Raw genomic sequence first — 123,850 nt, 5'->3', positions numbered from 1 at the left:
TTTAGATAATTATATTCTAAAATTAATTTAATAAAAGGATTGCATACTTTATTTACATATAAACTTCAAATGATGTGGCCTGCCACATGTCAAACCCTACTGCCAATCTGTCATTCCGTTTAAACCTCCGTTACTTTTTTTAACGACAGTGATGAGTTTGATACCATTAAGCAAGTTTAGTGAGTTACTTGAGACCCCGTGGAGATCAGTGATGAAATTGATGCCATTTGTCGACTTCAGTGATGAGTTTGATATTTAACCCTTTAAGGAACTAATTCAACAAAAAAAGAGCCGGCATCTTAAAAACCAATCGAACAAAAATAAAATGTATCATATCGTTGATTAATATAATAGTCTTTATGCAGATACAATGAAGTGATTTGTTGAAGTCTATATATGTATATATATCAGTTTCTCCACGACCAGTTTGATATATCGACCATAATAATAATCTCGTATAATCTTTATCACTGAATCAAACCCTTGAAAATCCGGCAAATCTAAGGTCCTGGATATTGAATCACACCAAAGCACACGAAACTCTCACAAGGAGTGAATAAACAAAACCCAAATAAATTGGAACGAAACTCACCCAGATCTAACATCCAAGACATTGAATCACACCAAAACACTCGAAACTCTCACAATGAGAGAATAGACAAAATCCAAATAAATTGGTAACAAAACTCACCTAGAAAAAATTAAATCAAACAAACAATACAATGTTGAAAGATATGAAAATCCTTACCTGTGGAGGAGTATTATTGAAAAATTAATAACAAAGTAAAGAAGATAATTAACTTGGGGGTTTTCACCGGTGAAAACGAAGGAAGCCCCACCAAAGACTAAGATAAGATGAAAAGGCTGAGAGGTTTTTTTTAGGGTTTGAGGAGAGAAAGTATATGATCATATAAGGTATAAGTTGATAATAGTTATTCAGCAAAATTCTAAAAAACTAAAATTACCTAATTTAATTATGATTAGAAGTGAGTTTAAATATAAAAGTGAAATTTATATTCTAGAAATAATAATGAAATTAGATAATGAAATTAGGCAAATGAATGTGGATTAATAGCTTTTTTTTTCTTTTCTTTTTTTTGAAAATGAACATACTTGCATTAAAACTTCTCATCAGCAATAATACATTCGATAATCTCAGGAGCAATATTTATCCACTCCTGAGAACCTGACATAGAATGTGCCGCCTTTGCTAAAGCATGAGCCACACTATTCGCAGATCTATATGCAAACACAACTAACACATCTGTGCAGTGCTTAAGTAACTCGACACAATCATTAACAATTGTATCAAAAAAAGACTTTCCACGGCTCCCTGTTAAGGCATCAACTAGCAGCTTGGAATCAGTTTCAAAAATAACCTGAGCACTCCTCCAATCTTTAATCCATGCTAAAGCTTCTTTTAGGCTTAATGCTTCTGCCATCTTTGGCTCCACACAAGGCTGCATTTCAGAACATCTAGCACGGACAAATTCCCCAGCTTCATCTCTAATCACACACCCCATACTGGTAGTATTCGCTTGAGAGACCCACGCTGCATCTATGTTCACTTTTAGCCACCCTGCAGGTGGTTTACACCACCTTCGATCACCTAGCATTTTCTGTATACCCGTAACTTTCACCTCCTCCTGAGCGTTCTTCTAGTCATTAAACAAATTCAATGCTGCTGCTGTTACTCCAAACACCGATGTATTCACACGATCCCAGACCCATCGATTCCGTCTGTTCCACAAGCTCCAACAAAACAATCCTACTAACGCCCTCTGGTTTTTATGACTCACACTGAAGATTTTCTGCATCGTTTCAAATATATCTGGGTTTAAATTACCTGAGACCACCTCCCATAACCCCACAGACTTCCATACATCCTGAGCAAAGTTACACGTAAATAATATATGTATTGAGTCCTCTACGCATGATCGACACCACGGGCAATTTATGCTTAGATCCACATTTTTAGTTGCAAGAGCAGCTGCTGTAGGTAAGCACAATCTACAAGTCCTCCATAAAAAAATAATAATCTTACCTGGAAGGTTTAAAGACCATAATTTCTTCCAAAAAGCCGCATTCGGAAAATCCATCTCCTCTTGCAATTGTCTGTAGCAACTACGCACAGAAAACTCACCTTTTACCTCCAACAACCAAAACCAAGAGTCCTCACGTTGCCGACCTGGAATAGGATTCTGTTGAATCAAGTTCCTGTCCCTGGCATTGCATATATCTCTAAGCAAATCATAATCCCACCTTGTTCCATCCTCCTCCATCAAGTTATACACCAAAGTTTCTGACAACTCTTCAGGCATTGGATTAATAGCTTAAACGTATAGTATTGCTTAAATTGATAAGCCATAACTTATTGGAAAATTTGTAAGACATATGTAACGTAACTTGTAATAACAAAAACTCAACGCTATAATTAAGACACGAAATAATAAATAAGTATAACATAGGATTCGACAGATTAAATAACAGGTATATACATAATTAGACAATGAAACAAATTGAAGCAATCATAAGGTCAGCGAAAGAAATTCAATAATGTGTCCAAATCTCAGTGAAAAACAAAGTTCAAGATGTTTCAGGCATCACAAGTTGTCTACTGATTCAGTATCAAGTGCTAGTAGATTCCAGTATCGTCACACAGATTATTTGTAATCTATATTCGAAGCATTTTTAACTCAGAATGGGATGGTCAACGATTTTATCAAAGACAATACGAAGTTCAAATTCAGTGTTGGTCATTTGTGAACTAGACTAGTGCACTGAACGTCAACACGTTTGAAGCTGTTCGTACTTATCGAACGAAGAATTGATCAGGTAAACTGATACAAGTCAAGCCGACAAAATCTTCCAAAAACAGATAGCTACTATTTAAAAGACAAATGAGAAAGCATTGTCGGGAATTTTAAAAACACAGACACACATGCACTTTATTTATGGAACCAACCGTTTGTATCTTAGAAATACTCTAAATACAAGCACCTCACACCTGTAGGGTTATATGTATATATTGGCGCTAGGTGAAGGATTTCAAGAAATACAAGAAATACACTTAACATTTGAAATACTAGATAAAATACAAATTTGATTCAAGCAACATATATACTTGTTCATTTTCATTTCGATTCTTATACAGGCAAATTTCTCCGAAACACGCAAAAGAAAATGCGAAATCCATGGAATCGAGAGAAGAAAATATAAGTTTCATTTTAAAAAAGTACCGACTAACCAACGCTTATGCAGATGACCCAAAAAATTTAGTCAGTGAAACTTTAATAACGGAAGGAAAACCCATTTACAATTAAGGCAAAAAATTCACAAAAAGAAAAAAAGAAAAAGAGAGAATAACGAAGAAGGGAAAAAAGAACCAAACACATACTACTCTATCTAAACAAATTCTTCTAAAATGACACAATTGTTATTTAACAAGAATCAAAATTAACATATATGATAAAAATAATCATTAAATATGAAATACCAACACATAATGATTTAACGGATGATATACAAAGACATCATTGATACCATTATAACATGGGTCCAGGTCCACAGCATATGTATGCTGTGGAGTTATTAAAAAACATACAGATTTCTGGTCATTGGATGCATATCCAGTGGCCAGGATTAAAACAAAGTGTTAATATGTCCATCGCTTTTTTAGCGCTGGACGGGGGAAACCCTGTCCGGCGCTAAAAAAGCGCTGTATGTGAGAAAAATTGGTTTTTCCCGTCCAGCGCTAAAAAACCGCGAGGCATATTAAGATTTTGTTTTAATCCTGGCCGCTAGCCGCCGGATATGCATCCAACGGCCAGGAAGCTGTATGTTTTTTAACAGATTCACAGCGGACGAACCCTTATAACATATAGCTTTACTAAAAAATCTACCCGAGAAACAATTTTATAAAAAATGATAAATATTTTTACAATGTATTTGCAATTATTATCCTAATATCAATACGTGTTAATCTACTTTTTGATTAATTTTGAATCATATTTCTCATTTATTCATTTGTAAGAAAAATGATTTTATTTATTAATCATTGCTTTCTTATTTGTCTTGGTATTAGTATAACATGTTAGAGTAAGTAATAGTTACATGGAGACATGTTCTTCTCATTATTTATCTAATTTATTTATTTATTAAAATAACAAAGAAAAGAGTAATATAGTGTTAAACAAAAGTTAAATTATTATAATTATCTTTATGTTCGATTATTATAATTTATATTATAGTTGTATATATATTTTTGTTAGCTACGTAAATAATGTGTCAATTTAAAAATCTATACAGATATAATTATAAATTTATATTTCATTAATGTTATCCTTGAATAAAAGATATGATCGAATGTTGATATAAATTCAATTAGTATAATTCTTATTATATATAATTGTATATCAAAATAGGATGAGGTATCCGAAAAACTAAGATGTTCTCTACTTCATACTTACGTGTATAAATATTTTTTAACTATTTTTTGTTTCAATTATTTAAAACAATCTTATATTTTTTATTTTAAATAACACATCAAATTTGGTGAGTAATGTCATAAATTCTGTGGAATATAATTGATAAAACAATTATATTGTACACTATGCACTTGTTCTATTAACATCTTTCATAAAACTTTTTTTTTCTAAATTTTAATTTACCAAATATTTATATTTTTAAAAAATATGTTTAATTTTACAACATGAGTTCTGGTCAAGAAATTCTATAACCCAACCCGATTAAAATAAATATCACTGAATTAACATTTCTGCTGTGGAGTTCGTTTGGTCGAGTCCGACTCGGTTAATAAACCAAACATCTCACCTCAAATCAAACCCTCTTCATTTCTCCCCCAATTGACTCAGTCCAACTCGTTCAATGCTTCGTCGAAACTCACTGAGTTTCTCATGGAAACTCATCATTCCTCCCACAAGCCCGAACTCGTCGGCTCTCACTCACATCAGATCCACCAGCTCTATCGTTACGCCCACTGCTTCGACGTCCGATACGCAGAGCCTAGGGTTTCGAGTTGCCGATCGCGCGGTGGCTAATACGACGTCGTTGAGTGCGGTTGATGTGGCCAGACACTATGGACGCTGTTATTGGGAGCTCTCTAAAGCCAGGCTTAGGTCAGTTGTGTTTTTACTTCATTTTTTGTGTATGTATATGCGTGTGTGTATGTATGTATAGGTTGTTGTGAATTGAAGCGTTTAATTAGTGGTAAAGTATGTGTATATGTATGTACATCTGTTATATATATCCGTGTGCATATATCAGTTCGAAAGTTTAGATTGTTCGAGAACATATGCAATTGTTAAGAGTTACAATTTGCGGTTAGAAAATTTGTTTGCGGTGATTTGAATAATCGAAGAAAGAGAAAAGCTGTGTTTATGTAATTGGAATAAATTTTACAAGTAAAGCTTGGAATCTATTAACAAAGTTGATATCCGTAAAAGATATGGGAGATAGATTAATGTAGCGCTATTGTAAAACGAGGATGCTTGAACTTGGTAAATCGGAAGCAATTAGTGATAATGGGAATTTTGTCTGTGGTCATAAAAATAGAACTTCACTGTAAAGTCAAGGTGTAAATTGCACGGTAGCAATACAATAATTAAAATTTTTTTAAAGCAATTTTTTTAAGGTTCAGATTTGCAAAAGCATGATTAGTGGTAGCTCAAAGTGAAAAAGGCTAAAATTTTTGAGCTGTCCTAAGTCTAATTTTCAGCTGCTAGTAATTGTGTATTCTTGAATATGTGTTACACTAAGTCACGTATTCATTGCATCTTATGGAATCTCAAAGTCATCTTTCCGATAAATTTATTGCAGCATGCTAGTTGTTGCTACTTCGGGAGCGGGATATGTTCTTGGCAGTGGTAGTGCTATTGACTATTTGGGTCTCAGTTACACATGTGCCGGTACAATGATGATCGCGGCAGCTGCTAATTCCTTAAATCAGGTCTCTTCTTGATATAGTTAAACTTCTTGGTATTCAAGATGATTATTATATCCAGCCTTTCATAATCCCTATTTCGGACAGTAGGGATGTACTTCCATTGTTATCAAGTCGACGACTAGTCGACAAGTCGTTTTATAGAAAAAGTCAAGCAACAACTTATTTAGTCTGGCGACTTATTTTCAACATATCAGTGTATCCCTAATCTTTGTTTCATTTCAATTTCACATTATTATTTCCTTCCTTTCACTACCTTTTGGCTTCAGGCTATGTAATCTTTGTATCATTTTCAACATATAAGTATATCCCTAATCTTTGTATCATTTCAACTTCACATTATTATGTCTTTCCTATCACTACTTTCTGGCTTCAATTTATATGTGAACTAACAATCTGCTACGTCATATACATCTCACTCTTGCTTATTATCTTTTACTTTTGATTCAAACTATAAACTGATGTGTGTTCAACTATATTTTGTATATTAAATCTAGTAAAAATATGTATAAGAATGACTTGTCGACTTTTTACGACTAGTCGGGCGACTTGTCGACTAGTCGATTCCAAGGTATCCGGGCGCCGATGCTCGACTTGGCGCCGTAATAACCTTGTGTACTTCACTTGTTTTTTTAGCTTTTTTTAGTTCATCTTAATAAAAAAGGAGCAGGGTTTGTTTTTCGATAGGGAAAGAGACAGGGGAGAGCACTCGACTCTAAGTTGATTTTACTTGAGGAAGCTGAACAATTTTTTGCTTGATATGAGAGTTGAGCTTCGACTTGGCTCAATTGTGAGCAAAAAAGAATTCAGAATTTCATATAGTAGCAAGTTCAGAATTTATAATGTGCACATATTTGCATATTTTTAAATTTGAATATTTCTTTATCTGAGTTTTTTGCCTCTCTCTGTGTAGTAGGTTTAGAGTTGCCAACATGCCAACAGTACTTCCAATTTTAACATAGTTACAACTTACATGTTCTTCATGTTCAAAAAGTGATATAGTTGGTGTCGCCTACGAGGGAAGGCGGTAAAAAATGGATAGGCATCCAGCCCATCTTAATTTTAATGGGGTAGGCGAATTAGGCAAAGCCTAGGCGTTAAACTATGTAGAACTATATTTCTAATGCATATTGTTTGATTTCTTATTTTCATTACAATATATCTTGAAGTGGTAATATTTTTACAAAGTTGTGTTATTTGTTCGAATCATTGTACTCGAACAATCCAAAATATAAAAAGAACAGTTAATATATTCTAATTAATTTGATCAAATAAATTAATCTTGTGATAAATTTCTATTAAATATATTCAAAATATGTAACACATGTAATTATTATGAAAATACTCAGAATGTCCACATAATATATATTATAACTCTTACTAATGGTTTAGGATATGTTTACATAATATGTTATATATAGGCTTAGGCTGAACTGCTAGCTCATGTGATGGACTAGGCAAGTGCCTTACGACCTAGTTGTTCAAGCAGTTCACTACTACCTTGGTCCGCCATTATGCCTTGAGAAGTAGTGAAACATTTTTGTACACAGGTTTAGTTAATTTTGTAGCATGATGTGAGAAACAAATTGACATACATGGAGCATTTTGTTGCAGTTACTATGTCTATATTATGGTTCATCTTCAGAAATAAAGTAATACTGATTAATATTTTTCCTATTAATGTTGTAGATTTTTGAAATTAAGAATGATGCTAAGATGAAGAGAACAATGCGAAGACCACTACCATCGGGACGGATCACTTTACCTCATGCGGTCATGTGGGCGTCTTCTGTTGGTGTAGCTGGCACTGCTTTATTGGCATGGAAGGTAGCGTACTATTTTCTTATATACATCTCTGTTGTTTCATCAACATTTCTGGATAAGCTTGTTGATATTTTTATCACTATTTTTATTGTGTGCCTTGAATTGGGGATTATTATTACTTCTACTGACAAGTTTCTTACAGGCGAACATGCTGGCAGCTGGTCTTGGAGCCTCTAATCTTGTTCTCTATGCATTTGTATACACTCCTCTAAAGCAGATACATCCGGTAAACACTTGGGTTGGGGCAGTTGTTGGTGCAATTCCACCTCTTCTTGGGTAAAATCTTGTTGCTGGATCTTGGAATCTCTGAGAATATGAACTTGAAAGTTAAATTCAATACTTTGCAGTGATTACATGAGAACTAAGAGCTATGTGAAGGAATTTGAAAATGTAAAACTGAACTTCTTGACCAGAATTTATGAATACTACTAATGTTCTACATCCATCTTGGATGAGAAAATAACTTATTTTGTTGTCTGGATAAAAATGTCCATGATGAAAAATGTTGAATTGTTGCATGTATGTTGAGGTGTCCAATGTCAATTGTGAAAGGAAATGGGTGCTACTTGGTAGGTTGATATATTGTACAAATTTTGTGTGCAGGTGGGCCGCAGCTTCTGGTTCTATTTCACTCAACGGAATGATTCTTCCGGCTGCTCTCTATTTTTGGCAAATACCACACTTTATGGCCCTTGCTTATCTGTGCCGTGAAGATTATGCTGCTGGAGGGTATTCACCAACTCATTTTCCCCTCCTGCCTTTTAATAAATGAGCCTAACATCGCATTCCTTGGTATTGGATAGAGTACTTGCAAGATTTTTCACTTCTGGAGCTGTGCTCCACTTTTCCTTTTTATGATCAGAGAAAGAGCTATGACAATTTTTTAGTATCACATATGTTTTGCTGAACTGGTTAAATGGAATGCTATGAGTGCCATTGTAAAAATATACAGCAGAACATCTAAATATCTAATTGACATATTTGACTGGCTTGTTGGTGAATTTTAAATCTTTCTTAATCATGTTTGCTAGATGATGTTTATTTGTTATTACCCTATCCCTTTTCTTTATTGGTACCTTTTTACGAGAAAGAGCATTCTTTATGTATATCGAGCTTATGGTTTCAATTATTTTGTTTCATTTATAGGTTTAGGATGTTTTCACTTGCTGATGCGTCAGGCCACAGAACAGCTTTAGTGGCTTTAAGGAACTGCTTGTATCTACTTCCTTTGGGTTATGTGGCCTACGATTGTAAGTTTACTTGCATAGTTGCATCTACCTAGGAAAACTCTGATTTGTTTCTTACTCTACAATTCTTATTCATCTACTGTTCCTTTGTTTTCTTTTGAAATTTGCATTTCTATGTAAACGCGATTAAGCCAATCAACTAAATATCTCTCAAGTCTCAACTTATGCAATATCAAATTAGAATACTTTTAAACTCTTTATGTTTGTACTTGATTCAACATATTGAAACTAATGTGCAATGTGCTTGTCCGTGCTCTTTTTGTACCAAGTGTTTTTGTGTTTGTATTGACTTTTGAGTTCTCTTAATTTGAACCATCTATAAATAAAATTACCAACTTGGTTACTAAACCAGGTGGAGGAGCTGCCTTGTCCAAGTGATTAGTCAATTAAATAAACAGATTTGGCAGTGCTGATTCTTTTGAACAAATAGAAAATTCAGTAATCATGAGCATGAAAAATAAGTTTAGTGTAAATGTGCTATTTAGAGATTTTTCTTAATATTGGTTATTGCCACAAAAATTCCTTAAGATAGAATTCTTTTGGCAGGGGGTATTACGTCTGGCTGGTTTTGTCTTGAATCGACACTACTTGCACTTGCAATCACCGGAACAGCGATGTCATTCTATGTACACCGAACTACAGAAACTGCCAGGAGAATGTTTCATGCCAGTCTTCTCTATCTACCAGTATTCATGTCTGGGATTATGTTTCATAGACTTTCTGATAATCCGGAGCTCATATCAGTGAAAAATTCGGAGGCACTTGTTGGCTATACATCCACCTCAGAAGCTTCAGTAAAGGAACTTGAAAACTCAGATCAACAAAAGAAGGTGAAACGCGTTGATCCTAGTGGTCGTCAAAGACGTCCACCTGTAGCATTCGCTTCGGTGGCGCCATTTCCTTTTTTACCAGCTCCTTCATACTCTTCATATTGATTTGTAAGTCTTTTGATTTATACACCATCAATAAGTGTTACAAACTGACAATCTTCAATAGAGAGCTCACCCTTTGTATCACCTCATTTTTTAGTATTTTTTTGTCTTGTGTCACCTGTGTTTTTTTTAACTTAATTTTTCTCTCGAGGGTGTAATAAGTTATATAGGTTCAAGTTTTCAGAATGCTCTGACCTACCAATTTGTATGGAAGTGACACAAGTTCCAGTATAGCATTAAGAAGAAACTAAATGGATCTGTTTCTATAGATAAAAACGTTTCTCACTCTTCGCACAAATTTAATGATAAATTGTTTATTTCAATGGGAAATTGCTTGTTATGTCTGGAAGCGCCTATTCTAAACTCCAAAGTCATAAATTTAGTCTTTAATTTCGTTCTTACTTTTATTGGGATTCGGTTGTAGCTTTGGACTGTGGCCTGGTCTGATTAAAATTCTAGTTTTGTTTAGTTTATTAATATTAATTTTTATGTACTTGCTTTCGGCTTTGTTTTAGTGGACTTGTAATTTGTGTTGGCTGTCTAAATGTGAGATTTGTGTAATTAACATAGTTCTAATTCTAATTTCCTAGGATTTGCTCGCATGAACTTTCTGTTTTAGCAGTCGATGAGTGAATGCATGTAAATGTGGATTCGAACGAGTTGAAGCTGAAGAAGTAGATTTTATTCTTAGCTAATGTGCCCCATTTATAATCAGAATTTTGTTTGTTTATTTTTAATTTCTGTGTTCTTTGACTTTTACTAATTGCTAATGGGTGCATTATATGGTTTTAGCTTTTGTAACTAATTGCTACTGGGTGCATTGTATGGTTTTAGCTTATTTATAGCAACTGCAGAAAGAAAATGCAATATCTATCTGTTGGCAAAGTTTTGGTTTCAAACGCAGTGCCGGTCTTGACATTTAAGTATTGTCCCCCTGAGAAGTTAATAAATATTGGATACTTGCTATATAACGCAGTAATGTTTAATATACTACTCCCTCCATCCCAAAATAGTTGTCACATTTGGTTTTGTGCCGATCAAATTGACTAAAGTTTGACTGAAATATATTAATATTTTATCAATTGACAAAATAAAAAAAATATGTCACCGGAAATAACTTTTAATTTACTTTAAGATGTAATTTTCAGTTTTTTAAAATAATGAGCGAATCACTTGTAATTTTTGGTCAAAACTTAGTCAATTTGACCAACAAAAATAGAAATGTGACAACTATTTTGGGACGGAGGGAGTATTTATTATTAACTTCTTTGGCTATTAAGTAATTATATAAGTGGTTGCATAAAAGAAGAGCTAGAAGTCCCCAAGATTCGAGATAATAATTTTTCAAATACATATCGATACTGTTGAGGAAAGCAAAAACGAGAATATACAACTACAGTAGTGTAGTATTGTAAAGCTTTTTATTTGTTCCAATGTGGTTGCATAAGTTGCACCATCTCTGCAAAGAGAATAAGAATAACTGTTGTCACGGTGACAAGGCCGTTCAAATTTTGGCCAAGATGATGGTTTTTGTATGATTCTTGTCGAATAATCCAGGGAGAAGATGTATTTTCTTTTACCTCATACACATACTCTGCGTTTTCTCTCCTGAACAAGTTCAGAAGTGATCGTTTTCTCTCCTGAACAAGTTCAGAAGTGATCGGAAGTGGAAGATGCTTCAGTAATCTGTCTATGCTATGGCATCAGAATCTCAAAGCCTTCATTTTATAAACATATATCACCAGTTGACCATGAAAATAGTATATTAGTCCTTGTAAAAGGAATACAATTTCAGGACACTCGATCCCGTCAAAAACTCCTCTTTCACTTTAAAAATTTTGCAACCGGCTTCCCCGAAGATCCTACGTATTCAGCCCGTCGTAAATAAAGAAAAGATTTAAGTTGAATCAGAGCACCATAGATCAATATAGCAGATTCAGAATCTATGTGATACGGGGAGCAGTATGAGAGTCCAGAGGTTAAGGACTGAATGAGGATGAGGGTACATCCTTTTTGATTGGTAACTCAGAATCGTTTGAAGCTGCTCCGCATTCAGATTTCATAAGGTAAATGTCTAACAAAATTAAAATTCAGCACTAGTAAAAAGTAAAAACCAACAGAATTGAAATGTGAAGGAAAACTAATCACCCTGTAATGTCAGTACAAGAAGAGCCTAAGAGCAATCTTCATTTAGACTCTTAACTTGAAATTTGAGGAGGATGAGAAAAAAATTTGCTCCAAGAGACTCTTAGGGATTTAAAGAGCCACTAAGAGTCTCTTGGAGCAACATTGACCGAAAACCCGAACCGCTTGACTGCCCCCTTCATACTCGATTCATTAGGGTACTCTCCCTCCTCAAATCTCAAGTTAGGAGCCCAAATGAAGAGTTTTTTGGAGATGCTCTAACAGCCTCATATTTCTATTTCCTCTCTCCTCAAAGTTAAAAGCCACCACATGGCTCTTAACTTATCAATAAAAAATTCCTTCCCTCCAATTCATTCCCACTTTTGAATTTGGATCTTGGTTACAGTGGAGCTCAATATGAATAAAATATGATATAGAGAAAATAATATAGAGCATTGGAGTTCAAACTCTTAACTTTGTACTAAATTGCTAAAAATCATATTTTTTTATATTATATTTAAGAGCCAATTAGGAGGCTCTTGGAGATACTCTAAGACTTGTAGCAGTAATTTAAACAGCATAGTGTGGCCTGTAGGAACAAATACAATATGCTGCAGTTTTAAATTATTACAGCTCCGCGTTAAGAAACAACACAAATGTAACCGCAAAACAATGTTTCAAAATTCCAAGTGATTTTTATAGGAGTAAATGACAAAACGGTGGCAGAATTTCTCAAATTTTACAAAATATTGGCCCGAGTTCAAAACTACAAAAGCTTCCCTTCTCTCTAAAATCATCGTTTCCATCCAAATTGTTAAAACCCCACTGTCCTAATTTCCAATTTTCGACTAGAATCCCCTCTTTCTCTAACCCATTTGCCATTATTAAAGTGTTTAATATGTTTTGGGGCTACTAGTAGTTATATACATAACAATGATATTGTATTGGGTCCTATGGATGTTGAGGATACCTTGTTTGAAGAGGAAGCAGAGTATATTAGAGTTTTAGGAGATTGTGTGAGATGAAAATCCAACTGGGATGGTGAAGGTGGAAGCCTTTTGTCGTTTATGTTACAACAGTGACGTGTTGTTCATTTTCAGATCGTAGTTACTAGGAGCTCCAGGTGAAATGATAATTGCTTGATGCATTCCATATAGGGAAGATTGAACTCTTATAACAGGATTTTTCTACAGGCTTTTAATTGGGGCGGGGGGTTGGAAGGGGGCGGTGGCGGGGCGGTTGCGTGGGAGTTGGGGAACACTGCCGGGGGACATTGAATTCTCTGGCCACAGTGAGAGAGAGATTGGGGATTTACTAAGATCTATGTGCAGAGAAGAGAGGTTTGTTGAGAAGTTTGTAATCTTGCACAGTTAACTTTTAAGAAAAACTGACAAATCTGTGTAAAATCCGCTTATACTCGTTTTTTTTAAATTTAACGGAACTTGACGGCAGCCACCTTATTAAAAGTCAGAGGCAAAGTCCGGCCACCAATCTGTAATTTTTAAACTTCAGCCAACATTTTGTAAATATTGGGAAACTACGGCCACAACTTTGTCATTTATTCTTTTTATAATCTATAATTATCAAGAAATCCGAATGATTCAGATTTTGTTAGCTATGCATTAGATATACTAGATCATTCAATCCACAAGTTGGTGCCAATAAATCTGATAGGATTTTTATATAAACAAGTTCGGTCGGATTTCGATTTGGTTCGGATTCGAATTGGATCTCAGATATTCGGATCGGTTGGCCTAAAAACCAACCCCTTACCAAATTCGGTTTTTAAAAATAAAAGCCACACCTATTAACAAACCATAAAAATCAGCTAAAATCATTCGGATCGGGGCGGTCCAATATATCAAACATTGTTCTCAGTATGTAATCTTTAATTTGGGGGTATTACAAGGAACATAAGACAGGACAAAGGAAATATAGGCCGAACAGGCCTCGTGCTTACCGGGACCATCGCCCCCACCACCCAATACATCGAACACCACAAACATGTACTCCACATCCATATCATTTGCCTCTACTTTCCTTGGCTCCCAGACATGGTCCGAAGCTCAAACTTGATGATATCCAATGCGTGTATGGTAAGCCTATCCAATTTTTTCTTTTGTTTGGCTGGTTCGGTGTCATCAATTCTTTTACACAAATATTTATAACATAGACATGTGTTTCACTTTTCACATTCGCTAGTTGTCTGTAATATGCAGATGGTCAGGTCAGATTATATTCCTATTTTCCTTCTTTCAACAATTATGTACTTCTCAATCATAAACATATGCACAACTATTTCAAAATTCAAACCACACAACCTTACATGCTGTTATACTTTTATCAATTGTGTGGATTCGACTCTACTATTGTACTATCAAATGTGTCGATTTGAATCTCTCCGCTTTCACTCTATTATTATAAGAGATCAAATATGTGGATTCAGATTTTGTCAAGTTACGACTGAACTATCTAAAATTTATTTTATCAAAATAAGTTAGACGCAATTTTCTATCTTCAGAACTATCTAAAATTTTTTGTCATCAAAATAAGTTAGACGTAATTTTTTATTTGAATGCAGAGGACATGATAGTTACTCCAACTTCATGCCATTATTCAAGTAGTTATTGAAGTGTTTTCAGAAAGTTATGAAAGATTGGGTTGGCAACCATCACTTGCAAGACATTGACTGCCACTATATACACACATAGGTGGATCAATCCCATACAACTCTCTAGACTCTGGCTACTCATCAAGACCAATTGCCTTACTTTCTCTTACTCTAGCTTTATATAATCACCAATACTCAAAGCTTACTCACAAATGGAGAGTATGGGCAATTCTCAAGAACATATAGTCATGATTCCATTCTTGGCACAAGGCCATATAATTCCATTCATGGAACTAGCCAAAAAAATTCAAGAAACAACAGATTTTACCATAACTCTTGTGAACACACCTCTCAACATACAAAAACTCAAATCTGCACAATCAAGCTCATGCAAAATCCATTTTGCTTCACTTCCCTTTAACCCTCTTGACCATAACTTACCACCAAACACAGAAACCACAGAAGCCCTTCCTCTGACCCATGTAATAGCCCTTTTTCATGCCTCAACTTCACTCCAACTTCCGTTTCAAGAACTCATATCTGAGTTAACTTCGAAACACGGCAAGCCCCCACTCTGCATTATCTCTGATGTGTTCATGGGATGGACTAATCAGGTTGCAAAGTTGTTGCATATCACCAATGTTAGCTTTAGTACTTGTGGAGCTTATGGCTCTGCTGGTTATATTTCAGTATGGCAAAACCTACCTCATCGGTCCCTGGAATCGGATGATCAGGAGTTTGTTATGCCAGGGTTTCCTGACAGATGTAAAATCACGAGAGCCCATCTTCATAAATATGTGAGAAATGCTGATGGTAATGATGATTGGTCCAAGTTTTTCCAGCCACAAATATCACTTTCTTTAGGCTCGTTTGGTTGGCTATGTAACACAGTTGAGGAAATTGAGCCATTGGGTTTAAAAGTACTTGAGAACTACACTAAACTTCCTATTTGGTGTATTGGTCCTCTTCTTCCACCAAGAATGCTTGATAGCTCCTCCAGCAATGAGATTTTTGGCAAAAGAGCTGGTAAAGAACCCGGACTATCACCCGAAACATGTCTACAATGGCTTGATTCTTATGCTGAGAATTCAGTACTTTACATATCTTTTGGTTCACAGAATACAATTAGTCCTGCTCAAATGATGGAGTTGGCTACAGGAGTAGAAGAAAGTGGGAAACCATTCATATGGACAATAAGGCCTCCTATTGGTTTCAATCTTAATGAAAAGTTCCGAGATGAATGGCTACCACACAAGTTTGAGGAACGAATGTCGGCCTCCAAACGTGGACTGTTAGTCCATAAATGGGCACCCCAGTTGGATATACTGTGTCATAAATCTACAGGAGCATTTCTTACTCACTGTGGATGGAACTCGACATTGGAGAGTTTGAGCCAAGGGGTGCCACTCATCGGTTGGCCATTGGCTGCAGAACAAGTTTATAATTCTAAGATGATAGAGGAAGAGATGGGTGTGGGAGTAGAGCTGACAAGAGGATTAGAAAGTTGCATTAGGAAGAATGATGTGAAAAGAGTGATCGAGACTGTAATGGAAAACGAGGGCATAAGGAAAAAAGCTAATGAAATTAGTAAAATGATCAAAAAAGGTGCAAGACCAATTAATGGTAAGAAAGGATCTTCTTTAAGAGCAATGGATGATTTTGTTTCGACCCTTCTTTCAATTTCAAGAGTATGAGCAAGGTTATTTTGTTCATTTTAGGAATGTTTTTCAATAGTTTTAACGTTTCTTAAGCACTGAAAGTTAAAATGTTATGGATTGAGATTACATGACAGTGGTTCTTTAATTTGCAACCTTTGTTCTTCTTGAAGTACATTGCTAATGCACCTAAGTGCTAGTTTTCTCATGCTGCTGCTTCTAACTTTTTTTCTTAATGTTGTTAGTCTTGTTCATTATCGATTGTAATGCTTGGAAGTTCATTTTCATTTTTTTTTAATTTTGTCGTAAAGTTAAATATACTTCAAGGCAGTGACATTCAACAGATAAAAGCATTTTGCCCTTTACATAGACACGACAAGTGATTTGTATAAATTTTTGTTCACTTTGTGTACACACCAAGATTGACCATATATTGTACAATAATTAAGAGCATATATTACCTGCTTTCTACTTTTAATTTCAAAAAGATGATAAAAGAAAGGTCAGTACTCTTGCTTTTGATCCTACTATTCTCTGGAATTAATTTCATCCGAGCCTTGCCACCCTGATGACAGATACTCCATCTTAGCATTCAAAAACAGCTTCTCCAATGGTGATAGCTTACGTTCTTGGTTGTTCTATATGGATTGCTGTTATATATTTGACTGTGAAAAATATGGTGTCACACTGTCACTGGTTTCACAGAAACACATTCTGAACTTCCGGGTTCAAAAAAACCGACACTTTGCTGGTTCCAGTTACTGTTGCAAAGGATGTTATAAAAGTTGTTGGAGAATATGGGGCAAAGCCTGTTGATGTGTTTGTTGATGATAATGTTGACACAATATCAAGGGCTTCTGATGCAGCAGACCTTGAGTTTCTGCAGGTAGATAACTATGTAATGTTGTTGCATTTCTTTGAGCTGGTAATTGGTTAAAGTTGTGCAGCTTCATGGAGATGCTTCAAGGGCTGCATTTTCAGTGTTGGTCCAGGAAAATCGGATAATCTATGTGCTTAACGCCAATGAAGATGGAAACCTTTTGAATTATATAACTGAAGATGAGTGTTCTTCAGTTGACTGAATACTTGTGGATAGGGCAAAAGGTGGCAGGTAAGAAACTTTATTTGTTAATTGTTACAACAATTCATGAGCTTCATCCTAATTTATATGTGTTTGTATTTTAAGCCACTATGACTAGAAAATAAGTAAACCTGTGATGACCTTTTTCCACTTAATCCTTGCGGCATTTGTGCTTCAGATGACATTCAAAAGGATAAGTCACGGATTATATCCTTTACTAATGCAGTGGAATCTGTAATTTACATTAGCTTAAAGCAGTAACTTTCAATTTCCTAAAGTTTCATATTGCTTCTGAAAATTGGAATTGAGCTTGATGTTTTGTTTTCATTTCTATATATGAGTATCCTTCATAGAGTAATAACACTTTGTTCCAAATCCAGTTATGCGGTCATCTAAAACCCGGTAGTGGCAAGCTTCTTTGATGTTTTGAAAGAATTATTACCTAACTGTGTTAATGACTTGAGTAAATTCCCTGGACTGGTAATGTTACATTATCACATATACTATCAACGACTTGAAATTCGAGTTTCACTCTCTTGACTGTCAACGTCTGTCTGAAACCAAATTACTGAATCACTTTCTGAAACTTATGGTACCATCAGATAACAAGCTTTCCCGTAAGTGCTAATTGCTATAGGTACTATGAATTTCTTACGCATTGCTATTGATTAATATTCCCGGATATCACTGATTTTTGGTGAAGACAAAGGCTGTCAAGTTCTTAACATTTCTTGAAATAATTTTGAGTTTTGTTTCTGAAAGATTGGGTACTTGTTTTATAAAACTGCAGTAATTTGTATATACTACTCAATTATCTTCTTTAGCTTAAACATAAATTTTGCCAGTGCTTTATACATTTGGTGCCAGGGTTTTGATTAGATCTGACAAGACCAATATTCTCTCCTCTTTTGACCTTAGAACTGAATCAAATTCTACAAGCTGCTCTAGTAGATGAAGAAGAAGTGCACTATAATTTGGTAAAAAGAACTACTTGCACAATAGAGATAGACTTTTGCTGAACACAGTGTATTAAGAACATTTCTCTGCTTGAAATTCAAAGCAAATAATTCTACTAGAAGAGTTCAAACTACCCGAAAGATCAGTTTTACAGCTAATTAAGATTCTAAATGTAGTCCGTCTATTTTGAGTGGCAGCATAGCCTCTTGGAACATGGATAATAAGTTTCAGAATGTTTCAATTGCGGTTGATGATATCTGGAACTGAGTGTCTGGTAGAAGTGATCTTTTGATTACATCTGCCAAAGCTTTCTAAACTAGTTGACCTGTCCATTCTCCTGAGAAAGTCCGGTTAGATGTTTTCCAGTGAGGAACTCTATCTCTACCACGCCAATGCTAAAAACATCTACCTTTGATGTGAATTTCCTAGTAAATGCATATACTGATTCTAACATATCAAAAGCGTTTCAGCTGGAAGAGATTCACTGCGGAAAACAGGTTTCATTGAGAGAGAGCTTCTTCATTATAGAGAGCGAACTTGTAAAATGTATATAGTAAACAGAGAGCTTTCATCTTACAATTCTAATGGATTTTACATTAGTTGCAGAATCTTTTTCATTTCCAACAAATGCGAGGTGGATACAGGGGGTGTTTGGATCATTTGTGGGAATGGGAAACGGGAATGGTAACTGGGGTATGGGAATGGGGGAAATGAGATTGGGAATGAGGTTACTAATGGTGGGGGAAATGAGATTGGGAATGAGGTTATGCTGGAATGAGAATGAATACCAACATTGACGGTTTGATTTATACTGGAATGGGAATCAGAATACATTTTTTTTAAGAAAAATAAAAAAATCTTATTAATATTAAAAAGTAGCCATTTTTTATTTTAAAAACATGAAATAATTCATTATTTCTTTGGATTTTAAAAAGTCAAACAGAGACATAAAATTATAAATTATAAAATAAAAATTTAAAGTTTACTTTCCACTGTCAATTTATTATTCGCGCCTTCTAAAAAACGTAAAATCTTACTAAACATATAAAAAATAATAAAAAATGAGCAAGGAAACACCCCCACCCAAAAAAAAACCTATACAAATATGCTTTAATTATCCAGTATTACTACAACAAGCAAAATAAAATTTCTAGTTATTTGCATAAGTTTTACACAAATCATAAGAACCTAATGCTCACTAAAATAAACAAGTAAATTTCTCAACCTTATACACAAATAAAAGTTTCGGGTCGGCCCCAAACAACAACCTTACATTAGTGTTTAATTTTCTTAAAACGAGAATCTTCAGTTCTCAAAAGTAGCAAAGTGATGTAATTATAAGAGCGGCTTCACTTTACATTAGTGTTTAATTTTCTTAAAACGAGAATCTTCCTTTCATAAAAGTAGCAAAGTGATGTAATTATAAGAGCGGCTTCGACAGAAGCATATTCACTTGTCTAATGCAGGATCTTGATCATCTCCTCCAGTAAATTGTATAGCCGGCTCGAGAAGGAATTACAGTGAGCATTTTCAATTGTATGAGCACCTGATCATATAAATGAATTTAAGCAAAATCAGAAACATATCACCATTTCATGCCAGGAATGAAGAATGCTACTAAAACTATCCACTTTCACAATAACAACTCTCAAATTACAGTTGTACACTTGTACTCAACCATTAGGAATAAGTATTAAAAAGAAAATTCTGAAATCAGATCCCAAGTAAACAGTGTCAATAATTCTTGCCAATCAATGGATTTACAAGGAAAATATAATATAACTGAGCTAATGAAACATTGCAACTGGAGTGTACACACACACACACAATCATACATAGATCATTCAACTATTCTTAATTCTTGAACACATTGTCAAATAAGAGATATAGAAAAGATGTAAAACAACATATCAAGCAAAGAATTTCGACAAAAACTCATAGTAGAAGTTCTGTCCATTGTGTATAATCTACTCATTTAATTAGTTTGATAGTCATTAGTTATGCACAATAACTACACAAAAGTCCAAACAGATATAACAAAAATAAACCTCGAAAATAACTCAGAACCATGACTGGAAGAACAGATATAACAAAAATAAACCTCGAAAATAAACCTTGTGGTGTGCTTCTTCTGATCATAAATAAAGTTATGTTTAGATTCAAATAAGGTGATGGCATGATTCTGGCTATGGTTTATATGGTGCGATGATCTCGTGGAATAGCAACAATTCCCATGCCAGTTCATATCTCACACCAAATAAAATTAAAATATAGATATGCTTAGAGTTGGATGTAATACTTTCTTCAGTTATCTTGGTAGTTATTAATTAGTTGACAGTTATTGATATAAATTAAGCAAAAACATCTATGACTATTTAACAAAAATAAAAGAGTTAATTACATTTTGTAACCCCTAGGTTTGCTCCAAACGATGTTTAGTACCTGAACTTTAAAACGTGGCAATATGCACCCTAAACTTAACATTCCCGTGCAAGTTGTAACCCCTAGTCACTATTCCGTCCAAATCTACCGTTAACTTTAACTGTTTGAGAGGTAACAATGTGTATATTAGTTTCTAACAGCTATTTTACCCCCTGTGACCCCTCAAAGTTTATATATTATATTTTGAAATTATTTTTGAACACACACAACGATGTAAAATATATTAAAATATGTATTTATTTTAAATTTTTTAAAATAAGTTACATCGTTTATGTAAAAAAATAAATTTTCAAATTCTAAATCTAGATACATATTTTAAAAATTATTTTAATTTTTTTTACATCGTTGTGTGTGTTCAGAAATAATTTCAAAATATAATACATAATTTTTGAGGGGTCACAGGGGGTAAAGTAGATGTTAGAAACTAATATACACACTGTTACCTCTCAAACAGTTAAAGTTAACAGCAGATTTGGACGGAATAGTGACTAGGGGTTACAAATTGCATGAGAATGTTAAGTTTAGGGTGTATATTGCCACGTTTTAAAGTTCAGGTACTAAATTGCGTTAGGAGCAAACTTAGGGGTTACAAAGTGTAATTAACTCAAAATAAAATAATCGCTATCTATATGTTTTCACACATATTCTTCTTGTTTTGCATCAGGTCGGATCTTCCTCATGGACTGAGTCAAAGAAGTAGAAGCAACAACTGTTTTTTTTCTTTAACCATGTATATGAACAGAAAAAATCAGTGGCTCCAAAATCAGTGACGACTGACATATAAGCATAATATTACGAAAACATAATATACGTAGTTGAAAACATCAAACAATCCTATATACTAACTGACTACAGAGAGGATTACACAAGCATACTGGCTACAGAGAGGATTACACAAGCATAAGACAGTACCTCTGTTCCCCAATTGATGTAATCAAGGGACTCACAAGCCTTGTATTCATCAGGAGCAACCCTATTTTCAGAAATCTTTGAACTACATGAGAGAAAAAATATGTGGCTGGTGATTAAAATAATGTGAGGAAAGAGAGAAATGGAGTTCTTGGAGGTGAGGCAAGACATTTACCTGATTTCTAACTTCTATTTCTCCACTCATTGTACATTCCCAAAGCAAATTGATTTCTATAGTTGGTCCAAAAATGAGATGTCTAAATTGTTCTAAGAACTTCAATATATCGAGGATCATCTTCGAGATCATTATCATCCTCCTCCTCCTTCTCCTCCTCCTCCTCCTCCTCATCATCATCCTCATCCTCATCCTCATCATCATCATCAGTCTTTATTGTACTTGGCATGTATCTTTGAAAAAAAATTATGTAGTAAGAGCATCTCCAACCCTCACAAGCCCTTGGCTAAAAGTCCATGTGATTTTCCGAAATTAAATTTTATAGCCAATGTTCCCAAAAAATAGAACTCGAACCACACCAATCCTTTGTGTATAATTATAGTCATCCCCTATGGATGGCTATATTTGTCGATCCGCTACAGATCTGTAGCGAATTCCACGTCATCTCCCACAATTTATTTTCCTCCTTCACACTGATTACATATTATTTATTACCATATTAAACTGATATATTCTATTTATAACAATCTAAATATTAATAACATACTATTTTTAAATTATAGCCAACCAATATAGCTAATACCATTGAAGCACAATGTCTTACAGGTTCGGCAAATTTTACATAATGTCTTACGGATCCAATTTAGCCAACGATTATAGCCAACACCATTGGAGATGCTCTAAGCAACATGCCATTACAATTCTACCTTGAGTGCGAACCGGATAAAAAGAAGGACTCCGGAGCAGTGGCGGAGCCAGTCATAAGCTTTAGTGGGGGCGAAAATATTTTTTTAAGACATTATTATAGATACTCCCTTCGTCCCGCCAAATTGTTTACGTCCACTGTTTGCACGCATTTTTTTCTCTTACTATGTTTTGTTGTTTTTTTTGTCCCGAGATGATGTTCAGTTGTGCAGACTAAAACAAAACCCCTTTTTCACAAAATCAGCTAGCTATGTTTATGCATGTATATGAGTATCATATATAATATATTAAAACCTATAAAACCTAGTGGGGTACAGTGCCCCCACCAGCCTCTATGTATGTTCGCCACTGTGAGAAAATAAGTTGGTTGAATGGAAGTCCCTTTTTTACGAAATTCGACTGGAATACTGTTAAGAAAGTAAAATGCCAGTAATTTTAGTTCATGGAAAAATTTAATTAGCAATAACCGTCTATTGATCCTTAACTTAGAGGCCCACTTTGGAACAAATTCTTCAAGCAACAGTGTGTGTGAACTAATACAGTTGTTAACTTTTCTAGTTAAACTTTATAAAATTAAAAAAAAAAAAAAAAGAACGAGTGATGGGACTGAAAAGCATCACTTAATCCATGGGGGTGTGACCATGGTGAAAATGCAACTCCTAGAGCAGTGAGAATCACATTGACCTCTGTTGAAAAAATGAATGAAAAAAAACAAATAACATATTAAATTTAATGGGAAATCAAAGACATACGACTTCAGACAAGGCTAGTCAAATGGTTATATATATACAATATTATCACAAACTAACTAGTGTGATTATAAAAAGGGAAGGAACATTACTTTGTACAGGGAACATAAGTGGTAAGATATTAAAGCCGCCCGACTTGATATAGCAACATATGAGAGCTTTATCAAGGATAATAAAAGTATGCAGGTTTAGTAACAGATACTATTTAAGTTTCTAATAAGGAAGGAGGGGCATGCTTGGTAAGTAAAAAGGAAAAAGTAATAGTAATAAAAGAATTCACCTATGGTGCGAGGTCGTGACAAGGGCTTGACGAGACCCCTTTCGAACCAAACAGCCATAACACCTGTAAATATTAAGTTAAGTAATGTATACACGTATTCCTATTAACATATCCACATATTTAGAAAAGAAACAATGAAGTAACAGAATTGCATGTCATAAATAGAATTATACAAATCTTAATTGGAGTGGGGGGACGCGTCTTTCCTTTCGTAACGTTGGAGCCTTCAATGCTGATAAAGACATAGCAAAATTAATAGTTTTTTTAAAAGAAGTAAAATTAATAGTTAGTTGAATATAATACAGCAGTTACGTAACGAAGTTGGCTAGTTAATGTATTGTAAAAAACATATGGGAAAACAAAAAACGCTTAAATGTGTAATAAGTTAAAATTAATTACCAAATCTAGGATCCTTTCCCGTTAGGGGAAAATATTTTTAAATTTTAACTAAATTTAAAATTTGTAGCTGAAAAATGTTTTAAATTGCATATGCAATAAATACAACTCTTTATTTTTTTCGCTCCAGAAATGTAGGTTGTTACTATTTGGTTGATGCCGGTTATGCTAATAGTGATGGATTTCTCACTCCATATAGAGGACATCCATATAGAGGACAACGTTATCATCTTAATGAATGGAAGAAGGGCCGTGTACCTTGATCTAGGGAAGAATATTTCAACATGAGACATTCAAAAGTTAGAAATGTTGTAGAATGGTGCTTTGGTGTGCTTAAAGGATGTTGGGGAATCCTTCGGACTTTCTCAGGTGTTTATATATTTGTTTTATAGAATAGGTGGAGTTCAAATTAAAAATGATAATTGTTGATTAATATTTAGATTATGTAATTTTTTTACCGTTGCACATTATGCAATTATATAAAATTAGGGACAAAAATTTAAGGGGTTCAGACAGTGATTCTGGAGCTGTAGAGTTACAATGTCACAAATTTGCTAAGCATAATATTTATGGAGGGGAGGAGAAGGTACTCGATCCTACTTATCTTGCCATGGTTCCTTCGTTAGCTCTCGAGTATTTGTATGATCTACCCATGTTTCTGCAAAACTATGAAGCGCTGCTTTGCTACTACATGAAAACCTATAAGTTCTTGTCTCAAGTTCCACTCAGGTTATGCGAATGTGAAGCAGAGAGATGCTTTGGATCTCGCATCAGGATTGCTGTTAAGGAGATCACACCCAGTTTCAAGCATCATCCACTAAGCAACCCGCGAATAGACTACCATGACGATAACATCTCCTGGGGGTCTTGGCATCACTATATCATCTCCTACATTTATATATATATTATCTTTCTGACGTTTTCAGTTAGTATTTTGTTTGGATTATGTATATTTTTGTTGTGGCTACTATATCTGTTAAATATTGTGAGACTTAGTAATGCTTATATCTAACCGAGTCCACTATCAGATACAATCATATACAGTACATTTCCATCAATTTATAATATATTACAAATAAATAAGTATTAATTCTGAAAGTAATAATTCTCTTTTTTCTTATCGTGTTTAAACAAAGTTGGAGTTTAAAACATCTACCATCCAAGTATCCAATAACTCTTTTGATCAACACCTATCCAAAAATAATAACAATCACAATTTTATTATCTGTATAATTGTATTTTTAATCATGATTCCTTTAAAAATATATATCCAACAATAAGAGATCTATATTATTTTATTATTTGTATAATTGTGTTTTCAATCACGATTTCTTTTAAAAGAATATATGGGACAATAAGAGATCTATAGTGTATTAAGATTTTTACTTGTTTAGCACCGTGTGATTTGTCATTTAATATTGGTTCGTCTTTCTGAAAATTTATATCGATTTGTATTTAATATTCTTTAGACTAAAAAATGCAAATCTACTGATAATTGGTTTAGAATTCGAGATAAATTTTGTAACAGAGTTCACTTATTATTTTTTTTGCAATCACTGTGAAGTCACTATCGATCGCATGGCACCATCGATCGCATGAGAGGAGATTGGGGACTTAGAAGTATTTAATTTGTGCTTAATTTGAAGTAACAACTTGTTGCCTTCTCTTTTTCTGTTGATGATAGATACATTTATCCTCGGGAGAAAGCAGTGATGGTTGTCAACGTGTACAATAATTTGTTTGCCGATTGCTATCAACATGCATTGTTGCGAATCACAAAATTGATATTTTTATAGTAGTAACAATAATAAGTGACAGAGTTCTTCATAATCAGTGTTAGTACGAGAGACCAATATTTGAAATTTAAGTTAGGTAGTGTACTTACCTAAAGTAATGGATGTTTAGTTGTTTACATACTTGTTATATTTTGACTTTCCTTTAAAAAAAAGTCAAAGTTTTGACTTTCTTAATATATGAATCTTTAAATTGAATTTAGCTTTTTTATTCGAAGTATTGAATAAGCATCAACTATAAAAGACCCCAAAAAATTGTGTAATATGATTCTATCCCAAATATTTGAGAGACCTTTAATAATCGTGTTGAGAGAAGTTCTACCCAATCTATATAGTCCATCAAGACCCAACCTTCTGATATCTTTATACTTTCACTTTTGCACTTTAGGTTTTTGTACAGAGATTATAGTTATTTTTACCTCTCTAACTAAGTAATTTAAGTTAATTAGGTTTCTCAAACACACCACTCTCCTGATATTCCAGCTTAGGATAAATCTTATATCCATAAAAAATATTTGAAAGATGGAAGGAAAAAAAGTACTTTTCTCAGTCAAGGAGTAGCTTTCTAATACGAATAACAGGGTATCACATGTTTACAATTGGAATTAGGTGCATCTGCACCCCCGCATCAAAAATTGTTGGGGAATTATCTTGTATACTGTTTTTTCAATCTTATTTTCAAAAATACTACCTTCTCCAATCTTATTTTCAAAAGTACTACTTTCTCTAAAATATTTTCAAAAATACTATCTTCCTGAAAATATTTTCCAAAAATACGGTGGTTGCATATGCAACCATATATGCAACTACAATTCCTGATTTCAAGTTTCAGTTTTCAAATGTCATTTTCGACCTCATTGACATTTGAAAACTGGAACTTGAAATTAAGAATTCAGTTGCATATATGGTTGCATATGGTTGTATTCAGTTGCATATGGTTGCATTCAGTTGATTCTATTGTAATCTAATGGTCCCGCCAGGGGCACACCATACATCCGTTGTAACTTACAGTTTTCAGTTGCATTTAGTTGCATATGAGGTTGCATTCAGTTGATTCTATTGCAATATAATGGCTCCGCCAGGGGCACCCATACATCAGTTGTAACTTACAGTTTTCAGTTGCATTTAGTTGCATATGAGGTTGCATTCAGTTGATTCTATTGCAATCTAATGGCCCCGTCAGGGGCAGCCATACATCAGTTGCAACTTACTGTTTTCAGTTGCATTTAGTTGCATATGAGGTTGCAACCTCATATGCAATGGAAAACTGTAAGTTGCAACTGATGTATGGGTGCCCCTGGCGGGGCCATTAGATTACAATAGGATCAACTGAATACAACCTCACATGCAACCACACACACACACACACACACACACACACACACACACACACACACACACACACACACACACACATATATATATATATATATATATATATATATATGAGGTCGAAAATGACATTTGAAAACTGAAACTTGAAATCAGGAATTCAGTGGCATATATGGTTGCATATGCAACCACGTTATTTTTGAAAATATTTTAGAGAAGGTAGTATTTTTGAAAATAAGATTGAAAACTTGGTTATGAATAAAAAAAGCCTAAAATTGTTTTGGTCTCATCAATATCTCCTAAATTTTTTCCTGATACTTGTAGTCCTATTTTTGAGCCCTTTTTTCTTTTTCTTGGGAGTTTAAAAACTTTCACCTCTTTTATTTTGGACATATAGTTTTATCTCTCACTAATATTTTTGATCTTTAACTTTTTGAGATTGTTTACCGGTGAATGTTGGGAGTTGTAAGCTGTAACTAGTGAGATCATCACTTATTAAGTGCTCTGGATGATTGAGCATGAAATAGTGTTGGAGCTACGGGTGTTCATCAAACCGCCCACACCGCAAAATGCGGTTTTTCTTTTTCGTGGTGGTTTTTCTTTTTCGTGGTGCGGTTGCGGGTTGAAATTTTAACAAACCGCGAGGTGCGGTGAAGGTTGCGGTTTAACATTATACAAGCGCGGTTCAAACCGCACCGCATCGCTACTTTCTAATATATAAAAAATACATCACATATAATTACAAATATATATTGTATAGATAGAATATTTATTATAATGTTATCTCTTATATATATATTCAAGCTACTCAACTTAATCTTAGTAATTTTACAATAAAAATGAGGTTAGTTTTAAGACGGCAAATTAAATATTATAATTATATTCGTTTTCTATAAAAATAACTTGTTAGTGTTGAAATCTTTTTATCTTCATCATTATCATCCTCATATTTTAATTTATATTTCTTTTGATAAGCATCGTAACTCTAAATTTGTATACATATGTATATATTATAACATGTAACTTAAAATTATATTTATATTGTCATTCAAAAGTATAATTTTTTTTTGAATGTATAAACCACACAAACCGCATGAACCGCACCACAATTTTGTGGTGTGGTTTACACGGTTTTTATATTACGCGGTGCGGTTGCGGTTTACGAATTTTCCCAAACCGTATAGGTGGGTTAGTTAGCGGTTTTAGGAAAAAACCACACCGCCCGCACCGCGAACACCCCTGTTTGGAGCAGGATATTTACTGGTCATCACTAGAATAATCTCTGACATGCCATTTGCCTTGTTTGATTTCAACATCCTCCCCCTTGCATGATCATGATTGTAAATTAGGATTGATAAAAAATCGAAAATTAATTTAAAAAATTATATTATATTATATACTATATCCTATATATAATTGGTTTAAAGGAGTTAAAGTGGACTGATTACGTGGTTGGGTCAGTGTTCTAAAAATCCCCGATTTAACCGATTAATCCCCGATTAATCGATCGGCCACCGATCCGATTTTTGAAATCCGATTAATCCTTATATATATTGTTAATTGAAATATATATGATAAATTATTAGAATTAAAATACTATATTACTTTATATATGAGTAATTATAAAGTTTATGAATATAGTAAATATATTAGTTACTAAATAGCTAAAATAATAATAATTAAATATTAAATAATATTTTAATATTAAAATAAATCCGATTTTCACACCGATTAATTCTTCTGATTAATCTCCGATTTCCGATTAATCCCTGAATCGGTAGCTCAACTGATTAGATCCGATTGCCGATTTCTGTAACATTGGGTTGTCATGTCTAACATTATTATTTCATAAATTTTAATAAACTAGTCCACGAAGCACAGTTTCACGGCGGTGTTATAATTTCTTTACAAAAAATTAATATATATTTATTTTATTAGATCGTTAATATTAATTTTGAACGGTTAACAAAGTATTTTTTAATGAACGTTTCTAATAAACGTTCCTTTCTAATACGATCCTGACTATTGAGCCACGATCCTTTCTAATAAACCGCGTTTATTAAACACGATCGTTTTTGTTTAGCGCATTTGCTAAAATCCGAAACTTCCAACTTTAACATATATATGAATATTTTTATAATACTATTTTATTAATAAAAATCGAAATCTACAGTAAAATAAAATTGATAACACCAACATCAAATTGTAATCGTTAGTATGATCTTTTTTAGGTAACTAATCTCCTTACTAAACACGTTTTGAGCTGCTCTCTCATTTGGGACTAAAGTCAATTACATATGTATCCTTTAACTTATTACAAATCGGATAGGTGTTAAATTTATAAGGGATGAAAGTTCATATGATTTTAATTTAATTTAATTACATGTCATTTTTATAAATTCGACCTTTTTTCCTTTATAAATTATATGTATTTCTTATAAATTTGAAATCTTCTGCTCTATAACTTCAAGCACATATTTTATTTCCGATAGAACTTTTTTCTTTTTTTGCTAGATTTTGATAGAACTTTTAATTATAAAATAAATAACTTTTAATTATACAATAAATAATTAAAATCTATTATACTATAAATAGAACTTTTAATTATATATATATTTATAAATTTGAGATATTAATTTAATTTTTATTTTGTAAATTTTATTAATGTACCTTATGTTTTCTCTGAATTTTATTAATGAACTTTACATTGATAAGAATAATGTCTCCATAAATTTTCGGCGAAAATGCATAATTTTTCAACAACCATTTCTACATTTGGTGCTAGGTTTTGATTAGATCCGACAAGACCAATATTCTCTGAGTCCGGATCCTCTGTGTTTCATGTGTGTCCCTTCTTTCTTATTGGTAAGTTCTTTTACTCCTCACATGATCTATAAATTCTTATTTATTCTTTCTAGCATAGTTTCTCATCAGATCTTATTATTCTTTTTCAACTTTATAAAAATATATCTTAATTATTTAAATATCTTTTCCATATAGTACATAATCAACTAAAAATATTTTTTACATGATCTAAATATAATATTATATAGTAACTTTATTTTTATTTTTCAACATGAAATAATTAATTAAAATTGTGAAAATTTTAATATTATTAAATTTAAAAGCAAAAAAATACTTTATTTACGTATATCTTAATTATTTAAATATCTTTTCCATATAGTACATAATCAACTAAAAATAATTTTTACATGATATAAATATAATATTATACAGTAATTTTATTTTTATGTTTTCTATATTCAATAATTAATTAAAATTAAAACTAATAAAAATTTTTTTTGAAACAAAGGTGTTAATCTAATAATAGAAAGCCATACGGCATCTACACCAATGATCGAGTCGAACAAACTGGAACTGCTCTAATAGAGCTATCATGAAGAGACAGTTAAACGATATTTTGAAGATAAAGTATATACAAATACAAATACCCGCTTCATGCATCCTCGTTGAAACACCGGTACCCTCTTCATCATGCCCTAATAGAGCTATCGTTTGAGCTATCGACCAGAACTGCGATTCCATGCAAACTTTCATTATCAAATCAAGACACCCGCTTCCATGCAAACTTTCATTATCAAATCAAGACACCCGCTTACAATGAAGAAGCGAAAAACAAAACTCTCACGAGGGAGAGAAAACAATCTTAGATATGGAGCCGAACCACAAAAACAAGAGAAATCAGATTGAAAATCCACCCGATTGAAATAGAGAGGAAAGACAGCGAAATCTCCGATGGTTTTAGATCTAAGAATCTTCCCGAAAATAGATCTGGAACAGAAACCACAAAAACAAGAGAAATCGGACTAAAACCCACCCACTTGGAAGAGAAACAGCGAAATCTCCGATGGTTTTCGATCTAAGTTTTCTGAGAGGAAGTATTATTCGAAAACTATAAAAAAAACAAAGTAATTAAATGATTTGGGGCTTTCTACCGGTGAAAACCGATAGAAGCCCCCGACGACTATGACAAAAGAGAGGCTAGACTCTAGAAAGAATTAGGGTTATTGGAGACTTTTTTTCTAAAAAATATGTAAAAATTACTAATAAAATTTTGAAAGAGAAAGATCACGTGAGAATTAAAAGAACTGGACTCAGTATTCTCTCCGCTTTTGATCTTAGAGCTGAATCAAATTTTACAAACTGATCTTGTAGATGAAGATGAAATACACTTAGGGTCTGTTTGGGAGTGCTGTTAAAAATTGTTGTGCTGTCAGAAAAAGTGCTGGTAAAATAAGTGCTGTTGTAGAAATCAGATAATTGTTTGGTAATTTTTTGATATTACTTATTTTGAGTTATAATATTAAAAAAAATAATATTTTTGGTGAGGTTTTATATTGAAATCTATAACAGCATTCTGCAAAAGCTGAAAAGCAGCTTTTTCCAAAAGCATGGGAGGACCTGCTTTTTCTAACAGCAGCTTTTCAGCTAAAAGCTGCTGTTCAGAAAAGCTGCTTTTCGATTTACCAAACAGTTTTTCACCTGCTTTTCAGCAAAAAGCTGCTGTTGCTGTCTGCAACAGCAACCCCAAACAGTACCTTAATTCGCAGCCCGGCTTTTAGGGTGTGCAAGCAGTCAAATAACGCAGGCCTCAAAATTTTGAAGGCCCCAGTTAAAAAATTCCAGCAAATAAGATTTGTCCATGACACAAAAAAAGCTCATTTTGTTAATAGTCAACTCCCAACAGCTCCAATTACATTCCTCTGTTGAGTCTTTTATTTCTCTTTTTTATGAGTAAAAATTATTTAATATTTTTATTAGCTTAATACACTTCATTATTCAGTTCTCAAATAAATTTTTTATTTTTTTTGCAGCATGTTATCTTTTTTTTTTTTTTTTTCAGATTTCAGGTTCATTTGAAAAATAGTTTAAGAAAACATTTGATTTTAGATTATAAATTTATTGAAATTTAAATTTGTGAACTTCATAGATAATAATTGAATTCAAAAATAATTTTTAAATATATGACTTATAATATTTATTTGATTATCATTGTCGTTGTCTATTATGTCGACTTTATTTGATTATTATTGTCGTTGTCTTTAACTTTTTTTTTTGAGAAAATAAGGAAAACAATGATTTTGACACATTAACCAATATTCATTTTAATTTTTGTTTGCTTGAGCCGGACCTGTTAATTTGATAAAAAAAACTACTTGCACAATAGAGATAGACTTTTGCACTTCTGCTGAATACATGTATTAAGAACATTTTTCTTCTTGAAATTCAAAGCAAATAATTCTATTAGAAGAATGCAAACTAACCGAAAGATCAATTTTACACCTAATTAAGATTCTAGATGTAGTCCGTCTATTTTGAGAGGCAGCATTGCCTCTTGGAACATGCATAATAAGTTTAAGAATATTTCATTTGCTGTTGATGATATCTGGAACTGAGAGGGGTGTATTGGATTGGGATTTTAAAGCATTTTTTTACATTCATGAAATCCGAGGGTATTCGATTGGGATTGTTTGAAATCCATTAAAATCTTGAGGTTTTCAATTGGGATTTTAAACTATGCTACAAAATCTAGTGGTATTCAATTGGGATTTTAAATTATGCTTTAAAATCCGATGGTATTCAATTGGGATTGTTTGAAATCCATTAAAATCTGATGGTATTCAAATGTTGATGGATTTTTTTTCATTTCATAAAATGATGGATTTTGTGGCATTCTTCAGTGTATTTTAAGTTTTTTGAAATCCCACCAAATTCAATGGGATTTTGAAGCATTGTACCTAAATCCTATCAACTCTGCGACATTTCATCAAGAATCCGCAAAAAATCAAAATCCCATACAATCCATTAAAATCCATAGACTAAAAACAATGCATTAAAATCCCAATCGAATACACCCCCGTGAGTGTCTGGTAGAAGTGATCTTTTGATTACATCTGCCAAAGCTTTCTGAACTCACATGGACATCTCACACCCCACCAAACAGAAAGTTGGATAGCTTCAATCTTCTCAGACAGTGTTCAATCAATGGTAACCAATTAGCTTAACCAGATTTCTCTGTTTTAGCTTGTGTTGAGTTCTCTATCGAAGCTCGCCACAGTTGTCACAGCAAGCTGATGCACCTTCAAATTCTTTACAGCAGTAAGCTGCCTATGTGCCAGTGTATCCCAGTCCACATTGCTCGTACTACTTGTTCCCATTTGCGTTTCTCAGCAAACTAATATGTGGCATCCTCTATTTCTTTTTGATAAATCCTCTTGCAGATCGATTTTGAAGTGTAATTTGGTGCTGCATTATCCTCCGGTTCTTTGGTTTGATTTTTTCTCATGCATCTATGAAACAGTGCAAGATCATAAACAAATTTTATACACAAACAAATTAATTATTATATTTCATATCAAATCTCATAAGATCACAACCTTTGAAACATAAAAATGTTTACTGCAGATGCCTATGCCCCTCTTTTTTACCGTATATATATTTAGTGCCAAACTGCTCCTATTTCATCTTTTCTGATAAAAGCTAGTGTTCCAGTATGCTTAAAGTATTTACAGTATATTGTTTAGATTAAAACAAGTTTTAGTGGGTGTTTGTCGAGCGCTTAAAAGCCCAGCTTTTGGGTTTATAAGTTAGAAGCACTTATTTGTACCGTTTGTGTAATAAGTCAAGAAGCACTTATAAAAAGCTAGGAATGTTAGCTTTTGTTTCAGGACTTCTACTTCTTTCCCAAACACTTTAATCACTTATAAGTCTGCTTCTAACTTTTACTTCATTTTTTTCTTTCCCAAACACTTTAATCACTTATAAGTCTGCTTCTAACTTTTAGTTCATTTTTTTACTTTAAGCAAAAAGCACTTATTTTAAGCTCACCCCAATGACCCTCAGTAAACAAAAAAAACAACTTATTAAAATGTCTCAACATCATATAATGCAAAGATGATGTTACCAGCCAAATAATGCAAGAACAAATGCGTGTAGTATTTCAAACCACAAAATCTTCCAACCAACAAAAAATACAGTACTGTTGTTAAAGACACTTTAGGAAAGGGAGTTGGTCCCAGATTGTTCGATCTGCAACATACAATGTAGCTTTCTCCATTCACATAAAATATCCGAGTTCAACTCTTCCCTGTAGAAAAACATACATAGTTGGATCAATCCTACACAAGTCTTCCACTACTCATCAAAACCAACTGTATCAGCATGATCTTATTCTAGCTTCACTTACATATTAATCATCGATTCATTCATCGTACTCACTCACAAATGGAGAGACTAGGCAACCCTCAAGAACATATAGTTATGATTCCATTTTTAGCACAAGGCCATATAATTCCATTCTGGGAACTAGCCAAAAAACTTCAAGAAAGAGCAAATTTGAGCATAACCCTTGTGAGCACACCTCTCAACATACAAAAACTCAAATCCACACAATCAAACACTTGCAAAATCCATTTAGTTTCACTTCCCTTCAACTCCTCTGACCATAACTTACCCCCAAATGCCGAAACAACAGAAGCCCTTTGCCTTGCCTCAACTGCACTTCAAACCCCATTTCAACAACTCATGTCAAACTTAGCTTCGAAACAAGGCAAACCCCCTCTCTGCATAATCTCTGATGTGTTTATGGGCTGGACTAATCGAGTTGCCAAGTTGTTGCATATCACCAATATTAGCTTTAGTACTTGTGGAGCTTATGGTACTGCTGCTTATCATTCTGTATGGCTAAACCTACCTCATCGATTTGTAAAATCGGATGATGAGGAGTTTGTCTTGCCGGGGTTTCCTGAAACATGTAAAATCACAAGAGCCCATCTTCATAAATATGTGAGAAGTGCTGATGGTAGTGATCAAGGGTCCAAGTTTTTCCAGCCACAGTTATCACTTTCTTTAGGCTCTTTTGGGTGGTTATGTAACACAGTTGAGGAAATTGAGCCATTGGGTGTACAAGTACTTAAGAACTACACTAAACTTCCTATTTGGTGTATTGGACCTCTTCTTCCACCAAGAATGCTTGATAGCTCCTCCAGCAATGAGATTTTTGGCAATAGAGCTGGTAAAGAACCCGGATTATCAGCTGAAACATGTGTACAATGGCTTGATTCTTACCCCGAGAATTCAGTACTTTATATATCTTTTGGTTCACAGAATACAATTAGTCCAGCTCAAATGATGGAGTTGGCTAAAGGCCTAGAAGAAAGTGGGAAACCATTCATATGGGCAATAAGGCCTCCTATGGGTTTCAATCTTACTGAAAAGTTCCGAGATGAATGGCTACCACACAAGTTTGAGGAACGAATGTCGGCCTCCAAACGTGGACTCTTGATCCACAAATGGGCACCCCAGTTGGACATTTTGTGTCATAAATCAACAGGAGCATTTCTTAGTCATTGTGGATGGAACTCGACCATGGAGAGTTTGAGCCAAGGGGTGCCACTCATTGGTTGGCCATTGGGCGGAGAGCAAGTCTATAATTCTAAGATGATAGAGGAAGAGATGGGAGTAGGAGTAGAGTTGGCAAGAGGATTGGAAAGTTGCATTACAAAGAATGATGTGAAAAGAGTCATCGAGATTGTAATGGAAAATGAGGGAATAAGGAGAAAAGCTAGTGAAATTAGTGAAATGATCAAACAAGGTGCAGGACAAAACAATGGTAAGAAAGGGTCTTCTTTACAAGCAATGGATGATTTTGTTTCTGCCCTTCTTGCATATTCAAGAACATAAGTTTAGCGCTTCTCAAGCAGCCAGGACTTGCATAATGATATAAACTGGCATTATTTTCTAGCGGTTCTTGCATTTTATAACTTCATTCTTCTTGCACTACATTCTAATGCACACAAATGTTAGTTTTCTAATGCTGCTGCTTTTATAGTTTGTTCTTTATGTTGTTAATGTCGTTTATTATCACGCATCAATCTCTCCTGAGATAATTTATACAGAGATGCTTAAATGCTTTTTGATGAATTCAAATGTTGTCGAGTTCTTGATATATTAGGACATAATTGATTAGCCTGGATATTTCTCAAACTAAAATATATGGAAAAATAGCATCAAAGACTACAGAAGCTTTGATGTTGCAGCAGTTGAACTCGAGTTATAATAGATTGTGTTGGGAAATACCTAAGGGATGGAAATTAAAGTTTCATCAAGATGGATTTGATACTTCATTACTTTCTCATGATCGGTGCTTTTGTGGAGGTCCTCTTGATCCCCGAAACCTTAATTTTCTCCGTGCATGAAATGCATAAAGAAATTCCTCTGTAATTCCCTTTTCATGTGAAATCTTTTCTGCAAAGAAATGATCAAAGCTAGACTGAAAGAATAAGATAGGATTCAGGGATTGCCTAATTAACACCTTCTTCACTAAAATACTAATTGCATCCGTCTAATACTTCACGGTAGCCAGAGCTGATACTTCCAACTCTGTTTCTATACCTGTTTCTATATCTGCTTAACGCTAATGAAGATGGAAATCTTTGAATTATATAACTGAAGATGAGTGTTCTTCAGTTGACTGGATACTTGTGGATAACGCAAAAGGTGGCAGGCAAGATCTTTATTTGTTAATTGTTACAACAATTAATGAGCTTCATTCTGGTGTATACTACTCAATTATCTTCTTTAGCTTAAACATATTTTGCCGGTTGTTCCCTAAAAGAAGAGGGGCAAGTCCCCAAAATTGAAGATATTAATTTTTGGATTAATTTTGATATGGTTAAGGAACACAAATGTGAGAATATGCAACTATAGTAGTGTATTTTTCGATTAGACCTTTTTATTCTTGTCATTCTTGGCTAAGATGATGTTTCAGTGTCATTCTTGTCAACTGTAATCCTCAGAAATGATCTGGTTTCTTTTACCTCTTACACATTCTCGAGTTTTCTCTCCTTAACAAGTTCAGAAGCAATCGTAAGTGGAAAATACATCAGTTTTATGTCAATGCTAGAGCATCAGAATCTCAAAGAACACTTGATCCCTTCAAAATCTCCTCTTTGAATTGTATATTTCCCAACCCCGCGTCCCATGAAGGTCCCCTCTGTATTCAACCCGCCAAAAGAAATTAAAAAACACAATTACGTCCTAATTATAGGACCATAGATCAATGTAGCAGATTATGTGATACAGGGTTAAGTTTACAAATGATTGTGATGATGGGTTTTTTATACTGATGTTAAAATATATGACAGTGTAGAGGTTAAGGAATGAATGAGGGAACAAAGAGCCTTTTTGGCTGGTATTTTTACACTTGTTTGAAGCTGCTGTGCATTCAGACTTCATTAGGTAAGAGTTAAGAAAATTAGAATTCAATATACCAGAAATAAACAAAAATTTATGATCTGAAGGAACATCAATCGCTCATTAATGTCTGCCAAGCAAAGCTTATGACTTGTTGTGATCTGAGCTTAAAGAGCCTTGAGCATCCCCAAACTGTCACAGCTCTATGTTAAGAACAAGTACCAACATTCCAAGTGAGCGCAGACTATAATCATTAGGAAATCCGATTCAAATTCTGTTAGCTATGCATTAGTGATGCATACAGGAAGAAGAAGGTTATTTTGTGACTTCAGATTCTACTCTTTTACAGTTTTACTAAGAGATCAGGAAGCAATATTAAATATAGTACTGGATCATTAAATAAATAAGTTAATGTGAACGAATTTGATAGGAGTTTAAAGTACTTTATCAACATAGAAATAATCATGTGGCTATGCCTTGATGAAAATCTCATCTCTACTAAGAATCCTGTCTTATATTTTTGGCCTATATTGGACCTAATAATTCCAAGGCTAGTTTGTGGTATAGAAAAAGCTTATTGGATTTCAAATCACCATCAACCAATGAAGATAAAGATCAAGATACGCAAAGATAATGACCCTGTTAGCTGAACTGGTATAAATATGTTAAATGCAACCCATGAAACTCACAACAATTTGCTCATATTATATCAATTCCCACAGCTTTGAGCTCTTTTTTGTCGTTTGCAGTAGTTTTTGTTTTAAGAAATACTAGATGGCTGCTGCATCAATGGCTCTCTCTTCCCCATCATTCGCAGGGAAGGCTGTTCAAGTAGCTCCATCATCGTCTGAGCTCTTTGGGAATGGCAGAGTTTCCATGAGGAAGACTGTGAAAGCACCAGTCTCCAACAGCCCCTGGTATGGCCCAGACCGTGTCAAGTACTTGGGCCCCTTCTCTGGTGAAGCTCCAGCTTACCTCACTGGTGAATTTCCAGGTGATTACGGATGGGACACTGCTGGACTTTCTGCTGATCCTGAGACCTTCTCCAAGAACCGTGAGCTTGAAGTGATCCACAGCAGATGGGCCATGCTTGGAGCTCTTGGCTGCGTCTTCCCAGAGCTTTTGGCTCGTAATGGTGTCAAATTTGGTGAAGCTGTGTGGTTCAAAGCTGGCTCGCAGATCTTCAGCGAGGGTGGACTTGACTACTTGGGAAACCCTAGCTTGGTACATGCACAGAGCATCTTGGCCATCTGGGCTACTCAAGTTATTCTGATGGGTGCTGTTGAGGGATACCGTGTTGCAGGTGGACCACTCGGTGAGGTCGTTGACCCACTTTACCCTGGTGGAAGTTTTGATCCATTAGGTCTTGCTGAGGATCCAGAGGCATTTGCGGAGCTTAAGGTGAAGGAACTCAAGAATGGAAGACTAGCCATGTTCTCTATGTTTGGTTTCTTTGTACAAGCAATTGTTACAGGAAAGGGCCCATTGGAGAACCTCGCTGATCACCTGGCTGATCCTGTAAACAACAACGCCTGGGCTTTTGCAACTAACTTTGTCCCTGGAAAGTGAGAGAATAGATATTGATTTCATTTTTTTTATTCTTTTGTAAATTTTATTAATGTACTTTATGTTTCCACTGTGCATTCTTATAAACTGAATTTTATAAATGAACTTTACATTGATAAGAATACTGTCTCCATAATTTTTAGTCGAAAATGCGTAGTTTCCCAACAACAATTTCTACATTTGGTGCCAGAGTTTTGATTAGATCTGACAAGAGCAATATTCTCTCCACTTTTGATCTTAGAACCGAATCAAATTTTACAAGCTGTTCTAGTAGATGAAGAAGAAGTGCACTGTAATTTGGTAAAAAGAACTACTTGCACAATATAGATAGACTTTGCTGAACATAGTGTATTAAGAACATTTTTCTGCTTGAAATTCAAAGCTAATAATTCTACTAGAAGGATGCAAACTGCCCGAAAGATCAGTTTTACAGCTAATTAAGATTCTATATGTAGTTCGTCTATTTTGAGAGGCGGCGTTGCTGGTTTTCTACTTTCTTTGATCTGCCATCTTTTGTGATCCCATTCTGTTTTGCCATTCTGCTTATCTTTGAAAGTGAATACAGCACCTCCTCATCCATGTCAGGATGACCGCCTGCCTCTTGGAACATGCATAATAAGGCTAATTTTAACAACTCTTCATTTGTTGTTGAGGATCTCTGGAACTGAGTGTCTGGCAGAAGTGATCATTTGATTACATCTGCGAAAACTTTCTGAACTAGTTGACCTGTCCATTCCCTGAGAAAGTCTGGTTAGATGTTTTCTAGTGAGGAAACTCTATCACTGCCACTCCAAAGCTAAAAACATTTACTTTCATTGTGAATTTCCTACTAAATGCATATACTGATTCTAACAAATCAAAAGCGGGTTTCAGCTAGAAGAGCTTCGCTGAGGAAAACAGGTTTTAGTTAGAGAGAGCTTCTTCGTTATAGAGAGCAGACTTGTAAAATGTAAATAGTGCACATAGAGCTTTCATCTTACAGTTTTGATGGATTTCAAACAATCCCAATCGAATATCCTCGGATTTCATGAATGCAAAAAAAAAAAAATGCTTTAAAATCTCAATCCAATACACCCCTCTTTGTTGCAGAATCTTTTTCATTCCAACAAATGCAAAGTGCATATAATGTGTGTGTATGTGATCAGGTACTTCAAGTATGTTGCTTAAGTTTCTCATTCCTTGTTTAAATCTTTAAGAAATAAGAAGTGATTTATCTTTAGTGATCTGTTTATCTTTCCCAGCATCTCCGAAATTTTTTTTTGTACCAATAACTATAATTCTGGCCAACTGAAAATCACTCACATGGACATCTCACACCCCATCAAACAGAAAGTTGGATAGCTTTAGATCTTCCCAGACAGTGTTCAATGTACTTGATCCACCCCTGAGTCATGAACAATGGTAACCAATTAGCTTCACCAGATTTCTATTGAAGCTCGCCACAGTTGTCACAGCAAGCTTCAAATTCTTTACAGCAGTAAGCTGCCCATGTGCCAGTGTATCCTAGTCCACATTGCTGCTACTACTTGTTCCCAGTTTGCGTTTCTCAGCAAACTAATATGTAGCATCCTCTATTTCTTTTTGATAAATCCTCTTGCAGATCGATTTTGAAGTGTAATTTGGTGCTGCATCATCCTCCAGTTCTCTGGTTTGATTTTTTCTCATGCATCTATGAAACAGTGCAAGATCATAAACAAATTTTATACGCAAATAAGTTAATTATTATATTTCATATGAAATCTAATAAGATCACACAACCTTTAAAACATAAAAATGTTTACTGCAGATTCATATGCCCCTCGGTTTTACCTATATATATATTCAGTGCCAAACTGCTCCTATTTCATCTTTTCTGATAAAAGCTAGTGTTCCAGTATGCTTAAAGTATTTTACAGTATATTGTTCATATTTAAACAAGTTTTGGTAAACAAAAAAAAAAAAAAAAATCTTTTTAGAATGTCTCAACATCAAATAATGCAAAGATGATGTTACCAGCCAAATAATGTAAGACCAAATGCGTGTAGTATTTCAAACCAGAAAATCTTCCACCCAACAAAAATACAATACTGTTGTTCAAAGACACTTTAGGAAGTGGAGTTGGTCCCAGATTGTTCTGCAACATACTATGTAGCTTCCTGCATTCACATAAAATATCCGAGTTCAACTCTTCCCTGTAAAAAAACATACATAGTTGGATCAATCCTACACAACTCTTCCACTACTCATCAAAACCAACTGTATCAGCATGATCTTATTCTAGCTTCACTTACATATAATCATCGATTCATTCATCGGACTCGCTCACAAATGGAGAGAATGGGCAACCCTCAAGAACATATAGTTATGATTCCATTTTTAGCACAAGGCCATATAATTCCGTTCTTGGAACTAGCCAAAAAACTTCAAGAAACAACAAATTTCACCATAACCCTTGTGAGCACACCTCTCAACATACAAAAACTCAAAGCCACACAATCAAGCACTTGCAAAATCCATTTAGTTTCACTTCCCTTCAACCCCTCTGACCATGACTTACCACCAAACGCGGAAACCACAGAAGCCCTTCCTCTATACCAAATAGGAGCCCTTTGCCACGCCTCAACTGCACTTGAAACCCCATTTCAACAACTCATATCAACCTTAACTTTCGAACAAGGCAAACCCCCTCTCTGCATCATCTCTGATGTGTTTATGGGCTGGACTAATCGAGTTGCCAAGTTGCTGGATATCATCAATGTTAGCCTTAGTACTTGTGGAGCTTATGGGACTGCTGCTTTTCATTCTGTATGGCAAAGCCTACCTCAGCGATATGTAAAATCGGATGATGAGGAGTTTGTCTTGCCGGGGTTTCCTGAAACTTGTAAAATTACAAGAGCCCATCTTCATAAACATGTGAGAAATGCTGATGGTAGTGATCGAGGGTCCAAATTTTTTCAGCCACAATTATCACTTTGTTTAGGCTCTTTTGGTTGGTTATGTAACACAGTTGAGGAAATTGAGCCATTGGGTGTACAAGTACTTAAGAATTACACTAAACTTCCTGTTTGGTGTATTGGCCCTCTTCTTCCACCAAGAATGCTGGATAGCTCATCCTGCAGCAATGAGATTTTCGACAAAAGAGCTGGGATAGAACCTGGACTATCACCCGAAACATGTGTACAATGGCTTGATTCTTACCCTGAAAATTCTGTGCTTTACATATCTTTTGGTTCACAGAACACAATTAGTCCTGCTCAAATGATGGAGTTGGCTAAAGGCATAGAAGAAAGTGGGAAACCGTTCATATGGACAGTAAGGCCTCCTATTGGTTTTGATCTTAATGAAAAGTTCCGAGATGAATGGCTACCACACAAGTTTGAGGAACGAATGTCGGCCTCCAAACGTGGACTCTTGATCCACAAATGGGCACCCCAGTTGGACATTTTGTGTCATAAATCAACAGGAGCATTTCTTAGTCATTGCGGATGGAACTCAACAATGGAGAGTTTGAGCCAAGGCGTGCCACTCATTGGTTGGCCATTGGCCGGAGAGCAAGTCTATAATTCTAAGATGATAGAGGAAGAGATGGGTGTGGGAGTAGAGTTGGCAAGAGGATTGGAAAGTTGCATTACAAAGAATGATGTGAAAAGAGTAATCGAGATTGTATTGGAAAATGAGGGAATAAGGAGAAAAGCTGGTGAAATTAGTGAAATGATCAAACAAGGTGCAAGACAAAACAATGGTAAGAAAGGGTCTTCTTTACAAGCACTGGATGATTTTGTTTCTGCCCTTCTTGCATATTCAAGGACATGAGTTTAGCGCTTCTCAAGCAGCCGGGACTTGCATAATGATATAAACTGGCATTATTTTCTGGCGGTTCTTGCATTGTATAACTTCATTGTTCTTGCACTACATTCTAATGCACACAAATGTTAGTTTTCTAATGCTGCTGCTTTTATATCTTGTTCTTAATGTTGTTAATGTCGTTTATTATCACGTATCAATGTCTCCTGAAATAATTTATACAGAGATGCTTAAATGTTTTTTGATGAATTCAAATGTTGTCAAGTTCTTGGTATATCTGAAAATAATTGGTAAGCCTGGATATTTCTTACACTAAAATACATGAAAAAATAGCATCAAAGACTACAGAAGCTTTTATGTTGCAGAGGTTGAACGTGAATTATAAAAGACTGTGTTGGAAGATACCAAAAGGATGGAAATTAAAGTTTCGTCGAGAGGGATATGTATTTCATTACTTTCTCATGATAGGTGCTTTTGTGGAGCTCCTCTTGATCCCCGAAACCTTAATTTTCTCCGAGCATGAAATGCATAAAGAAATTCCTCTGTAATTCCCTTTTCATATGAAATCTTTTCTGCAAAGAAATGATCAAAGCTAGACTGAAAGAATAAGATAGGATTCAGGGATTGCCTAATTAACACCTTCTTCACTAAATTACTAATTGCATCCGTCTAATACTTCACGGTAGCCAGAGCTGATACTTCCAACTCTGTTTCTATACCTGTTTCTCAGCAGATTGTTGAACTACCAATTACCAATGCGTGTCTTACTCTATTGGTCAGAGCTTCTTGCTGTTCGCTGCTGCTTGTTTGCCTGCACGTGAATCTCATAGGCGTTTAAGGTAAGAATAGGAATCGGTAGCATGAACAATTGTTTCAGCATAAGATCAGGAAATGAACCCCCAGGTAGGAGGCTCGGCAGCTATTACCACAGTAACTCAGTAAGAATGACTTGAAAGACGTTAAATTCATAGCAAATATGCCCTGACAGCTTCAATCCTAAATAACCAAAGATTTTTAAGTACTGAAATAGAGTAGACCAACAAAAATAACAGAATCAGTTCTTTATTCAGATTAATTACATAGATCTTCTTTACAACTCGATCTTGTCTACTAGCCAATTGACTGCGTGACAATTCATTAAAAATTTACACAGAGTCCCGCAACAACAATGTCATTCATTGTTCTTGAGAAGCCATATTGATGGCGATAATACGTTCTAAAGCCTGCAATACATCATTTATGGATGGTCGATCTGTCTTGGAGTATTCGAGGCACTTGAGTATAAGTTGTGATGTTTCAAATGCAGCGTTGATCGGATATTGGCCTTGTAAATTAGGATCCATAATTATCTTTAATGTGTCTTTTTTGTGCAGATAGGGTTTTGCCCAGTTAGCTAAATTAAACTGCTGAGAAGGACGAGTCCTATCGAAAACTCGCTGTCCAGTTATCATTTCCAGCAGTACAAGTCCAAAACTATAAACGTCGTGAGAATAATGACCTGTTGAATTCATGAATTATTCATAAATTTACGAACTTTAAATCAATGACTGATGCTCTGGTAGACATGTTGTTAACATCTACATACCGGTAGCAACGTACTCTGGAGGTGCATAGAATAAATCAGGATGATCAGCGATAATCTGATCACCATCAATTCCAACATCAGTTGAAAAGCGGGAATGGCCTTGGAATTTCACCCTTCCAAAATCTGATAACTTCGCATTGAAGTCCTGATGTATACAGAAACAGTTACATAAGTCTGTTCAATAATTATGAAAATTGAAAATATACTCCTCAAGTCCTACCTTATCTAGTAGTATCATGGCGGTTTGGAAAGATCGGTACATGACTTGTTTATTAGTGTAAAGAAAAACGAGGCCCTGAGCTGCTCCAATGGCTATTTTAAGGCGCGTTTTCCATGAAAGATGTCCTGCACCACCATCTGTAATATTTATCATGTCAGTATGATCAGGGCGGATCTAGCACACAAACTTTAGAGGGCCCCAAGCAAATTTTTGGAAAACACCTATATATTTTTAAATTTTGTGGGGGCACTTCTATCCTGTTACAAAATTTAGAATGGTGAAAAAAAAGGTAAAAAAAAATTAAAGTAGCTAGCAAGACGGTTTACTCACTTCTGAACAGGTGATTTTCTAAGCTTCCTTTGTGCATGTACTCGTAAACAAGCAGAAACTGTTTGTCATCCCTGTAATATCCTAAAAGCTTCACGATATGCGGATGACTAAATCTTCCCAAGAATTCTGCTTCTACCTGCATCCACACGGCAATTAGACTACATAGACTCGTGATCTACAAAATATCAGGAAAAGTAAAAAAAATATATACCTGCCATTGCAGGAGGCGTTGGCCTGGGTTGGATTTCCTGACGGCCACAGGAATTCCAACGCCATTCTTAGACGAGGGAGCTAACGTTCCCTCGTCTACCCAACCTTTGTACACCCTTCCCAAACAGTTCTCCCTAAGCATGTTACGAGGATTAAAATTTCCAGTGGCCCTCTTGAGCTGGGCATAAGTATAGATCTTCAAATGCGGAGTCACATTTGTTGCGGTGGGTTCTGCAACATCAGCAGCATGTTCATCTAAGAGAATGTGATCCCGGGAGCTACTAGAGTTGCCCATGTTTTTAGCGATCAAGAAACCGAGCTTAGTGGCGTAACTCAGACTCTCAGAGTGCAAAAACAAGTCACAAAGTATAAAACTAGGTAATACATAATAGTAAATAGTCTGTCTTATAGTTGAGTCTGCAGAGTCATTCTATTTCCCGATTTGTTTAGTGCAGAGAAGTCTCTGCATTGCCATTTTTGTTAATATTCTCCGCGTTAAGGCAGCCGGTGTACACATTGTTCAGAAGTCTAGAAGGCCAAAATTTAGAGGGTGATGGTCCTGAGCAGTCCCTGCTGAGATCATCTTATATAACCTATACAGTGTTTCTAGTTTCTACTCCTGTGAAATTTTCTTTATAACCTGATATATATGAGTAATTAATCATCATCAATATACAGAGCAAGGGAGAAGCGATGGCGTGTAGTTGGCGCCTCGCATAACTCCGTTCTATTTTTCTAATTTTGTGAGATTTTTGAATGAAAAATATTAAAAATAAAAACTACCTACTTTAGCCTCAGATATATTGGAAGCAACTTTCAGAACTGCCTTTTTCAAAATTTGGAATTTTTGGATGAGAAATATCAAAAATAAAAACTTCTTTTTTTAGTTTCGGATATATTGGAAACAAGTTTCAGAATTACCTTTCTTAAAATATCAAAAACAAAATCTACTCACCTTTTTTAGTATCAAAATTATTGGGAAAAAGTCTCAAATTAAGTTTTAATTTTAAAAATATCAAAAATAAAATATCTTTTGTAGTTTCTGATATATCGGAAGAAAGTTTCAAAACTACCTTTTTCAATATATCAAAAATAATAACTACCTACCTGACAAAAAAATAAAAAAAATAATAATAACCACCTACCTTAATAAATATCAAACCAGAATTTAAAACTTTTTTTCAATTATTTTGATACCGAAAAAGGCTTACTTTTCTTCCAAGATTATGACCATATTTTTGGAAAAAGTGTATATCAAAAGCAGAAAATATTTTTGATAAGCCGGTTTTTTTTATAAGCCGGTCTTTTCACAAATCAACCCGCATAAATTGAGGTGAGATATCATAAAATTTAACATAAACATTTTTTTTGCATATTTATATTCTCCATCTAATACAATAATGAGTCACACTATACTTAGATTATTTGAATGACGATAGAGATGATTGGCTAATAAGAGTAGAGTTTGTCGAACGTGGGAGTCGACAAATCCAAATACGGGAGAAGGATATAGTCTTAACATGATATTGATGGATGAAAAGGTCAATAAATTAACTTTTAGTGATATATGTTTGTTGGTTATTGTTTTATAATATTTGTTTTGTTCATCGGACATGTTTATTGTTAATTATTACTCCCTCCGTTTTTATTTACTTTGCTCGTTTGATATGTCGGCACTGTTCATAACATGCGACAAATTACTAATTTACGTCTAACCTATAACACTAAATATAGTCGTGAATGATATTATTGGATTCGTATTCATGAGTACTTTAATACATTGAAGATTTTACATTTAATATTGTTACGAAATTAAAAAAAAATTAACGGTAAAATATGTGTATTGGCAAGCGTGATAAAGACAAACAGGAAAAGTATTAAGAGACGGAGGGAGTAGATGGTTTACTCTGTATACGGAAAAATATTTTTCATGCAACACTTCGAAAATATCTGCTTGCTCGATTCAAGCACATTTTAAGTGAAGGCTGTTTCGGATATATCGGAATCAAGTTTCAGAACTGTCTTTTGAACACAAACATATTAATTTTAACACAAACATATTTTTTTTAGTTCTTCTCTAATTCATCCAATACAATAATGAGTTACATTATGCTAAAATAATTTCATTGTTGCTGAAATTTTTGAACCAAGAGAAGTTTTAGAAATTAAAGCAATCGACAAAGGTACATTCTAATCTATTATAATTTATATACATATAAAATTCCCTTTAATTGCAAGTGTAATATAATATTTTATCATACAAATATTTAGTCATGAATATAATTTGACTATTTAACTGATAATTATATTATTACATGATAGGAAGCATTATATTGCACATACAGTTGATAAACTTCGTTTATATTTGATGAAATGAAAATAAAAATATATATTAAATTAACAAGATGAGGTGAAATCAAGTACAACACATTTTGCATGACGCCACCATATTTGTTGTAAACATGATGTTTTATTATAATATAAATCTTTCCTATGTATTATTGACTCATATAAACATATCAAGATTTAAAATTACATAAAAATATATTTCAATATTTTTAAATCATGAGTTATAATCCAATTTTTCAAACTTTATGTTAATATTAGTTTTAAATTGATATGTTTACATTATAAATTTTATAATCTATTAATTGTTAATATATTTTTAAAGGTCGTTGCAAAGCGCGGATTCTCAATTGGTCTTAACAAGGAGGACTAAAAATTTTGAGAGTTTTTTGACTATTACTCCCTCCGTCCCACCAGGTTCTTTACGTTACTTTTTGGCATGCATTTTAAGACTCCTATAAAGTATACTTACATTATATATTTAATTTTTAAAAAAATTTTGAAAAAAAATTTGACGTTTAAACTTTTATTCAAAAAAAAGAAAAATTAAAAAAAATATTATTGAACTATACTTTATAAGAGCCTCAAAATGCGTGCAAATAGTGAATGTAAACATCCTGATGGGACGGAGGGAGTAAGATTTTGCAAGAAAGTATTATCCATCAATTACCGGATTTATGGGAAAAAACATCATTTTAGTGGAAACTACAAAGCAAACTCTTAACAAGGAAGAATAAAATCTTTCACAAATTTTGACTATCGAGAGATGGCAAGACCGGGACCATCGACCACTTATCAAATACATCGAACCCCAGAAGAATTTTTGCGCACAGAAAGATTGACGAAGAATGCAAGGCATCTCCGTCAGAGAATCTAGCTTTTGAATGCTAAGAGCAAGTGCAATGGCGAGCCCAAGTGCTCTGCCATTCCTGTCTTTTTTTCTTGACACCTAATCAAAAGTTGGCCCCTTGTAAAAGTTGGGCAATACACTCCAACGCAGGTTTGCAGTGTATAACTTGTATAGCTCAGATTATCAGATTTGTAATGTATAAGTTATATAAAATATGAATAAAAGAAAGGAAGTTTGAAAAAGCTGCTCCAGTTGGCCAGCCCAGGAACACGGGCCTGGCCAACTTCTCTCCTCTTCTCCAGCGCTTCAAAAACAAACAGGTCCCTGTGTCTCTCTTCCACATCAGCAGTTGGGCTCTGCATTGGACCTGCTCTTGAGCCTATGGAGTGTGATAGTGTATGTCAACAGGGTGGCAAGGTTCTCATGAAATAATTCTTGACAATAATAGTGTCAAAAAAAGAGTAAAAACATTTTTCAATATTTCTTCTATTTTAAAATAATAAGTATTATGACCTTTTCAACGTAATTTAAATTATAAAAAAATTTAAATTGGTACAAAAAAAATGTTATTTTTATTCAGAATAAAAATTTAATATTTATATTTTCATTTAAAAAAGGAAAATTCGAATATAAAAAGTAAAAATATTTTTTTTCTGCACATTAAATTAAGTGGCACGGATTATTATTGGAGTATCAAGAAATATTTTTACTCAATGTTTTCGATGCTGTTATTCTCGGGGTTATTTCATTACATATACTCTATGTCGTAAAAAATGGGATTCAAATTTAGTCGGTGGATTCAAACTTAATCGGTGACGTCACGAAATAAAGATTAATCAGATATTAATTGAATTGATCGGTTCGGTGAGTTACGGAACATGATTAATCAGTGATTAATCAGAGTTACGGAACATCGATTAATCGTGATTAATCACCAACTTTTAGAACAGAGCATATACCCCATCGTAGCAATCAAAACAGCTTCTCACATGGAGATACTTTGCATTCTTGGCCATCTCGTTAAATTTTTGCAGCGAAAAATTGCTCTCATTGCTTGTATGAGTCATATATAAATGCTCACCATTTGCTTCACCGCATTGCCTTCTTGTTTGGCCTAAAAGGTTAAGATAACAACGAGAGAGACCTGCAACACAAATACCACAGAGAATACCAAGTTTCCAAACACCAAAAAACTGCATCAACATAATGGTGACCAAGACTTCTCTGGTAATGCATTATACTTCTGATCAGTCACTCCAGGGCTAAAAAAAACATTGGTATCTTCCTACGAAGATTAATTAGTAATGACTACATAGTATCAGAGCCAGGTTTGCGGGAGGTCTCGGGTTCGAGCCCCTGCAACCCCAATATTCTCACAATTTAAAATGGACACGAAGGCAATTTATGCCCCAAAGATGAGCGCCCATGATCCACTCTTCAACTCAAATAATGGGAAATGATAACGATAACGATAAGGTAGCAGCTGGACAGATACATTGGATCCCAGAAATAATGATAATGTCAACACACACCAAAATTGACCATACTCTATACACTAGTGCACATCCATAATTCAGACCAATATATTATCCACTTCATGCTTTTATCATCAAGACAAGATCAAAGACATGTTAGTACTCTTGTTCTTGATCCTATTATTCTCCGGGGTTATTTCATCCGAGCCTTGCCACCCTGATGACTTATACTCCATCTTGGCTTTCAAAAACAGCTTCTCCAACGGAGACATCTTGCATTCTTGGTTGTCGGATATGGACTGTTGTTCCATATTCGACTGCAAAAGTAATCGTGTCATTGACTTCACGATTACTAATTCTGAACTCTCTGGTTCAATAAAACCAGATGCATTTGCAGGTTTTACATTCCTCCAGAGGCTAAGGCTTCACAAACTGCCCAATCTTGTAGGCCAAATTCCTCGTTCAATCGAGAATTTGACACACTTGACATACTTGGAAATAAACTGGACTAATGTAACAGGACATGTACCAGATAATCTCTCAAAGCTCAAAGATCTTATGATTCTTGATTTCTCCTTCAATAAACTCTATGGCTCTGTTCCACCTTCACTTCCTTTACTACCAAGCATCTTTGCCATCAGCCTAGACCGAAACCAACTCACCGGATCTTTACCCGAATCTTATGGTCTTTTCCCCACTACTTTGAACTCACCAGTTCTCATACTATCTCATAACAAGCTTTCAGGCGAGCTACCGCTTTCTCTAGGTACTACGAAGTTCCAACGTATTGATCTGTCAAGAAATAGTTTTTCAGGAGATGCATCCATGCTGTTTGGTGAAGACAAAAGCTGTCAACTCCTTGATATATCGCGTAATAGCTTTGAGTTTGATTTCTCAAAGGTTGGTTTTATGAATGAGGCTTTGGTAACACTGGACATATCTCACAACAAGATATATGGGAAGATCCCATCGAAGATTACAGAGGCTTTCATGTTGCAGCAGTTGAACATGAGTTATAATAGATTGTGCGGTGAAATACCACAAGGATGGAAACTGAAGTACCGGCAAGAGGGATTTGATAACTCATCATTTTCTCATAATCGGTGCTTGTGTGGAGCTCCTCTTGAACCCTGTAAACCTTAGCATCTCTGGCAATTAAATGTATCCTTAAATTTCTCTGTGACCGTCTTTTTATATATAAAAGAATTCTGCAAAGCAGTGAAAGCTAGATCAATTTTTACTCTGTGATCGTCTTATTATATATTCAACATACGCACAAAGGAGAAGAAGCCATACCCGAGAGCTGCAAAATCCAAGACCTATGAATACTCAAGTTTCTCAATACCAGTATACTGCAGCAACATATGACGGCCTAGACTTTTCTTGCAAACAAGCATCCAGTAACTCATCAGGTTTATTTGAGCTGACAAGAGACCTTTGATTTGGCTGACACGACTGCACATTTGTTCAGGAACATTTGGCGGAAGAGAATATATAGGCAGGTTAAAGAAAATCAACCACATTTCTGATTAGTAGAGCAGACCTTTTATCTTTATGTTTGATTTGTAAGGGCCCTTGATCTTCCATCAACTATGCTCACTGCTAGGCGTGACAATTTACACAGAAGATGAAACTTACAAGGGAGGAGGAAATCATTAATCATGGTGGCAGGTCACAGCTAAATACAAACTCAATCAGATTAAGCCTTCTCAGACATGTGGCATTCAGATGATACATTAACTAATAGTTTGACCCTCCACTGCAAAGTTTAAGTCCCTCCAAATTAACCTTGGTTTTTTAAAAGTATTAGAGGCTCTGATACAATGTTGAGAACCGGTCCATCTAAAACCAAAAAGTGTTAGAGTAAGGCCCCAAATTGATCTTATGCTGTATTTTAACACAACCATACATTTCAGACCTTAAGGTGTTAGTAGTTATATGCAAGTTTGACAAAAAGTAATGACAGTTAACTCAGAGTTTGAACCATTAAATCTGTTAATGCTACGACAATTTTAATTCAACTGTGCTACTGCTCTCCCATTCATGTAATTCCAGGCATTGTATCAATCAATTGATAAAAAAATTTCACTAGGAATTGTACAAACTTCCAAATTCCGGCTCAACTTGAGGTGATCTAACATCAGGAAAAAACCAGATACAATATAATGGTCCATGCTATGGCCAATATGCAACATTAGAATGATATATTTGAAGTGCAAAACCAGTCACAAATTTTTCAAAACAATAAAGATAACTACAATAAGAAAACAGAGTAAGTATGAAATAGATTCATATATTTTATGCATGCACATCATCTCATCAGTAAAGAGTTAAAACACTGAAAGCACTGAAAAAATTAGCACAGATGTTCCACACCATTCAGTATGATTCAAAATGTCGCTATACAAGTACGGGGCAAAGTATTATAGTCAAGACGGGGCAAAGTATTATAGTCAATATTGCACTTGTCTGCGTAAACAAGACAAATTATATTCAGTATCCATCACTCATCCACTATGAATAAGAATTTGCAAGTATGATATAGAAATAAGCAGCTCTTATCAGCAGGACCCCAAAAGAACCAAAGAGTTTCACAACAAGCTATCTGATCTTGCAGGTAATCTTCTGAAGAAACTTAGAGGGGTGGAGGGAAGCTTATGGCGAAATCTTGGATGCCTTAAAACATAAAAACCCATCAAAACAGCAATAACTCGACAGGGAGTAACATACAGCACAATAGCAGAAATGAAGCAGAGTATCAGAAAGAGAGATGTCGCCCTGGGATCTCGCCAGCTGAGCAAATTGTGCACCCTCTCCCCTTGAGTGGCCAAGTCACCGATAACAACTTGTATCCTGGAACCAATACATCTTAGTCGGTCGTATCTCATTTTAAGTACTTCACCTTGCTTAGATGTTGGAAATGTATCAAACTCTTCGTCCAACTCATCTCCATGAGTTATATGAGCAAGAGAAAGTTTAATATCCATGTGGGGAGGGTGCCTTGGCCTGAACCTGTACTTGGAGATCCCTATCATGAAAATAGTAAAGCACATTGTGCTCAAAATCATGTGTGGATAATAAACTAGTACCAGAAGAAGTATATGAACAAGAACTGTAATAAAAGGGCTCTTCCACATGCATATCTGATTAAACAATCGGCAAAATGCAGTAAAGCGAGTCATCACTTCTATGATCCTGCAATAGTTGGCCTTGCTCTTCCGCACACTCCACATTGTTGAACCAACATCAAGCATATATTCAACCACCTCCTTTCGCAGTGGTGGCTCAGCACGACTTAGCCTGGTGGAGACAATTTGAGTAGCCTGATGTCGTAAAGAATCAATCTGATGCATAGATAGGGGGTAGAGATAATGCATTATGGGCAGAAGAGGTTGGGTATACATTTGAAGCAAATTGACTAGAGACGTGCAAGTGAACCGTACAGCCAATTGGATTTCCCCCATTTTTTTCACTCCAGAAGGCTCCAGAACTATAAGTGGATAAGAATGTGTATATACCCTGTCAGATTCAAGAGTAGAAAGCCGAATTCTTACCTTCCCTAATTTCGAATCTTTTGCACCCCCACCCTTGTCGACCCCTTGTAGGTGCTGATTATCAAACACACCTATAGTAATGACAGTACAGGGATCGAAAACCTCCCATGTGTATTGCTCATTCCATTTAGGACTATCTGTATTCATAATTGTCCTTGTACGAATCCATTTCTGTCCATACTTGGCGACACAATAAGAATCTGTACTTCCATTCCCACCTTTGTGCTTCATGCTTGACAGTCCTTGAGCACTCAAAATGCCCAACTCCAGTACACCAATGCTGGGTGTCCACAACTGCCTAGCCGTCGCCCTAAAATCACTACTGTAATGAGTTAACTCGTCTAGAACATGGTAGCCCCCTTCCAGACAAATCCTTAAATGTATCTTACTATTCAACTTCCCTTCATTCTTCGCCCCATTATCTCCCGTCCCATGCTTCTCAAGATTAAACCACCTACTTGTAGCAAATTTAAGATCCACCCGTTTTTCCACATTTTGTAAAGACACAAAACATTTCCCTAGTACTTCATCCTTATTAGCTGACTGTCTATCCACTAAACTCAAAACCAATGGCTCTTCAAAAGGTTCTGCCACCACAAACATCAAATCCTCATTCCATAACGGAGTCCTGCTAGAAGAATTTTTAGTCCTCAACACCACTTTTCCCAGCTCAACCTTCACAAAAAGCTCCAATTGCCTAAAATTTCTATCACTTATTCGCAAACTCTGTGCCTCAATTACATTGACTCTAACATACCAAAGCCTCGGTGATAAATAAACCTTTGATCTTATATTTGCTACACCATCACCACTAACTGCAGAAGCATCCAAATGCCAAGCCTCCGGAAACGCTTCATCAGCCTGAGTCCCCATCCAAACAGCCAACATCAACTCCCCTTGAGACCTTTTCCCCTCTTTATTATCCAATCTATACCACTGCGGCGCCAAGGGACTATCAGGTGGGACCCTTTTCGGAACCTCACAAACATCAAAACATACATTCCCAATAAAATGATCCTTGTTATTATCATTCTTATCCTTCACAAAAAACCCAATACTCGTAGCCTGAATCTGATCTTTCAAAATCGCAAACACCTGGTTCCACTCCGGATTACACACTTTCTCAAAATGCTTCGTATGACCTCTAAAATTACCAAGTTGCAACTCAACATAAGGGTCAGGAAATTGATCATTATGTTTTTTCGGAAGCTCCTTGGCCTTAACCACCCTAACAAAAAGATAATGCATTTGCTCAACAAGATCAAATGCAGTCCCAACTCTATCATTCCCCGGAAACCTGCCCCCTCCAAGGCGTGGCGCCGTCTCCCTAAGATCAAATTCCTCATTCGGGTTCGAATGCGGTTTCGGATTAAACTTTTGGTTCTGGGACTGGTTTTGATTTGGGTTACTATTCTTGTTTTGATTAGGGTTTTTGTTCTGATCATGATTTTGCTTCCCCATTGATGCTCAAAATGAAACTGAAAACAAAGAAACAGAGAAGACAGTGAACATATTTACTAAAAAATTACTACGTAAACTCAAGGGTTTAAAAGGAATCAGGAATTTGAAACTTAAACCCTACAAACATGGGATAAAATCAACATTAAACCTAGAAGATCACATGGGACGTTACATATCTCCGGCTTTTAAATTGACCTTAAACTATGTAATAATAACCATTTAAAAGAATTAATAATTACAAAACCCCAAACATGATTTGTGCATTAAATATTTTTAGAAATTCAAATCAATAATCAATAAAAGCACTGTTCCACTAATCTAATTATTCAAAAAAAAAAATCAAATACAAAATGATGTACACATGATAAATTTTAAATATATGTATATGAGAGAGATCAACAGAGAGAGATCAACACATATGTTAATATACTATGTACCTCTGCTATTTTCAAGCTTTACATGACTTTGAAGAAGATTTTAAAACAGTGAAAACATTCGAGATGCTAAAAGAAAAGAAAAGAACATTAATCTCTAATATAAATTTCAGACACCAAGAAGATAAAAATAAAAATATAAAAAACCCCTTAAACCCCCAACGCATAATCTATGAAGCACATATATGGAGAAAACAAAATATATTAGACAGACAAGAAATATGAAATGAAAAAATTTGTGCACCTGGAAAAAATGATATGGGAGTTTTAAGAGATGGGAGAACTGGGGGCAAAGTGTGTTAACAAAACAAATTGTGAACTGAAGAGACAGAGATTATGCATGTAATAATGGTAAGAAGATGGAGCAGAGGAACTCAGAAAAGCTGGCAATAGGGTGCAGGTGTTACCATTAGAAGTGGCACCAAACTCACATGCTCCTTTCATTTTATTCACCGCTTTTTTATGTATAAATCTGATTTTGATCGGCGAATAATTTAAGTTTTTTAATTCATTTTTGTCAAGGGTGAGCGAAATTTATGATACATTTTTGGTTTGATTTTAGAGCGATATTGTTATTTTGTTCGTTTGTGTTTCGTATATGGATATGTTTGATATTGATGGTCAAAACTCTTTTGCTGTAAAAAAGAAATTTGGCAAAAATAAATGATCACAAAGTTGTTTGTTAATTTTTTTTTTGAAATATACCTATTCGAGTTATTATATAAAAACATATTACTTTCATGAGGTTTGACAGAGCAATGTGTTACAGTTTTTTCAAGAATACGGAAAATTTTAAAACCTACGAAACTATTTTTAGATTCAAACATATTTTAATCTGTTTTTAATATTTTTAGATTATTTTTAGACTTACTAAACAATTATTATATGTTTCCAACAAAAAGAATTGTTGTAATTTCCAGCAACAACAATTAAAACGAGACCTGAAAAGTAAAAATAATTAAACTATTATGAAATGAAAACTCCTATAAAGTATCTAAATTAACTCTTAAACTCACATTTGGATTATAGATTATGTATTAAAAAAGTGTTTATTGCAAAACGCAATCCACCAGATTTCCGAAAAATCACTTTTAGACGTATACTTTATATAATTGCACTTTGCACCCTGTTGGTTCGTTAGACGCGTCACTTTACACCCTTTCCGTTAATTTTAACTGTTAAGGTTAAAAGTCTCGAGGGTAGTTTGGGGAATCTAAAAAAATTAATTTTAACCAGATTTTATTTAATTTTTTTGACCCTCTAAACAATATTTTTTGAAAAATCTTAAAGAACGAAAGTTGTAGAGAGCGAAAAGATCCTTTTAAAACAATGAAATTCAAAATTATTGAAATATTTTTTGTAACTGTTTAATAAATTACAAAATTTTGATATCTTGTAAAAAGTCGTGATAAATTTAATTAATTTCAGATTTTGATGATTTTCGATGATTCGGAAAACACGTTCAATTACCTATAACTTTCAAATTTTATTCTGAAGCTGGAATCAATTAAAACCTACTTTAATTGAATTTAAAACTAAAAAATGAGTTGTAAACATTATTTCAAAAATATTTTGAAACATAATATGAGGAAATAAAATGAACGAAAATTATAGGCAATTGAAAGAGGCTTCCGAATCATCAAAAATCATTGAAATCTGAAATTGATTGAATTTATTATGAATTTTTACAAGATCTCCAATTTTCGTAATTTATTAAACAATTACAAAAAAAAATTCAATAATTTTGAATTTTATTGTTTTAAAAGGATCTTTTCGTCCTCTACAACTTTCGTTCTTTAAGATTTTTCAAAAAATATCGTTTAGAGGGTCAAAAAAATTAAATAAAATCTGGTTAAAATTAATTTTTTTGAATTCTTCAAACTACCCCGAGACTTTTAACCTTAACAATCAAAATTAACGGAAGGGGTGCAAAGTGACGCGCCTAACGAACCAACAGGGTGCAAAGTGCAATTATATAAAGTATACGCCTAAAAGTGATTTTTCGGAAATCTAATAGATTGCGTTTTGCAATAAACTCTCTAAAAAATAAGTAGTCCAACAATATCCTCCCTTGCCTAAATCACTAGCAAGTGAATGAACACGCTATAATTAAATTTTGGGTGTAACATGTAAAACGATATTGAAACTAAATATTTCTTACTAGCAAGTGAAAATTTATTTAGAAGTAAAAATTAGTTTTTAATTTATATGAATAATTTTTTATATTCATAATTAATTCATATAAAAATATTATATAATAAAAAATATAATAAATTATCTACTAAAATGATCCTAAATATTTTTGTAAAATCAAATTTTAAAAATACAAATAAATCAGCTTCTGTCGCAAACAAATCTGCATGATTTTGAACATGCACATTTTCACGGGCTTAGCTGTTGTCAGGTCATATTCATTTGTGTTCTTATATTTCTAGAACTTAAATAATTGAGAAGATCGTGATAAAATCGAATCTGGGAATATTTGGTCTGATATCAAAAATCAATAACTAAATACTACTCACTCCCTCCCAAATTAGATGAGCTATACGTAACTTAAGGTGCATTGTCTAGTTCTGAAATTTATTTTTTTAATTTTTCTTTTGTAAACGAAAATTTCATAATTAAATTTTTATTTGCAAAAACAAAATTTTAAAAATAAATAATGTAATTATGCTGTCAATGGACCTTAAAGTGTGTGCCCGAAGTCAACGAGCTCATCTAATTTGGAATGGAGGGAGTAACATGATCATGATTCATGAACCAGTTATATCAATGCAAATTTAATTAGGCTCTAAAATTACTCTGAATTTCAGAATCCACACAGTTACAACTCAGTAGCCTCTATTTTACACTTGTCCCAGAATAAGTCTCTTTTATTTAGCAGATACTTGTAACAAATTTAAGCATCCAAGAAAATGGAGCCCTGGAGCAATTTACAAGGCAAGGTGGTGATGGTAACAGGTGCATCATCTGGATTTGGTCGAGAACTCTGTATGGACTTGGCAAAGGCAGGTTGTAAAGTCATTGCAGCTGCTCGGAGAATGGATAGGCTTACTTCCCTGTGTGAAGAAATCAACAACTGTATCCAAGCTGGTGAGCTGATCAGTGCTCCTAAACCTGGTAGTATAAACACTTGCCGGGCTGCGGCTGTTGAACTCGATGTGGCAGGGCATGGTGAGGTCATTAAGTTGGCTGTCGCAAAAGCATGGAATTGTTTTGGCCGCATTGATGCTTTGGTCAATAATGCTGGAGTTAGAGGTAATACTACTTGACAGTAATAATAGTTAAGATAAGTTAATTATGTCAGCAATTATGTCGCAGGGACGGATCTAGGATTTTAAGCTGGCGAGGGGAAAAAAAAGGCAGGAGGAAGGGAGTTTATGTGCTCTGCAGGGAGTTTATTTGTGTGTGGCAGGGCGTTAGCACATGCCTCAACCATGGGGCAAAGCTACAGTTCTATAATTTTCAACAAACTAAGCAAAAACATTCTATAAAGTTTGTTGGAGCAAGTACCTTCATTGCCTTCATTGTGGCTCCGTCCCTGGTTACGTGTCATATACTCATATCTGATCAGAATTCTTAAACAAAGTGTGGATTTTATGTTTATCTGTTCAGATTGTATTTTATAAAATCCTTCTATTTCGTGTGTGCAAAGTGTTTGCACTTAAAACTACCAAGAGATAGCCTCGTTTGACTTATCTTATTTTTCACAAATAAGTCGCTTATTTCTAGAAAAAGAACGTAAATGTGTGCTTTTTCTAGAAATAACTAATAGGCAACTTATTTTTACAAATAAGGAATGTTAAATAGTTATAATATTGGTTTGTAGTTCTTATTTGTGACTGGTACTGAATGCATTGATTACTTTTTTCACAAGGTGGAACGAAATCTTCATTATATTTAAGTGAAGAAGAGTGGAACGTGGTGGTGAGAACCAATTTAACAGGATCATGGCTGGTGTCTAAGTATGTTGGATTACGCATGGTGGAAGCAGTTCAAGAAGGCTGCATCATTAACATATCTTCTTCTGCTGGTACAAGTAGAACTGTGGTGCATGGAGCAATTGCCTATGGTTCCTCCAAAACAGGACTCAATAAGATGACCAAGGTACTGCATACATTTAAATCATCTTTTTGTTACAGTATTTATTTATAACAGCCATTTCTGAAATAAAGAGTGGTAAAGGAAGTTGCCAATAGACACAATTGCATATCCATTATTAGTAATTGGTAAATTTCACTTTCCTATTTCTAACATTATGATTTTGTATACAAACAGTGTATGGCATTCGAATTGGGGAAGCATAATATAAGAGTAAATTCGATATCCCCTGATATATTCCTGTCTGAAATAACCGAGTCTCTGATGAAACAAGATTGGCTGAAGAACGTGGCTGCAAGAACCGGACCATTAAAGGCTTTTCTTACATCTGATCCAGCACTGACATCGCTTGTTCGCTACTTAATTCATGACTCGTCAAACTATGTTACAGGCAACAATTTTATAGTTGATGCTGGCTTTAGTCTCCCTGCTCTTCCAATATTCTCTTCCTTGTAAAATTTATTTAAAGATTATGCATCATAAATATGTATTCACAGTGCTGAACTTCATACATTTTGTGATTTTGAATAATGACTGTGGTTGTCTTCTAGTATAAACGATTCTCAGAACTTGTGGAGTTACAAACATATAGTAGGTCCGTCTCAAACGAGAACTATTGTCAAAATGAAAATTAAGAACCTTTTCTGTTCATTTTTTGTTTTTTTAGCATTCATTCTGGAGTATGATTGGATAGATTTTGGCATTAGAAACATATCAATCTTTACAGCTGGTATTATCTCAGTCATTCTATATCTGGAAACATGATTTTGAATATAAATAGCAATAGAAGCAGGGCTAGTAATTCAATGAAAAGTAATAGTATTATTTGTGATGACAATTGACAAGTCACATCTCAAGAAGGTAGCTTTGATAATTTATATTCAGTAAATGCAACTCTGATTTTTGCAGTACCAGGTCTGCAATATATGAACATTAAAGTACTTTAACTATATCTTCAAAGGACTCGCGAATATTGTCATTAAATATGCGTTTATAGATCACCCACATAAAAGATACACTGACCTTTAAATGCTGAAGCATTGACAAGTAGAGCCTTGAAGAAAATGAAACCGTGGAGCAAGTTAGAAGGCAAGGTTGTGATGGTAACTGGCGCATCATCTGGACTCGGGCGAGAACTCTGCATCGACTTGGCCAATGCAGGTTGTAAAGTCGTTGCAGCTGCTCGGAGAATGGACAGGCTTAAGTCTCTTTGTGAAGAAATCAACCAATTTGTCGATGCTAGTGAGCTTGCTTATGCGCCAAAACCTGGTAGTATTAGGTACCGTGCAGCTGCTGTTGAGCTTGACGTGGCAGGGGATAGCGAGGCTATCAGACTGGCCGTAGAGAAAGCATGGAAGTGTTTTGGCCGCATTGATACTTTGATCAATAATGCTGGTGTGAGAGGTGGTTTCTTGCCATTTAGGGTAACATTTCACAAAATTAATTTCAAAAATATGAACTTTTTTTTTTTTTTTTTTGGTACAAGGTGGAACGAAATCTTCACTTTATTTAAGTGAAGAAGAATGGAACGACGTGGTGAGGACGAACTTAACAGGATCATGGTTGGTCTCCAAGTACGTCGGATTATGCATGGTGAGAGAACTTCAAGGGGGATGTATCATCAATATATCTTCAGCTGCTGGTTTGAATAGAACTCAAATACATGGAAGTCTTGCCTACAGTTCCTCCAAATCGGGACTAAATTCCATGACTAAGGTACATTGTTCTTGATTTGTTAACCTATGTTAAGTTTGTATCATGTACTTGTGAATTAGAAGATTTTCATTGCTATTATTCTATTTGAACTTTTGGTTTGGGATATAAACAGGTTATGGCACTAGAACTGGGGAAGCATAATATACGAGTAAATTCAATATCGCCTGGTCTTTTCCCATCTGAAATAACAGAGAGCCTGATGAAAAAGGAGTGGCTTAAGGATGTTTGTGCAAGAACAGTTCCACTGAAAACTTTTCTTAAATCTGATCCAGCACTGACATCGCTCATCCGCTACTTAATTCATGATTCTTCAGAGTACGTCACAGGCAACGTTTTCGTAGTTGATGCTGGATTTACTCTTCCTGGTCTTCCTTTATTTTCTTCCCTGTAAACTTCATTTATCTTCTGAAAACAAGATTATCTTGTCTAAGTTGATCAATTAAGAAATATCACTACAATGTGACAATGTCACATAGGAGAAGAGTTCACAATCCAAATTATGTGGATGATATATCAAACATAGTTGATGTTATTAAAATATGGAAGTAAACCCCTGAGTTTTATAAACTGATTTAACTTGACTGGATTGGTACTGTTTGGCATTGCGGTTGCTTATAAATTTCATTATCAAACCTCATCAAAAATATATTTTTTATATTATTCAAACTAAGCAAATACTAAAAAATTACCAAAAAACTATCTGATTTCTATAACAACACTTTATTTACCAGCATCACAGAGCACTCCTAAACAAACTCTAGCCAATATGTCTGCCACTTGATCAATTGTTCCGCATAATACTAACTCTACAGTCCCTTGAGTTCACAGATTCCGTAAACAGTGATATCTAACGTCGATGTGTTTTGTCTTCGATGCATAAATGGATTCTTAGACAACTTAATAGCCGAGCAGATGTAGTAGCAGCCACATATTTAGCCTCTGTAGAAGATAAAGCAACAATTTCCTGCTTTCTTCAAATTTCCTGAATTTACTTCCGTTGTTGTCATCTGAGCTTGAGACATAACATAAGATATGAACCCGCTTAATATCGAAAGCGGATCTGCATATTCAAGACTTGTTAATTGTCTTATGATAGGTCTTGTTCGTTTCTGTTTTAAAAATCATAACTGCTTCCGCATGCAAGAGTGCGACATTAAAATGCAATAATCTACCAGGGACGATCAAGCTTCTTTTTTATAATTTTTACCACCAAGTCGCATCTCAAGTATATGACAAAAAAAAAGGTCCCATTTCTAAGAGGCATCATACGTAATTTTAGATTAGTTGGCTTAGCTTAGTCGTCAGTGTCTAACTGACTGCCAGGTCAAGCATTGAGAATGGAAGCATGGAGCCATCTAGATGGCAAAGTGGTGATGGTAACGGGCGCATCATCTGGATTCGGTCGACAACTCTGTGTCGACTTGGCAAAGGCGGGTTGTAAAGTCATTGCAGCAGCTCGGAGAACCAACAGGCTTAGGTCTCTTTGTGAAGAAATCAATAGTTCTCCTCATGCTCTTGAGCTCACCAAAACTCATATGTGGGAGGATTAACAAAGAATAACACTATAAAAGATTATCAGAAGAGCTTGTCAATTGTATTACTGATGTTGGTATTTTATACCAGTTGAGTACAACAGAAACTCCTATAATATTGCTAACGTGCTCAACTATATTATGTGATAATCAGGGGCGGATGCAGAAGGGGGGCTCAGGGGGCTTGAACCCCCCTGAGTCCATACCACCCTCATTTTATTTTTAAAATATGTCTATTTATGCAATGAGCCCACCCCAACTGAAATGAGTGCATCCATTTTCATATTGAGCCCAGCCCATTAACTAAAACTATTTACATTAAATATACCAGACTTGGATGTCGTGAAGTGAAAAGATTAAAAAAAATTGCTCTCTCATTGCTCTGCTGCCTCCTGCTCTGCCTCCAAACCTCAGTCTTTAGTGTGCTTCCCCTTCGGCAATTTTTTTTAATACTAATGAAGCCCCCTCCTTAGTAAAATTCTGGATCCGCCACTGGTGATAATACATATTATATATCAACTAACTCAATCTACAAATAACAAACTATATCACTATAAGTCAATGTCCGAGTCATAAGTTTTCCTGAGTCGACGAAGACTCTGTATTATGCCCCCTCAAGTTAGGCATTGGAGTAACAAGGGCTAACTTGTTAAATTGACGTTGAAAGGCAGATTTGGCGAGAGGCTTAGTTAAGGTGTCGGCTACTTGATCTGCAGAATGTATATGATGAACAGTGACAGAGTTGCGCTGTACTTGGTCACGAACAAAGTGAAAATCAATGGCGATATGTTTCATTCGACTGTGAAAGAGAGGATTGTGACATAGATACGTGACACCCACATTATCACAGAAAATACGTGGGGGTGACTTGAGAGGTAGTTTGAGTTCCTGTAATAAGTTTGTCACCCAATTCGTCTCTGCAAGAGCACAAGCAACAGCTCTGTATTCAGCTTCTGTGGAAGAACAGGCAACAGCACCTTGCTTTTTAGAGCACCAACTGATGGGATTAGGCCCATAATACAAGATATAACCAGTGGTTGATGTGCGATCATCGATATTACCATCCCAATCGGAGTCCGAGTAAACACGTAAGGTATGATCAGAAGACTTACTTAGTTTGAGACCATATGAACAAGTGAGCTTGAGGTAACGTAATAAGCGCTTGACAGCTTGCCAGTGACATGCTTGGGGACAATGCATATACTGAGCCAGCTTGTTGACAGCAAAAGACACATCTGGCCGCGTGAAAGATAAATATTGCAGTTTGCCAAGAAGCCAACGATATTCAGTAATGTCAACATGCGAGTCTGCTTGGGTAAGCGTAAGGCAGGAAGAGGAGCTCATAGGAGTAGACACACCTTTACTTTCATGCATATTTGCCTCCGTAAGAAGTTCTTTTATGTACCCAGACTGTGATAATATAAGATCATCCTGAGTATGCAAAACTTCAACGCCCAGAAAAAATTAAGGTGTTCCAGATCTTTGAGTGAAAAACGTTTAGAAAGAGCCTGGATGACTTGTTGCACAATGTGAGCATGAGAACCAGTAATGACAATATCGTCAACATAAACAAGCATATATACAGTAAAGTGTGAATTGTGCAAAATAAATAAAGATTCGTCAGAATGAGAAATGGAAAAGCCCAATGTTAGCAAGAAATTCTTTAATTCTGTATACCATGTGCGTGATGCTTGCTTAAGTCCATAAATGGCTCGGCGTAACTTACAAATATAATGAGGAAAAGCAGGATTTTCGAAACCAGGTGGCTACCTCATGTATACTTCTTCTTCTAAGTGCCCTTGAAGGAAAGCATTATTCACATCAAGCTGATGGATGTTCCAATTTTTCTGGACTGCAATAGAGAGAACAAGACGAACTGTGGCAGGCTTAACAACAGGACTAAAGGTAGAATGATATTCAATACCATGATGTTAGCCTTTAGCAACAAGCCGCGCTTTGTATCGATCAACGGAACCATCGGCTTTGTGTTTAATTTTAAAAACCCATTTGCAATCCACAACATTTTTGGAAGGATCTCTGGGAACTAGCTCCCATGTATTATTTTTCATCAAAGCATCATATTCTAACTGCATGGCAACACGCCAATGATGAGGTTTTTGAGCTTGTTTATATGTGGTGGGGATGTGGCTAGCAGAAGCAGTAAACCCATAAAATTTATTAGGTTTGTGAATAATGTTTTGAGCTCGGGTGGTCATGCGGTTAGTAGTTTCGGATGGTAAGCCGGTAGTTGGACGAGTTTCCTGCAAAGAAGAGGACATTGGTGGTACAAAGAATAACACTATAAAAGATTATCAGAAGAGCTTGTCAATTGTATTACTGATGTTGGTATTTTATACCAGTTGAGTACAACAGAAACTTCTATAATATTGCTAATGTGCTCAACTATATTATGTGATAATACATATCATATATCAACTAAGTCAATCTACAAATAACAGACTATATCACTATAAGTCAATGTCCGAGTCATAAGCTTTCCTGAGTTGACGAAGACTCTGTATTAAGGATAAGCTGCCGCGCGGAAGGTGTGGAGCTTGATGTGGCAGGGGATGGGGTGACTATCAAGTTGGCTGTGCAAAAATCAAAACCGTGTTCGTGTGTGCAAAGTATTCAAAACATAAAGAACTAAAGAGCAATACATTAGTAACACATTTAGACACTACCAAAGTGTCTTGCTGTATAAAGCCTTCAAAGGCTCTTTATCGAAAAAACGTGGGACTTAAGGTTTCTATTTCAATTTTCCACTACCAAGGAAGCAACTTTGGAAATATTCCAACAGAAAAAGCATGGAAATGTTTTGGTCGCATTGATGCTTTGGTTAATAATGCTAGTATAAGAGGTAATTTCTTTTCTCCAGATATTATTGCGGGTTTGATAGCTTAAAGTGACCTTCAGATGATTATGTAAAGTTCAAATATATCTATTGGTAATTTCTATTGTTACAAAAATGTCATCCAAGTTTTATACACAAAATGCATATGACTTTAGGTAACTTGTCTAAAATCGACTTCATGAACTCTTTTCTTTCTTACTACTATGTTATCTGAATTGAAAAAATATAACTTAAATTATCCGGAAAAAAAAACCTTAACTGTGGAGTAGGAGGAAATGCCTCAAAAGTGAGGAGTCGTGTGGAGTCACTTGGAACAACTTTTATCTGTCTGTCTCCATATTTTACCTTAATAGCGTAAATAGAGAGTCCCTCGGAAATGAAGTTACTGCATGTGATACAAATCATTCTGTGTTAAAGTAGGTCGACGTGCCACAACAACAAAGACTCAAAAACTATGGAACAAAGAAGTTTTTACTTGTCTTTCATCTGATTTTATGCATACACAGAGTGGTTGCACATAAAAACACCATAGTTTGTACTCCCTCCGTCCCAGACTACCAGCAGGTTCTTTACGTTACTTTTCGACACGCATTTTGAGACTCCTGTAGAGTATATTTCTATAATATTTTCTTATATTTTTTGTATGAATAAAAGTTTGACGTTTAAACTTTTATTCAAAAAAAAATAATAATTAAAATGTTATAAAATTATACTTTATAGAAGCCTCAAAACACGTGCATACAATTAACATAAACAACTTGCTGAGACGGAGGGAGCAGTTCTTAATGGTTGGGAGTCCATCTATTGATTCCCATAAACTGCTTTTTTGAACAAGGTGGACTGGTGGAGTAAAGTCCTCACTAGAGTTAAGTGAAGAAGAATGGAACAATGGGGTGAGAACAAACTTGACAGGATCATGGTTGGTAACTTGGTATCCAAGCACGTCGGATTACGCATGGTTGAAGCAGTTCAAGAGGGGTGCATCATTAACATTTTCTCTACAGGCGGTTTGAATAGAACCTTATCACAAGGACTCCTTGCTTATGGCTCCTCCAAAACAGGACTAAATTCCATGACCAAGGTACATTTTTATTTTGACAATGTAGGCTTATATGCCTTACAAATTAGTAGTTGTTCTAATATTTCTCGGATGAGTTAGAGTCGAACCCGAGTCTCCCGAGACAACAAAGGATAAACCCACCACTTGGGTTATCCAATCGTGCTCATGACCAAGGTACATTTAAGTTTCTTAATTAGTAAAGAAATTTTAATAATAGGCAAAATTATGAGAGACACTATGAAATATATACAAAAATGTGACACATTGAAAAAGACTGATGGATCAGTTAATAATAATGTTGGTGTTACATAAATCCCTATCTATAATGACTTAAATCATATCCATATGATTATCGGAAGAGTTTTAAGGAACTATTACATATTTATCATCATTTTTGTTCTCTAATGGTTCTATTGCTATGTGATTAGGATCAGACGCACCAACGGTGACCTGGTAGGAGTGATCCGTTTGTTGGAGGGGTCGAGCTCCCCCTCCAAAAACAACGTTGGTGTAAAATTGGCCATAGCACCAATGGAGACCGTCCCGGAGCGGCCAAGCGGGAGGGGAAACTCCCCCCCTCCAGCTGGGAAGATTTTTAAGAGACCTGATGGTAGTGTTCCCAAAGACATTCATGTGGGGTGCTTGGCGTAGACTTGATGGTATTTTTCCCAAAGACACTCCTATGGGGTGCTCGGCCTAGACCTGATGGTTCGCGCAAAAACATTCCTGCGGGGTGCTCGGAATAGACCTGATGAGAACTTGAAATCTTCTCTCCCCTGGCGGGGCTGCCAACTCTTGCGTCCATAGATGATGCAGGTGCTTGGCGCTGTTACGGTCGCTGAGGAGTCCTCGGGCTCTTTGGTGTTTGGAAAAAACGTTGGCGTGAATAGGGTCAGACAAGTCAACGTTGACCGTGAAGGAGAAGAAGCATAATATAAGAGTAAAGATTTTTTCTCAAAAAAAAGAGTAAAGAAATTCATGAAATAGTTCAGGAGCTCAAAAAATACAAACACAAGCTGAGTTTGTTAATATTTTATAATTTTATGATATACATTTGAATCTAATTAGAAATCAAAATTAAATATTATAAATGAAATTAAGGAATATGTGACGTGAAGATACGAGAATTCGAAAAATTTCAAAATATTAAAATATTACTAGCTTATAGCCCGTGCAAGGCACGAGAGCTTTTTAATAATTTATAAACTTTTAAATATATTTTAAATGGTGTGAAAAAATTTAATTTATAAATAATAAATTAAAATTGTATGTATCATGCCAAAGTATTAAATTCTTTCTATCAGATTCTAAATTATTTTAAGTAGAATATGTGACGCCAACTCTTATTAGATTATATTTATAAATGTATTTTATATTACAATTATTATAATGTGATTTAAATATTTTTATAAAAAATTTTATGGTTCGAGATTAATATTGATAAACATAATTTGTTTTGAATTAAGAAGATGAATCATAAACATGCAATAAGATGGTAGAATTTGTTTTGGATTAAGAAAAAGTTTGTGTATTCGTTCCTCACATAAATCGGGCTTATTAATTTTAAAATATATTAGATAAAAGGAATTTTGTGACGGTGCGAGTTATATGATTCTACAAATAAAATTGTTAGAAAATATTTATTTTGAATTAAAAAAATCATAAACACGTGGAAGACAAAATTTGTTTTAGATACAGAAAAATATTTATAAACATGCAAGTAGATATCAGTTGTCTTATGGAATAGAAGTTAATTTTGTTTTAATCTAACGGTGCTTATTTGTTCAATATACGATCCGATGGATAAAAATAATTTTGTGACGGTGCAATTTATACGATTCTATAATTAAAATTGGTAGGAAATATTTATTTTGGATTAAAAAATCAAAAACACGTAAAAGACATAATTTGTTTTGGATTCAGAAAAAAAATTATAAACATGCAAGTAGATATCAGTTTCCTTTTAGAACAGAATTTTATTTTGTTTTAGGGGCCGTTTGGATGAGCTTAAAATAAGTGCTTATTGCTTAAAACAAATAAGTGGAGTAGAAGTTAGAAGTAAGATAAGACTTATAAGTGATGAAAGTGTTTGGGAAATAAATAGAAGCCCTGAAACAAAAGCTAGCATTCCTAGCTTTTTATAAGTGCTTCTTGACTTATTACACAAACAGTACAAATAAATGCTCATAATTTATAATCCAGAAGCTGGACTTATAATCTGTAAACAAACACCCACTTAATATAACGGTGCTTATTTGTTCAATATACGATTTAACGGATCTTTGTATCATGCAACCAAATCATCTTCTTTACGCTTATTATATACTCTCTCTGTCCCATTTAATTCTATACGTTTCTTTTTAACTGCTCGACACGCATTTCAATACTCTTATAAAATAAAGTTCCATAACTTATTTTTGAGATTTTATTTTTCTGTATAAAAATATAACATCCAAACTTTAATTCAAAAAGAAAAATTTTAAAAATAGATTGCACAAATACACTTTGCACTTTGCAGGGCCGCATCCCCGTCCCCCAATGTATACTAGTCGGTGGACGGAGGGAGTATAACGGACGTCATCCCAACGGCCACCATCACACCATCTCTGCGAAAGAAACGGAAGCAGTAAAGAAGGAAAGAACGCAGCAGAGAAGCAGCGTTGCTGGTTGTTTCATCGTTGCCGATCTCAATCTATATTTTATACTCAAGTTGTTCTCAATCACTGTATGTATTCTCATCTATTATCTATATCATCTTTTGAATGTCGATTTTTGTTCATCGATTTTTGCATGGATAACAGTGGTTGTCGAGTTTTGGTGTTTTCTTGGCATGTGAGATTTTCGGGGGCATGGTGGTTTTCGAATTCGGGGGTTTATTTATGGGTCTGCTTTGTGTGATATATTTATTGTGTACGGAGGATATATTCTCAACTTCATTGATAGGAACAATATATGTGTTATTTATGTATATATATTGACTTCACAACAATATAAAAGAGGAAAATTTGCAATTGTTAAGAACCCTAATATATTGGGTTATATACTAACTAGTTCGATTTTGTAATTCCAATTTGCAGGAATTTACCATGGTGACCACGAGATCAATGTCCGGAACTAATAATAAAACTAAGGCAATATTTATCTGCATTGGAATCGTCATGTGGCTATTTGTTTGGGGATTGAATTCTTATTTCGGATTTTTATGAGCCCTAACATTTGGGGCTTATTATGAACCCCAATATTTTGGGTTATATGCTAACTTGTTCGATTTTGTTATTCCAATTTGCAGGAATTTACCATGGTGACCACGAGATCGATGTCTGGAACAAATAATAAAACCAAGGCAACAAGAGCAAAGTCTGGAGCAAATGATAAAACTAAGGTGGCTGGAACAAATAATAAAACCAAGGCAACGAAAGCAAAGTCCGGAGCAAATGATGAAATTAAGGCAGCAAGAGCAAAGAAATATGGTCATAAGTAAGTTTTACACAATTTTTGTTAATTGAATTTGATATATTGATCTGAATATGAACACAAAGTTGCTGAGAGAAAGAGCGCACACGCGCACACACACACATATATATAAATATATATATATATATATATATATATATATATATATATATATATATATATATATATCTACATATCTTATGATTTAGGCCGTGGCTGGAAGATAGTGCAAAGTTCGCAGAATGTGACGTAGACGTGACAGAGAAGGGCATACTAATGAAGTATGCTCGTTCCCTATTCATGTAACTTCTCACTTCAACTTTTTATCACTATTTAGTCTTTTATTTGCAGGTTTTGATATTATTTTGTTTAATCACAGGCTTAAGGATTTTCAGGTGCGGTATTATAAGGAGCATCCACCACGCCCATTCGTAGTAAGAACCCTTTTTCTACATAGCTTTTTAGTATTAATTCGTTCATTGTTAATTATTTTTGTTCGTCCTCTTTTATTAAAGGTACCAGTAGAGGTATTAATTGCTGGAAACAGAGAATGGGTAAAATTGAGTGATAAAGTAAGTTATTTTGCTGATAAACAAAACATTATCTGCAAGTTTCCATCTAGTATTTTCATCCCATTTCTTCTTTTTTTCAAGGATAAACGTCCGTGGATTCAATTGGTGAAGAATAAGTGGGCAAAAGGAGAAACTCTAGTGTAGATTTCGAGCACCTGAGGATCTCGTCAGATTTGGTCATTCCTATGCTTCCATGGACCTGTAGTTGTGTTTAAATTTGAAGTTGTATTTGACCTTGCATCTTATGCTTTGAAGCGTGTTTTGACTTGAATTTGTAATGTATATCAGACTTGGTATCCTTTAAGTTTGGAGTATTTTCATGTCTTCTTTGTGGTCTTTTGCTATTTAACCCCCCCCCCCCCCCCCCCCCCCAACCACCCACCCCCCGGCAATAAGATTTGTCATGCAGAGATGTCTTAACTGGAAGCAGCCCGAGTCATCAATTCACAGGTAGAAGCTTGCCTCCTGTATTCACAGGCACCTGCTGCAGATAATGAAAAAATATTTATTGTATCACTAAAATCTGAGTACTTATTAAGTTGATTTGCATTAATTTTAAGGGAGTGGAAAATTTCTAGTACTTCAGGTTTTATTCTTCCATTTCATGTGATTTCATACTCACTTGGGCACCATTGAATGTGATCATCTATGTACATTATAATTCCTGTTGCCTCTTTGCTACAGTATTCTGCCCATGCTGAGAAATTGCCCTTCAAAGTTCAGTTTAATTACAAGCCTGCCACCGCTCCAACCTACGTTGCTTACTTTCTGAATGGACAGGAACCTGCCGCGTAGCCGGTTTTTCCTTCTCTCCATACTGCAGATTAATACACGTGCAGCTACTTTTGTAGATTAGTGCTTATTACCTATTTCTTTTCTTCCCAATTATTACATAGCTAACACAACTTGCTGCGTAATTTTAATTTTCAAAACATGTCAAATGTTAGTAATGAGATAGATTACCAACCAATCTGTTTTTGTTCTTTACAACTTGGTTTTTCAGCTACTTGCTTGACTAAAACCTCTGATTTTGTAGGCTCAAGAGGATTCCACAAGCCAATGTCCTGCTACATTTAGTAGATTTTGGTTTGTTGTAGCATAACTGCTTGATTAAAATCCTGTGAGAATTTATCTATTTCTTCTGATTTCCACTAATCTTATTCGTATTTGTTTGTTTTGAAGTTTGAAATGTGTGAATTTGTTGAAATCATACACCAGGTATATATACATTTCTTTCGGTTTATTCTTGAGATCATTATAATCGATGACTGTTTGAATTTTGTTGATTTGATTTTTTGATGCATATGTATTGTTTGATGGCTTGTGTAAGAGAAGCATCTTAAGCTAATATTTTCGTTAGTTATGTATAAACTGAAGATTAAGGTCAATGAGTTTTTGCAGGGTCATCATTTATGGTTTTTTCTGATTCCAGGTTATGTTTGTCGACTTTGGTCTGGCAAAGGAAAGAAATGGAGGATGCCTATATAAGGTGATAATATCTTACCCTCAAGTAATGGTTGTAAATGTATTACCTTGGCTCCAACTATTAGATATCTCTACGGAGATGGTCCTCCAGTAGATTAATAAAATCTTAAATTTATTGAGGATGTACTAACACAAGCCTTAAGGATCTACCTAATTTGAGTAGACATGAGGGAGTGATTTAGTTTAATTCTTTGACTTTACCCTATTTCATGAGTTTCTGACTCCAAATTGTGTATGCTCAATGAAAAGATTCTAGACAATACCCGAAACTGAGCCTAGCTGCAATTGATATAGACCTAACAATTTGGAAGCTTCGTGCGTGGAATTTTGTAGCAATTAGTTGGTTTCAGGGGGGATAAATGCCCGTAACCACAAGAAAATGTCAAATTGGATATAGTTTACCAGCTTAACATGACAAACTATATAGAGTTGATCCATAATATCTCCTTGCTATACAATCTGTGTCTTATGCTTGACTGTGTCGCCGTTTTTCTTTTATGTTTATTTTATTGTCTTTGCTGTCATTTTAAAGGAATGAGCAAAGTATAGTAGCCGTGTAAGCTTATAGTAGGACTATCGACCTTGAATATTGCTGTTTGATATCATAGATCAAATATAATATTACATTGATAAAATTTATGCAGTTTGAACATATTCATCCTCATATCCTCATATACTTAAATGCAAGCATCGCATTCATGCAAAGCTTCCGCTCGAAGCTTTCTCCCCACCTGCAAGGACGAGCAACCACCTGCATTTCGTAATATTTACATTTTTTTAACAATTCAAATTTCAAAATCAAAAAACAAATTAGTTTGTAGCTTAGTAGTACAAGAGAGCATAGAAGAAGATGCAAGCTTCCACGCGAAGATTTCTCGCCGCCTGCAAGGATGAGTAACCAGCTGCAATTTGTAATATTTTACAATATTTTAACAATTCAAATTTCAAATAATTGTGTAGATTAGTACGTGCTTATTACCTATTTCTTTTCCTCCTAATTTTTACATAGCTAACACAACTTGCTGCGTAATTTTATTTCCACACCATGTCAAATGTAGGTGAATGAAATAGATTACCCATCAATCTGTTTTTGTTCTTTACAACTTGGTTTACACCTGTTCACCTCTGAAGATATGGTCCAAGGTTTAGTTCTTACTATTTTTCACCTTCTGATCGTTGTTTATATTATTCACTGATGTTTCTATTGAAGTTTGCAATCTTTTGCAAACTGAATGATTGTTTCCTATAATTTCTGTCATGTTGTGGATGATGAATGTTTTTACTTCATGAACTCACTTCATATATAACAAAGTGTCATAATATATAGCAAAGTGTTAGGAAGCGCAAGAAATTTGGAGACAAAGAGAATATCTCAGGAAATTCTGCCACTGATGCTCTGCAGGTTCGTTAAAACTTATTATGGCTGCTGTTTGTTACTTCATTTAATGCATTATCGAATGATCTTCTCAAGACTTAATAAGGACCAAATGTTGTGTAAAAATACGATGGTTCACCACCTCATCCGCTCAGATCATTGTCCGGTGAAAAAAGAGTTGTTACACATATAATTGGAGAAGCATCACTTTCTGCACTTTCTTTTAAGTGTCATGTATGTCCTCAACTAAGAATCATTTGAATGTAGGATACCAGAATTCATTTTAATTGTTCATAATACTACAAGAAAATTGTGAATCTTAATCTTTTGTACCACTAATTTCTGTAATATCAAAAAAATCCTTTTTTATTTTCGAGTAATTGAGACTTTATATCTGCAGAAAATCAATCATTGATATAATAGCCTCGGCACTATTTTAATTACTGTTTTACACGTAATTGAGATGTTTAGGTTAATGAAGTCTAAGGATCCTAGACCAAGAGCTGAATAGTTAGCTTAAATTATACCTGTATTAAGGTCACATGTAATGCTCAGTTGAAAATGGGGAGTTGATTGAGGATGCCCAGAATCAAATGGTAACAAAGATCACATACACAAGATAAGAAAATAATTGCTACGATGTTTTGGCCGTAATTTTGCATAATTCTAGCCAATTTTTAGATGTGGAGATTTATTTGCGATGTACATTGTTTGGTTTTGACAGCAGGTACAAAACTTCGGGGAACCATTTTCCTTGGTTATCCGTGAAGGTGAAACTTTAGCAGACGTTAAAATGCGTATTCAAAAGAAATTGCAGGTTTCAGACGAGGAGTTTCTAAAGGTACATATATTTCTTTGTACATGTTTCACCTTAGCAGAAGTTAAAATGTGTATTCAAAAAAAAATTGCAGGCTCAACGAGGAGTTTCTAAAGGTACATCTATTTCTTTGTACACGGCTGCTCAATATTTAATTTTCAACCATATCTAACAATTTTTTCCACTTGATTTGTAATGTGAGAATTAACACCCTTTTTTGCGTATATGTACTTTCTGGGGGTTTCAGTGGAAATTTGCGCTCTTATCACTGGGAAGGCCAGATTATTTGCTGGACTCGGATGTTGTATCTAGCCGTTTCCAGGTGCACAATTTTTTTTTCTTAATTTGAGTGTTTAATGTTAATATAAGCAACACCCCTGTAAAGAATGTAAATTTGAGTGAAACATGTAATTGTTAAATGGGTCAAATTTTTGGAGAGAAGATGATTGCTAAAACTTGACCCGGCTAAAATTTAGATGTTGGTATGTGTAGAGAAGGGACGTGTATGGTGCTTGGAAGCAATATCTTGGGTTGGAGCACCCTAACAATACTCCTAAAGAGCTTTGCTGCAAACTATAAATTTTTGCTGTATCAGATGATATGAGGTTGGTTTATTTGTTGGATGTTTATTAAAATGCTTTGCTGATGGGGGAGATAATGCAAGCATGTTATTAATATTACATTTTTGATGATATATGTGAAATAAGTTGGTTTTTATGATGGGGTGTATTTACTCTAATTATATGGTGGTGCATTTGGCAATGGAAAAGGACTCTTAAGCTAATGGTCAATTGAGACGGAGTGATAGCAGAATCACAGATCAAAGCCAGTTTTAGTATAAACGGAAGTTGTGAAGACAGAAAAGAACCTATATCATGCTACTCATGCTGTGAGGAGGAGCCTACTTCTTAGGACTGGAACTATTAAACATAGTATTGCCTTTAGCTCAATTTTAGTGTGGAAAATTGTATTTGAGCAATTTAAACATTTTCTGTCCTCTGGCTATTGGAATATGAATTAAATTTGTTAGAAAAATATGTTTTTTCTCTGGAGATTAAAAGAGGGTTAAATTCTACTCGACGTATATGTACATAATATGGAATTACTTGCCGAAGTTTAAACCTGCATTCTCTTCTCACGTAAGATTGGACAATAGTTTCATTTACTTGACATTCTATTAATCTTATCAGTTCTCTAATGTAAATTTTCTTATTCTTCTTCTTTTATGAAATGAATTATTAATGACGTGTTTGATGAAATGCATTTATAATAAGGGTCTTTGGATCTTAGAATCTTTTTTGCTTCATATATACAGTTTTGGATAACATACTGCTTAAAAGTTTATTCTCGGTCGCCTCAGGTACTGGGTTCGGCTCACACAAGAATATCTTAGAAATTTTGTTTTGGTTTATAGTTAACATCACAAATAGAAGTTATAAGCACTTTTTTTAGATAATCTAAATGGCTCATTTTATCTTATTATGATATATAAACAATATTAATTGTATAAATTTGCGATATATTAGCATTTTGTAAAAAAATTGAATATTATCTTTATATTACACTTTTTAAATATAATTAATGTATTTTTATGAATTTATTTAAATATGACTTTATAGGTGTTAATTAATATAAGTCGAGGTATCGCCGAAGGCGATGCCGAGAAGTTGTTGAAACTAATATATTTTGGTTATAGTAAAATTATATATATCACATGATAATTTTTTATGTTATCAATATTTTTTGTCAGTGTCATACCTATAACGATAAATTATTTATGAAATGAATTATTAATGAGGTGTTTGATAAAATGCATTAATGATAAGGGTCTTTGGTTTTTAGAATTTTTTTGCTTCACAACTAAGTTTGTAAACAGCTGAGCTCGGTTGTTCCAGGTCCTGAGTTCGACCCTGTCTCACCCGAGAATATCTTAGAAATTATATTTATAAATTAATATTCCACTTTCTGTAATCCCTATATCATATTACAATGCTATATGGTGCTCAGCACGATTCAATTGCTAAATGTCCAAATTACTTTGTCAATAAATTTTTTTTCAAGATTCAAAGCCGCGGGCATAAATACTAGTATTGATAATATGATACACATTTCTTTTATTAGATAATACTGTTTTGACGTACTACAACTACAGGATAGATAATCTAGTATAGGATGTATTGCATGCAAATAGGTCACATTCTGCTCTTTTCTCTTCTCACTCCGGGCCGGTGAATGGTGAATTGTATGGGCAAGAAGCCCTCGTTACGGGTCTCAAATTTTCAAGCTCATAATATTGTACGCATGTACAATTAATTTTATTTTTTATTATATATTAGTAGAATCCTTTATTTCTATATTATTTTACCGTTAGTCGATTGTTATTAAAATTATCATTATATATAAATTGATATTATATATTCTGTATTAGTATTTTATTTTAAATTTAATTATATTTATTAAATTAATTTTAAGCTTTTCGTATTGATTTGTTAAATACTCATATGATAAGTTATTAACATAAAACATTTCTTATATTTATTTATTTGGTCAAAAATGTGTATTATAAAGACTTGGTGATATTATAAATTATTACTCTTACTTATATTTGTAATTTATATCTGCCGAGTTAGCCTAAGAAAGATAAAATAAATTTGCCTAATATTACGTGACGAACCCCTTTCCACGTGAATCATGATTGTGAATCGTGATTGATAAGCTAACAAAAGAAACAGAGGATAATCAAGGATAAGTGAGAAACATTCCCAGCTCTGCATTGCTCAGTAATATTTGCTATCAATTCTGCTATGCAATAAACCATCCAAATTCGCAGACATGTCATGAGCCTGTTACTTCAGCAGCTGATCTTCGTACTTGAGCAACAATCAAGTAATATCATCAAGCTTCCCTCCTACAAAACAAAAAGAAAATGATTATATTTGCATAATCGAACAGAAGGAGCAAGACTAAAATTTAAGTCCTCCAGCTCCAGGCGATGCCTGTTAGCTTCACTCAGGGCCGGCCCTTGGGTAAGGCGACAAAGTTTGATTATCTTAAAGACAAGTTAAGTTTGTTCGATGCATACTCTAGCTCTGGCTTCCATTGAATAGGGGGAATCGAATCCAAGCCAGATCAGCTAATGCCTTTGCTAGCAACAAAACCAGATTTTGGTCAGAAACAATAGAATTGCATAAAGCCGAATCAGTGGCAGTTTCCTCGAGCCTTACCAGCCATAACAACAGCGGTATTATCAGCTATCTGATTTCTACGACAACAGTTTTTCTAACAGCACAGAGCACTCCCAAACAGACTCTGGTCAATATGTCTGCTACTTGATCAATTGTTCCGCATAATACTAACTTTACAGTCTCTTGAGTTGACAGATTCCGTAAACAATGATATCTAACGTCGATGTGTTTTGCCTTCGATGCATAACTGGATTCTTAGACAACTTAATAGTCGAGCACATGCAGTGGCAGCGACATATTTATCCTCTGTAGAAGATAAAGTAACAATTTCCTGCTTTCTTCAACTCTGACAAAGTAATAATATTGTTAAATAGTTGTTTTGGTCCAAATTATAACATTTTTACACATATACCATAATATAATATGGTCGGGCTCAATTTAAATTGACATCATTTTTTGGCATGCTGCTCGAAAACCATAGTACTGTAGAACTCTTTTAAATTGATACTCTCTGGTGTGATAATTTTTCTATAATGGAAAAAATCTTGATTTCATATAATGATTGATATGAATAAATAAATTGGGGATAAAATTTTTCCAATCTCAAGTATATCAATTTAGAAGTGTTCTACTATAGTATCTGATTCCCATAAAAGTTTGTTAAAAACTCGGTTAGTCTGGTAAACATGGGTTGTTCACGAGAACCCGCTTAATATCGAAAACAGATCTGCATATTCAAGACTTGTTTATTTGGCTTATGACAGGACTTGTGACATAAAAATGCAATAATCTAAGTTACTTGGGAAGATCAAGTTTCTTTTATTATAATATTTACTACCAAGTCGCATCTCAGGTAAGCATCAGACATAACTTAAGATTAAGGTTGTGTTCACTTGGAGTGAATGAAATGGTGGGAGAATGAAATGAATTTTGTACTCAAAAATGGTGTTGATCAAAGAAAATGTATACAATTTTCATTCCTTCAATCATTTCATTCCTACTATTTTAACTAGAATTCTATCCCACATGTTTGGGAAGGAATGCTCATTCCATCTCTACATCATATTTCTTTACAATCTTAATCACACAAAAATTTAACTCATTCTTATTTAGTCATTATTAGCTCATACTTTCTTCTTTCTTCATAAAATTTCTATATAATTTTTCATTCCATTCCATCCAAGTGAACACAGCCTAAGAGTATAAAATTAAGACTTATGACTTAACGTTAGTTATGGTTTAAGGTGATTAATGCGATAAGCTGGGAGTTAAAATATGTTTGGATAATTTTGAATAATTTTTATTTTAATAAAGTTTCAAAATTAATTCACTGAAAAAAGTATATCAAACTAACTTGTGGCTTAAGTCAGTTTCAGGTTTATTTTTAATTTTAAGCTGACTCATGACGTATTACACAAAAAGACATTTTCTAGCTTAAAGTCGAAAATGGCTTAAGCTCACAGCTCTAGTTGGCTTAGCCTAGTGTCTTGCCAAGTCAAGCATTGAAAATGGAAGCATGGAGCAATCTAGAGGGCAAAGTGGTGATGGTAACGGGCGCATCATCTGGATTCGGGAGAGAACTCTGTGTCGACTTGGCAAAGGCGGGTTGTCAAGTCATTGCAGCAGCTCGGAGAACCAACAGACTTCAGTCTCTTTGTGAAGAAATCAATACTTCTCCTCATGCTACTGAGCTCACCAATGCTCCTATATCTGGTAGCATAAGCTGCCGCGCTGAAGCTGTGGAGCTTGATGTGGCAGGGGATGAAGAGACTATCAAGATGGCTGTAGAAAAAGCATGGAAATGTTTTGGTCGCATTGATGCTTTGGTTAATAATGCTGGTATAAGAGGTAATTTCTTTTCTCGAATACATATGACATTAGGTAAGTTCCCTAAAATTAACTTCATGAACCCTTTTCTCTGTTTCTACTATCTTATCTGAATCGGAAAAATATAACTTAAATTGTCAGGAAAAAAAACCTTAACTTTGTCACAACAACAAAAACTCAAAAACTATGGAACAAAGAAGTTTACTTGTCTTTCATCCAATTTTATGCTTACACAGAGTGGTCGCAAATAAAAACACCATAGTTTGTAGTTCTTAATGGTCTGGAGTCCATCTATTGATTCCCAAAAACTGCTTTTTTGAACAAGGTGGAGTAAAGTCTTCACTGGAGTTAAGTGAAGAAGAATGGAACAATGTGGTGAGAACAAACTTGACAGGATCATGGTTGGTGTCCAAGCACGTCGGATTACGCATGGTTGAAGCAGTTCAAGAGGGATGCATCATTAACATTTCCTCTACAGGTGGTTTGAATAGAACCTTATCAAAAGGACTCCTTGCTTATGGCTCCTCCAAAACAGGACTAAATTCCATGACCAAGGTACATTTAAGTTTCTTAATTAGTAAAGATATGGTAAAAATAGGCAAATTTATGAAACACACCATGAAATATATCAAAAAGGGTCCGGGAACTCTTAACCAAAATATCATTTTATGGCCGTCGGATGAGTATCCGATGGCCAAAAATATAACAAAAGTATAATACGTCCGGCGTTTTTTAATTGTCGACGAGCGGTTAAAATGCGCTCTACATAGGTTATAATCCTGGCAGCTGGATATTCGTCCAACAGCTAGAAAATGATATATTGGACCAGGACCGTATAAAAAATGTGACAAAACTGAAAACAACTGATGCATCAGTTAATAATAATGGCTTAAATCATATTCATAGGATGGCTAGAAGAGTTATAAGGAACTAATACATAATCATGATCATTTGTGTTCTCCAATGGTTCTATTTCTCTAACTTTCGGTTTGGAATATAAACAGATAATGGCACTAGAACTGGGGAAGCATAATATAAGAGTAAATTCGATATGCCCTGATATTTTCAAATCTGAAATAACTGAGGGTCTGATGAGAAAAGAGTGGATGAAGAATGTAGCAGAAAGAACAGTTCCCTTGAAAGCTTTCCTTACACCTGATCCGGCACTGTCATCGCTTGTTCGCTACTTGATTCATGACACCTCAAAGTATGTTACTGGCAACATTTTCATTGTTGATTCTGGAACTACTCTTCCAGGTCTTCCCATATTCTCGTCCCTGTAAACTTAATTATTGTAAAACATTTGGTCTGTCTTGTTCGGGAGGTGAGTTCAATGTATGTTGAAGTAAGTTCAGAACTATCAATTTTCGAACTTTTTGTCCTCACAGGTTGATCTGGTGCTCGTACTTCGAGTTGTGCTGGTATAGTTCTCCTGAAATTTGGTCATTGAGGGACTTGGTCCTCTTTGCAGTTTGGCCCTAGTGACGAAATTTGCATAAAAGATTGACATTTTCTTTTTCTTTGTCCTTTTTTCTTTTGGTCTATTCTTCTTTTTGATCTTTTCTTTTTCTTTCAGCTTACTGTTAAATTCTTTCTGAGATTTAGCTGTATAACTATAACATTTACCTTAATTTTCAAGAGCTATAGAAGGTTTGGGTTATTGCACAAGGATATAGATGAACCAAATTTTATTTAAGTCGCTCCCACTTTAAAAGACACAAAAGATAGCTGCAAAAACTACAGTTTGGTATTATGTTTTCTATCAACCATGTGATGATAAACTTTGACATTTGATATCCCTAGGCACAATCTAATATTTACAACTTAAACCAGACCAATGAACTTTAGGCACAAGGAGAGAATGGAAAAACCTTCCAACTGATTCTACCATAGAGGCCAATGATAGACAATGGGGGTGTTTGTTTTGGAGAAGCATAAGCTGCTTCTGACTTCTGCTTTTTTTACCCGTTGGTGTAAATAAGCAGAAGCACCTTTAAAAAGCTGAGAGCACACCTTACAACTTTCATCGTACTGGGCTCTTTGAAGAGCAACTCTTCTCAAAATCTCACTCAAAAGGTGGTGAGTTGGAATCTCATTCTAACTAGGGATTCTTGTGGTTCCGGAGGATCCAACTAGGCTACGAATGAAAACTCTACCGAATCAATTTCACTTGTCATTGCTTCTAAATTAAAATAAAATATTAAATTGATTTTTTATTATAATCTAATATTTTTATTTTGAAAAATCAGATGTTAATTAATGAGACATGTTTCAACTCCCGACTTATAAGTTGAAAATTATAGTTTCGCAATGTATTTTTATTTTGAAATTTTGATTTTACAAAAATATATATGATCACTTACCAAAATATACGTTATAATATTTCTTTGTTATATTAGTATGTTTTATGCCCAAAGAGTTATAAATATTAAAAAAAATCATCAAAACTGAAATACTGCCATATTCCCCGTTAAAAGGGTTGAATCCTAAAAAAGTTGTAAAAACTTTTCAGTCTTCGCCCTATACTTCGTCGAGCATATCAATGTTTAAAAAAGTACAGTATAATTTTATACTCTATTCATCCTTATTTTGGTCGAACATTTTAATATTTTTTAAAAATTTTATGCTATGTGTTTGAGGGTCCGACTCTTTAATTTTATCTATGTTCAGTTGTTATTCTATGCTCATATTTACTATACATAGTAAATATTTTCAGTTAGATTTAGAAATAACTCACATCTCTTAAAATAGAAAAATGAATTTCTTGTGTTGCTCAAGCCATCAATATCAAGTCTGCATCGTGCACTAAAACAATAAATAAATACCAAGGTAATTGATTGACTGGAATTGCTAATAAAAATTCTATCTAAACTTATGAAACTCATGGCCAATAGTTCACTTATGCATTGAACTTGCGGTTGCCAGACTTCAATTATGTGTAGGATAAACGAAAAAATTCTTGTGTTCCCTTTCTGGAAGTCTGGAACACTTGAGTCCGACAAAAGGACTTCACAAAAAGTATACCATCTACTTAACAACCAACATGTTACTGGTACAGAAATGTGTGCTCAAAAAGCAATAGTAGACTCAACTAAAAAGCATGCTACTGTTGCATATCATACAATTAAAAAGTTCATTAAAACTTTTACAATCCTTACTATTAATAATAAGAAGTTTCAAGTTATACAGTCATTCAGAATAAAAATTTAGCAACATCATTCCTTGTCGTTCATTCATCCTTACTGGGAGTTTTTGTCTAATGGTTGCTCCTCCATCATTTGTTGCATCTTCAGCCGTGAAATTCTTAGACCCATGATCTTCTGTAACATTGTTAGCAATGGTTGGTACTTGCATAATTATTTATAAACTTGGTTAAATCTATATTAAAATATAACTACTTAGTCATTTGACCATTTATACATTCTAATATAATTCTATTAAATTAGACTATAAAACAAAAAAGAATAAGTTCACCTTTGGTCAAGTATCCAAGTATTGAAACATTCCGACAAATTATTTTCTACATTGTCAACTTGTGATGTTTGAAAATAAGCCTTACTCCAACAACATGGGTCAAATATTTTAAGAGCATCATGAGCAGGTTAAGAAATCCTTTCAATCTGTTTCATTGCTCTTTGTTGAGCAACAGAATATGGCGCACACGCAGCAGACCAAAAAGCTCTTCTAAGTAACGACGACGGATCCCTTATAATAAAGTTTTAAAATCATATTAGCATATATAAACTTCACATAAATTAAATAACGTTTTAAAATCATAATAGCATAGAATAACAACTGAACAAGTTTTTGTTTAGGATGTGGTTGCACAACGTCCAAAGAAGAAGTTGATCTAACGTCAATTAACCTATTTAACGGAATGAGACTTGATCTCTAATTAATGAGTTAAATGAGTCCATCTTGAGATAGGTGAGTGATTTGATACATAAAGGTCAGTTTAGTGAGTTGTTTGATATTTAACCCTATAAAAATTCAATTCATCCTTTCCCCAGCTGTGTTTGTGAACTATGGTGACCAAAAAATTATAGTGCATCTAGGGTGATCATATATGTTAATTGGGAATTTTGGGTGGCCAAAAATAGAAGTTTTGGGTGGCCAGAAATGGAAGGGAGCCCGTTTATAAGGCACCCACATAAAATTAGATACACTGACCTTGAAATGCTGAGGCAATGAAAAGTAGAGCCTTAAATAAAATGGAACCGTGGAGCAATTTAAAAGGCAAGGTTGTGATGGTAACGGGTGCATCATCTGGACTCGGGCGAGAACTCTGTATCGACTTGGCAAATGCAGGTTGTAAAGTCGTTGCAGCTGCTCGGAGAATGGACAGGCTTAAGTCTCTGTGAAGAAATCAACCAATTTGTCCATGCTAGTGAGCTTGCTTATGCGCCAAGACCTGGTAGTATTAGGTACCACGCAGCTGCAGCTGAGCTTGATGTAACAGGGGATTGTGAGGTTATCAGATTGGCCGTAGAGAAAGCATGGAAGTGTTTTGGCCGCATTGATACTTTGATCAATAACGCTGCTGTGAGAGGTGATTTCTTGCCATTTAAGGGTAACATTTCACAAAATTATTATAGAAAAAATGAACTGTTTTTTTTTCCTTTTTTGGCACAAGGTGGAACGAAATCTTCACTTTATTTAAGTGAAGAATAATGGAACGACGTGGTGAGGACGAACTTAACAGGATCATGGTTGGTGTCCAAGTAAGTCGGATTATGCATGCTGAGAGCACTTCAAGGGGGATGTATCATCAATATTTCTTCGGATGCTGGTTTGAATAGAACCCAAATACATGGAAGTCTTGCCTACAGTTTCTCCAAATCGGGACTAAATTCCATGACTAAGGTACATTGTTCTTGATTTGTTAACCTATGTTAAGTTTATATCAAGTACTTTTGGATTAAAAGATTTTCATTGATATTATTCGATTTAACTTTTGGTTTGGGATATAAACAGATTATGGCACTAGAACTGGGGAAGCACAATATAAGAGTAAATTCGATATCGCCTGGTCTTTTCCCATCTGAAATAACAGAGACCCTGATGAAAAAGGAGTGGCTTAAGGATGTTTGTGCAAGAACAGTTCCATACTTCCATTGAAAACTTTTCTCACATGTCATCCAGCACTGACATCGCTCATCCGCTACTTAATTCATGATTCATCAGAGTACGTCACAGGCAACGTTTTCATAGTTGATGCTGGATTTACTCTTCCTGGTCTTCCTCTATTTTCTTCCCTGTAAACTTTATTTATTTTTTGAAAACAAGATTATCTTATCTAAGTTGATCAATTAAGAAATATCACTACAATGTCACATAGGAGCAGAGTTCTTAATCCAAAATATGTGGATGATATATCAAACATAGTTGATGTTATTGAAATATGGAAGTGAACCCCTGAGTTTTATAAACTGATAACTTGACAGGATTGGTACTGTTTGACATTGTTGTTACAGACAGCAACAACATCACAACGCTTTTCAGTTTTTGCTGGAAGCAGTTATAGATTTCATTATCAAACTTCATTGAAAAAAAATTATTTTTTTATATTATAACTCAAAATATGCAATTACTAAAAAATTACCAAACAGTTACTCCCTCCGTCCCTTCCATTTCTTTACACTTTCCTTTTTTGGGTGTCTCATCCAATTTTTTACATTTCAAAACTTACCCAAAATAGTCAATGGGTCCCACCACTTCTTCACTTTTCTTTCCTTTTCACACTAATTTTACTCCACTATCTTCTTTTAATACATTAAAAATCAATGGGTCCCACCACTTCACCCACTTTTCATTCTCTTTTCCACTACTTTATACATATTTCTTAACCTCCGTGCCCAACCCAAACGATAAGAAATGAGAGGGACAGAAGGAGTATATGATTTCTACAACAACCCTTTTTTTACCGGCAACTTTTCTGACAACACAGAGCACTTCCAAACAGACTCTACTCAATATGTCTGCTACTTGATCAATTGTTCCGCATAATACTAACTTTACAGTCCCTTGAGTTCACAGATTCCGTAAACAATGATATCTAACGTCGATGTGTTTTGTCTTTGATGCGTAACTGGATTCTTAGACAACTGAATAGCCGAGCACGTGCAGTAGCATCCACATATTTAGCCTCTGTAGAAGATAAAGTAACAGTTTCCTGCTTCTTTCAACTCTGACCAATTGATGTACCACATAGTAAAAAAAACGTAGCCTGGAGTAGTTTCTTTGTTATCAAGATCTTGTGCATAATCACTATCCGTATCTCTCATGTAGTCTTGTAGAAAACTCCGATGTGCAACTTTCAAGTATCTCAGCGCTCTCCTCGGCCTTAGCAATAATCAAGTGTTTTTCTTTCTGTTCATACACGAAGCATCTTACCAGTCAGGCCTGCTTAAACATTTAAGGGGTCCTGTGTTATATAAAAAAAGTGGGCCCATAATATAATATCAAAATTTTAATTTTCTTTTTATGATAATAAATTTTTTATAGGAAAACAACTTGATGATATTAATAAAAAAAATATAGAGATGATGTATTTTCATAAAGAAGATGTAAAGTTTTGATATGAGCCTTGCTTCTAGTTTTTGCTCATATAATATATATCTCTAAATGGGCCTGAAATATTTGGGGGCCCTAAGAATTTGGAGTCCCTGTTCGGTTGGGCTGTTTGCACTCCTCAATAGCCGGCTCTGCTACCAGTTGAACAGAGTGTGGCCATAACTGATTTTCTGGAATCACATCCTTTCGAAGTAACTTTCAACTTTACTGGACTGGACCATGCTCACGACGCTTGCTTTAAGCCATATAAAGCTTTCTTCTGGTACAACTTGTCTTCTTCTTCCTCTACGACAAACTCTCCTCGTTGATCCACATACATTTTGATCTTGGGCTTGAAAAATTGAAGTTCTGTTACAATATGATTCAGGAAAACGTATTAATGAGTTTGACAGGAGGAATTTACTTTCGCTGTTGTCATCTGAGCCAAGACATAACATAAGAAATGAACTCGGTCTCAGATCGCTTCTGTTTTTAATATGTTAAATAAATGTTCTGATCCGAAGTATAACATTTTTACCCATGTACTGTAATATATTATGGTCGGGCTCAATTGAATTGGCATCATTTTGTGGCATACTGCTTGAGAGCCATAGTACCGTAGAACTAGGCCTAGCAATTTGACCCGTAACACGCTAACACGAAACGAAACGAGAGGAAAAAAAATGGATATGAGTTTTGATTTTCGATCTACGAAACACGAAAGTACACGAACACGAAATTACACGATAGATTTCATGTCGGATATGGGTTTTCATTTTGGGTACACGAAATAGAGGAAATATTTTTACATAATTATATTATATACATGTTATAATTTATTAAATATATAATTATATACAAAATATATATTTATATGTAGATATAGATATATACTATTGATACATTAATAAATTTGTAGAGAATTATATACAAGTATAAATATATCATACACATTTAGTAAAATTATATAGGAAAATATATTTTAAATCTATTTTTTGATTAAAATTATATATATGTGTGTGTGTGTGTGTGTGTGTGTGTGTGTCTAATATACATGAAAAGTATACGAAAAATACACGACACGTTTCGGATCGGATACGGGTTTCAAATTAGGTACACGAAATTAATACCGGGCGGATAGCCGGATACGAGTTTCACCTTCGAGTACACGAAACACGAAAATACACTAAACAAAAGTATACGAAACGAAACGATTGCCACCTCCATGTAGAACCCCTCTAAATTGATACTCTCTGTAATGAATTTTTTTTTTATAATGATAAAAATATCCCGGTTCCATATAATGGTTGATGTGAATAGATAAATCGGGAATAAATTTTTCCGTTTCCGGTATATCAATTCTTCTACGGTAGTCTAATTCCGATTAAAGTTTGCAAGAAATTCGATTAATTCATATAAGCTCGAACACATTCCTTTTCGTCCGGTAAACATGGGTTTTTCATGACGACCCGCTTAATATCGAAAAGTGTTGGGAATAAGAGTGTAAAAAGCTGCTATAACACACCAGACTTCCATCAGCGAGTCTTACTGCAACTACACTCTACTTCCTCTTTGTGTGTTAAAATAGGATAATAGAATAATCGATAAACAATCAAGAAGCATCGGAAAATCGCAGCAGCGAATATGAAAAATAACAGCAGCAAAGAAACAAATCAATACCAGATTTTTGACGTGAAAATCCTTCCAAGGTGATTGGAAAAATCACGAGCTGACAGTAAACCACGCACACTAAAACACTTTCGCTATAAATAATGGGATGCACAAGTTTCTCTTTAGATAATACTAGATACACATACAAATATCAATCTTCACATAGACGCGGATTTCACTAGTGATACATCAAAAACAAGTTTTGAATATTCTCACCAATTTAGAGTAGAAAATGAAAGAGAATGCAAGATGCAACCTTGGTATTAAGTAGACCTGACCATTCGGTGCACAACACGAAAAGTTTGGGTTTGGTTTTCAATATTCGGTTCACAAACACAAAAGTATACGAACACGAAAAATACATGTTACATTTAGTGTCAGGTTCGGTTTTTAATACAAGTACGTACACGGACGACACGAAAGTACACGAACTAAATAATAATTAAATTTTATAAAATAAATTATATTCATTTAATATATATATATATTAATTTTTTAGATTTATATACTATATTCGATGTTCAAACAAATAAAATATATATGTAATTACTAATAATCTAATATAACTATACAAATACTAAACAAACATGCGACTATACAGTTCAAGTGTTCAACTATAAATAAACTATAAATAAATTATTATATAAATAACAAAACAAGCTTTACTTAACTATTATATACTCCCTCCGTCCCCTTTTACATGTCCACTTTGAAAAAAAAAATTGTCCCAGATTACTTGTCCACTTCTCTTTTCAAAGCAACTTTTTGTATGTTTTTTCAAAAAGTAACAACTTCCAATGTTTGACTAGCATATATATATACACAACTCTATTTAATTCATTACATTTATTAGGGATATGTATGAAAACAAGATATCCAACTAACATTTTCTTAAGATGCGTTATTTTTTCAAAAGGGACAAGTAAAAGGGGATGGAGGGAGTAAGTAATTTATTATTTAAAATTCGTGTACTTTCGTGTACAAAAGAGTAGTAAAATAATTCGTGTACATCAATTTTCGGATCGTTCGTGTTACACGAAAAGTACACGAAAATATTTCGTATACTTCACATGTGCAGTTCGTGTTGACATGAAAATAAACATTAGATGTTCCAAAATAGTTACACAAAACCGAAACGGTTCGGGTTTGGGTTTAGAATTTTTGACACAAAAACACGAAAGTACATGACACAAACCGTTTTATAGGTCTAGTATTTAAGCTTCTTTTTCTTGTTGCAGATACACCTTTCTTCTTTCTTTCTGGAGAATACTAAAGAAAACGTTTTGCCTCCCTTTGTTTATTTCTTTATTGCCCATGCTGCTTGGAACCTTCTACTGTACTAATTATATTATATGTGTTTTTGTTTTTATTTTTTCATTTTGTTTAATAAACCAGTAGTCCAACAAAAAGGAATCTGCATATTTAAGACTTGTACTTTGGCTTATGACAGGTCTTGTTCATTTCCGTTTTAAAAATCACAACTGCTTCCGCATGCAAAACAAGGGACAAAAAAAATTAAAAATGCCATAATCAAAGTTACTAGGGAAAAACAAGCTTCTTTTTTATAATATTTACCACCAAGTCGCATCTCAAGTAGGCATCATAAGTACTTTAAGTTAGTTGGCTTAGTTGTGACCTGTGAGTGTCTAACTGATTGCCAAGTAGAGCATTGAGAATGGAAGCATGGAGCAGTCTAGAGGGCAAAGTGGTGATGGTAACGGGCGCATCATCTGGCTTTGGTCGAGAACTCTGTGTGGACTTGGCAAAGGCGGGTTGCAGAGTCATTGCAGCAGCTCGGAGAACCAACAGGCTTCAGTCCCTTTGTGAAGAAATCAATGGTTCTCCCGATGCTATTGAGCTCACCAAAGCTCCTATATCTGGTAGCATAAGCTGCCGCGCGGAAGCTGTGGAGCTTGATGTGGCAGGGGATGAAGAGACTATCAAGATGGCTGTAGAAAAAGCATGGAAATGTTTCGGACGCATTGATGCTTTGGTTAATAATGCTGGTATAAGAGGTAATTTCTTTTCTCCTGATATTACTGCAAGTTTGATAGTTTGATACTTTGGAGGAGGAGGAAATGCCTCAAAGTGAGGAGTCATAAGGAGTCACTTGGAACAACTTTTATCATTTTGTCCCATATTTTACCTTAATAACGTAAATAGAGAGTCTCTCGGAGATGCTCTAATTACTTACTAGATGTGATACAAATCATTTTGTGCTAAAGTAGGTCTGACGTGTCACAACAACAAAAACTCAAAAACTATGAAACAAAGAAGTCTTTCATCCGATTTTATGTGTGCACGGAGTGGTTGCACTTGAAAACACCATAGTTTGTAGGTCTTAATGGCTGGGAGTCCATCTATTAATTCCCATAAACTGATTTTTTGAACAAGGTGGAGTAAACTCTTCACTAGAGTTAAGTGAAGAAGAATGGAACAATGTGGTGAGGACGAACTTGACAGGATCATGGTTGGTGTCCAAGCACGTCGGATTACTCATGGTCGAAGCAGTTCAAGAGGGATGCATCATTAACATTTCCTCTACAGGTGGTGTGAATAGAACCTTAGCACATGGACTCCTTGCTTATGGCTCCTCCAAAGCAGGACTAAATTCCATGACCAAGGTACACTTGGAGAGCGTTTGAAAAAGCATATTTCATTTCAAATCATAGATTTCAAATTACAAGATTTGAGTTGTCATTTCAATTTCTCTAAGTTTATACTAATATTTAAATGTTATGGATTCCAAATAAAATCCGAATTCGTATTTCCAAACAAGTTATTTGTTCAAATGAAATCCTCATTTCCAAGCGCACCATTAAGTTTCTTAATTAGTAAAAAAAAATCTATACTATACTATTAAAATCTAAACATTAAAAGTTTGGGCGGTCGGCAAGCCGAATTATAGGTCTATTTATATAATTAATTATCTTTTATAACTAATGTTATTATCTTTTTATATTTTTCAATTAAAAAAACTAAATTTTCTAATAATGGCATTGGCATAACAACTACCCTTTTCTACTAAACCACGTTATCTTTTTCAAATTCCTAACTAGAAAACTAGTTTTTAAAAATAACACATGCAATATACATATAAAAAAATTAATATTATTATATATAATTATTAATATACAACCGATGATATGTTTCAACTAAATACATTAATATTATTTTTAATACGGTATGTTATCACTTTAAAAGTAGTATCATATATCTTACTATCTATATATAATATACTATATTATTATTATTATTATTATTATTATTATTTTATTATTATTATTTATTATTATTATTATTATTATTATTATTATTATTATTATTATTATTATTATTATTATTATTATTATTATTATTATTATTATTATTATTATTATTATTACTCTATCAGTCGGTCATTATTATTCAACGGGTCTCCTTAATATAAAACATGATTTAAAAAAAATTCTATTAACAATTAAACCAAAACATTTAAAAAATTCGGTTAGTATGATCAATTTGTATTTCAATTAAATTTAAAATATGGACGATAAAATTATAAATGTTATAGATATATAAGCTAGTGTAAGAAATATGGAAATTAATTATAAGACACACTATGAAATAGATACAAAAATGTGACGAATTGAAAAAGTCATTTGTGTTCTCTGCTGGTTCTATTTCTCTAACTTTTGGTCACAAATATAAACAGATAATGGCACTCGAACTGGGGAAGCACAATATAAGAGTAAATTCCATATCCCCTGATATTTTCAAATCTGAAATAACCGAGGGTCTGATGAAAAAAGAGTGGCTGAAGAATATAGCAGAAAGAACAGTTCCTTGAAAGCTTTCCTTACACCTGATCCGGCACTGTCATCGCTTGTTCGCTACTTGATTCATGACACCTCAAAGTATGTTACTGGCAACATTTTCATTGTTGATTCTGGAACTACTCTTCCAGCTCTTCCCATATTCTCGTCCCTGTAAACTTAATTATTGTAAAACATTTGGTCTGTCTAGTTCGGGGGTTGAGCTCAATGTGTGTTGTGTTATATTTGACTTGTATTTGTCAAATATAATTAAGAATAAAATATATATTTATTATATATTTGAAGGTTAAAAATATTGATTAAGTGGCATTTAATATATAAGTCACATTTTAGTGTTATAATTGTATTTAGGTGGTTTTAAATGTGATAAGTGGGCAGTTATTTTTGGGATGGAAGGAGTTGTTAAAGCCCATATACAGTGGTTCACTACCACGAGAAGATGCACCAAAAATGCATATGATCAATCCCATCAGAATCCCAAAAACAAATATTATATACTAATTTTCAGGTCTCAATTTCCAACATGTTGAAGTTAATTCAGGGCTATGAATTTTCATACTCATTTGTCCTCACACGTTGATCTGATTCTCGTACTTTGAGTTGTTCTGGTGTAGTTCTCCAGAAATTTGGTGATTGAGGGACTTGTCCTTAGTTCTAATCTTTGCAGTTTGGCGCTGGTGAGGAAATTTGCATGAAAGATTTGCATTTTCTTTTTCTTTGTCCTTTCTTTTGGTCCAATCTTCTGTTTGACATCTTCCTTTTCTTTCGGCTTACTGTTGAATTCTTTCTGAGATTTAGCTGTATAACATCTACCTTAATTTCCAAGAGCTATAGAAAGGTTTGGGTTATTGCACAAGGATATAGATGAACCAAATATTATGGGTGCAAAAACTACAGTTTGCTATCATGTTTTCTATCAACCTTAGTTTGATGATGATAAAGTTTGACATTTGATATCCCTAAGCACAATCTAATATTTACAACTTAAACCAGACCAATGAAGTTTAGGCACAAGGAAAGAATGGAAAACCTTTCAACTAGGCTACCAATGAATCCTCTACCGAATGAATTTCACTTCTCATTGCTTTTAGCTTTAGTTTTGGCATAGTCACAGATTTGTATTCGAAAAAGCGCTGCTGCTAACACTGCATGCCTTACATTGCTTGCGGACACGGTTACCATTGAGATGAGGAAGATGTGCTTATTATGGATATCATGTTTGATTTTACTGGGCATTGCAGCGCACGCAATATCAACGCTAGATGCATCGTATCCTGATTTAGGCTTGTATGAAATTCATTATATTTGATTCAATATAGTCGATATGATAATCACAAATATCCTTTATAAGAATTGACTTACATATTATATTAAATTAAAAGAAATTATATAAAAATATAGATGTTAATAATTAAAATTTTGATTTTTAAGTTGCTATTAATCATTTATAATTTATATCCAGATAATCTGGTCTTGGTTCTGTATATCCATCTAACATGAACAGGAAATTGTTTAAATTTTCAAATCGTTTTCCAGGTTTTATAAATAATTTCTTGAAAAGTTTCTTAATTTATAAAAAGCCGTTTACAACTTTTTAAATGTTTGTAAATTTGACAGAAATATAGTTCAAAATTTTAAATTATTTTATAACTATAATCAGAAATATTTGTCATAAATAAAAATTCCATGGTTATGTATAAAATTAGAAAATAAAACTTTTACTGAATAATTATACATTTTAATAAAATAAAATTTTACTCCAATAAATGTACGGACTCAAGATCTTTTTGGTATTTTTATCGGTAAAAATTAAAACACACCCAGTTCTACGGAAGTTGTGAAATAATTAAACATAATTGACCTTTTCAATTCTGTGGAATTGGAATAAAATATAAACATGTATTCCCAGTTTACAGAAGATCACTAATATTATTAAAAATAATAAAATGATTTACTAAAATTTTGGACTGTTTTAACTTATCAATCAAGGAAACTGCATTTTCTCACAGAAAATTCTAAGTGCTCTTCAACCGTCCACTTATTCTTTGTGGAATTTTCTCTCAAAGACCGGAGACAGCGTGTGATTCATAAACAACAAACATTGGGGCTGTTATGTTCAGCAGGAGTGGCTTCTGCTTCTGACTTTTATTTTTCTTGAGCTGTTTGTGCTTTGCTAGCTTTTCTCCCAGAATTTCTGCTTTAAGCTAACCGAGACGGCCCCATTAAGTCAAGCACCGAGAATGGAAGCATGGAGCAATCTAGAGGGCAAAGTGGTGATGGTAACGGGCGCATCATCTGGATTCGGGCGAGAACTCTGTGTCGACTTGGCAAAGGCTGGTTGTAAAGTCATTGCAGCAGCTCGGAGAACCAACAGGCTTCAGTCTCTTTGTGAAGAAATCAATCGTTTTCCGGATGCTATTGAGCTTACTGAAGCTCATATGTCTGGGAGGATAAGCTGCCGCGCGGAAGCTGTGGAGCTTGATGTGGCAGGGGAGGAAGAGAGTATTAAGATGGCTGTGGAAAGAGCATGGAAATGTTTTGGTCGCATTGATGCTTTGGTCAATAATGCTGGTATAAGAGGTAATACTATCTTATCAAAACTGAAATATAACTTTGGAGTAGGACATGCATCAGAACAGAGGAGTCATGCAGAGTCACTTGGAATAACTTTTATCGATTTGGTTAGGATCCGCTGATCGTAAATTGAGACCAGCACAAAAATAAAGAATTCAAATAATTATTCCCTTCATCCCAAATTAAAAGAGCCTTTTGAGAAAAAAATTCATTCTAAAATACTTGAGCCTCTCTCTTTTCAATGCACATTTATAAACAATTTTCCATATATACCCTTCTTGTTTATCATTTTCAATGTAACATATAGCTAATACAATTTAAAGTCAATGCAATAAATATGGGTAGAGATGGAAAAAAGAAGAATCATTTAATACTTGGGAAAATAGATTTTTTTGCCACCCAACTTATTATTTGTTTAGAAACCTACCACTGAACTATAATTTTTTTCTTTTTTGTCACTAATGTTAGGTTCGGACTTTTTTTTGTCACTAATGTTAGGTTCGGATTTGATTATTAACACTATGTTATTTTTTTAGCATTATTAAAATATAGTGTTAGTCTGCAATATAATGGCGATCTGATATGGGTCTATATCTTTATATGTAGTGTCCTAGGTAGTTTACTTTGGAGGACGAGAGTTGGACACGCATTTTGAGACTCCAAAAAATTTCAAAAATTATTTTATTTTATTTTTTCTGAATAAAATTTAATGTTGGTTTTTTTTCTTAAAAATAACGTTGGATTTTTTTTTGTCACTAACGTTATGTTTTGATTTGATTATTAACAATATGTTATTTTTCTAGCATTATAAAAATATAGTGGTAGTCTGCAATATTATGGTCATCTATATGTCACCTAGCTAGTTTACCTTGAAATACGAGAGTTTAACAGGCATTTTAAGAACTTAAAAAATTTAGTTTTATAAATTATTTTAAGACTCCACGAAAATATAGTATTACTTGACTTTATATTTCTTTACCACTTCTTGTCACGTATTTTAAGGTTCCCACTTTTTATAAATATAGTTCCATAAGTTAATTTTGAGATTTTCTTTGTGAGTAAAAAAATCCGTACTCTCGTCCTCCAAGATAAACTACCTGGGAGTTAGGACATATATGGAGTACTACATATAAAGATATAGACGCAGATCACCATTATATTGCAGAGTACCGAAAAATAGATTTTCGAAAAATATCGTTTAGATGGTCGGAAAATTTAAATAAAAGTCTGATTTTAATTAAATATAATAAAATTTCCCAAAATGCTCCTGCAAAAGTTAACGGTAACGGCAGAAGATAACGGAAAGGGTGCAGAGTACGGATTAAAAGTAAGGGGCTGCATAGTGTTTATTCCAAAACTATTAGGTGCAATGTGCAACATGCTGAAATCAAAGGGGTGCCAAATGCAATTAACTCTAAAAAGAATAACATAGTGTTAATAATCAAATCCGAACCTAACGTTAGTGACAAAAAAAAATCCGAACCTAACATTAGTGGCAAAAAAGAAAAAAATTATAGTTCAGTGGTAGGTTTCTAAACAAATAATAAGTTGGGTGGCAAAAAAATCTATTTTCCCTTAATACTTCTTAATATGTGTGAAATGAGCAAAAGGCTCATCTAGGGATGGAGGGAGTAACGTGGAAACCCTCTAGAATCACTTTTGAGTATATCTATATTTGTAAATCACTAAATTGGAGTCAGTTCATCACTCAACTCTATTGACAACGAACACATCAACTTGATCATAAAAAAATTTCCCTTGTGTATCTCTCATACAACTTTCTAACTTTTGCAATACATAGAAATTCTACATATAATTTATTTGTCCCCAAATTTTAACTTAATAGCCTCAATAAAGAGTCTCCTCTTAGTTACTACATGTAATACAAAGCATTCTGTGCTGCAGTAGAGTCTTCCTTTGAGTTTTTATTAATGGTTGGTATTAAGACTTAATTAGTCCGTTTATTGATTCACAAGGTGGAGTGAAGTCTTCACTAGAGTTAAGTGAAGAAGAATGGAACACTGTGGTCAGGACAAACTTGACAGGATCATGGTTGGTGTCCAAGTACGTTGGATTACGCATGGTCGAAGCAGATCAAGAGGGATGCATTATCAACATTTCTTCTTCCGTTGGTTTGAATAGAACCATCTCACCTAGGGCTCTTGCCTATACCTCCTCCAAGACAGGACTCAATGCCTTGACTAAGGTACACTCTAAATTCATAAACATATAAATGTTGGTCCTACATGATTTTAATCTTCACCAACATAAGTCCTTTTCATTGTGCTGCTGAAAAATCAAAAAAACTTAAAAGTTAATATTGCATAATATTTGTGTTCTCTAATGGTTCTGTTTCTAACTTTTGGTCACAAATATTAACAGATAATGGCACTGGAACTGGGGAAGCATAACATAAGAGTAAATTCGATATCCCCTGATATTTTCCTGTCTCAAATAACGGAGAGTCTGATGAAACAGAAGTGGCTCAAGAATGTAGCAAAAAGAGCAATTCCACTACAAGCTTTTCTTACACCTGATCCAGCACTGACATCGCTGGTCCGCTACCTAATTCATGACTCTTCAAAGTATGTTACTGGCAACACCTTCATAGTAGACGCTGGAATTACTCTGCCTGGTCTTTCAATATTCTCTTCTCTGTAAACTTAATCATCATAAAGTATAGTCTCTGTTCAGTTCAGGGGGGCCGAGTTCAAGGCTTCGTGATGCAGATCATCAGCTTTACCAATGGCCCCAAAAGTGATATACGAATAGTGATCTTATTCAAGGCAATAAATGTATATTGAAGTGAATTCAGTACTTAATATCGTTTTTGCTCCCACTGCTCTATTTTTCCACATATTCTTGCTTAAAGAAACTACCCTGTTTGTTTAGTTTATAATTCGATGAAGACAAATGTATTGCATAATCATGTATTGGAAGTACTTGCACAGCTGCCCAAGACAGAAGACAAAAACAATCAATATTTCTTCTACTGTAAGTGATTTGAATTTCTGTATGCTTGATATTCGTATAGGCTAACTATTACATGGAACCGGCTCTCATACACAAGTGAATCCGAGAACCATGATATTACAAGTGTAAGTAAATCCACCTGGGAAACTATACAAAATGGTGGATTTGTAGCAGCAAATGTTCCTGAAACTTTACAAACATTTCGACTTTTGAGGTATTTTTCCTAGTCATCATCACAATGTTGAATGCCTATTTGAATTTTTACACATACACTCTGGAATAGGATACTTTGTAACATCTCTCCCTGCTTTGCTCGACGTTTTTAGCTTTGGCTGTCCCAAGGAATCGCGGTGCAAGTCCACTATGATCCTCCTGAAGTCTTCTTCAGGTATGGAAGAATTTAGAAAATAGGGAACCATTTGCCTCTTATTTGGTATAATGGTTTTTTTGTGCCCTGCATAAGCCCTGCTTCCCTATAGTATTCATAACAAAACAAATTGTTAGGTCAGATATAAGTCAAAATGCTGCTGCTTTGTTAGGTATAAGAAATTTACCTGGATAGCATGGCCCATATTGCCACCGTGAGAAGGCATGAAAACGTCGCTATTTTCAGAAACAATGTAGTCGATGGCAGCCATCATGGAGGCTTTTTTGGCAAATGGCTCAAGCTCTCCAGGCAATGCAAGGTCTTCCTTATTGTACAGATGTGGAAATTCTTTAGTTAATGGTAGTAATGCACTTTCTCCGCCGAATGGTGTTCCTCCAGCCCAGAAAATCTGAGCAGTTTTTGGAGCCCCGAGGGCCTTGAGCAATCTTCAAAAATTCCAATAAGCTCGTTCAATGTAAATTACAAAGAAATATATTTATGAAATGGGAGTACACTTAAAAAGGAAAGTATGGTACTTGGTAAATGCTTTACCTGGTGACATCAAAGGCATTTAAGGGGCAAAGACCAGCAAGCTTCCTTTCATGGTAACTCATAGTTGATCTTGAGGTTAAGAGCTTGGGATGTTGCTTTCTTTCCTCTCGTATTATCTCATCGTAAGCATGGCTGAGACCAGGAAGGCAGCCTGTTCTGACCCATACATCCTTCTCAAGGCGCAAATGAAGAGCAAGGTATGGTCCCTTGCTTCGTATTCTCTCCGTGAGCTTGTTACCAAGTTGCAGAATTGATGGTGCAAACTTAAGGGCATGAAATGCTACCTACAAGATCAATCAGACAGATAATTTAAAATTCCAAAGAAACAAAAAATAACCCAGAAAGCTGAAACTAATGAGGACTGCATAACTGAATAAGCAACAAAGTTATTAAAAATTAAATAAAACCATAAAGAAGAGAAAAGGATGCAATAAGTTGTTAACAAAATAAATAAATATAGCAAAGTAGTTGAATGATTAAACTACTTTTGAGTAGTTAGTGTGTCTCCAAAGAGTCAGGTATTGAGGTAACATATATCAATCTCATACATTGCTTCGTCAACTCCTCTGTAACTAGTTACTAGTATTATATTAGACTACATATAAATTTAATCCAAATGCAAGAACTGAAAAATCCTTTTACCTTGCACCTAAGTTTCTGGAGATCACCAGGAAGATCCTTCGAAAGCCTTGAATCAAGACCGCGTAATAGCAAAACACCTTCCCTTCTCATCTACAAAAAACCAATACAAATCATGTAACCGTAGCTCTGCAGCAGCTTGGAACCAACAAAAACCATGTTTTTGCAGCAAGTCTAATGCACAAATAACAGGACATGTAATTCTATTTCATGTTTCACTGATACAGCAACTAATATGCTTTAACGAATAAGTTCTCTAGATGATCCAAAATGATATGGAATAACAGTCTTACACATATAAGTTAAAACTTGGTTTGTTGCTTCGAACTTTGAAATAATCTTCAAATAGTCAAGCACAACATATGATCCACCTTGTTATATGATTGATACCATATAACCTAACATTCACAAACTAAAAACAAACATAGCACAGAATAACAATATACAGCTGTTAAACCTCAGAAAACAATTGAAGCAGACAGTCGCCTAAGTTTGGTTAATTTCCTAATTTCTTCAACACCAGTCATACATCTTGACGGTATAAGACAAGTACTGTAAACATGGGAAAGTAGCTTACTCTTTTGAGATAACGGGCACGAATCCATTGAGGAGAAACATGCAACGGAGTGTGCTTCTCCTCCACAGGCCTGGACATCAAATGAGTTGATGGTAGTGATGTAACTATTCTCACATGGTCAGCAAGAACACTCTTGAAGTGTTGCAAATCAAAGATATCAGAAAATTCACTGCGCCAGAATAAACACAAAACATTACAAATACATCGTAGGACAAGCAATTGAGCATGACTGTATATGATAACAAATATCAGAAGATTTAATGCAATTCAATGCACTAGGGGAAAAGCAGAATCATAAACACATTTTTGTTACAATTATAAGACTAGTATCCGATACTAGTAACTAAGCGCGGATATATCATAACAAATCTATTTTTCCTCAGTGAAGTAGAGGTGATAAAAATTCTTATTGCAAACATATATGCATGAGAATCACATAAACTGACATCATGGGCCAACAAATTCCACCCAAAAGTTCATACTTTTCAGATTCTTTAGTTGTGTCTTAACTAAATCAGAATGTTTTCAAAAAAGATTAAAAGCCCTTGTTATTCTAACAAGGCAAAATTAACACAGATCACTTTTTTTACAAAATTACAGACCTTTCATCTCCCCAGATTACATTAACTTGCAAAATAGGAACAACCAAAGCAGCTCCAAGAATCCTGGCAATAACAACAGCATCAACAATCTGATTCCTCTGCTGATTAATCCCACCAGCAACAACCACAACCAAATAACTCTTCCTATTCTTCAAAATCCCAGAACTCTCTTTCTCATATTCTTTACTAAAATCCAAGCATGACCCATATCCCAAACCATCACCTTTCTTCCAAAACTCACTCATTTCTTGATCACTTTCTTCAACTGTTGGCCTAACACTAAGCTGAGACACAAAATTCCCTCCTAAAACTGATGATTCTTGATGAGAAATCAAAACCCCAGATGAAATAGAACATGGGTGTGCTGCAAAAGGCACCAAAGGATCAAGATTACCCCACATCTTGAAGATTTCAACAAGTCCAAATAAAAAAATGAAAGAAAAATAAAATCTTGGGTTCTTGAAAAGATTGAATCTTGAACTCTTTGAAGACTTCTTAGGTGAAGTAAGAAGAGATTGAAGTGAAGAAGAGGAAAGAGAATTAATGATTTGAGATGGCACTGAGATGTAAGCTTGCTTCTTCATTTTCTTGATAGTGTTACTATACATTGTTGTTAAACATACACATTGATCATGCAATGAAAGAAACAGAGCATGAATGGATTGATTGAGGAATGAATGAAAGAGAGAAGAGAGAATGACTTTTGAGAGAGGAGTGTATTTTGTGTCAGACGTTTTATAGGAATCATTCAAAGCTCCCACCGTTTTTGAGTTTTCAAACCATATCAAATGTACAATTTGTTTCTTTTCCCACCACTATTATTGTTTTTTATCTTTTAAGTTTCATTTTCATCAACTTTGGACTTATTAAAATTTTGTTTTGTATCTTCATTTTCTATTAGTTCCTTCATTTCTGAGTAGTTAACATATTTTATATATTATAATATTATTATTATCTAATTTGAATTTGTATATTATTATTCTTCTTGTTTTTTTTGAAATTTGACTTTACAAAATTATACATACCATTTTAAAAATTAATTGATACTATTTATTATTATATTATTAATTACATCTCATGAATCGTAATTATTAATAAATTTATGCAAATTGATATATAAAAATTAATTTTATTTATAAATATTTTTTATCTATAAACAATGAATAACATCATCTAAACATATTAACGGTTCATTGTTTATGATCTAACAGTTCTTATTAAACTCATTTTATTACTTTTCAAATTATGCTTATATGTTGAATATTAGATATACGGTATAAAATATTGTAGTTGTATTTAAGAATTACAACCACAAGCTACAATCAAGGCATCAATTTTGGTTCTATGTTTTTTTTAGTTATTTCCATATTCTGCGACTTTGCGTTACTTCTGCACTTTATGTCCCTTATTTACCTTCTTCGTTTATCACCAATTTCGATTTTCTTTTTTATCGTGTTGCACCTCCATTTGTTTGCGTTAGTTCTGCACTCTATATTACTTGTTTTGCCCACTCCGTTCATCACTTATTTTTAATTTTTTTCCTCCATCATGCTGCACCTCTAATTGACTAAAGTAGATGGTATTCATCTCGGAAATCAATATTATCTGAAAAAATTAAGTTGACATTCGTTTGTCCTTCAGTTAAAACTCACTTTCACTCAAGTTTAGTTCTACAAAATTAGAACTAATTAAACAAATTCTAGATATTATATGATGTATCACATATGCATAAATGAAAAAAGAAGACGACGATGACAATAATTGGGTAGATTGTTCTGCAACTGACCTCTAAACATAATTGAGGTCAATGATGACGGTCCGGCGACGATGCTATGCACGGAAATGTAATACTTATGCAAACCAGGATGGTGCTACAGACTTATTAACATAGATGAGATTTTTTGTAACTAAATATTTTTAGGAGAAATGTATGGGGTAATGATGCATATTGGATATATGAGATAATCCTTTTTATAGTTGCAAGATATACAGTCTTGCAAATCCGTATACGATTGCTAAGATTAATATAAAAAAATAATTATTTTGTTCTCTAAATATCAGCAATTCATTAGTGTTATGATCTAATGATAGATTATTTGATCTACTAAATATTATAAAAAAGTTAACACTATATAGAACCCAACTCTTATTATTTCATTATCTTTTTAGTTCATTTTCATGAAACTATTATATTAGTACTTCTAAAGAAAGTAACTAAAATCTAATTTTAAGAAATAGTGTGAAATAATTAAATTTTATAGAATTAAAATATTAATCCAAAATTGACGAGAGCTTCATAGTTAAGGGACTCCTCGGATATTGGGGTCGTTTGGGTGAGTTTAAAATAAGTCTTCATTAAAGTGAAAAAATGAAATAAAAAATTACAAATAAGTTAAAATTTATAAGTGATAAAAATGTTTGGAAAATAGACTCTAACACGAAAAACTAGTATGTTACGTAGTCATAAGAACATCATCAGTTAACTCCTTATTGTTCTAAAAAGATCTTTTTATTCTCTACAACTTTCGTTCTTTAAATTTTTCCGAAAAATATCGTTTAGATGGTCAGAAAATTTAAATAAAGATCTAGTTTTAATTAAATATAATTAAATTTCTCAAAATGCCCCTGCAAAAATTAACAGTAATGGCAAAAATTAACAGAAAGGATGCAAAGTGTCTACGGGTTAAAAATCTGGGGCTGCAAAGTGTAATTTCCAAAACTATTAGGTGCAATGTGCAATATGCTGAAACCAAAGGGGCGCCTATTGCAATTAACTCTATTATATTTTATTTATTTTTTTGCCAAAAACTCTATTGTAATTTTGTTTTTCTTTATCATATATTAGCCTATATACTGACTATAAAAAATCTTTTTAACAGATGAGCACATATTTAAGATTTTTGTTTGTGTATTTTCTTATTTGAAAGGTTTCATTATCAATATTAAAACTTTATTACATAAATATTCCCGATCACACTATTAGAGAATAGTTTATTCTAAATATTTTATGTGTATATTATTTGTTTTTGAGATTTCATTTTTCATGAAAAAAGGTAAATTAATTTTTGATCTTCAGAATTTTGATGCACCGGGGTTGAATGAATATCAAAGAAATTAAAATTAAAATTTGTGAACACAGCTTAGGACTAAAGATTAAAAAAAATAGGGGGAAACAGTGAATAAATATCATAGGACAGAATTTCTCATTGTGGAAGATTACAAGGACACCAAGGTTGTGTTCATCTCAAGTGAACGGAATTTTAAGGAGAATGGAATGAATTTTGTACTCTAAAATGGTGTTGATCAAAGAAAATATTAATAATTTTCATTCCTTCAATCATTCCAATCCTATTATTTTAACTATAATTTTAACCCACATGTTTTGGAAGGAATGTTCATTCTATTTTTACATCATGTTTTTCACAATCTTTCTCACAAAAAATTTAACTATATTCATATTTTGTCACTATTATTTCATACTTTCTTCTTTCACCTTAAAACTTCTATATAATTTTTCATTCCATTCTCCCTTCATTCCTTTCCATAAAGTGAACACAGCATAAGAAATAATGAAAATGGAGTTCCGCCAGTGAATTTGGATTTCCTTGTGTTTTTTAAAGCAAAAATGATGGAGTCGAGTTTTAGTTAAATTGTTTGGAACTAATGAAATTGAGACACGTCCTCAATTTCTATGGACCGTGTTGCTACGGTGAATAATGTATTCAGTCATCTCTCAGGTTACGACTATTCTAAAAAGTTGGATACCAAGAATATAGATATTATTCTAACCATTAATACTTGATGTGTGTGGATGTGTGTGGTATAGTGGTATTTGTCAACCAAGTTAATCGTTGTGATGATCATTTCTTGTGAAAATTTGTATGGCATTTTTAAGTGTAATCTGAAAATCTACTAGAGTGTCTCATTGCAGCTTTCAAAAAGAAATTTTCTTTGTTTTCTAGTACACAAGGAAGCAGGTAGCAAGGTCTTAAGAAACTAGCAAGAGTACCAAGTAGTAGATACCGATTATTTATTGTGGTCAATTTCCACTTAACAAATTGTATGATATAAAAACTTGTTTCTTAAATATAAAAGGAATAGTGTGTGGGTGGTGAGTGAGATTTGAATAAGCATCATTCTGCATGCTCTTAGTTTTCAAGTCTTGTGGCCAGTGTCATGTACCATAAGATTGGAAGTTGACATGTCTATTTAAAAGGAATTAGGTGGTTTAAAACACTATTATTGAACCTTAATTTTCAATAGGGTTAACTAACTACATAAGCAAGTATAGTTTCTTTTAGAAGAGAAATCTATAATTTGATACTATAGGGCTTTATTTGTGATTTGGTGAACTAATGCCACCTAAAATTTGGTGGCCAAAATATGTGACGTTTGATTTTGCATTATTTTGTCAAAATGTCAAAACGACTATATATTTATGAAGTTAGACATGAAGGAAAAAGTATATGGGAAAGAAGGCAATTACAATTATTTTCCAGTAACATTTATACCATGTACAAAAAGTCTATACTTATATCTATTTATGTATGCTACTAGAGGATCTATAATGACATTAATTTCTAAGACTTATATAAGATTTGTTCAACCTTTAATTGAAAGTTAGAATGTTATTAATACTAGCTTATAGCCCGTGCAAGGCACGGGAGCTTTTAAATTATTTATAAATAATAAATCAAAATTTTAAATAAAATAAAATTTAAAATTATGATTTGTTTGTAAGTTAGAACTGTTGTAAATACACCATCACAACTATTAACGGCTTCAAATAAATTATTGTAATCAAACCATTCCTTTTCTCGTATGTATCATGCCAAAGTATTAAATTATTTCGATCAAATTGTAATAAAATTTTGAGTTGAATATGTGAGGCCAACTTCTATTAGATTATATTTATAAATGTATTTTATATTAAAATTATTATAATGTTATTTAAATATTTTTCTAAATTATGGTTCTAAATTAAAATTGATAAACATAATTTGTTTTGAATTAAAAAAAGGAATTATAAACATGCAATAAGAAGGTAGAATCTGTTTTGGGTTAAGAAAAAGTTTTTCATAAATCCGGCTTATTAATTTTAAAATATATTATATAAAATTGTGACGGTGTGATTTATATATATATATTTTTTTTTTTTTTGAAACAGAGGGTGCGATTTATATGATTCTACAAATAAAACTAGTAGGAAATATTTATTTCACAATAAAAAAAATCATAAACACATGAAAGACAAAATTTGTGTTGGATTCAAAAAGGAATCATAAACATGCAAATAGCTATCATTTACCTTATAGAACAGAAGTTAATTTTGTTCTAATCTAATAGTGCTTATTCGTTCAATATACGATATGATAAGCTTTTGGACCATAGAACCATGCGACCAAATTATCACTCTTACGCTTATCATATATAAGTATATAATAGTATAGAAAAAATGATTGGTTATATTGATAGGCCCGTACTTTGACCCAAGTACTGCTTTTGGACCATAAAACCATGCGACCAAATTATCTTTAGAAAAAATAATTGGTTATATTGATAGGCCCGTAGTTTGACCCAAGTACCGACCGACCAAACTTTTAATGTTTCGGCTTTAATAGTATAGTATAGATTTAAGATTGTTATAAATAGAATATATCACTTCAACAGGGCCGGTTTTTGAGACGTGCAAGGTGGGCGACGGCACAGGGCCCCAAAACTATAGGGGCCTCAAAATTTAGAAATCAATATTTTATTTAATAAAAAAAATTTAGAGAATAAAATTGAAAATTAAAAATTTTATATTTATTTTCATTCTATTTATTTATAGATAAATAATTACATAATCTAATAGATTAGTTTATTATGTCTATTTGCATTTTAAATTCTTTTGTGTTGTATCTTTACTTTTTTTATAATAATTACTCTTATATTAAATGTTTTCATAATGTTTTTTACATATGATATTTTTTCATATGTACTATAAATTTCATTCTTTTCAATGAAATATAGATATATCTCAAATAAATTCATATATAAATTTTGTTTAAAATACTAGAATTGCTGATTATTTAATAACATTATTTATCTTATTTTAAGTGACCTATTTTAATTTTATAAAAAAATAATATTTTTATTATTTATTTACTTTTATAATATACATATTTTTTTTATTATTTGGGGCCTAATTCATATTTTAGCACAGGGCCCCAAAATTCTCCCAGACGGCCCTGCACTTCAATATGGTAATAAATGATGTGTAATCTTCTTAAAAATTTTTACATGCAAATTAAAGTTTCGACAAATATAGTCGTCCATACCAGCTGGCTATAATTATAGACAATGAGTGAATATGGTTGGTGTGTGATATTTTCAACAGATTATTTATATTTATTATTTTTAGTATGGCAACTCACTTTTTAGCCAAGGGTTTTTTATGATTGAAGTTACCCTATAGCATCTTCAATGAAATTGGCTATAATAGTCGGCTAAACTGGACATGTAAGATATTATGTAAAATTTGTTGGACCTCTAACATATTTTATTTCGATTATATTGGCTATATTGATTGGTTCTATATTTTAAATATAGCGTGCTATTGATCATTTCAAGTTGTTTTAAATGAAATGTATTGTTTTAATATGATAATTGATGATATGTCATTTGCTACAAATTAGTAGCGGTTCGACAAATATAGTTAGAGTTCACTAAAATTATATACTGGGGAAGCTTTGATTAGAGTGAGATATTTTTATGAGATTATATATATTTTTTGTTTTTGATATGTCAATTCATGTATTAGCTAGGTTCATTTTATGATTGGAGTTGCTATAACAATGACACATTAAAATCTTTGATCGATATTTGGATACCAACAAAAATATTAAGGAAATTTACCAAGTATACTAACTTTTGGATCTTATTTGCAAAAATACTATCTTATCTAAAATCTTGCAAATATACTATCTTTAGAATCTTATTTGCAAATATATTACCTTCTCTAGTTCACCTTTTCATTTTTTTATTACTTATCTCTCCTCTTCCCTCACCCCTCACTCTCCCTCTCTCACTCTTTTCATTTGTCGATGCCTCAGATCCGGTCCGTCGCCATCTCTCTTCCTAATTCTCCTTTCTTCTGTACGTACTCATCTCTCTCCATCTATCTCCCTCCTTCATCTCTTCTCCGTCTCCCAACTTCGTCTCATCGCTCTCTCTGTCCTTTCTCGCTCCCCTTCATCCTTCTCTCTCGATTTCAGTTGGTGATAGACTCAATGAGTAAGGGCTGTCCGCGACGCCGGTGGCGACTGCAATTGTGCAAAGTTACGACGACGGGTTTGGTTCTTAGAAACGGATAATCGAAGCTTTTCATGTGTGTTGTTTTGTTTACAAATGATGGGTCGATTTAGGAATTGGAGAGTTTTTATGGCGTTGACGCCGCATAGCCCGATCGGAATAGAAACAAAGTAGGAGGAGTTTGAGCTCGTGTTTATGTGTTGAGGAGGTGGAGTATAGCAGCTGTGCCTTTTGTTTATTTTGTTTATTTTAGTTGGTTTTTTTCGAGTTGATTTATAGTTTGTAGTTTTAGTTGTTTTTTAGTTACAATGTTGATATTAGAATTGGCTCCATAGGGTGTTTTTCTGCATTTGCAACCAGTTGCAACTTATTATACAAATAAATATAATTTTCAAAAGATTTTTCACAGTTTAAAAACTGAGCCAAACACCACTTTGACTGAATAAACTAATGGTCCACTTGCAAATTTGGATTTCATTTGAAATTCTGAATTTAAACAAATTACCTGTTTAGATTTTATTTGAAATCATGTATATTCAAATATTAGTATAAATATGATAATTTGAAATGACAACTCAAATCCTGTCATTTGAAATAAAATACACGATTCAAACGCCTTATAAATGCAATCCTTGATACAGAAATTTAATAAAATATACTCCCTCCGTCCCGCCCAATTGTTTACATTGGGTTTGGGCACGGAGGTTAAGAAATATGTATAAAGTACTGGAAAAGAGGAAGAAAAGTGGGTGAAGTGGTGGAACCCATTGATTTTTAATATATAAAATAGAGATAGTGGAGTAAAAGTAGTGTGAAAAGGGAGGAAAAGTGATAAAGTGGTGGGATCCATTAACTATTTTAAGAAAGTTTTTTAATGTAAAGAATTGGATGGGACGTCAAAAAAAGAAACCGCAAAGAACCTGGCGGGACGGAGGGAGTATGTAATTAATTAATAAATATTATAATAATTTTGTAAATAATACTCTCTCTATTCCATCTTAAGTGTCTTGTTTTGACTTTCAAATGTCAAATTGACCAATTTTTGACCAAGCATAAAAAACAAATTCATTATTATATTAAAAAACTAAAAATATTTTATAGTATATTGTATGTACTTTATAATGACATAATTTTTTTTACTTTAAAAAATTATATTATATATGTAAATCTCAGTCAAAATTTGGTCAATTTGACCATTCAAAAGTCAAATAGGACACTTATAAAATGGGATGGAGGGAGCATAAAACAATAATAAATATTTTTATTTGTTGTTGAAGGTAAAACTGACCCGAACTTAATAATTTCTCATTTTATCATAAAGTTGACCAATAAAATGAAGAGAAAAACAGGTGTTAGTTTTCTGATTCTTCAATGAAAAGCGACAGACTGGATATTATTGGGGTTTGGACCAAGCCACATTGGATCCAAGAAGTAGAATATACTTCTATACTGCTACTTTATCTTGACAGCTGTCCAACTATACTCTACCTCTGATCTCGAAGCTATCATTTCCATGCACTGCCATGCAGGCCTGCCTCAATCAATTGAGGCCCTGTGCTAAATTTAAATGGGGCTTTTTAATAAAAAAAATCACATAAATGTTATTCTATTTTAAATTAATTTGAAACTTAAAATAAGAAAAACGTCAAATAAAATATACAAGAATAAAAATTATATTTATATTAATTGTTCACTAAAAATATTTAGCAAATCAATACAAAAAACTCAAAAATTAATTTAATAAATAATAATTAATACTAACATAAGAATATATAATATCAGTTTATATGTAATAATAATAATATTAATGATAATCAACTAACTATAAAAAAATATATAAATAAAGGATTTTAATCAACATACAATGAAAAATAAAGTTAATTGTATATGTGTAGAAATATTATGGGCTTAAAAATTTGGGGCCCTCCAAATTTTGAGACCCTGTGCCGAGGGGCTTCTTGCACACCCTAATCACCGGCCCTGCTGCCATGTCAGCAGATACTTGTGGTGTGTGGGTCCACATGCTAACTGGCCAATGTTTTGGATAATGTCTTGTGGAGCACATTTCTCTATCGTGTTGTCCCAGAAATTCACTAATAATTCATGATATTTGAGATGTTTGGGTTTGGCCGATAAACCATTTTCAAGTCAAATGCTTATTTCTAGGTACATAAATATATATTAGAAAAATAATAATTTGTAAAGCGATTTTTTATGATGTGCCCATCACAAACACACAATAAACCCAAAATTTAATAAGAGGCTGTTTGGTTAGAAGTATTTGGCAAAGAGAAAGGTAATCAGCTTTATTGATTCCTTTGTAAGTATTTGTTTTGTAAAAATTATCATTTCCTTTTCTCCTTTTTAGTAGTGGGTTTATCCAAAAATGCTCGTAACTCATTCCCCACCCCCAACTAGGTATTTGAATTCTCTGTCCTCACTTTTTTTTTATATTTTGAGTTATAATTCATATTTTTAACAATTAAAATAAAAGATTCTCATATAAAGTATTTTTAAGAACTAAAAATAATTTTTAATTTAGTTTTTTAAATTAAATATAATTGTGACATAATTCACATGTTAATTTATTTTAAAAGATTAATAGTATGGTTAAATAAATTATATTAATTTATTTGAATGTAAATGAATTATTTTGTTATAGATATGAATACATTGAAATCTTTTGAAATTATATAATATTAAAAAAATCAAATATAAAATTAATCACACAAATTTCCATTCCGTTTCTGCAACAAAACCAAACAGGTAAAACAATTCAGGATCATTCTTTTCCTTTTTCCGCGTTTTTCTTTCTGGATTTCATTCCGTTTCCCCGAAGAGAACCAAACGGCCCCTAAATGTATCTTGTTTCGATTTGTTTACATCCTTTAATAATGATGCACTCTGACATTTACAACAAACGCACTAATTAAAACCATCCAAATCCATAAATTTTAGTGTTTAGTAGGTGTTCATGATCACACTCTAAACAAACCCTTTGTAAAATGATTTTATCTTTTTTTTATATAAAAATTAGTATTTTAAATATATATAATTTCTTTATAAAATAAACATTTATTTCAGATATATAAATAATTGAAGCACCCCTCCCAGTCATGCTCACTCTTTTATTAGAATCTTCCTGCATATTCAGAAAATTCTTGTATATATAGGCGGTTGAATTTCTTTATTCTTATTTACTGAATTTCTGATCATATACTCCATTAATTCCATTTAATACGTCCTTTTAAAGAAAATAATGTGTTTTGACAAAATTTTAGTTGAATTTTTTACTTGTCTTATCCTAATAATTATAGTGAATTAAATTTACAAATATTAGAAATTGTATTTGACGGATACCTTTAAAAAAATATTTAAAAATTTATTTTATAAGAGAAACTGACAAATATATTAAGACAAAGTTTTCTCTTTTAAAGGAGGTAAAAGAATACGGAAGAATATCACTGACTCTTATTGTACACTCCCTCAGTCCCGGTTGGATGTATACGTTCACTGTTTGCACGTATTTCGAATTTCCTACAAAATATAGTAATTTCTTTCTTATATGAATAAAAGTTTAAATTTCAAATTTTTATTGAAAAAATAAAATTTTAAAAAAAATAAATTAGAACTATATTTTACTCGAGTTTAAAAAAAATGTGCCAAATAGTAATGTATATAATTGAATGATTGAATTGTGTAGATATTAGATCATTTCAAAGTTAGCCATTCTATTTGTGCACTCCCAAAGTAGAAAACGATTCTTGAATCCCTCATTCATTACTAAAGTAAATTAGAAAACTAGAATTATTATTAGTAACTTATATTATATTATCAAATAAAGTGATTTCTTAATTTAAATACACAAAATTTATCCCAAATTATTTGAATTATAGAGTTTTGGAAATTTTGAGGAGGAGATACACTGGTCTCTCACATTGGCATGAATTTATTACGATCCTCCCTTCGTCCTCATGAATTATATATATATGGAGTGTATAGAATTAAGTGGGATACTTAGAAAAAAAAAAGGTATATAAATCACTAGAACGAAAGGAGTAGGTGTTTGAGAAACGATGAGAAGCACTTTTTTTTTAAGAAGTTGTTTTCTACCTTTCTTAAACCATTTGTGTAAAAACCAGAAGTAGTTATAAAAAACCGCGAATGCTAAGTTTTGTTTCAGGATTTCTATCATTTTGCCAAACAGTTTAATCATTTTAAAGTCTTAATATTTTTCACTTCTAGTAAATTTATTTACTTCAAGCCAGAAGCATTTTTTAAACAAACCCAAACGAATCCACATTATTTCGAGTTATAAGAATTCTAAATCACATTTCATAAATTTTACCAATAACTTTCATATGGATTTATTCCCGGCCACACTGAAAGAACCTACAAACATAATCATATTGATGTAGACCACTTCATTCGGAAACACAAATTCAAAGATATCATAATAGTTTAAAGTCACTTCACGGCTTTGCCTATCTCCAGCTAACCTTAATGAAGTGAAGTGGAGGTTATGAGAATATGCTAGCTAGGGACGACTTGTCCACCAAGTCATTTTTATTATTATGCGTTCCAAAGAAGCCATCTATACAAAAGCTACATCACTTTCATCAACTGCTAATAATTTTAACTCAAATATTCATCAAAAGCAGCTTTCTTGTGATCTTCAATAAATATGTTCACTCTTACATTCTACTCTTTTCTAGTCCCCATTAAAGTGCACGTTCGAATATAATAATTTTATTATTGAGCCATTCGTTCCGGACTTTGGAATTATGGATTATTATTTTTGACAAGTCATGTACACAAATTTATTTCTTTTCTTTGACAAACAAAGACTCATTTATATGCAAGTATATATGCATGATTTGTCAAAGACTCATTTATATGCAAGTATATATGCATGATTGTTGTTGTTGCGTTGACAAATATCATGTAATATTAAAACTAATATTACATATTACTATTATCAAAGCATGCTGGTGAAAAATGATTGTTCAGGAAAAGAAATAATAAAACGGCATATATATAGAGAAAAATATCTATACTATATTATAAAAAGCCAATATAGGTATAATTTGTAGTCATACAAAATTTTGGTTTGCTACTCTTCTCTAAAACTAAAAGTCTACAACATGTAGATAGCTATTAAACAGTTTTATATACTAAAAACACTCCTTATGTATATTAATATCTTTTTAAATATAATTTATAATTAGTTGAAAAAGATGAAACTACTGTTAATAACATATATTAATATTTAAAAAATTTTATAGATAAATGTATAACTAATTATAAATATACAATTTTGAATATCTTTTGTCTAAAATACATATAAATAATTAGAGACGCTACTTTTTAATTATAACGTATTCTACTCGAAATTTAACTCTAACGTGTTCTATTTCATTACAAACACGAACCATTACGTAACATATGAATATATATAAAATATGAAAATTTTGATTTAAAATTAATTGAATGATAAACTATCACATATTAATATCAGAAAAATAATTATAGATAGATAATAAATTGTGAAAGCTAAATTTCCGTTAGAAGATATAATCAGTTGGTTAATATAATTTAACTAAAATCCAAATTATTAATACTAAAATACTAATAAAATGGTGTTAAGATTTAAATTATAATTAATAAATTATGAGTTATATACTATACTATAAAAAGCCAACATAGGTATAATTTGTAGTCGTACAAAATTTTGGTTTGGTACTCTCCTCTAAAACTAAGGGGCTGGTATTGTATCATGATTTTCAATGACTTTTATTGACTTTTAAAATCTAGGTGTATTCAATCAAGATTTTTAAATACTCTTTAAAAGTAAAGAGGTATTGTATCAGGATTTCTAAAAAGTCTTTCAAAGTTTGAGGTATTGAATTACAACTTTTAAAGAGTTATTAAAAGTCAGTTGTTATTCAATATATCAATGACTTTGGTGGAAATATATAATTGATAGACTTTTAATGACTTTCTATGAAAAATTGCATATATTTTTTCAAAAAATTGTCAGGCCATTTTTGAAAAGATTTGACATGACTTTTATCTAACCTCAATTAACCGGTCGCTCCAACCTAGGGTTCATCGTCTGCAAAAAGTCTCTCCAATTCATCCTCTGTGAAAAATGTTCCTTTTTTTCTCTATTATGATTTTCTATTATCATTCTGTGTTTTTACATGCATATAGATCTACTTGCTTCTACTCATGATTTTTAATTTATACAGATTGTTGAAAATCTCAATCTTGTTAGAGCATCTCCAACTATTGAAAGCCTTTGGCTAAAAGGTGAGTTGGCATACTTAAAATAAAAAAATTTAGCCAACAACTCGAAAAACTCAACTCCAACCATGCTCTGTTGTCTATAAATTTAGCCAACCTCCTATGGATGGCTAAATTTGTCGAAACTCTACAGGCTTGTAAGGAAATCTGTAGGAAGATTGCACATATTTTATTAACATATTAAACTGATATATTCTATTTTAACAATCTAAAATATTAATAACATACTATTTTTAAATTATAGCAAACTAATATAGCCAATACCATTGAAGCAAAATGTCTTACAGGTTCAGCAAATTTTACATAATGTCTTAGAGCATCTCCAACGCTAAAGATGAAACTGTTAGCTAAAATATCATTAGCTAAAAAAATTTTGAGCCTGTAAAGATTTTTGCTCCAGCGGGTATTAGCTAAAACCATTAGCTATATTCAAAATATTATTTTAAATGTTAATTATAAATATACAATAAAATAATTTATTTAATTTTATTATGTATTATTGAAAACAAAATAATATATTTAATAAATAATGATTAATTATAATATTTAACATTTTAATATTATTATATTATAATTTTTTAAAAATTAGATTGATAATAAAATAACATTTTCACATAATATTACATAACAATATTATTTATAAAAAACATAAATAGTACATCTACACTTGCAATCATAATAATAGTACCTTAAATATTTCAATTTAGATATTGTAAAAATGATTTAAGGTAGAATGTTATACGGTATAAATAATAAAATAAAATTTATAAGGGCAAGAATCAAAGTTAAAGTGAAAGATTTTAGGCTAATTATTTTTTGATAAAAAGGGTTTGAGAGAATCAAAAATAAAAAGTTAATTATTTTTTTATTTAATACAGGTGAAAATAAAAATATAATTAATAAAAACATATATACCGATACTATTATAATAATAAAAATTAAAAAAACTAATTAACAAAAATTACTTATATTATGTAAAACATTTTCTAATTTTCTTTATTAAGAATTCACAATTGACATTAAATAACTATATAAGTTATTATATTAGTTTTATTATATTATTTTTATTATATTATTTTTTTATTCCAAATATTTTTACACTTAACAATACATAAAATTAAGTTATAAAATTAAAAATTTATATAAATATATATAATAGAATTATAATATTATAACACATATATAATATTATATAAACACCTAGGTTGGAACAGAGTGAAATCTTCTTTGAGTTAAATTTTAAAAGAAAATGATGTGGATATTATATAGATGACAGACACTCATTCAACAAATGTAGCGTGCTGGTTTCTCGGCATCTAAAAATATTGCTAAAAGGTCTCTCCGTTGGAGTGATGTTTTTTTTACATTTTAGGTATATGGGCTGACACGTAGATTTTAAAGCTAACAGGTGCCCAGCGTTGGAGATGCTCTTACAGGTTCTATTTAGCCAACGATTATAGCCAACGCCGTTGGAGATGCTCTTATAAGCATACAACGAAAATTCAGCTACATTCAGAGCCTACCAGGCATATATGCCATGCAAAGGTCATACCTACCAATTAAACATCCGTACACTTTCAAGCCTAACAATCCACATATAGTGACTGAATCAAGTGAAGTAGAATTCTGTATCGACGAGAAGCACTACTTAAGTAGACCAGAAATGTTGCAGTATTAAAGGCAACATGAATCAAGTGAAGTAGAATTCTGTATCGATGAGAAGCACTACTTAAGTAGACCAGAAATGTTGCAGTATTAAAGGCAACATGATCAGTCTTCCAACAACTCTACGTACTTGAGCTATATCAGTCCGTTTATGGTATCAAAACACATCATTATTAAATATGAAGAGTAAAAACATATAATTCTCGAACTCTAAAATCCGTAAATTTATAGTATCAAAAGTGAATACGAAAATCTGATACAAGGTCACAATTAACATTATGTTTATAAATATGATTCAGTAAACAGTATTATAGTATATACACCCAACTTGGGTATAGCAGAAGATCGAGAGGGTATAGCAAAAGGTCTAGAGGGTTTCAGAGAGGCTATTTATGATTTTAATAAAAGTCTATTAAAGTATTTCAAAGTTATGAATTTGTAAAAAAAAAGTCCGTTAAAGTTTTTAAAAGTCATTGTCTCGGGAGTCATGAATTGTTTTTGAAATCTTAAGAAGTCAACGAGAGTCATTAAAAGTCTATAAAATCCATTAAAGTCGTCCTCCCAAAATTTGTCATTAAAAGTCACGATACAATACCAGCCCCTAAAAGTCTACAACATGTAGATAGCTATTAAACAGTTTCATATACTAAAAACACTCCTTATGTATATTAATATCTTTTTAAATATAATTTATAATTAGTTGAAAAAGATGAAACTACTGTTAATAACATATATTAATATTAAAAAAAAATTTATAGATAAATGTATAACTAATTATAAATATACAATTTTGAATATCTTTTGTCTAAAATACATATAAATAATTAGAGACGCTACTTTTTAATTATAACGTATTCTACTCGAAATTTAACTCTAACGTGTTCTATTTCATTACAAACACGAACCATTACGTAACATATGAATATATATGAAATATGAAAATTTTGATTTAAAATTAATTGAATAATAAACTATCACATATTAATATCAGAAAAATAATTATAGATAGATAATAAATTGTGAAAGCTAAATTTCCGTTAGAAGATATAATCAGTTGGTTAATATAATTTAACTAAAATCCAAATTATTAATACTAAAATACTAATAAAATGGTGTTAAGATTTAAATTATAATTAATAAATTATGAGTTATATAAGCGCCCGTGCTTTGCACGGGTTAAAGGCTAGTATAGTTAAAAGGGAATCGCATGAACAATATGCGTACAGAGACATCTTCGAATATAAAAAAACAAAATAACTAAAATTTTATTCCGTAAACATGTCAAAATCAATATATACACATACATATATATAAACTATGATAGACCCCAATCGGGTAATTTTGTTTATAATTTACTTTAAAATATTTGTTTTATCTGTCAAACTTTCGAATCGTTAGTCATATGAAAATGATATATTTTCTTTAAAATAACAGAAAATAATAAAAAACTATCAGTTTTAGTTATAACAAAACTCTATTCATTTGCTCTGTAAAAAAAAAAAAAAAAACTCTATTCATTTGCTTCAACGAGGAATTCTGATTCCAAACAGAAATGAGATAAAAGTAATATAAGATTAAAATATTATTTTAATATCATGTGCTTAGTCGAGTGATGGAATTTATATATATTTATCAAGGATTTTAATATCTTTATTAGAGTATCTCCAGCCATCTAAAATCCTTAGCTAAAAGATGAGTTGGCATACTTAAAATAAAAAAATTTAGCCAACAATTCCAAAAACTCAACTCCAACCATACTCAGCTGTTATCTATAAATTTAACCAACCTCCTATGAATGGCTAAATTTGTCGAATCTCTACAGGTCTGTAAGAAAATCTGTAGAAAAATTGTACATCATATATTACCATATTGAACTGATATATTCTATTTTAACAATTTAAAATATTAATAACATACTATTATAACCAACCAATATAGTCAGTACCATTGAAGCAAAATGTCTTACAGGTTCAGCAAATTTTACATAACGATTTACAGGTCCAATTTAGCCAACCATTATAACCAACGCCGTTGGAGATGCTTTTACTCCTTTTATACACATATCAGTACGTATGTCACCGTCTCATATATATTTATTAGCAGTTCTTAGAATTGTAATATCTTCATGGCTACCTATAATATAAAAAACTTCACCAAAATCATGAACACTGCGAAAACAAATAACAAGGATTGTAATAGTGAGATAATTGTTCATATAGGAATCATTAATATACAAATTAAGAAAATCCATCATAAAAAATATAATCATAATTAACCCATAGCTCATTAGAGTCTGAACAAGATGTTGAGTGGATGTATATCAAAAATCTCACGTCGGAAAGATAAAAGATATCTGTCTTCAATATAAACAGAACAATTTTATTAGTACGAGGCTTTTTTAGAGGAGTCCAAAAAACATATCTGTGCGGGTTTGACCACGACACAGAGCATATAATATCATACTAATGTGAAATCAAAGGGTATTGCGCGGGTGACATCGGAGCCAATGGTTAAGAAGTTAATCCTATGGTTAAGAAGTTAATCCTGGTGTTAGTTATGTGATGTAAGAGTGACCGCTTGTGTTGGAAGTCTTCCTAACTAAGGTGATTGGGTTGCATGTCCCAAAGATAAAGAACTATAGATGAGTAGCGGCGGTATAAAAGTCATAAAATTAGTACTTCTTGAATTGAGTAGAGATTGTTTAGTGGAATGAGTCCAAAAAAGATCCGTGCGGGCTATTATTATTTTCTCTTACGAGGAGTCCTATAACAAATTTGTGCGGACTTATTCACAATCACAGTGGACGATATCATACTAACTTGGAGTTCATGGTGTTGCGCGACCAACCCAACATTCCGTTCTTATGGTGAGAAAAGCGCTTGCACATCTTTTTAACCTGATATGGCTAGGAGCGGAAAGGTTATTCTTTTCCCGGCTCACACTATGGTGGAAGATGTGCTGTGAAGGTGTAGGAGTGTATAAGTATTGTACGCTGTTATGTGAAGTTAATGGATGTTGCGCGGTCCAACATAACACTTCGTATAGGTCTAAATGCTATTAGGTCTTATTTAGATCCGGCTAATCTCAAAATTCATCTCAATCCCAGTTCTTTTTCCATTCTAATTAATTATATTAATTTATATTTAATTATTTATTTTGAAATAGATATACTTATTTAGCCCTCCAAATATCTGTTTATTTTTATAGCAAATACCCATGTACATCTCTGATCTCTTTGTACTTTATGAAGTTGAATAAACGGTGACTTGAATATATGAGAAGTGGATTACCGCCAGGTGTAAAGTGATATTGTAATCATTGAAATTAAGATCAGCTAAATCTAAGTTTGTAAACAAGTGCACTATCCACTGAAGTAACTTAGTGAACAAGCTAATTCATCACCGATACAAATCAAACCAGAATGACCACAATTTCTTTTTGCATTCTTCTTTTGATGATTCTTCGGGGACGATTGACCGGACGAAATTACGTAAACAAAGTTCTTGGATTAGAAAATTGAGGTATTATTGCAATGAATTTAGCAAATTTTTTACAGATCTTTCATTTTACTCCAAATTAATTTATCTATATACTCCTTCCGTCTCATTTTAGTTGTCACATTTCTATTTTTGTTGGTCAAATTGACTAATTTTTGACCAAAGATTATAAGTCACTCTTTTATTATTTTAGAAAACTGAAAATTACATCTTAAAGTAGAATAAAAAAAAATTCCGGTGATATATTTTTTTAATTTTTTCAATTGATAAAATATTAATAAATTTCAGTCAAACTTTGGTCAATTTGACCAGCACAAAACCAAATATGACAACTAAAATGGGACGGAGGGAGTATAATTAAACAACATACTAATTTCCCTGGTTCTCAAAAAAAAAGTACGCTCAACTTTTTTGACACACATCGGTAAACACATTAACCTCATATCTAAAATAATTATTATAATTATTATTTTTTAATAAAACTATTAGACTTATCTTCTATATTAATTTGGAATTTTATCTTTATTCTGCGAGGAAAATGATATTAAAATACACATTTCTTAAAAAAAATAGTTTTAGCTATGAGATCAAAGCATTTATAAATATATATAAAAAATTAAATTTTATTTAGTTGAAAACATAAGGAGTAATATCTTAGATAATTCTCAATTTTGGGAGAGTTGATAGGCAGAAAAACAACAAAGGGCAGCTTCTTTAAGTGTTCTAAATTCTTTTACCGTCATAGTTAATAGTATAGTATAAAATTAGAAGTAATACTGCATTTTGGCACTCGGAGTCGGCCCAATAGGAGTATGGAAGCAGATCCACCAAAATAATTCAGGTAGTGGGCTTCTAGACTTACCCAGTTAATTACCCGATGGTGGCCAAGCTGGAGTTAGACTGCTATAACTTGCTTCACAAATTCTGAAGTGTATTCTTCATATTTTCTGATAGTAATGTTGAAAATTAACTGAGTGTATACTTATACATAGGGTTAAATATCGACGTACTCATCAAAGTGAATAAAATGTCTCATTTAACTCACTAATTTCCACCAGGGCTCACTATAATCACTCAACTGTCTTTATATATCATACTAGTATCTCACTTCTTGTAATTTAACGGAAGCCGTTAACATTGAGATTACACTGTTAGATTAGATAATATAAAATTAAAATTGGTGACTAGACATGCCACCGTGTATCCTACATGGCTTCATATACGTAAACTATGATAAAGACAATTAAAAAAGAAAAAAGTAAAAATATACGAGCAAACTCGATCACTGCAAGTTTTAGAATGGGGCTAAAACTCTAATTGTATGCAACGATATTTACGAGAGATTGACTAAAACGTGGTGGTATGTCTACAGTGAAGATCAAACTTCACCATCATGGTAAGTTTCTCGACCATCCTGAATGTTATTATACTGGTGGAAATATAGAAGTGCTTAACGACATAAATACTGATTTGCTATCGTTTCGAGATTTGGAAGATTGGGCTAAATTATATAAATATAGTTCTAACTGTTTGGTGTATTTTAAAAGTGATGGCCATAGTTTTAGAAATGGTATGAGACTTGTTTATGATGATAAGACAATCAGGGATATGATTGAGTTGTGTGGTCTTTATGGTATGATCGAATTATATGTTGATCATTCTTCTCCTGAACTTGCGGATGAAATTGATTATGAAAATAATTTGGGAAGTGATAAAGATTTTGATGATCCTAATTATGTAGATGAAGGTGAAACTGATGGAAGTGATAGTGATTTTGATGTGGTTGATGAAAATTTAAATGCTGAAAGTGATGAAGAGCTATTAATCAACAAGAAAAATAAGAAACTAGTTAAGTATGAGATGAATAATGCAATGGTTGGCAACAATATGAGTAATGAGTCTGAATATGATTCCGATGAGCTTAGGTCTATTGGATCCTCCAGTGAAGATGAAAACTTTAAAATTGGCTATGTTGGGCCTCCTGTCATTAATAAGAAGAGAAGAAGGAGGGTTGTAAGTGTAAGTAACTTTAAAAAGAATGAGATTATTAAGTGGAAAGCGGGGATGTCTTTTGGATCCATGACTGAATTTAGGACCATTGTTAGGGAGTACAAGATCAGGGAGAGAAGGACTGTGTATTTAGCAACAAATGATGGAGAACGATGCCAAGTAAAGTGTGATAAAGGATGCCCTATTAAGATATGGGCGAGCATAAGAAAGGATAGTGAAATTGTTGAAATAAAGACTCTACTTGATAATCATCTCTGTACAAAACCGTACAACAGCAGACTAGCAACTGTGAGATACCTCAATAATATTTATGGTGAGAGGATACGGAAAAATCCCCAATGGAGAGTAAAAGAAATGATAGAAGTAATGCGAACTGAATTGGAGATTGAAGTCCCCAGAATTAAGATTATGAGATTGAGAAAAGCTGCATTAGAGTGTGTGCACGAATCTTTGGTGGAGCATTATTCAAGAGTAAGAGATTTTGGACATCAAATTTTATTATGCAATCCACAAAATAGGGTCATTATAAGTGGTACAAGACAAAATGAAGATGATGTCAATAGATTTCAAAGGATTTATATATGTTATGCTGCTTTGAAAGAGGGGTGGAAAAATGGATGCAGACCCGTCTTAGGCTTAGATGGGTGCTTCTTAAAAACAGTAGTTGGTGGTCAATTTTTATCTGTTGTCGGAAGAGACGGAAACAATCAAATGTTTCCGGTTTGTTATGCAGTTGTAGAGTCCGAAAACACAGATTCATGGAGATGGTTCCCTGAGCTTTTAAAAGAGGACTTGGATCTTGCAGATGGCACAGGTCTAACCATCATCAGTGATCAACAAAAGGGTCTAGAAAATGCAATAAAAGAAAAACTACCCCATGCTGAACATAAATTTTGTACCAGACATATATATAGTAACTTTAGAAAAAAGTAAGTAACTCTAATTAATGGATATTTATAATCATATATAATTACTTATGTTTGTCTTTTTTTTATTTTTGTAGATACCCTTCTCAACTCCTGAAGAATGCATTTTGGATGGCTGCTACTGCGACACATGCTGTAGCACACCAAAATGCTATGAAGCAAATAGAAAATATCACAAAACCTGCTTATGAAGCTCTGAAAAAGATTGATCCCAAAATGTGGTCAAAGGCATTCATTTCAACTCATTCCAATGCTGACAATGTTGAAAATAATCTATCTGAATGCTTCAACGCATGGATTATAAATGAAAGGTACATAATTCTTAAATCACATTGAGATGCTAAAACAAGTTGTTTAAGTTACAAAAATATACAAACCATAGTTTCTGCTTGTTTGATTCCGCAGGTATCTACCGTTACTAAACATGTGACAAGAGATTCATTTTAAGTTGATGAATAAAATAAGAGACAAAAGAGATGAAATGTTGAGTAGCCAAAATCAGGTGTGTCCAAGGATTAAAAAGAGACTAGATAAAAATGTTACTCTATCAAGGGAGTGGAGAGCAGCTTGGGACGGACAAAGTAAATATTTGCTAACAAATTCAACTCTTTGTTGATTCTACTTCTCTCATTTAGTTATAGTATTAATTTATGATTATGGATCCAGGTTAAACAAAGCACAAGAGCTGTTAGAGTCGATCTATCTAAAAAAACATGTGACTGTAGGATTTTTGATTTAACCGGTATTCCTTGTCCGCACGCTATAGCTGCAATTCATGACAAAAGGGAACAACCAGTTGATTATGTCTCTAACTACTACAAGAGGGATGCATATCTCACAACATATAGCTATTCTCTTGAGGCCTTAAAAGGAGAAGATTATTGGGAGGTTCAACCTACTGAAAAATTGTTGCCACCTGTAATTCCTAAAAAGCTACGGGGCAGGCCGAAGAGGTTAAGAAGAAAGGAAGGATGGGAGGGTGGAACTAGCAGACAAACAATGATATGTCAAATTGATACAACTCAAGTTCAAAGATTTAGTAAGAGGAGGATTATGCATTGTAGCATATGTAGAAAGTCTGGCCATAGAAAAACGAAATGCCCATTAAAGTCGGTTGATCAAGAAACTAGAAATGCTCAAAGTGAAGGTGAAAATGCTCAGAGTGTACATGAAGGTAATAGACAATGTGGAGATCAGAATGCTAGAAGGTCTAAATTGCCGATCAGAAAGGGTACCGCAAAAGGTGCAATTTTGGTATCAACTCCTGAAACCACCTGGGTCAATAAGTTACCAAGTGAAACCTCCAGTAGCAACGTATTTGATGTTCCATTTAATCTTGCAGAAGACTAAATGATTATGTGAGAAAGAATGAATAATTAATTATGTATGGCTTGGACCATTTGATTGAATTTAAATGATTATGTATGGCTTGAAATTTTTGATTGAATGTTGCATAGCCTGGACCATTTGATAAATTTTGTATAATAAGTGCCATTTGCTATAATTTATATCTAATGACATAAATATGTTTTCCCCTGTTTAATATTATAAACTTTGATATAAGAGTTCATTTTATTTCAGAAGTCTAGTATTTTATTGTTTCTTTTCATAATATTAAGATACTTTCAGGTTTGTACTACTAGATTCATATTACCTATCTTCTTACTGTGTTTCCAAGTTATTTTGGGTTGCAACTTGCAAATAAAATTTTCGATATAAACTATGTCAAGAGGTGAAGCTAGCTCAGTGACAAGACTCATGTAAATTATGTTTTTATTACTATTAGTTGCAGCTTAATCATTCATAATATCAAGTTTGCTGTTGTAAAAATTGGGCTGCTACTCTCCTCTCTTGGTGATTCATTTTAATGACTAGTCTGAGACTTCTTTATACCACATTTGTCTCTAACCACCCACTTGACAGCATCTACATATCTCAGTACAAGAGAAGAAAGAAAAGTTTCTGAAAAATGCATATACATGGATTTGTAATATTAGCTAGAAGAGTTAACGAAACTGTATAGAAAGGTGATATAAGACACAGAGAACGGGTTAAGCCACGTAATCATTCTATTCTTGACTTTACTTGCCACATCAGACTCTCTGTTATATCATGAAGTTTAAGATAACAGAATGATATATACATGGAGTTGAGTGATTTTAGTGAGCCCTCGTGGACTTTGATGAGTTAAATGAGACATTTTATTCACTTTAGTGAGCATCTCGATATTTAACCCCTGATACATATGTTTACTTCAGACTGAAAAACAAGAAATATGCACAACCCAAAAGACTTCCTTTTTATTTCAGGAGTTCAAGATACAAATATATGGAAAGCTGCAGATAAGAAAGCCCAAAAACTAGGAACTAACTACTACTACCAGTCCTAAATTTATGCCACTACTTCCACTTATCATGATCCTAAAAAAGTCTCCACTACATGCCCAATCACTTCATGCAACACGACTAATTCAAAACTACTAACTTCCTGGAACAAAGTAATAGGTAGAATTCAAAAACACACTGTAACACATATATTTCAATTTTAAGTTTAAGATTATTCCAACATTCACCCCCATAATCTTAAACTTATGAACAGAATTTTATGAAGCACTTCTCTTCATATGTGATGTACTTCTCACACATCACCCC

At 33.4% G+C, this 123,850-nt stretch overlaps 15 protein-coding genes, 1 long non-coding RNA gene and 3 pseudogenes across 25 annotated transcripts; 15 read left to right on the top strand and 4 right to left on the bottom strand.

The window, feature by feature from the left end:
• The first annotated feature begins 4,770 nt into the window (after window positions 1-4,770).
• Window positions 4,771-10,864, top strand: LOC108203062 (protoheme IX farnesyltransferase, mitochondrial). 3 transcript variants are annotated; one of them, XM_064084577.1, is made up of 8 exons: window positions 4,781-5,138; window positions 5,839-5,968; window positions 7,652-7,789; window positions 7,929-8,062; window positions 8,390-8,515; window positions 8,933-9,036; window positions 9,580-9,971; window positions 10,556-10,864. In XM_064084577.1, exons 1-7 carry the CDS (start codon window positions 4,888-4,890, stop codon window positions 9,966-9,968), a joined length of 1,272 nt encoding a protein of 423 aa, XP_063940647.1. In that variant the 5' UTR covers window positions 4,781-4,887; the 3' UTR covers window positions 9,969-9,971; window positions 10,556-10,864. The 3 variants fall into 3 exon arrangements, with proteins under 3 accessions (XP_017227264.1, XP_063940647.1, XP_063940648.1); XM_064084578.1 differs by having other exon boundaries at window positions 10,588-10,756; XM_017371775.2 differs by lacking the exon at window positions 10,556-10,864 and having other exon boundaries at window positions 4,771-5,138; window positions 9,580-10,049.
• Window positions 10,865-14,017: 3,153 nt separating this feature from the next.
• LOC108200589 (crocetin glucosyltransferase 3) lies at window positions 14,018-16,563 on the top strand. Its single transcript, XM_017368798.2, has 2 exons — window positions 14,018-14,185; window positions 14,671-16,563. Exon 2 carries the CDS (start codon window positions 14,913-14,915, stop codon window positions 16,392-16,394), a length of 1,482 nt encoding a protein of 493 aa, XP_017224287.1. The 5' UTR covers window positions 14,018-14,185; window positions 14,671-14,912; the 3' UTR covers window positions 16,395-16,563.
• Window positions 16,564-19,619: 3,056 nt separating this feature from the next.
• LOC135149212 (uncharacterized) lies at window positions 19,620-22,063 on the bottom strand. Its single transcript, XR_010287459.1, has 3 exons — window positions 21,920-22,063; window positions 21,748-21,829; window positions 19,620-19,939 (listed from the first exon to the last, which is right to left on the bottom strand). It is a non-coding gene; the product is annotated as an uncharacterized LOC135149212 (long non-coding RNA).
• A 12,132-nt stretch (window positions 22,064-34,195) lies between these two features.
• Window positions 34,196-36,117, top strand: LOC108200751 (crocetin glucosyltransferase 3). Its single transcript, XM_017368998.2, has one exon. The coding sequence runs from the start codon at window positions 34,420-34,422 to the stop codon at window positions 35,875-35,877; it is 1,458 nt and encodes a 485-aa protein (XP_017224487.1). The 5' UTR covers window positions 34,196-34,419; the 3' UTR covers window positions 35,878-36,117.
• Window positions 36,118-38,060: 1,943 nt separating this feature from the next.
• LOC108200881 (chlorophyll a-b binding protein, chloroplastic) lies at window positions 38,061-38,987 on the top strand. The gene has a single exon (XM_017369146.2). It carries the CDS (start codon window positions 38,164-38,166, stop codon window positions 38,956-38,958), a length of 795 nt encoding a protein of 264 aa, XP_017224635.1. The 5' UTR covers window positions 38,061-38,163; the 3' UTR covers window positions 38,959-38,987.
• A 2,156-nt stretch (window positions 38,988-41,143) lies between these two features.
• On the top strand, window positions 41,144-42,878 carry LOC108200970 (crocetin glucosyltransferase 3). Its single transcript, XM_017369253.2, has one exon. It carries the CDS (start codon window positions 41,263-41,265, stop codon window positions 42,745-42,747), a length of 1,485 nt encoding a protein of 494 aa, XP_017224742.2. The 5' UTR covers window positions 41,144-41,262; the 3' UTR covers window positions 42,748-42,878.
• A 1,035-nt stretch (window positions 42,879-43,913) lies between these two features.
• Window positions 43,914-45,378, bottom strand: LOC108201237 (probable serine/threonine-protein kinase PIX13). The gene is made up of 5 exons (XM_017369529.1): window positions 45,085-45,378; window positions 44,874-45,009; window positions 44,544-44,680; window positions 44,324-44,468; window positions 43,914-44,236 (listed from the first exon to the last, which is right to left on the bottom strand). The coding sequence occupies exons 1-5, from the start codon at window positions 45,376-45,378 to the stop codon at window positions 43,914-43,916; spliced, it is 1,035 nt and encodes a 344-aa protein (XP_017225018.1).
• Window positions 45,379-49,817: 4,439 nt separating this feature from the next.
• On the top strand, window positions 49,818-50,982 carry LOC108203086 (polygalacturonase inhibitor). The gene has a single exon (XM_017371813.2). The coding sequence runs from the start codon at window positions 49,908-49,910 to the stop codon at window positions 50,895-50,897; it is 990 nt and encodes a 329-aa protein (XP_017227302.1). The 5' UTR covers window positions 49,818-49,907; the 3' UTR covers window positions 50,898-50,982.
• A 1,082-nt stretch (window positions 50,983-52,064) lies between these two features.
• LOC108203085 (FT-interacting protein 4) lies at window positions 52,065-55,102 on the bottom strand. Its single transcript, XM_017371811.2, has one exon. The coding sequence runs from the start codon at window positions 54,767-54,769 to the stop codon at window positions 52,346-52,348; it is 2,424 nt and encodes an 807-aa protein (XP_017227300.1). The 5' UTR covers window positions 54,770-55,102; the 3' UTR covers window positions 52,065-52,345.
• A 2,910-nt stretch (window positions 55,103-58,012) lies between these two features.
• LOC108203088 (uncharacterized) lies at window positions 58,013-59,898 on the top strand. Its single transcript, XM_017371814.2, has 3 exons — window positions 58,013-58,461; window positions 59,081-59,310; window positions 59,482-59,898. Exons 1-3 carry the CDS (start codon window positions 58,119-58,121, stop codon window positions 59,758-59,760), a joined length of 852 nt encoding a protein of 283 aa, XP_017227303.1. The 5' UTR covers window positions 58,013-58,118; the 3' UTR covers window positions 59,761-59,898.
• A 382-nt stretch (window positions 59,899-60,280) lies between these two features.
• On the top strand, window positions 60,281-61,579 carry LOC108203089 (uncharacterized). Its single transcript, XM_017371815.2, has 3 exons — window positions 60,281-60,708; window positions 60,791-61,020; window positions 61,133-61,579. The coding sequence occupies exons 1-3, from the start codon at window positions 60,369-60,371 to the stop codon at window positions 61,409-61,411; spliced, it is 849 nt and encodes a 282-aa protein (XP_017227304.1). The 5' UTR covers window positions 60,281-60,368; the 3' UTR covers window positions 61,412-61,579.
• Window positions 61,580-62,346: 767 nt separating this feature from the next.
• Window positions 62,347-67,399, top strand: LOC135149411 (uncharacterized; annotated as a pseudogene).
• A 1,567-nt stretch (window positions 67,400-68,966) lies between these two features.
• LOC108202869 (uncharacterized) lies at window positions 68,967-70,805 on the top strand. The gene is made up of 7 exons (XM_017371454.2): window positions 68,967-69,191; window positions 69,544-69,597; window positions 69,756-69,943; window positions 70,129-70,221; window positions 70,299-70,353; window positions 70,435-70,491; window positions 70,573-70,805. The coding sequence occupies exons 2-7, from the start codon at window positions 69,553-69,555 to the stop codon at window positions 70,633-70,635; spliced, it is 501 nt and encodes a 166-aa protein (XP_017226943.1). The 5' UTR covers window positions 68,967-69,191; window positions 69,544-69,552; the 3' UTR covers window positions 70,636-70,805.
• A 54-nt stretch (window positions 70,806-70,859) lies between these two features.
• On the top strand, window positions 70,860-75,243 carry LOC108202868 (ubiquitin C-terminal hydrolase 13-like). 8 transcript variants are annotated; one of them, XM_064085578.1, is made up of 9 exons: window positions 70,860-70,941; window positions 71,176-71,289; window positions 71,528-71,709; window positions 71,924-71,980; window positions 73,304-73,378; window positions 74,076-74,192; window positions 74,416-74,490; window positions 74,661-74,773; window positions 74,939-75,243. In XM_064085578.1, the coding sequence occupies exons 3-8, from the start codon at window positions 71,680-71,682 to the stop codon at window positions 74,745-74,747; spliced, it is 441 nt and encodes a 146-aa protein (XP_063941648.1). In that variant the 5' UTR covers window positions 70,860-70,941; window positions 71,176-71,289; window positions 71,528-71,679; the 3' UTR covers window positions 74,748-74,773; window positions 74,939-75,243. The 8 variants fall into 8 exon arrangements, 4 of the variants coding, with proteins under 4 accessions (XP_063941648.1, XP_063941650.1, XP_063941649.1 ...); XR_010287930.1 differs by having other exon boundaries at window positions 70,867-71,709; window positions 74,076-74,284; XR_010287933.1 differs by adding an exon at window positions 73,035-73,119 and having other exon boundaries at window positions 70,867-71,709; window positions 74,076-74,490.
• Window positions 75,244-78,811: 3,568 nt separating this feature from the next.
• Window positions 78,812-80,706, top strand: LOC108202164 (uncharacterized). Its single transcript, XM_017370548.2, has 3 exons — window positions 78,812-79,201; window positions 79,506-79,735; window positions 80,185-80,706. The coding sequence occupies exons 1-3, from the start codon at window positions 78,862-78,864 to the stop codon at window positions 80,461-80,463; spliced, it is 849 nt and encodes a 282-aa protein (XP_017226037.1). The 5' UTR covers window positions 78,812-78,861; the 3' UTR covers window positions 80,464-80,706.
• Window positions 80,707-83,391: 2,685 nt separating this feature from the next.
• Window positions 83,392-84,492, top strand: LOC108202173 (uncharacterized; annotated as a pseudogene).
• A 4,505-nt stretch (window positions 84,493-88,997) lies between these two features.
• LOC108202142 (uncharacterized) lies at window positions 88,998-91,527 on the top strand (annotated as a pseudogene).
• Window positions 91,528-93,240: 1,713 nt separating this feature from the next.
• On the top strand, window positions 93,241-96,614 carry LOC108200504 (uncharacterized). The gene is made up of 3 exons (XM_017368678.2): window positions 93,241-93,798; window positions 95,769-95,998; window positions 96,175-96,614. The coding sequence occupies exons 1-3, from the start codon at window positions 93,459-93,461 to the stop codon at window positions 96,451-96,453; spliced, it is 849 nt and encodes a 282-aa protein (XP_017224167.1). The 5' UTR covers window positions 93,241-93,458; the 3' UTR covers window positions 96,454-96,614.
• A 141-nt stretch (window positions 96,615-96,755) lies between these two features.
• Window positions 96,756-100,260, bottom strand: LOC108200502 (O-fucosyltransferase 20). The gene is made up of 6 exons (XM_017368677.2): window positions 99,503-100,260; window positions 98,901-99,069; window positions 98,327-98,416; window positions 97,685-97,968; window positions 97,320-97,578; window positions 96,756-97,238 (listed from the first exon to the last, which is right to left on the bottom strand). The coding sequence occupies exons 1-6, from the start codon at window positions 100,108-100,110 to the stop codon at window positions 96,999-97,001; spliced, it is 1,650 nt and encodes a 549-aa protein (XP_017224166.1). The 5' UTR covers window positions 100,111-100,260; the 3' UTR covers window positions 96,756-96,998.
• Between the last annotated feature and the right edge of the window lie 23,590 nt (window positions 100,261-123,850).

This window comes from Daucus carota, chromosome 9 (assembly GCF_001625215.2).
Source record: "Daucus carota subsp. sativus chromosome 9, DH1 v3.0, whole genome shotgun sequence".
In the NCBI taxonomy this organism is placed as follows: Eukaryota; Viridiplantae; Streptophyta; class Magnoliopsida; order Apiales; family Apiaceae; genus Daucus; species Daucus carota.
This window is presented reverse-complemented; position numbering and strand designations above follow the sequence as displayed.

What these genes read in the sequence shown, in the direction of transcription:
- LOC108200504 (XM_017368678.2), top strand. Translation starts at nt 93,459, where the DNA reads ATGGAAGCATGGAGCAATCTAGAGGGCAAAGTGGTGATGGTAACGGGC. An exon ending in CAATAATGCTGGTATAAGAG is followed by an intron (nt 93,799 to 95,768) that starts GTAATACTATCT and finishes TTGATTCACAAG; the next exon opens with GTGGAGTGAAGTCTTCACTA. An exon ending in GACTCAATGCCTTGACTAAG is followed by an intron (nt 95,999 to 96,174) that starts GTACACTCTAAA and finishes AAATATTAACAG; the next exon opens with ATAATGGCACTGGAACTGGG.
- LOC108203085 (XM_017371811.2), bottom strand. Translation starts at nt 54,769, where the DNA reads ATGGGGAAGCAAAATCATGATCAGAACAAAAACCCTAATCAAAACAAG.
- LOC108201237 (XM_017369529.1), bottom strand. Translation starts at nt 45,378, where the DNA reads ATGGGCAACTCTAGTAGCTCCCGGGATCACATTCTCTTAGATGAACAT. An exon ending in AACGCCTCCTGCAATGGCAG is followed by an intron (nt 45,010 to 45,084) that starts GTATATATTTTT and finishes GTGTGGATGCAG; the next exon opens with GTAGAAGCAGAATTCTTGGG. An exon ending in AGAAAATCACCTGTTCAGAA is followed by an intron (nt 44,681 to 44,873) that starts GTGAGTAAACCG and finishes TAAATATTACAG; the next exon opens with ATGGTGGTGCAGGACATCTT.
- LOC108200502 (XM_017368677.2), bottom strand. Translation starts at nt 100,110, where the DNA reads ATGTATAGTAACACTATCAAGAAAATGAAGAAGCAAGCTTACATCTCA. An exon ending in GTGCCCGTTATCTCAAAAGA is followed by an intron (nt 98,417 to 98,900) that starts GTAAGCTACTTT and finishes GGTTTTTTGTAG; the next exon opens with ATGAGAAGGGAAGGTGTTTT. An exon ending in TCCAGAAACTTAGGTGCAAG is followed by an intron (nt 97,969 to 98,326) that starts GTAAAAGGATTT and finishes TTGATCTTGTAG; the next exon opens with GTAGCATTTCATGCCCTTAA.
- LOC108202164 (XM_017370548.2), top strand. Translation starts at nt 78,862, where the DNA reads ATGGAAGCATGGAGCAATCTAGAGGGCAAAGTGGTGATGGTAACGGGC. An exon ending in TAATAATGCTGGTATAAGAG is followed by an intron (nt 79,202 to 79,505) that starts GTAATTTCTTTT and finishes TTTTTGAACAAG; the next exon opens with GTGGAGTAAAGTCTTCACTG. An exon ending in GACTAAATTCCATGACCAAG is followed by an intron (nt 79,736 to 80,184) that starts GTACATTTAAGT and finishes GAATATAAACAG; the next exon opens with ATAATGGCACTAGAACTGGG.
- LOC108200970 (XM_017369253.2), top strand. Translation starts at nt 41,263, where the DNA reads ATGGAGAGAATGGGCAACCCTCAAGAACATATAGTTATGATTCCATTT.
- LOC108203086 (XM_017371813.2), top strand. Translation starts at nt 49,908, where the DNA reads ATGTTAGTACTCTTGTTCTTGATCCTATTATTCTCCGGGGTTATTTCA.
- LOC108202868 (XM_064085578.1), top strand. Translation starts at nt 71,680, where the DNA reads ATGTGTGAATTTGTTGAAATCATACACCAG. An exon ending in ATGGAGGATGCCTATATAAG is followed by an intron (nt 71,981 to 73,303) that starts GTGATAATATCT and finishes CATAATATATAG; the next exon opens with CAAAGTGTTAGGAAGCGCAA. An exon ending in CAGACGAGGAGTTTCTAAAG is followed by an intron (nt 74,193 to 74,415) that starts GTACATATATTT and finishes TGGGGGTTTCAG; the next exon opens with TGGAAATTTGCGCTCTTATC.
- LOC108200881 (XM_017369146.2), top strand. Translation starts at nt 38,164, where the DNA reads ATGGCTGCTGCATCAATGGCTCTCTCTTCCCCATCATTCGCAGGGAAG.
- LOC108200751 (XM_017368998.2), top strand. Translation starts at nt 34,420, where the DNA reads ATGGAGAGACTAGGCAACCCTCAAGAACATATAGTTATGATTCCATTT.
- LOC108203088 (XM_017371814.2), top strand. Translation starts at nt 58,119, where the DNA reads ATGGAGCCCTGGAGCAATTTACAAGGCAAGGTGGTGATGGTAACAGGT. An exon ending in CAATAATGCTGGAGTTAGAG is followed by an intron (nt 58,462 to 59,080) that starts GTAATACTACTT and finishes TTTTTTCACAAG; the next exon opens with GTGGAACGAAATCTTCATTA. An exon ending in GACTCAATAAGATGACCAAG is followed by an intron (nt 59,311 to 59,481) that starts GTACTGCATACA and finishes GTATACAAACAG; the next exon opens with TGTATGGCATTCGAATTGGG.
- LOC108203062 (XM_064084577.1), top strand. Translation starts at nt 4,888, where the DNA reads ATGCTTCGTCGAAACTCACTGAGTTTCTCATGGAAACTCATCATTCCT. An exon ending in CTCTCTAAAGCCAGGCTTAG is followed by an intron (nt 5,139 to 5,838) that starts GTCAGTTGTGTT and finishes AATTTATTGCAG; the next exon opens with CATGCTAGTTGTTGCTACTT. An exon ending in GAAGATTATGCTGCTGGAGG is followed by an intron (nt 8,516 to 8,932) that starts GTATTCACCAAC and finishes TTTCATTTATAG; the next exon opens with GTTTAGGATGTTTTCACTTG.
- LOC108202869 (XM_017371454.2), top strand. Translation starts at nt 69,553, where the DNA reads ATGGTGACCACGAGATCAATGTCCGGAACTAATAATAAAACTAAG. An exon ending in GCAAAGAAATATGGTCATAA is followed by an intron (nt 69,944 to 70,128) that starts GTAAGTTTTACA and finishes CTTATGATTTAG; the next exon opens with GCCGTGGCTGGAAGATAGTG. An exon ending in TATGCTCGTTCCCTATTCAT is followed by an intron (nt 70,222 to 70,298) that starts GTAACTTCTCAC and finishes GTTTAATCACAG; the next exon opens with GCTTAAGGATTTTCAGGTGC.
- LOC108203089 (XM_017371815.2), top strand. Translation starts at nt 60,369, where the DNA reads ATGAAACCGTGGAGCAAGTTAGAAGGCAAGGTTGTGATGGTAACTGGC. An exon ending in CAATAATGCTGGTGTGAGAG is followed by an intron (nt 60,709 to 60,790) that starts GTGGTTTCTTGC and finishes TTTTGGTACAAG; the next exon opens with GTGGAACGAAATCTTCACTT. An exon ending in GACTAAATTCCATGACTAAG is followed by an intron (nt 61,021 to 61,132) that starts GTACATTGTTCT and finishes GGATATAAACAG; the next exon opens with GTTATGGCACTAGAACTGGG.
- LOC108200589 (XM_017368798.2), top strand. Translation starts at nt 14,913, where the DNA reads ATGGAGAGTATGGGCAATTCTCAAGAACATATAGTCATGATTCCATTC.